General features: G+C 38.0%; 9 protein-coding genes and 1 long non-coding RNA gene across 14 annotated transcripts; 4 read left to right on the top strand and 6 right to left on the bottom strand.

The window, feature by feature from the left end:
- Positions 1-4,340: 4,340 nt before the first annotated feature.
- Positions 4,341-17,464, top strand: LOC139124077 (uncharacterized). The gene is made up of 10 exons (XM_070690210.1): positions 4,341-4,431; positions 4,942-5,024; positions 6,425-6,774; positions 7,086-7,265; positions 7,735-7,846; positions 8,975-9,498; positions 12,072-12,204; positions 13,062-13,600; positions 15,536-15,641; positions 16,383-17,464. The coding sequence occupies exons 2-10, from the start codon at positions 4,943-4,945 to the stop codon at positions 17,042-17,044; spliced, it is 2,688 nt and encodes an 895-aa protein (XP_070546311.1). The 5' UTR covers positions 4,341-4,431; position 4,942; the 3' UTR covers positions 17,045-17,464.
- A 1,066-nt stretch (positions 17,465-18,530) lies between these two features.
- Positions 18,531-19,873, bottom strand: LOC139124078 (uncharacterized). The gene is made up of 3 exons (XR_011549858.1): positions 19,408-19,873; positions 19,054-19,365; positions 18,531-18,603 (listed from the first exon to the last, which is right to left on the bottom strand). It is a non-coding gene; the product is annotated as an uncharacterized lncRNA (long non-coding RNA).
- An 87-nt stretch (positions 19,874-19,960) lies between these two features.
- Positions 19,961-25,163, top strand: LOC139124353 (cylicin-2-like; the record flags this gene model as incomplete). The annotated part of the gene is made up of 4 exons (XM_070690494.1): positions 19,961-21,881; positions 22,752-22,985; positions 23,755-24,048; positions 24,597-25,163. Coding segments are annotated over 4 exons (2,592 nt in total), but the record flags the coding sequence as incomplete, so codon positions are not given.
- Positions 25,164-30,600: 5,437 nt separating this feature from the next.
- Positions 30,601-65,137, top strand: LOC139124093 (methionine--tRNA ligase, cytoplasmic-like). 2 transcript variants are annotated; one of them, XM_070690230.1, is made up of 19 exons: positions 30,601-30,855; positions 32,901-32,991; positions 35,715-35,796; positions 36,836-36,955; positions 37,470-37,742; positions 38,980-39,089; positions 40,084-40,200; positions 41,028-41,231; positions 46,523-46,724; positions 47,540-47,614; positions 49,003-49,269; positions 49,823-49,940; positions 50,618-50,831; positions 51,503-51,634; positions 58,444-58,548; positions 58,956-59,139; positions 59,731-59,817; positions 60,484-60,575; positions 63,524-65,137. In XM_070690230.1, the coding sequence occupies exons 1-19, from the start codon at positions 30,753-30,755 to the stop codon at positions 63,543-63,545; spliced, it is 2,598 nt and encodes an 865-aa protein (XP_070546331.1). In that variant the 5' UTR covers positions 30,601-30,752; the 3' UTR covers positions 63,546-65,137. The 2 variants fall into 2 exon arrangements, with proteins under 2 accessions (XP_070546331.1, XP_070546330.1); XM_070690229.1 differs by lacking the exon at positions 63,524-65,137 and adding an exon at positions 61,329-63,517 and having other exon boundaries at positions 30,605-30,855.
- LOC139124095 (zinc finger protein 862-like) lies at positions 51,881-53,845 on the bottom strand. Its single transcript, XM_070690232.1, has 3 exons — positions 53,693-53,845; positions 53,348-53,546; positions 51,881-53,090 (listed from the first exon to the last, which is right to left on the bottom strand). The coding sequence occupies exons 2-3, from the start codon at positions 53,523-53,525 to the stop codon at positions 52,906-52,908; spliced, it is 363 nt and encodes a 120-aa protein (XP_070546333.1). The 5' UTR covers positions 53,526-53,546; positions 53,693-53,845; the 3' UTR covers positions 51,881-52,905.
- LOC139124094 (uncharacterized protein C17orf113-like) lies at positions 54,002-58,166 on the bottom strand. The gene is made up of 7 exons (XM_070690231.1): positions 57,368-58,166; positions 56,096-56,439; positions 55,669-55,872; positions 55,297-55,458; positions 54,821-55,011; positions 54,305-54,558; positions 54,002-54,155 (listed from the first exon to the last, which is right to left on the bottom strand). Exons 1-5 carry the CDS (start codon positions 57,624-57,626, stop codon positions 54,976-54,978), a joined length of 1,005 nt encoding a protein of 334 aa, XP_070546332.1. The 5' UTR covers positions 57,627-58,166; the 3' UTR covers positions 54,002-54,155; positions 54,305-54,558; positions 54,821-54,975.
- A 2,961-nt stretch (positions 65,138-68,098) lies between the features above and the next one.
- Positions 68,099-69,643, bottom strand: LOC139124352 (E3 ubiquitin-protein ligase TRIM71-like). The gene has a single exon (XM_070690493.1). The coding sequence runs from the start codon at positions 69,641-69,643 to the stop codon at positions 68,099-68,101; it is 1,545 nt and encodes a 514-aa protein (XP_070546594.1).
- A 5,997-nt stretch (positions 69,644-75,640) lies between these two features.
- Positions 75,641-81,104, bottom strand: LOC139124076 (uncharacterized). 2 transcript variants are annotated; one of them, XM_070690208.1, is made up of 8 exons: positions 80,914-81,104; positions 79,127-79,190; positions 78,725-78,781; positions 78,321-78,365; positions 78,055-78,120; positions 77,334-77,396; positions 76,938-77,003; positions 75,641-76,809 (listed from the first exon to the last, which is right to left on the bottom strand). In XM_070690208.1, the coding sequence occupies exons 2-8, from the start codon at positions 79,179-79,181 to the stop codon at positions 76,595-76,597; spliced, it is 567 nt and encodes a 188-aa protein (XP_070546309.1). In that variant the 5' UTR covers positions 79,182-79,190; positions 80,914-81,104; the 3' UTR covers positions 75,641-76,594. The 2 variants fall into 2 exon arrangements, with proteins under 2 accessions (XP_070546309.1, XP_070546310.1); XM_070690209.1 differs by lacking the exon at positions 78,321-78,365.
- A 3,404-nt stretch (positions 81,105-84,508) lies between these two features.
- Positions 84,509-100,644, bottom strand: LOC139124075 (putative ankyrin repeat protein RF_0381). 2 transcript variants are annotated; one of them, XM_070690206.1, is made up of 14 exons: positions 100,427-100,644; positions 99,063-99,225; positions 93,480-93,563; positions 92,745-92,843; positions 92,367-92,465; positions 90,824-90,922; positions 90,194-90,295; positions 89,359-89,508; positions 88,123-88,221; positions 87,765-87,863; positions 87,223-87,321; positions 86,624-86,665; positions 86,152-86,235; positions 84,509-85,912 (listed from the first exon to the last, which is right to left on the bottom strand). In XM_070690206.1, exons 2-14 carry the CDS (start codon positions 99,090-99,092, stop codon positions 85,472-85,474), a joined length of 1,527 nt encoding a protein of 508 aa, XP_070546307.1. In that variant the 5' UTR covers positions 99,093-99,225; positions 100,427-100,644; the 3' UTR covers positions 84,509-85,471. The 2 variants fall into 2 exon arrangements, with proteins under 2 accessions (XP_070546307.1, XP_070546308.1); XM_070690207.1 differs by lacking the exon at positions 100,427-100,644 and having other exon boundaries at positions 85,773-85,912; positions 86,152-86,182; positions 99,063-99,220.
- A 4,482-nt stretch (positions 100,645-105,126) lies between these two features.
- On the top strand, positions 105,127-117,374 carry LOC139124074 (3-hydroxyisobutyrate dehydrogenase, mitochondrial-like). Of its 2 annotated transcripts, XM_070690204.1 has the most exons (8): positions 105,136-105,226; positions 106,993-107,009; positions 107,792-108,045; positions 109,572-109,693; positions 111,889-112,022; positions 112,883-112,959; positions 113,373-113,529; positions 114,422-117,374. In XM_070690204.1, the coding sequence occupies exons 1-8, from the start codon at positions 105,142-105,144 to the stop codon at positions 114,578-114,580; spliced, it is 1,005 nt and encodes a 334-aa protein (XP_070546305.1). In that variant the 5' UTR covers positions 105,136-105,141; the 3' UTR covers positions 114,581-117,374. The 2 variants fall into 2 exon arrangements, with proteins under 2 accessions (XP_070546306.1, XP_070546305.1); XM_070690205.1 differs by lacking the exon at positions 106,993-107,009 and having other exon boundaries at positions 105,127-105,226; positions 107,771-108,045.
- The last annotated feature ends 7,471 nt before the right edge of the window (positions 117,375-124,845 follow it).

Raw genomic sequence — 124,845 nt, 5'->3', positions numbered from 1 at the left:
GCCCCAAAGATGTATTTGTGAATTAAAATTACCGGCTCTATGGCAGGTATTCATGGGGGTATTTTAACAAAAACTTCGCTCGGCCGACAAAATCATGGTTGACACTTCATATCGACCGTTGTTTGCAGGCATAGCACTACTAGTAAGAAAAGCATGGTCGACGGTGTGCGGGTATGGACCACTCATCGGGAGGAAATGTACCCTATTCATATTAAAAGTAGGGATGAGAACTATATAAAACTGTAGTGGTTCTCCTCAAAACGAGCTAATGATGTTATACGACAGAGAGGCCCTGTCTCCTTGACATTATCAGGAGAGGTGTGAAATACTTTATTTAATATGTACATACTTCAAGATTGGACCATCTGTGGATAAAAAAGTCGACAAGTAAATTAATAAAATTGCTTGTTTCACATTTTTAATGGTCTATTATCCAACAAAGGCGCACAAAATTGACCAGAGGACAGGAGCTGCTACGTCCAGGGGCAATAAGGAGCGACCCAAACATTCGTTCGCATCCCATGAGCCCCTTTTAAATTTCCAATAGTGATGTAAAGCGAGTCTGCCAAAGTTGTCAGGGTTTTTTTCATCGCGTGCGATTTTGCTGACAGGGTACAAAGCATCATTGATATAATCGTATAGTCAGTAAGACATATATTATGTCTTTAATGAAGCATAACACTGATACATGTATTGTCGGCAATAAAGACAGTCACTACAGGAGCGACTGATAATCAATCGTACATAAAAACAATATGGTTTGATTTTCATGTACGGGCATAATTGATTGTGTACCTTTACAGGACAATGGAATAAAATCCATTTTATCCAGCGGCGCATGCATCAGGCATTTTAGAAGATTCAAATATTTTAACATCTGTCTCTATGAGAGAAAGAGGGAGAGATAGAGACAGACAGAGAGACAAAAACACACAGCAACAGAGACAGACGGACAAAGAGAGACGAGAACAGCATGGACTAAGAATAGATAGAGACAGAGATGACCTAAGGAGAGGACAAAAAACGGTTCACGGGGATTCGAAATTAGACAAAACCTAGGAAAGATACAGTAGGCTGGCATTGCAAGAGAGAGCGATAAACTATGATTATATTAAAGCAGGCTGAGTTGATATTAGGACTACGCAAGTAATTTCATGTTGAAATCAGGGTCGTTTGGTTTAGTCGCTCATTCTCACACCACATTAGCCTGAAACCGTCATAATTACACACCATCTGTGTGGGTAATAGTTACATCCAAGCTGTTCTATGCCTAAAGTGTGTTATCAAGAAACGTAAAAATAGATTTCTGTTTGACAAAGAGGCAAATCTAGTGTCGTCCTTTACATTTTACAAGTTCTATTATTATCCAGAAGTTATGTCTAAATTGTTCTATGAAAAACGTCTTTCATATCATTGACATGTGAGACTGTAGAATTCTTGTGTTTCTGACGAAACGCAGAAAGCCAAAAACTGTTGTCACCACCATACGTTGAAATTTATTGAATATTCGACGTTGCTGCTTGACTTCAATGGAATTCATTACACACCGCGAAAAAGGCAATGTCAATTAGCCCAAGTGTTGGTTCGATGAATCACTGCCTGCCATGTACGATTTGATGTGAATGATATTAAATTGAGGTAAATTGGACGAGGTCTAAACTTTCGTATGTCGAAGGAAATGCCCCGATGCCTTGTCCCGGTTACCCATACTGCATTAAGGTATGAGCGGCCGGCAGAGATCCTCGCAGAGCAGTCTGGGTAACCAAGACTATCCAATGTCAATATTTATCGTACGGCATGCCCCTACACTATCACCGTGCCCAGTCGTCGTACGAAGTAAGGCACGTTGTTAGCCGTGTCACCGTCTCCGACGAATTCTATGGCTAGCCCGATACAACAAATCATATGTTGAAAGGATCACCAGCATACCATTATGCAAATTTGTCAGGCCTACTATCAACTTGAATGGAGTCTTCTCTGATCAGTTGTCTTGCCCTTGAGATAATTGCGACACAATCCTAAAATATTCTTTGTCGGTGTTTTGAGTGACATAAAACATCAGGTAAATTGTCTTTCTGAGTTTCGGCAGTAGCTGCAGTAAAGCTCAAATTATACTAAAATATAGCAAATATCTGAACTCGATGCCAGCATTTCAGTCGATTTGCCGTTGAACAGAAATAAACTGTCGATTTACGTCGTTGGAACAGATAAAAGTAGTCAGTTTCGTGAGGGGATAAGCTTCAATAAACTTAGTTTAAAGTTAAAAGGAAAACGAAAGCTCATTAGTTGTGACACATTGTAGTATTTCTTCAAAGTAGAAAGATAGACAAATAGATGACCGAAGTCAAAATAGCCGACTTCTGGGTTTGACAGCCGGAAGTAGCTCTTCACGGCAAGATGGCGCCCTTGTATAGCTGACCGACCATCTGTGCAATCTATGCAGAAATACAGCGTCATCGAAACAACTACGATTTGACTGCTTTGCACTGGTATCACTCTTGTACGAATCTTCCATGATACCGCAGATAATAAACTGTCATGCTGGACACAATATCATCAAGGCCTGCTGCTCTAACAATGACCAAGAGTTGTGATTTTTGGCAAAAACCGACTTTATACAAACCAGAGTTCTTGACTACTACTACCTCCATGTTGAGTGTATGTGTCATACAAAACATTGATTGCTGGGGGCATGGTCATTGCGAAAGCCGACATGATTTTGCGCAGTTCCGTTGTCGAAATGTATTAATACTGATTTTCTGCTCTTAAACAGAGAACAACTAAACATTTGAGCAGAGCATGAGTTGAGTTTTATTTTTCGAAGGACGAAAATTAGAACTGAATACAAATAATGGATGTATTCCAGATATCTAATGCATACACTCGACCAACCGAGTCGTTCAAGAAGTGTATTGGTTTAGTGATTATAGATACGACAGAAACAAGTTTTGATTGATTGAGAGAGAGAGAGAGAGAGAGAGAGAGAGAGAGAGAGAGAGAGAGAGAGAGAGAGAGAGAGACAGACAGACAGACAGACAGACAGACAGACAGACAGACAGACAGACAGACAGACAGACAGACAGACAGAGAGACAGAGAGGGGGGGGAGATGACAGGTGTTTAACTTTTGGATTGTGTGCGTAATAGATAACTCTCGCCACATGTAAACCGGACATATAATTTGAATACAGCTCACTCAATCATTCTATGGTCATTTTTTATGTCAAGGACTTTCACAGTGGCGGCCAGAGTTATGTCCATTGCGGTACCAAAATCCAAAATATTACGCTGCCGTTCTAAGCAAGTAAGATACGTAGTTGAAAAATAGCTGCCTGACAATTCCGTGTTATCATCATATTCATTTCTCTAATTTGGAAATAGCCGCGTTGTTTGTTTTTAAGTCAAGGGTAGGGGATTTTCAAGTTTGTGATAATGTTACTCTAATCAAAACGTTCACGAAGACTTGAATCATATTGAAAGGGCCAATACTAGCTGTAACTTTTGATGATTTTCATCAATTTTGGTTGATATGTCAATTTCACGTTCATAGTCTACTCCCTAAAGAATACCGAAACGCCTGCTATTTAGCTTGCCAATACAGCGTCTACTGGACATGTCGAATACACTCTAATTACTTACATTTGAATTTTCTTCGTACCAGAATTCACTTTTAAACAATAGTGCAGTTTACACATGTATAAGCTAAATTAGCCAGCAGGATATTGTCTATCTCAACACGCTTTAGAGAGTGGAATATGAAACTGAAGCTGACGTTACAGTAATACACCTTTTTTCGATTGGATGTCTACAGACGCATTCCCAAGATCCAAATCGAAACTTACCTGTGCCTCTAAGCTCAGAATAGTCAACTTTGTAACAAAGGTGATTCAGTAGGTGTCTATATTTTTAAACAAGTGGATCGTTAGACCAACAAAGAAATGACAAAAGTTAACTATATATAAAGAGAGTGAAACAACACTCCTGAGATGCTATGTTATGACGTGTAAACCATACTTTACTTGTTAAATCGAGAAGACAAGATACCAGACAACAAGTATTTGGTTCACGCTGACAGATTAAATTCCATTAAATACTTTTAAAACAAGTACTGTGGGGCTTCTAACACAGATGGTCTATACCTGTACTATCAGTCAAAATCGCTGATGCGTCAATTGCTATGGAATTCATATCCTTCATAGATTATCCTGTTAACCGTATGCCACTTTCATTGAAATAAAATTTATTTAGCACACAAGCTGGTCATTTATATTAGTATGACGTATCGGCTCTCATAAACTTCTTTATTATTATTTCTGGCGACGGTTTAAATAGTCATGGAATTCTGGTTTAACCTAACTTCGTCACACACTCTCATCAGGGTGTTCGAAGGTTCCGGGACGCTTGTCGTCACCGGATACAATCACGCTTGAAGGTAAGACAGATTTAGTGAGTGTTTAGAAAGAAGTGTGTATTATTAAGTGTTATATTAGCATATCAGAGAGAGAGAGAGAGAGAGAGAGAGAGAGAGAGAGAGAGAGAGAGAGAGAGAGAGAGATGATTATGTCGTTGATATAAGCATCATTTCGACTTGAGAAAGAGCAACAGGCACACGCTAGTGTTCTGCAGTCTCACAGTTTCAGATTGATAAAACTTGTGATCAATCTTTTCATTTCCTCAACGAGTTCCTTCTCCCTGCAATATTGTAGACGCTATATGTAACAGTCAGGGAATTTTACTTCAGTATATGTAGTTTCTTGCTGAGATTGGCTTCCCAAACTCAGTATAAACACTGACATTACATATCAGTAAATGGCAGGTCAATTCGGCAGACGAATGATCGTTAGGCTTTGTTTAAAGCTAACTTTTGGATGTGTGCGTTCACTTCAGCGCAGTTAGCCACAGCAAAGTAATTTCATATTGACAGTTCTTTCTACTCTTGCAGGATGCATTCCTGGAAGGTGAACGCAGTGTTCCTTTCCGTTGTTATACGTTTGCTGATTTTGTCGAGTGTTCGATGCGAATTTGGTATGTATCGACTTTCTTTTATTTTTCTTCGGATATCATCAGTGCTGACGGTAAAAGACAGACAGAAAAAGCAACTTAAAGATAGCACACAATATACCCTAAAATCGTCAGAGCTTAATGTGTCATGCAATTGAAAGTAGTAGACATGTACGGCTTTGTTTAAATATAAACAGTAAAATGATGCATTGTTAAGGTGTACTTGGCAAATCATTCAAATTTTACTTGTCAACAACCATAAATAGATACGCATAATTGTATGCACACTGCATTTCGAATAACAGTTTTAAAATTCACGTGCTTTAGGGGCGTTACGAAGGAAACAAGGTTAATGAAAGGGGAAAGACACAAAAAAGGAGGAAGGGGAAAGACGGAATTTGTAGACGAGGCTATCTCATTATTTGAATTTTATCATCGTATTTTAGAATTGTATTAAATGCGGTATCTGGTGCAAACGACAGAAAAGTAACGTTTGGGTCGTCTCGCAGGAAGTGTTAAATTGCCTATTACAGCTGATGTAGAGATTTCTTCTCCCAGCATGCCGTGTATGCCGTGACGTCAGTGAGCACACTTACCACTGTCCATGCTGTTGTGGATTGACCGTGCACTATACAAACGGGCACATTGTCTGCTCGTCTGCCACAAAGTGTGTCGTCTATCATGTGTTATGCTGTATGTTACGTTCTGTGTTAAAATTTATTTTCACAAAATATAGCCATTGTACGAGACAACACGTATTGGAGCTGCCCTTAAATTTTAACTTACTTATAAATCATTTTGTATAGTTTGAAAGATACCGTCAGTCAGGACTTTGAAGTTAGACAAACACTGAAAATACTAGCCTGTCTCAGATCTGATCGTCAGCAACGCAGTGTAGCTTTCTCCTACTCCGACCCTAGGCTCAAAGTAGCCCAGCTCAGCAAGATGCTGAAGCCAGCCTGGTTTCGCTACCCATCTGTCATGGCGTAGACACAAAAACATATTGAGGGTAGATGTGTATTGGTCAGAATTATGAAGCCATATTGCAGTCATTTCACAAAATTTTGTACAGAACTGTTGTGCTAAAAAGCTAAGATCTATCATCTTGTAGTCAGACGAAAAAGGTAGTCGCCGTAGTGATATTTGGCTGGGCAGAAAAGACAACACAAAGCAAACAAAGGGGCATTCATAGCAAACTGAGTTGCGCAGATTTCTAATGAAAACTAAAACAAAATTCAGGAAGGTCAAGTGAAACGCTCCTACATGGCCTACCATTTTAGACAAATACCACAAATAGATTGTTAGTTCCAAGAATCGATTAATATATACATATATATATATATATATATATATATATATATATATATATATATATATATATATATGATGCCAACTAAACATATATTGTTCCTTCAATTTGCTAGAATACTACAATGCATATCCGTTTTATGACGTAAGCTGTATTGGCGGTGAGCTCGAGAACAACACGCTCTCCTTCGATGGCGCAACAAGCTATGTTAACTTAGTCCGACATATCCCCGATCTGACGCAGTTCACTGCCTGTTGGTGGATGAGGTCCAATGCCGGAACCAACACTGGCACCATCGTCAGTTACAGATTACAGCCGGATTCAAGCATACAGATTGAAAATCCGTCGAATTTGAAACTGACTGTGAATGGCAATGCGGGAGTTGAATCGGGCCTCGAAACAAACTACGGCCTGTGGCATCACGTGTGTGTCACGTGGGATAGCTCGGATGAAGGCAAATACGAGGTATTATCGGTTTTTTTGTTTCATATATTTTCAATTGTCGAGATTGATTTTCAGATCAATTTCTTTGCCAAAATTGCAATAATTAGGCAACGCATGAATATCAAGAATTATGGATGGGGAAACTAAAAATATTCACTAAAATATGTAATATAAACTTCACTGAATTAGGCAGCTGACCTACAACTTGAGCCTAAAATTGACTTTTTAAGGTCAACATTTAGCCCTACGTTATCACGAGAAAAAATACCGCAATCATTATATTATTAACCGCTTTGAATACTCTTTCCTTCTGAATTCACTTTGCCCTGCAGATCTACAAAGCCGGTGAGCGATTATTCCGAAAGACTGGTTTAGCCACCGGCGGTACAATCACTGGGAACGGAGAATTGTTCCTCGGTAAACCGAACGACGGCTTGACCGGGGGCGTGTACGAAGGCGAACTGACCCAGTTTAACATGTGGAGTACCAAACTTGACCAAGACTCTATAAAGGTAGGATGCATCTTCATTAAGAGCGCATAATGCGGCATTTTTATCTGTCGAAGTAAGTGTATTTACATCTATCTAATCCGCGAGTCTATTCTATATGTCTGTCTGTCTGTCCGTCCGTCCGTCCGTTTGTCTTTCTGTCTCTCCGCATGCATGCACGCATGTATGCATGATTGCATGTATGTATGTATGTATGTATGTATGTATGTATGTATGTATGTATGTATGTATGTATGTATGTATGTATGTATGTATGTATGTATGTATGTATGTATGTATGTATGTATGTATGTATGATGTATGTATGATGTATGTATGTATGTATGTATGTATGTATGTATGTATGTATGTATGTATGTATGTATGTATGTATGTATGTATGTATGTTGTATGACTGTCTTTCGATCCCAAAGTTGTTAGTAGAATGTGAGGGAGATGTACATGTATTCTAACTTTGATTCTAATCTTCCAGGCTCTCTCTGAGGATAGTTTAAACCGTGGCTGTGGCAATGTAGTCTCCTGGACGTCCATGACGTCATCAGAGTTGGTGTCTGTACAAGTCTTGGACAGTGAACTACCGCCAAGTAAGCATACATATTTGTGACATACATTTAGCAATTATGAGATGCTGATGTTCAGGGCGTTTACGCGATATATAACTGAAACTTGCTTGGAAAGGAAATCTGCTATTAAATTAGACGAATAATTGAAGTCAAATGCGAGTTGTGGTCCTTGTTGTCCATAAACAGCGGACAATTTTGTTAACATTTGGCAAAATTCTACATCCATTAGCGCGTTTCTCTTCAACCAGAGCAAATGTATTGAACACCGTTTTCTCTGTACTATGTCTTTCGATCCCAAAGTTGTTAGTAGAATGTGAGAGAGATTAATTGCTGCCTATCATCGATTTAAATTTGATTATGACTGATAGAAGGCATAGGATGTAAATTGAAAGAATTAATACCAATAAACGTACGAGGGTCAGTCTGCAGACGACTTCGCAAGACAAGTACGGATACTGGTTTCAAACTTTCCTCTGAAGCCATAAAAGTCATTGAAATATTTACTAGCGGAAGTTATGGTTAATAGAAATCTACTCACATGATGGAATATATTAAAACTTACAGGACACGCTGATACTATTATATGCAACTTGGTGTTTTGGCGTACCAACAAAAATCTCTCAGTGTGACTCTAGTCACTAGTGTTTGCTTATTATTTTTACCAACGTGACGTCACTTTCACAAATTACGTCATTCCGCACTAAATGTGACACTTGTTAAGATACCATTTCATGTTTAGAGCCAATGGCGAAATAACAATACGTACTATGACAAGCCAAGTATCTGCGTATATGCAGTCAATATGTCGCCTGCCTTACCTTGGCAAAGTACAAAATGTAGTTGCACAGCTGAACACCTAAGAAGGTAGAGCGCTCAGCTTTTATTTTGTAATTGTGCAGTCCAAGGCGCGTGTTCAAATTCTATTTAATGCAGTTAATGCTTCGTGAACATTATAATTGGCCAGTCCACGTCCAAAATTAAAAAGATTTTGGCATAAATCGGACCAGATGCGAAGTCTGGACAGGAACTAGAAACAGTATATTGTTTGTTTGGTGATAATACGTCCAAGTTTCCCTTTAAAATTATCGCTGATAAGTAGTACGCTATTTCGCTATCCTGACAAAAAACACGTCTTTCTTATCATTTTAGCTCCCGAATTCCCGCGATTCTGTCGCGAACATTGGGAGAACGACACAGTCTGGGTTTTTGACGGTGCCCAGAATCACGTGATCTGGAACTACACTTTGCCTGAATTATCCGAATTTACGGTCTGTCTGTGGATTAAAGTGACGGAGCAAAAGAAGTTTAAGAAGACTGTTCTCAGCTATTTTGTTCCGGGAGATACTCTCGGCAGCTTAGTGATTAGCAACGTGAAAGACGTCAGCATGACATTACGAAACGAGAAGGGGAAATCTTCAAAAATTGATCTACGTGACGGCAAATGGCATCACCTTTGTGTCACCTGGGGGTCAAAGAATGGCCAGTACAGGTACTACAAGGACGGCGTGGTCGTTAAGAAGGCAAATTTGGCCAAAGGCTTGTTAGTTCGTGGCGGTGGCACTCTGGTCGTAGGGCAGGAACTGGTTCCTACAGGAGGGTTTGTGGAGGCCAACGCCCTCAATGGCGAGATGACGAGTTTTAACATGTGGTCGAAGGCTCTAACTGAAGTTGAGGTAGGAGATATTCCATTGTGAACACCATTTATCTGGTCATGAGGGCTGTAGCGCGTTTACTACCTCGAGGGGCTGTGTGTTACCAGAAATACATAGCTATTCCCCGAGGCCACAAGGAATATACTGACGCTCCAGCCCAAATAAAGACCTGTGTATATGTGTTAATAACTCACCTGATGCTTATGCTATTCTCTGTTACAATAATTATGAGAAGTTACATGGCAGGTTCTCTGCAGTGGTAACACCGGGTAGTGCCAATTTCTTAACGAAAGAAGCAAAATTGTCCTTGGCAGGTTCTAGGACAGTTGCCACTTAGACAAATACCTCTGGACAATCACCACCTGACATTTACCCCCCCCCCCGGCTAATTACCACCAACCATTTACCACCGAGACATTTACCCCAAAGACATTTACCACCCGGATATTACCCCCTAACATTATTTATAACGAGAATATTACTTTGTCGAAAATGATGTCAAATGGGAAATGATCCCTAAAAATCGCAAAGACTACGTGTTCATCTTTTCTAGTACTGTCTCCTGCTAGGTATCAACTGATGTATACCTTTTACTATGCCTGGCAAGTGTTACTATACATTCTAATTTTTACCGGGGACACCTGATTTAAAGAACCCCACTCTAACCACTACCCCACGGGGAGTTGTCTGCGGCTGTTAGTTGAAATGTTAATCTTGAGCTTGACACTGTATGACTAACCATGCATTATATAATAAATGAATACTATAAATGACATTAAAATAACAACTATATTGTGTTAACGGACTAAAATAATGTCTCTATACGAATCATTTTATTGGCTTATCCTAAACCTAACCTTGACCCTAACACTAGGCAACTAATAATATTTGTCTTTTTCCATTTTGTCCTTTGCATCGAAAGTTACACACATCTTCAGTTTCATGTTTTACGGGTAGAATGTGTGTTAGATGTTTCATAAAATATTTACTAATTCTTTCATCACCAACATATAAAATACACTCCATAAGGCTGTTTGAATCATAGACAGTGTCTATGCTATGTCAAAACAAAAAACAAAAAGCGTTCTTCAATAACCGGGCTAAGTTGTTACGTGTTTCTGACTGCGACGGCTCCACACGTTGTAGAGTGTATGAAGCACTCACGCGCGTACACAATCTCCGTACAGAGATTGTAGCGCTGTGGAAAATTATAACCTAGCTGGGGAGTCTCAGCAGTAGCCACACTAATGGTGGGGCTGCGCGGTCAACGACTCAAAGACCCTCTAGCTTGGTTCGCATTATCCACGCCGCGCTGCTGCCCCACTGCGCTTCAATCTCTGTGTGGAGATTGGCGCGTACAATCACTATCACTCATCTTACACAAACTTTATCGAAGCAATGAATACGTCAGTTTACTGGGCGAATGACAGCCTCGGGGACAATTTTGTCCACCAGAATCGATCATTGATTTCCACATATCCTAACAACAATTGCTTTCTTTTCTCGCATTTTCTGACATAACCAATGTCATAGTGAGTGATACATGATACAACATAGGGTCTATATGGCAGGGTGTGCGAGAAATGTGATGTATGATATGCAAATTGCCATATGGGGCTGACGGCCAAACACTCCGGTTAAACATCACTAACTGATCTATATTTGGTTTTAATGGTAATACGCCCTCTTTAATCTCCTTTGTATGATGCATTCTTGTGTTCGGCCATCTGCAGATGATTATGTTTTACTTCTTTCCCGGACGATTTATCTGTAGTCCAAGGAATTTGCATATCAAGCACTCACACATTCCGAAGCACCTGTCAACTTATTTCCGGTCTCATATTTTAACATCTGTTATTAAATTGATAGGTCATAAATAAGCATCTATTATATGGACAAATAAACTGTCATTTTGCAAGTTTTCCTCAAACGAGTCATTCATATTGTTCGTTATAGCCTCTGATCATATTCCAGCCGCTCGGGTAATTTTTCAAATGCCGGGTTTTCTCTAGATCTAGCCTGTGTTGCATTCGACCGTAACTGAGTGACTTATATCAGGGCAGAACCTCTTCTTTCTGTATGTCCGTCTGTCTGTCAGTATGTTTGTCTATCTGTTTGTCTGCCTGTCTGACCTTATGTTCGTGTTCTTTCCAGCTTGGACAAGTCCTGTCTGTCTGTCTGTCTGTCAGTCTATCTCTTTATCATCTGTTGGTCACCTGTTAGCATTGTTTACCCGAAAGTGTTTCTGACTGTCTATCTGAATGCCTCTGAGTATCGTACCGTCTGTACCTGGTTGTCTGTCTCTCTGACTGTCTGCTTTTCTTCCTGTCAGTCAGTCAGTTTGTCAGTCAGTCAATGTGCCGTGTTTTCTTTCTCTGCTTTGGAGTCTACTGCTGACCAATGATCATGTCTTAACTACCTGTCTGTCATATATTTGTTTGCTGTCTCTCTTTTCTCTCTCTCTCTCTCTCTCTCTCTCTCTCTCTCTCTCTCTCTCTCTCTCTCTCTCTCATGTTTATTATATCTGAGAATCACTTACCTATACAGAAATAAATGCACCTCACAACGACCAGGCTGTTGTCCTGTCCACATAGGTGCAGGCTTTGTACGAAGGACGATGCAACCGTACTTGCGGTGATCTGATCTGGTGGCCTTACTTCACTGAGGAGTATCCACAAACTGTTGACCTGAAGCCACTCAACCTTGATGCTGACATGGATGTTTGCCGTACGTACAAAAATATTTAAAAAATGGCTCATGACTATTTATCGTGACTAAAGGGAACACAGAACTGGTATATATACTAACAGTCTCATCACGGGCGGTCAACCAAATCACTGCCCATCCTCGAAACCCCTATACGCAATTAAGTCGAAGACTAATATCTGCCTATCAAGTGGTATTTTTCCACGGTATGAACCAGTAGACTTTTCCCAAGAGACTGATCAAAACATTTTGACCGCCCGCTGTCATGAGAATAAAGTAACTCGCATCTCCGTTGGTCACCCATGTTGGGCATCCCCTAGTTGTCTCTAAGGAAAGAGCTACGTTCAATACGATAATGTCAACTCTGTAAATAAATATACCCGCTTTTGAAGGCGAGACCAATGTAGTGTGCAATTCTGATATTGTGTCCCACATTGCTGCGCTATTTTTTGCATCATAATTATCAAGTTCACAAGAAAAGTGTCCCTGGCTGAGCACAAACCAAATCATAGGAGGGCATGACAACATTCATCGATATGACAATAAAGAAGACCTCTGTATGCTCGATGTAAATGCCCCTGTGGAGACACATACATATGAAAAAAGACTATCGCATCCGTTGATGTCCTCCAAGATAAACCTAATAAAGGTCTCGTCTGACCCAAAAACTGTTCACATTTCTCCCCATCTCGCTTTGCCTAGAAATTTATTCTACACTTTGTTCTTTGTCTACCCCTTTGCAATTCTGTCAATCTGTGATGTGCTGCTATAAATATGTATTTTCACTAACGAAAGGGGTATTGCATCAGAGCAATAACCTTTAAATCATTGTTTAAGATGACCTTTTAAATTTGCCAGTCTCTGTTTTTATTCCACAGTTCCAACCGATCCTTGTTTGCCTGGCGTCTTCGATGACAAGCTATGGGTCATTGATAACTCTGGGGATTGGAGTTTGTCACCCATGCCCAAAGCTATCCCAGAACTCAGTGAATTCACAATCTGTTTCTGGTTCGTACTCGACGACCTGTATGCAAATCTCACCAACACGGTGTTCAGCTACTACGTACCAGGTGATACCGAGGGCAGCATCGTATTCAGCAACGTGAACAATCTTACAGTGACCATTAACAATCAGATAAGTGAATCAACAGGTGTCAACTTGAACGACGACTCCTCCCACATGATCTGCTTGACCTGGAACTCCACAAATGGCAACTTTACCATCTACGACAAGAAAGTTGAAATCTACCAGGGAACCGACCTGGCTGTTGGGGAAACCATCAAAGGTGGAGGTACGCTTGTCATTGGTCAGAAACAGAGTCTTATTGCTGGAGGATTCAACAAGGAGGATGCATTTTATGGGAAATTCAGAAACTTCAACTTCTATGGGAACATACTCGACGAGAAAGGAATAAAGGTAATCGTACTTAAGTAACCAATCAAGGTAGAATGCGCCAAAGAGAGAGATATTCCGACTCTCTAATTGTTACAATACTTTTCTCATCTACCGTTTTTTGGGGTTCATTTTAGAGCTCTGGGAGTGACAACAATTTTAACCGTCTTATTTTTTTGATAAGTCAACAAAATTATTGTTGTTGTTTTTTTTCTCATGAGTTAACGTTGGGATTGCGGCTATTTTAAATTTCAAAAATCGGTAAATGTTGGGCAATTTGTTACTCTCTAACAACCTTTGCAATGTGACCCTTGATTTTTACTCTTGATTCAAAAAGAGAACAACAACTGAGGAATGTTTGGGCAAATTTCATTCCTTTCACTTTCGAAGCGCATATATTACCTTAAGGTAGAACGCACCTCGGGGACAGATAGAAGGACTCTCAAATTCCTATAATTCTTTTCTGATCTACCACTTGTTGGGGGCTCATTTTAAAGCTCTTGGATAAAGGAAAACTTTCACTGGCTTAGTTTTTCGGAAACCTAAAGTTTACTTTCCCCCATAGAGTTAACACTGAAAGGGCGCCATTTTGAATTTCAAATATCGCAAACTGTTGGGTAATTTGTTTCGCTAGTTCCAAACTTTGTACGGTGACCCCCGATTTTTATTGATGATTTGGAAAGAGACTGTTTGAAAGTTTCATTCAGGAACGTTTTAGCAAAAGTTTAAGTCTTTCACTTCGAGGCGCATACTACCTTAAGGGCAACATTTAAGCCCCACTAGCTGTATCTTTTAGCACTCTTTTTGTGATGTTACTTCCAAAATAAAACAAGTTCGTGGGAATGTACTTATTGAGGGATTAGTATACAAATATAATGAACTGCCCAGTGAGACTGCATGTGAAATTTTAAACAAGATAAATAATCAAAATAACGGTTAAAATCTAAATTTACTTGTCAGATATTACATATATACATTACATTACATACACACATACATACATACATATATACATACATTATATTACATGTACTCATTGAGGGATTAGTATACAAGTATTATTAACCGCCCGGTGAGACTGCATGTGAAATTTTAAACAAGATAAATAATAAACGTGTGCCCAAACGTAAAATGGCGCCCTCATGCAAATAAAGCAAAAACACTGTACGTCGTGCATATATGCATTGGAATCTTCACAGAAACAACAAAGTAGTCCAATATGCATAGCACTGAATGTTTTCAACTGGGACATCATATACTTTGTTTTCTTTATAATATTACCTGTTTTTAAAAATAGCGGGAAATCAAAATAACGGTTAAAATTTAAATGTACTTGTCAGATTTTTCACTGAAGAATGGTTTTGTAAAGTATTAAAGGACTATATCATTTAAATGTTTTAAATGGGTACAATTTAAAGAAAATCAGAGAAAATAGGAAGCCTATTCAGATCAACAATTTTTTAAGAGTTATATCTATATAGGCTTTTACCCTGGCTAAGATTTCTGCAATTTGTATGGCACAGGAAAAAGCCAATTAAAATATCTCTCACCACTTCCTCGGGAGCAAAAATCTAAGCTAGCATGTGTTTTGTGGCATCTAAACTTTTATAGACAGCTATATACGTTATATTTCACATAAAATGAGATACTTTAACAAGATAAATAATCAGATGTTATAGAGAAATATACATTGCTTGCAGAAGATAACTACCAATATCGCCCTAGTCTCATTATGACTATCCTTTCAGATAATTATATACTGAAAGTTCTGTGCAATAACTGTCATGAATAATGTTTGTCTGCTTTATGTTTTACATAAAAATGCACATCGTCATATTATAATCAGCATGTCTTAATTTATCTAAAACGAATGTCTTACATACCTCACATCAAAGGGGCTTGTCTGTCACCTCTTTCTGTCAGTGACAACAATCTGTGGAATTCCTATCTTTCAAATAGAAAGCATCACGTACGTGTACTCCTGACTGTGGTGATGTTATTTCCTGGCATGAGTTAGAATATATTGACTTAATCAACATCAGGGTTGTACCATTTACTTGTGGAGGTAAGTAACGTCAAAATGTAAATAGTTTTGGAATGATGGGAAAAATTCTGGCATTCTGTTGTGTGACTTCTTTGATATTAAGAAGGGACACTTTTAATGCATGCAATTGAAATGTGAGCCCTTACAAAATAATGAAAAGGTATAGACAAAGACAGATACATACATACATACATACATACATACATACATACATACATATACATACATACATACATACATAGATACATACATACATGCTCTTACAGTTAAAGTCATACATACACACACATACAGTTAACAGGCATTCATTCATACGTAACTAGCTAGCTACCTAGCTACCTATGGACCTTCGTTCTGTTACTGCAAATATCGTCGGTAGAAGGGGCTTAAAAGAATCTACAGTTGTCTAAAGGTAGAGTAACTACAGCTTTCAGATATTTTTAGAACATATTGTTTTATTTTTCGGACACTGGGAATTGATCTAATTTTGCTAAACAAATTTGTATATGTTCCAGTGACATTATTATCTTTGATGAGTGAATTTTCCTTATTGAATACGTCAAACGTTGGCCAATGACAATGCATAAAAACTCCAAATTTGACAAAAATGTACCATTACCTAATAACAGAATATTATATGCACTCAAATTGCAAGATGACATCATTCGCTTTGAGTAGTTACACATATCCCACAAAAAACCTAATGGCTTCATCGTACATTATAACCTTATACATCATACATTACATTATGATCATATTAAGGAGGAAAAAAGAAAAGTACTGGAAATGAACCTGACACAAATAACATTAGTGAAAAAGGACGTGGAAACAAAAGGGGGAGAAACGGCGGAGCAGATGGGAGTGATATAGAGAGGGAAAGACCTGACAAGAAGGGTAGAGACAAGGAAAAAAGAGCGAAGGATAGACCAGAAAAGAAAGATAGAGACAAGATAGGTAGCGACAGGGACAGACCTGACATGGATAGAGACAGGAAGGATAGAGACAAGAAAGATGGAGGCAGGGACAGACCTGACAAGGGTAGAGACAGGATAGATAGGAACAGGGACAGACCTGACAAAGATAGAGACAGGAAGGATAGAGGCAAGAAACATGGGGGTGGGGATAGACCAGGCAAGGATAGATACAGGAAAGATAGAGACAGGAAGGATAGGGACAAGGACAGACCTGACAAGGATAGAGAAAGGAAGGATAGAGACAGGAAACATGGGAATGGGGACAGGCCTGACAAAGATAGAGACAGGAAAGATAAAGACAAGAAAAATAGGGACAAGGACCAGCCTGACAAGGATACAGACAAGAAAGACAGAAAAAGAAAGATAAGGACAAGGAAAGACCTGACAAGGATAGAGAAAGGAAAGATAGAAACAAGAAAGATAGAGACAGAGACAAACCAGATAAGATAGAGACAAGAAGGATAGCGACAGGGACAGACCTGACAAGGATAGAGAAAGGAAAGATAGAGACAAGGAAGATAGGGACAGGGACAGGACCAGACAAAGATAGAGAAAGGAAGGATAGAGGCAAGAAGATGGGGATGGGGACAGACCAGACAAGGATAGATAAGGAAAGATAGAGACAGGAAAGATAGGGACCGGGACAGACCTGACAAAGATAGAGACAGGAAGGATAGAGACAGGAAAGATAGGGACAGGGACAGACCTGACAAAGATAGAGAAAGGAAAGTATAGAGACAAGAAAGATGGAGACAAGGACAGACCTGACAAGGATAGAGAAAGGAAAGATAGGGACAGGGACAGACCAGACAAAGATAGAGAAGGAAGGATAGGGACAGGGACAGACCTGACAAAGATAGACACAGGAAGGATAGAGACAAGAAACATGGGGATGGGGACAGACCAGACAAGGATAGAGATAGGAAGGATAGAGACAGGAAAGATAGGGACAGGGACAGACCTGACAAAGATAGAGAAAGGAAGTATAGAGACAAGAAAGATGGAGACAAGGACAGACCTGACAAGGATAGAGAAAGGAAAGATAGGGACAGGGACAGACCGGACAAGGGTAGAGACAGGAAGGATAGAGACAAGAAACATGGGGATGGGGACAGACCAGACAAGGATAGAGATAGGAAGGATAGAGACAGGAAAGATAGGGACAGGGACAGACCTGACAAAGATAGAGAAAGGAAGTATAGAGACAAGAAGATGGAGACAAGGACAGACCTGACAAGGATAGAGAAAGGAAAGATAGGGACAGGGACAGACCAGACAAGGGTAGAGACAGGAAGAGGATAGAGACAAGAAACATGGGGATGGGGACAGACCAGACAAGGATAGAGATAGGAAGGATAGAGACAGGAAAGATAGGGACAGGGACAGACCTGACAAAGATAGAGAAAGGAAGTATAGAGACAAGAAAGATGGAGACAAGGACAGACCTGACAAGGATAGAGAAAGGAAAGATAGGGACAGGGACAGACCAGACAAGGGTAGAGACAGGAAGGATAGAGACAAGAAACATGGGGATGGGACAGACCAGACAAGGATAGAGATAGGAAGGATAGAGACAAGAAAGATGGAGGCAGGGACAGACCTGACAAGGGTAGAGACAGGATAGATAGGACAGGGACAGACCTGACAAAGATAGAGACAGGAAGGATAGAGGCAAGAAACATGGGGATGGGGACAGACCTGACAAGGATAGAGATAGGAAGGATAGAGACAAGAAAGATGGGGATGGGGACAGACCAGACAAGGATAGATACAGGAAAGATAGAGACAGGAAGGATAGGGACAAGGACAGACCTGACAAGGATAGACACAGGAAGGATAGGGACAGGGCAGACCTGACAAAGATAGAGAAAGGAAGTATAGAGACAAGAAAGATGGAGAATGGGACAGATCTGACAAGAATAGAGACAGAGAGGAGAGGGACAAGGACAGGCCTGACAAAGATAGACACAGGAAGGATAGAGACAGGAAAGATAGGGACAGGGACAGACCTGACAAAGATAGAGACAGGAAGGATGAGACAGGAAGGTGGGGACAGGGACAGACCTGACAAAGATACAGAAAGGAAGTATAGAGACAAGAAAGATGGAGACAAGGACAGACCTGACAAGGATAGAGAAAGGAAAGATAGGGACAGGGACAGACCAGACAAAGATAGAGAAAGGAAGGATAGAGGCAAGAAACATGGGGATGGGGACAGACCTGACAAGGATAGAGACATAAAAGATAGGGACAGGGACAGACCTGACAAAGATAGAGAAAGGAAAGATGGGGACAGGGACAGACCTGACAAAGATAGAGATAGGAAGGATAGAGGCAAGAAAGATGGGGATGGGGACAGACCAGACAAGGATAGATACAGAAAGATAGAGACAGGAAGGATAGGGGACAAGGACAGACCTGACAAGGATAGACACAGGAAGGATAGGGACAGGGCAGACCTGACAAAGATAGAGAAAGGAAGTATAGAGACAAGAAAGATGGAGAATGGGACAGACCTGACAAGAATAGAGACAGAGAGGAGAGGGACAAGGACAGGCCTGACAAAGATAGACACAGGAAGGATAGAGACAGGAAAGATGGGGACAGGGACAGACCTGACAAAGATACAGAAAGGAAGTATAGAGACAAGAAAGATGGAGACAAGGACAGACCTGACAAGGATAGAGAAAGGAAAGATAGGGACAGGGAAAGACCAGACAAAGATAGAGAAAGGGAGGATAGAGGCAAGAAACATGGGGATGGGGACAGACCTGACAAGGATAGAGACATAAAAGATAGGGACAGGGACAGACCTGACAAAGATAGAGATAGGAAGGATAGAGACAAGAAAGATGGAGGCAGGGACAGACCTGACAAGGGTAGAGACAGGATAGATAGGAACAGGGACAGACCTGACAAAGATAGAGACAGGAACGATAGAGGCAAGAAACATGGGGATGGGGACAGACCAGACAAGGATAGATACAGGAAAGATAGAGACAGGAAGGATAGGGACAAGGACAGACCTGACAAGGATAGACACAGGAAGGATAGGGACAAGGACAGACCTGAGAAAGATAGAGAAAGGAAGTATAGAGACAAGAAAGATGGAGAATGGGACAGACCTGACAAGGATAGAGACAGAGAGGAGAGGGACAAGGACAGGCCTGACAAAGATAGACACAGGAAGGATAGAGACAGGAAAGATAGGGACAGGGACAGACCTGACAAAGATAGAGAAAGGAAGTATAGAGACAAGAAAGATGGAGACTGGGACAGACCTGACAAAGATAGAGAAAGGAAGTATAGAGACAAGAAAGATGGAGACAAGGACAGACCTGACAAGGATAGAGAAAGGAAAGATAGGGACAGGACAGACCAGACAAAGATAGAGAAAGGAAGGATAGAGGCAAGAAACATGGGGATGGGGACAGACCAGACAAAAAGGTTAGAGACAAGAAAGACAGGGAGAGTTACATATCTGACAATAATAGAGACAGTGAGGATAGGGACAAGGAAGATAGGGACAGGGACAGGCCTAACAAGAGAGATAGATACAATAAGGATAGACCTGACAAGAAAGATAGAGACAAGAAGAGAAAGAAGAAGGATAGGGAAAGGCCTGAAAAAGGTGCAAAACAGGGAGATGAGGAGGATAGAGATAAAGATAGACCTGACAAAAAAGATAAGGACAGGACAAAGGGGGAAAAAGATAGAGGAAGGCCCAAGGAAGTTACAAAAGAAGAAGATGAGGAGGATAGAGACGAAGGTAGACCTGACAAGAGAGATAAACACAAAAAGAAAAGGAAGGAGGGAAGGGAAAAGCCCGATGAAGGTACAGAAGAGGAAGACGAAGAAGAGAGAGACACAGATAGACCTGACAAGAAAGATAAAGATAGGAAGAAAAAGAAGAAGGATAAGGAAAGGTCCGATAAAGGCCCAAAAGAGGAAGACGATGAAGATAGAGATAGTGATAGACCTGAAAAGAAAGATAGGAACAAGAAAAAAAGAAAGAAGGAAAGAGAAAGACCTGAGAAAGGTACCAAGGAGGAAGAAGATGAAGATGAAGATAAAGATAGACATGACAAGAAAGAAAAAGACAGGAAGAAAAATAAAGACAGGAGAAAGCCAAAGAAAGGAAGACAACAGGATGTTGATGAGGAGGAGGAAGATGAAGATAGACCTGACAAGAAAGATGGAGACAGGAAAAAAAAGAAGCACGATAGAGAAAGGCCTAAGAAGGGTACAGAACAGGAAGATGAGGAGGATAGAGACAAAGACAGACCTGACAAGAGAGATAGAGACAAGAATAAAAGAAAAAAGGGAAGAAAAAGGCCAGAGAAAGGTACCAAAGAGGAAGAAGAGGAAGATGAAGATGGAGATAGACCTGACAAGAAACACAAAGACAGAAAGAAGAAGAAGGATAGAGAAAGGCCAAAGAAAGGCACAAAAGAGGATGATGAAGAAGATGAAGACAAATATCGGCCTGGCAACAAGAAGAAAAAGAAGAAGGAAAGACAGAAGCCAGAGAAAGGTACCAAGGAGGATGAAGAGGAAGATGAAGACAAAGATAGACCTGACAAGAAAGACAAAGACAGAAAGATAAAAAAGAAGGATAGAGAAAGGACTAAGAAAGGTACAGAAGAGGAAGATGAGGAGGATAGAGACAAAGATAGACCTGTTAAAAGAGGTAAAGACCAGAAGAAAAGAAAGAAGGATAGAGAAAGGCCCAAAAAAGATAAAAAAGAGGATGACAAAGAAGATGAAGACAAAGATAGACCTGACAAGAGAGATAAAGACAAGAGGGAAAGGAAGAAGGATAGAGAAAGGCCAAAGAAAGATAGAAAAGAGGAAGATGAAGAGGAAAGAGATGAAGACAGACCTGACAAGAAAGATAGAGACAAGAAGAGAAAGAAGAAGGATAGGGAAAGGCCTGAAAAAGGTGCAAAACAGGGAGATGAGGAGGATAGAGATAAAGATAGACCTGACAAAAAAGATAAGGACAAGAAGAAAAAGAAGGACAGAGAAGGGCCCGAGAAAGGTACCAAACAGGAAGACGAGGAGTATAAAGGCAAAGATAGACGTGACAAGAGAGACAAAGACAAGAAGAAAAGGAACGATAGAGAAATGCCCGAGAGAGGTACACAAGTTGGAGCTGTAGGCAATGTGCCTGAGTCATCACAGCAACTTATCGTTGCACCAACACCAGATGTACCTAAATGTTTGCCAGAAAAACCAAGCTCTGGAAATCCCTGTCCTCTGGTCAACGAGCGTTCTAATTGCAAAGGTAAAATTTTAGAAGTAATTCTTTATTTTGAAATCGTCATATTTTTAAAAATTTTCATGAATTGTAATATTCAATTTCTCTCACACCACTATCTTTTTAGCCAAGCTGCAGGAGCCATGCGTTCATTATCTGATGCAACACAGTGCATGGTCGATACGATGCATCATTAAAAGTAACTACATTATCACCTGTCATCATCTTTTTGGAGGCAAAATGTTAATGCTAATTTTCACTGTTGCTTTATTTTGAATTCACAGTTTACTACTCTACTCATCAATATATTGCCAAATTCAATTTAGATAAGAATCTAAATCCAGCTAGCAATAAAGATACTGTGTATTGTTATCATTTCATGCATTGCTTACCGTTTGAAAGTCCTGAGAATGATTGATAGCCAACAAAACCTATACGTTTTTAAAAGAACAACGGCAGACACTAAAATAGTCTTATAATCCTCATTTTCCCTGTTACTGCTACCTATATATTAGTTTCAATTTTTAATTTTGCTATTGAGTTGATTAGCGCGTTCCATCATCCAACTGTGAAAATTAGGCCAGTCAAGTATGTCAAGTTCACTAAAGCTATTGCATGTTTACTGAAAGCCATAGTTGTATCCATGATGATAACAAGTTTGTGTACACTACACAGTTCACAGTGGAGAATGAATAAGCATATTCTTATTCACAGGACGGTCACCATGATAACTGGAGATGTGTAGCCTAAATTTTACTTTATCTCATAGAATTCAAAGTCATTGTTGAAAATCATGTTCCCTTTAAACATTTTCCTGACAACAACATTTTAAGGTTTACTTTTTTCTACAGAAAACTTTCGATGCATATTTCTTATTGAAAGTTTTCTCATATCCAGGAAGGGTACAACCATGCCAGGCGAACATCGCACGCGGAAAGCGTGTGCAACAGAGCTCGGGCTATTGGTACACGGATCCAAGTCGGACGGTGGATGGCAATATTGACTCTGAGTACTGTCACGGTTCCTGTACACTTACGCAACTTGAGTACGAGCCATGGGCGAGAGTGGATCTCATGAAATCTCGCACGGTGCATTATGTCACTCTAGCCGGTGCTGACAACTATCCAAACAGTATGTTTCTTTCCTAAATTTGCTTTAAACAAGGATGTGTGGGCTTTTTACTGAAAGTATGTGTGCACACGACGCGTCATGGAAATTCATTAAATCATCCATTCATTATTGATGTTGCCATTTGTAAGTTATGCCATCAATTTACAAATGACAATCGCAACACACGTGACAATTTTGGGGCCAGCAAAATAGCTACAAGTTTAGCCAAATTTCTATAATGCTTACCTGTTTATATGTCAGTATTATGATGCTCAGTGACACAGTGTGACAGTTATTAGTGAAACACATCTAAGCTTTACAGAAGACCCATATTGATCAATCAAACGAAAATTATGATAATTTTCCACAATGTGTCCTAAATATTTTTCACAACTCTTGGGACAAGAGACAAGTTATTTGTCTGCATGGTGACTTTAACATTGAGTCCTAAATATTTTTCACAACTCTTGGGACAAGAGACAAGTTATTTGTCTGCATGGTGACTTTAATGTGAGGTGAAGTTATAGCGACTTAGAAATGTATTCTCCAAATATTTAAATCTGTTTTAATAAACTACAAATCTGCGTCTTAAAAAGAACCTGGAAGAAGAATAACATGATATCACAATGTTCATTCCCTTCTTCGAGAAAGTGAGATATTTTGTTTAAACTACAGAAAAGTTAAAAACAGTACTTTCACAAACGTTATTTAATCTCGTTGCACACTCCCCCCCCCCCCCCCTCTCTCTCTCTCTCTCTCTCTCTCTCTCTCTCTCTCTCTCTCTCTCCAGACAAACGTCTCCTTGGAGCGGAGGTCCGAGTTGGCAATTTCCTCGACTTCAGAAAGAATCGTTTGTGTGGCGTGATGACGAAGGATATCTCCAGGTTTGCATTCATTGACATGGCTTGTGTCGGTGGCCCTCTGGTTGGCAGATACGTCACGGTCCAGATGCGTTGCCAAGAGACTAGCCTTTACTTGTGTGAACTGCAGGTTTGGACGGACGACATTGATGACCAACTCGACATTGAAGTTGACCTTGGCCCAGGCTGCAAACCCCATGACTCATCACCTCAAGGTCATCCAGGTATGAATGTATACATACGTACACACACACACACACACACACACACACACACACACACACACACACACATATATATATATATATATATATATATATATATATATATATATATATATATATATATATATATATAGAGAGAGAGTTTTTGTTGAATGCAAAAGGACATCCTGGATGTGATAGTGTGGGCAGATATTGATGGTGGAGCTCAACGGGCCCACCTGATGCATGAAGTTCGTACTAAAATTTCACTTTTCGTGATAGCACAGGTGAACACACTTTGACTACGAGTACATCAATTTTTTTCAAAAAACTTGAAAGATACTAATCAACATGCACTAAATGGTAGAAAACATAGCTTGTCCGACTGTGATCTTCATGTGAATAAATAGAAACAAAGGACCTACCCATAAGTCCTTAAAAACTTGGCTCGAAGCGGAATCAATGTTTTAATCATTGTACAGGACAGCAGACAAAAGACCAATGTTATAACCGTACTTGCATTTGTACTACGAACACGTTTTATTACAAGAATAGTTCTCTTCCACCAGGTGTAGCGCCACCAGCGGCCGAGCCGGAATTCCCACCTAAACAACCCGGTTACCCGAGTTACCCACCGCCACCACCAGGCCCTGCAGGAATGTTGAACCAGTACCAGCAATTCGTGGTCAACGTTAAACAAAACGCAGACTAAAGCGGAAAACGTTTGGCAAGAAATCAGAAATCAACTTCGTACTTGACTTGTTTGCCTTTCATTCCTTGTTTTGTTCCCAGCATTAAACTTCTTGGATGTGCGCCTCACATGCCATCACATGACTGTCAGCTGATATATATGCAGATGAATAAATCGAATTTACCGTCATAACACATTTAAGAAAAAATATTACAAATAATAACATAAAATAAATAATAAAAAATTATTATTAAATTATTCTTGATAAAGAATAAAAAATATTCTAAATAACTAACCGAGTATTTACATTTTATCGGTTGTATTGAAGAAAAAAATGAAATTTAATACTATCGTTTTCTTTGATTTTCTGTAACTTGAAATTTGAACATTGGTATAGTCATAGTCTGATAAAGGTATAGAAATAAAAGTTGACTTGCAGAAACTTCTTCAAGTGTCTGTCCATCGATTGAAGCCAGTGTCACTGAAATCAAGAACTCAAGCTACAAGGGAATGTGTTGTCGGACTGTTGGTAATTTACAACAGTTTTGTGATTGTTAAAGATCTGGATGATTTCAGAAATGGTTATGTGTGTGCACCTGCATTTATTACAGGGGCGGCAGTACGACACGACCTAGCTTTGGGTCCAAAGCTGTGGTGTTTTCAAACAAGAATCCTGCCTTTTACGGGCTGATTTTGGCTTTTACGAATTTTAACCCCTCAATAAGTCGTAAAACACCTCAGCTATGGACCAACATCTGGGCACGACGGTGTGTCTGTTGACATGAAAGCTTCCCTGACTGCGTCTTTATGTATATTTTATTTCACAAGATATCAGGTAATTTTGCCTACCATGCCTCTTATATCAGTTTTGTGTCTAAACATGACCTTGGAGTCAAGTGAAAACACTGGGCAAAATCGAGTTCTGGCTGCCATTTTAACATTGACCCTTCAGAACTGATGTGCTTCGATTATAGTGAACTTCATTGTTAGTCAGATTGCGTGTTATTTCACCCAGTATGCATATAATGTATATATTTATCTGATACTATTACGACGCTTCTATTGTCGGCTATATTCTTGGGTGCAACCACATTTGATTTGTACATTCAACTTCTGCCAAAAGTTACTGAAATACTAAGCAGATACACACTTTGTGCAAGTACAACGATATGTTATCACTTTAGGTTGGCGCTAACATCAGGAAATCGTGAAAAATTGCAATACGGGAAACTTATAGGGCTCTCTCAAGTCGACACTGAACCGCGATGTGTACGCATGCGTACTTTTACTGCGACAACAGATATTGTCTACTGCACATTACTACGCTCTGAGTTCAAAAGTCGTACACAGGGAAATAAAGTGAACAGTGCCTGAGTGTCGTGGGGGTTGCAACACTGAAAGAGGGTATTATGAGGCCACTGTCCGTGGGACTGTAGTGAGGCCAACCAAAAAGTTTGAATTCAAGAGTCGGTGTACATGTGACCACCAACCAGAGGGAGGGGCTAATGAAACTGCATGATGCAAGACCTGCTTTGTGGACGTGCAGGCAATAGACAACTAAGTTGCGTTCACAAATAACGATTAGGGGGGGGGGGGCCTGGAGGAATTTCGATTGAAATCTTATTTTTTTTCAGATCCCCCCCTAAGTACCCCAAAAAATTTTCAAATGCCCCCCCTCTATATGGTCAAAATTTTTCAAGTCCCCCCCCCCTAACTATCACAGGCCCGCATATTTGTAAAGGATGTGAGCGCAGAAAAAATAAACATGTATAGCGCCGTTCCGCTCACAGGTGTTCAACACAACCTGTTTTAGCACTTTCTATAGTCATATTCCCAAGGCAAGTTCTTTAAATGCATCAGTGAATTTTTTAGATTTATTGGTCTAAAAGCCAACATGAGTTAACCAACTCTGGCCAGGTCAATTGCTCCTGCTGAAGAGCACACAAAATGACAATCATGAGAGAGTAGGAAAATTGTGAATTTTGGCTAATTGCCATATTGCACAGTGACCTACCAAAAATTTGTTTCAAAACTACAAGACATATATGGATTAGATGCTACTCAAAATTGACAACACTGGAAGGTAAAATGTTTCATCAAATAAATGTTTTATTCTCTGAAATTTGGGTGTAATAATTTAAATTTGTTTAAAAAATAAATAATTCCATTTGGTCACATATTTTTTTTCTTACTGTTCAAAGTTTTACATCAGATTCTGTAACATTTTATAACAAGAATGTGAAAATTTAGAAAATCAAGCGTGGTGACCCCATCTTTTTTCTTTAATACCCGTATTTGATTATTCTCATATGCCAGAATTCAGATATTTCTATGTGTTCTTCCATGTGTTGCTCTCTGGCCTGATCTTGTGTACAAGTATGTTTCACTGTCATGAGCATCATTTGACCCAAACTCTTCTGCATGTACATCAGAGTCAGAGCTATCTCTTGCACTGATCAGGTATGCAGTGACAGTGACACTGCAGGAGGAGAGCATTAATGATAGTGACACTACCTGTAGGCAGTAGCTGTATTAACTTTGATAATTTTGGCAATATTTTTGTTCAGTTTTACAACTGCATTCTTGTTCTACTCCCTACAGCATGTTGAATTGTCTAGTATTCAGCTAATGCTATCACAGCCTATATATGTGTACCATGCATTAAAACACTGACAACTGACTGTCAGCCTGGACTCCAATTAAATTATCACCAAATACGTATTTATATTTATATATACAGGCTTTGTTGACAAACTAAATATTGTGTGTTTGCGCATGCTGTAGGGAGATAGCAGGAAACTATATTTGTTCCATTGCATAGAAATATTGCAGAAATCATTAACAGTTGCAGCTTCTGCCCAGGTTAAAGCTTTTTAGGAGGCTAAAGTTTGTTTTTTACGACAAACCACACATTTAGATTTTTCGAGATACAAGTCATGAAATGTGACAAAATGGTTCTAAATTTTGTTAAATTATTACTATGATGACATTAAAAATGGTATTCATTTTTCATTGAATTATCTACAAAAACTTGGAATAGGAAAATGTAAAACACAAAAGGGAACCAAAAATTTTCAAGTCCCCCCCTACAGGTAGAGCAAATTTTCAAGTCCCCCCTCTACTACCCCAAAATTTTCGAATCCCCCCCTGAATTCCTCCAGCCCCCCCCCTAATCGTTTTTTGTGAACGCAGCCTAAGTTGCGAAAATAGAACACCACAGTTTCAAAGGGAACGAGAGCAATGGTTGAATGCCTTATGCCAGTTCTGCAATGTAGTACATGACACAACTACTGTTGCCATGTTTCGAAAATCGGCATTCTGCTCGACACATCAGAGTATTTCAATTTTGAACAGCAGTGCGCCATTTTTAGCACTGCTATGTCTGATGGCATTCTACACAGTGTGAATAAATGGAGCTCGAACGGTTTCAAGCCCACTGTATACCCCTCATACACAGCACATTAAAAAGTACATGAACCTGTTGCAGTAGACATATTTTCAACTATCAATGCCATGGTGAACACATCAGCCTGAGTAAAGGCCATCAAAGAACTCTCGCCCAACTGGCAGTGATTCATCAAGATTTAGCCGAATTTCTGATGCTATATATAATAAATAAACGACCGATACACTTGCTATCAGAGGGTGTGCTGTTATGTCGTCAGCCTTCAGTGAGAATTAAGACCTTGAAACGAAAAAGTTCAATGTTTCAGTACACAGCCTCGTGTAATTCATGATTTATGCATTATTGTTTGCGAGTGAAATAGGGGGAAATTATATTCACACCTTGGCGCTATAACATGACTTGATCAGAAAAAAAAAACTAGTTCTCCTTAGCTGAATACAAACTGTTCATTATGCTAATGGAGTTTCTCTTTCTACCATTTGCAACATCTCTAGGAAAACGTTATGTTGAAATTTTCTCTACTGCTAAGTTTCCAATGTCAAATAATTTGAATGTCGACGATTTAATGTTCTTCCATGGAGTAAAATATGATCTATTTATGATTTCATATGTATTCGCGTTAATTTGGTAAATCTGCTTCTGTTTAGTTGGTACTTGCAAGGTAACGGCTGTACTGCTATCGTGATTCATTTTGTAAGAGGAGAGTCTAGCCATTTCCTGCGAAGAGCTATGTTAAACTTTTGTTTTCGATTTGAGCTGTGTTGTGTAAAAAATAGGAGCTGGCAAACTCATTACAGATATTCGATGTAAAAAGCTTAGACCCTGTTCCCGGTATTAAGTGATTTCATCATCTAACAATAGCGTAGTCTGACAAACTCTAGATGTTCTGTCAGGCCTTGCTGTGCATTCTCGTCGCGCCACCGCTTTCCCCTAACCGTCCCTTCACTCGTACCTATATTGGTGACTTAAAAGTTTAAAAAATACCGCTGGATGGAATTGCATGTATGCCATATCACATCCAACCCGAACAATGCGAAGGCTGTTCTCTACAAAAGTGTTAACCAACGATTTGGGTGTTCCTTTCACGTATGTTGAGAACCGAGATAAGCATATTTTATCAGCAGCGCGTGGAGAATATGTGATAAGCGTGACACTCAAAAAATATCGACGCAGCAAGAGTGAGATTGGTTGGCTTTTCAGGTAGAATGCGCATCGGGGACAGATATACTAGCTCTTCATTTTAAATTCATACAGTTTTGGTGTTCCACGTGTTGTGTGGGGGGGGGGGGGGGGGATTTGAAGTTTATGGAGTAAATAAAGTTTTCACGGGCTTATTTCTGTGAAAAGCAAGATTTTAACTTTCCCCATGGAGTTTACACAGATATCTGCCATTTTTGAATTTCAAATATCGGTAAATGATTGGTCAATTTGTTTCTCTAGTACCAATTCCACGTTAACACCTCATTTTTTATTCTTGATTTTGTTGTTTTGAATGGTTGAAAGGATCACTATGTAAAGTTCGAGCAAAACTCCAAGGCTTTCATTTTCAAGGCGTGTATTACTTTTCCCAGAAAGAAAGTGTTCAGCATAACTTGATATTGACGTTTAAACTTCAGGCAGCGGCACACAGCTCTTCACATGTGTTTGGTTTGAATGTCACTGTGGAAGTGGTTTAAAATTTCCTTGAGGAAAGTTTAGGCTAAAGCACAAGTCTCAATCTGGAGGCGCGGGCTACCTTAGGGGTTTTCTGACGAATGAGGCAAAATCATGTGGTTTCTGGAGAAGGCGGGGGAGCTATTGTTTACAGTGGGATCTGCAACGACGTGAGAGATGACTTGAAAAGAAGTGGGAAGGGATATCGATTTGTTTTCAAATCATAGCGTCATGGCAGTTGCGAATTATCTTTCAAACTATCTTGCGCCACTGTAGGCACAATAGTTCTTTCTCCTTATCGCAAGATCTGTTTTATTAGCCTACATATGTTGAATTGTATAAGTTTTTTAGTAAATATTTTGTAAACAAACAAACATACTTTAAGAAACGCAAAAAAGACGGTTCCGTTATTGGTAAACAAACAAGAACAGAAATAGGACCCATTACTGGTTCTTTACTGTTAATGGTGGAAAACATATGTACCAAATAAACAAAAACCTGAAAAACAGACAAACAACAACAACGAGCCTGAGTACATGACCAACAACGAGCCTGAGTCAGCTGCTGAGTACATGACCAACAACGAGCCTGAATAGGCTTTATAAATAAATGATAGTGGAACACATAAAGCTGCAATATGACAAAATAATCGTACAAATGTCAAAATAAAACTAAGGATCTGCAGATTTGATTAATTTCGCTCAATGTATGCTATTGTTGACGTCACAAACTGTAATTTAGGCGTGGGCTGGACGTGGCCGTGGGCGTGCCGTCTGGTTTGCGCCCTCTCTTGGCGATGACCGCAGATGTTCGAGGTTAAAGGTTACACACGCCGGATCCGGACGCGTCCATGTCAATCTGATGAAACACCAGCGTGAAACTGAAACAGACTTTGTCATTCGTCTCTATAAGAGTGAAGTCACAGGGTGAAATAACTCACTACACAGCAGCTGTTTGATCAACACTGTACCAGCCATGAAGCTGTACTGCGATTACGGCAACCAGCATACGCTGAAGGTGGCAATTGCGGCCGACCTTGCCGGAGTGAAACTCGACATTGTGGAAGTCTCTCATATAGGTAAATAATGACTAATGTACACATATTGCATGTATAATTATACGGACAGACGGATGTCTTTAATCGTAGGTTAAGAATCAAGGTCGCGCTTACCGAGTCTAGTTAGACAGCTCTCTGTGCTGTGCAGGTTATTTTATTAAATCGCCAATAAAAGAAAATACGTGGTTTTAATTCTAATGGAAACCAGGCCACCTATTTTGAATTCGGAATCGGAGTCAACAACGCTAATAAATATACGGTGTTCTTGTTGTATTGGTGTAATAGCGCATCTAACTAACCGTGGCGTGGCCTTGGTGAGTTTGTGTTGGCATTGAAATATTTACTGCGAACCCGCAGCCCTACCGCTCCCTTGGTTGTTTGTTGTTTGTGGCACGGTTACTCTACCCCACACCCCCGTTTATGGAGTGCTTTCGAACAACAAATGCCAGGGATCTGTGCAGTTTCGCACTCCACAACTTCCCCCGGCGTTTTTAGTGGTGTGGAAAGGTAAGTTACCCTCCACCAAAAACGGCAAGGAAAAGTTGTGGATTACGGAACTGCAGCAAGGACGAGGGAATGGTACTAGTCAACAGTAAGGAAAATGAAAACTGCACACCTGTATGTGTTCACAGTAAACACATGAAAGAGACTAGCTGCAATAATTGTAGCCCTTGGTTGGTGGGGATTGGGCTTCTGTCGTGCGGCTCGCCCCCTGCCCCAACCTGGTGGGGGCAAGGCGCGAGCCGCACGACAGAAGCCCAATCCCCACCAACCAAGGGCTACAATTATTGCAGCTAACACATGAAAGAGACAAACACAAACAGGTATGTACGTCATCCATTCTCAAGTTCAATAACATCCTGTTGACTAAGCTCAAATTGTTTTGTCAATAAGGCCAGCGTAAATAAAGTCTTTGTTTCATGTCCACTCAAAATTTTAAAAGGTAAGCAAGTAAACGATTCGAAAAAAACACACAGAATGTTTCACTATATGCTGATGAGTTTTGTTGATTGTTTCCATGTTATATGAGCGCACCCAAAACAGAAACTTCTTTTTCATTTCTATGATTTACACTACAATCTGTAAGCATGTAAATGTTTTGAATACAATCAACTGAACAAAACTTGTAGAAAAATTGTAGGCAGGAAAACTTGTATTTTTCAGAGAGAAAAAACAAACAGTGTACTGAAATGGGACTTTACTGCATAGCAATCTTCATACACGGAGCTGTCAAACAAAGAATTTATTTTGGTGGCTTGCCAAATAGCACTTTTTGACATGATGCAAGGATCAAGGTCATCAATGCAAGCGTACACCCAATCTTGTGCCACTGCACATCAAACAACTTAGACCGTGTTGTTTTGTTTTTGTTTGCTGTTTTGAGAAAATAGCAAACCTTTGCGAACATGTCAAGTGTTGTAATTCAGTCCGATTGTATTCACCGTCTGAAATTGCATTGCATACCTCAGTGGCAACTCAAGTATTTGTCAGTCCTAATTCTCTGAAAGATTTACCCATGTTACCATTCACAGTTACACAATGAAATTTATTTCAGTGTATTACAAATTTGCTTTGAATTTGCAAATCAATTGAAGGTGTATGATCAAATGTACCTTGAAATCTTCATCTAATGCAACATACCTGTGTGCAATACTCAACATTGGTCCCAGTGTTGATGGTTGCTTTTCAAGTATCATTATATAGTTACACATCACACTGGGTTGTTGTTTTGAACTTTTTCCCCTCAAACTCTAACCTTCTCATCCCTAATCCCCTGTGAACAGGTCCACAATCACTATTGATAACAAAGGCTTTGGGCCGAACCATGATGGTTAAAAGGTTAATAAGTAATCAATAAGTTTCTCTCTTTTGAACAAAGATTACATTAACTGTGATTGAAATCTTATTTTTTTCTCCAAAGGATGAGTAACTCTCAATAAAAATTTTCAACAAACACTGATTGTATGTTTTTGCAACCTTGAAATTTTCAAATGTTTCGATTCACTTTATTTTCAGTTTTAAGAAAAATACCGGTATTCAACTTTGCTTTCATTTATAATTTTCAGAGCATGTTGTGCCCTACCTTACCAAGAACCGACTGCCAGTCTTGGAAGTGGGCCAAGATGAGTACATTTTTTCAGCCAATACAATTACAAGGTGGGTGACATCATCAATATTTGCATACAGATTGAATTATGGGAAATTGCCATCAATCTTAGTCCAGTCAAAATAGGGTTAGACCCAACACAAATTGCAACAGAATTGTTTTCTTCAGAATGCATTTTGGAGGTACCCAGAACAACATACTAAAAGTTTACTTGAATCTGGCTAGGGGAAATGTCTAATTTGCATAAATCAAATATGGCTGTCCGCTATCTGACAAAATAACATTGGGCCTTGTTTTAGCTTGTTTAACATGTGATATCTATCTACATAAACATTACAGATAACATGTTTTGTCGCAGTTTGGCACTAAAAAACCAATACAAATCGCAAATAATGCACTTCACAAATGAAGCCAATGTTACATCAAGAAAGATAATTAATGATTTAGACGACTAACCATGATTAGCAGGTGTCATATATAGAAAATCACGAAATAATGAAATCGCATTACTTTCTAACATCTTAATAGTGAAAGCTATCAAAATATTACTTGTTTTAATCTGACTGTAAGTTATATATGGAAGTCTCTCAAATCAACCTAAAAATTCTTTACAAAATACAGTATATTTATGAAGTATTTTATCACATTCAGGTGCCCCACAAACTGATTAAAATAGGCCTTCAGTGTTAAATGGGTCAATATTATAAATAAGTTTACAGTATATTTTCCATATTTTTAAAAATAAATGTCCAAGTACTTTAGTTCCTTTATGATTGATTCCTTGTGCTAAAAATGTACCAAAACCTTATTCATATAAAACTGTTACAGCATTTGGGTATTAATTTGGCAGCCATGTTTAATTTATGCAAATTATCACAGTGATTTTGTAAAACATTGAACCTCCAAAACTGTTCCTTTATGCTGCCCCCCAAAATATATTTCAACTTAAAAATCACTGAAATAGCTTGTTTTAATACGTGGTGTATGACTGAAAATGTCATTTGTAGGAATTTTGGCCGCGATATTGGATGTATGCAAATTATTAAAATGCCAACGTAAAACACTCTACCTCAAAAATCGTTTGCTCATGGCAAAATGTGCTGTGATATAAAAATCAAAGAAATAGCCTGTTTACTATGTGATGTACGAGCAAAAATATTATTTTGCAGAAATGTGGCAGCCACATTGGATTTATGCAAATTATCAAAGTTCCTATGTCAAACATTACATCTCCAAAATGATTCCCTGGGCCAAATAAGTAATGTTAGACTTAAAAATCGCTTGTTTTAACTTGTTTAACTCATGTGATATATGGCCAATGTTGTTATTTTGTCAGATAGCTGGCAGTCATATTTGATTTATTGAAATTAGACATATTTCCCCAAGGTAGATTCGACTAAACTTTTAGTATGTTGATCTGGGTACCTCTCTCAAATGCATTCTGAAGAAAAAAAATTCTGTTGCAATTTGTGGTGGGTTGGGTGCCAAAATGTCGTAGATTGACTGGATTACCTGTGGAGGGCAGCAGTCGATTCTTGGACATGCTGTACAACAAGTTTATCTCCTTTGTCATTAGTGAATGTTTCTGGTGTGACTTTAAAATATATCAAATTTTGTTGTGGTAAGTAATATAAATTTCAAAGTGAAAGTCCATTGCACAATTGGACTGCCAGTCTTACAGTCCTCTGCTACATCAAGACTGAAGAAAGCTGGGCCTGTCTTGCACTGTAGTTAAATTAACACTATCTTAGGGGGTCTGTTTGCATTCATTCACCATTGGAGGCACCCACAGACAACTGATTAATTAAAGGGGATGTGAGCAAGTTCAGGTGTGCTATTAACTGTAAAGAATTGATTGACAAATCTTACAATGTTTTAAACCATAAATGAAGCCTTTATTTTGTTCCCAAGGTAATCATTTTCACACAGACACATCTTTTCTGTCCGTCTCAGTAATGACTTTGCTTTACAATGTACCTCAATGCCTTCAACCTTGGCATGTGCTTTGACACCATAACTGGTCGATTTAAAAATCACTCGTCAACAACGAGAGGTTGAAATTTTCAGGCTATCGTCATGTAATAGTACTGTACCTTTGATCTTCAAACCATTACATATATGTTAAAGTTTCAATCTATGCAACTCTCAAATATTTTGTAATAATTCCTTTGCTCATTAACCAACAACAAAAAAAATGATTATTCTGGAAATATCTGCTCAGTATGCTAGCAAAATAAAATATTATGAGACCATGGTAAATGTTTGATCAACATCTGCTGCTATAGCATCCATGTAATGTGATGTTTCTAGAAGCAGTCACAGTGATCTCCCAGGATTTTCTGATAGAGTGGCGGCTAATTTGCATAACAATAACTGTAATTGTTATGGTAATGAGTTTATATTGTTTACCAAAAATTATAGAGTGGCGGCCACCACTCTATAATAGCTCTGGGGAGAAACACTGAGTCAGTTTCCATATTCAGATAGAATATTGAGGGCTGATGTGTTTCTCATGTAACAAGGTAAATTTTAATGTAAAATGAACAGGGTGAGGAAAAATCATTATTTATAACCCTGTTCCCCTTAGCCGTCAAGTTTCTGTTTGTGCAAGACTTTAAATATAAGATGACGCAAAGATGATTTCACATAGATTGCACATAAAATATTGGAGTAATTTTCAGGGTTTGGTTTACCAATGTAGTACATTGATCATTTTCCCCCTCCCCCCCCCCCTGGACAGCCCTTAAAAGGTTTGCCATTACTTTTATCTCAGGTACATTCTCAGCAAAGGCAGCAAAGATGTGGATGACATTGGAGTGGAGCAGTGGTTGGAATGGGAGGCCACTCAACTTCAGGTGGGTCAAAGTTCAGGTTAGGTCAAAGGTCAAATAAGATGAATGATATAGGATGAGTATTAAACTGAATGAAAACACAGCAAACATATATTTCACTTTCAAACCTAGCAAAATAACAGTCAGCGGTACATGAAGACTTTCTACAAATCTAGATTTCACTTTTGTAAACACTAAGCATTTTACTTTCTGTTTGTCAAAACGAAAGCAAATACATCTACCTCATTACGTTTGAGTATTTCATCTGGACGTATTCCAAATATTTTCTTCACCAAGATAAGGACCTTGAATAAGTAAAATGTTTGCATCAGAAGCTGGACGTCACTCTCTTTCCATGAAGGTAGTTCATACCCCGAATTCAAAAGTGAAAGACTTAAACTTTTGCTCAAACTTTCATTTGCAAACATTCAGCCATTCTCTTTCAAAATCAAGAATAAAATTCAGAGATCACCATATAAACATTGATACCAGAGAAGCCAATTTACATAATATTGACCAATATTTGAAATTCAAAATATTTATAGTAAATTTGTGGATGAATATTAATGCTCATTAATATTATTGCATTGTCCACCACTCAAAGAAGTCTTGGGAGAAGTCTGCTTGAAAAAAGGATTTCTTCTTCAGAGTGAACACTGGCTGCCATTTTGAATTTTAAAGTATTTGAAAATTTTCGGCAAATTAATTTGCTTCGGCATTTCCCCATAAATTTCATAGTGATCTGAGTTTTATTCTGGACCACTGTTGTAAAAGAATGGTTGCAATTTTTTTGGCAAAGTATTTCAAAATTTCAAAATTCTCATTTTCCAGAACTTTCTACTGAATAATCTAAGACATTTGTCAGCAAACAGAGATGTATCGTTCATTTACCTCGAAAATAAGAAAGCATATGTTTTAAACTCAGATCTTTTTCAGGCATGAACAACAAATGCACAATAAAAGGTCTCTATCAGAGATGATTTGTTCAGAAAATGTTTGTTAATAGAACTGATAAAGAAAGAGTTTGCAAAAATCTGTAAATTTTTATTTTTTTTGTACACAGCCTTGTCTACAGCCGTACTTGGCTGGAATAGTGAACAAGACAAAACCAGACATCATGACACTTTCTGGAGTCCTCGGCCATTTGAATACATCTTTGAAAGGAAAGAAAAACCTTGTGCAGGTAAATAAGAGAGTTATTCATATGTGATTGTCAGGCACACCCAAATGACACTGGGCTTAACCTCCATCATGTAAACAATTAGATTGTGTTAGGGGGCCTTACTAGCATAATGAAACAACTTGATCCCCTAGGATTATAATAATGATTTGTAAAATTTTTTCAAAATAATATACTTTGCATTGAATGTGAACAGACCAGAACAACACTGGGTTCAGTCTTCATGAATCTTAGCTTGTGTTAGGGGGCCTCTCTGGTTTCAAGCAGTGACTTGACCCCTTAGGATCATGGCAATTAGTCAAGTTTTCCATATGAGTCTGATATTCCTCAGTCTTGCAAATGTGAAAAAGTGCATTGTGCTGAATTCTTTTCATGACCTGGGACATTATGAAGCGAGATGGCCTATAAAAGTTGAATTGGAGCAACCTAGAAAGTCCAAAAGATTAGGGTAAGAGATGGAGTCATATTCTCTCTCTCTCTCTCTCTCTCTCTCTCTCTCTCTCTCTCTCTCTCTCAGGACACACTTACAGCTGCAGATATTTCCGTCTGGGCAGCTCTGTATCCCCTGCTAGCCGAGAACGAAGGGCTGCAATCCCAGCATGCATCACTCTCCCAGTGGTTCAATGAGCTGTGGCGTCTTCAGGCATTCCAAGCTGCCGTTACCCTGGTGACCAAAGGGGAGGGCGTGAAGGCGTTCAACAACTCCATCGCTGCTCAGCCGGTGACGAATCCTGCCGTCACGGATGCCAGAGCACTGCAAAAGAAAGGAGCCAATGGTTCTGAAACTGAGGTGAGCATTTTCTGTAGCTTTCTACACCCACTGCAACATTTGCAGGAATTCATGCAGCCAGAAATGTTGGTTGCAATTTGGTGGTAATTACCCATACTTAGTTTAGCAAAATGCCAATTTCAGACCCTACCACATATATAAAACAATGGCTTTAGTACAGATGTGAAATTTATAAGTTATCCTCTTGTTGAAAGGGACAGAGTTGCTCTTTTTGAGCTTTTTGAATGAATGTTATTCGATATGAAAAGTAGTTCTTGTCGTTTGACATCTTGCAACTTGCTGAAATAGTGCAGCCAGACAAAATTGAACATCTTACAATCTGTTCAAAAAATGTTAGTTAACAATTGTTCCCATGCACGGCTGAAGTCTTTCATGAAGTTCAGACTTCTTGCAAATGTTTGTAATGACATCTTAATTGACGGTGCCTTTCATAGGATAAGGATAGAAGCTTTCCCTTATATTGTGGTAATGTTTATCTGTCATAGGAAACCAACTTGAGTTATCAAGTTGCTATCAAAATCAAATAAATAAGTAAATAAACAATAAATAAATAAATAAAATAACAAATAATTACTATTAAAAGCATAAATTTCAGGCTTTGTCAATTACCAGTGCAAACAGCCCTGAGTCATACTGGAGTCATGAAACCATTATGGACGCTCTTTCATGTATTGGCTGATACAGACCTGTACTAAAGATAAAAATTTGTAAACATGTACAAAAAGTCAAGTGAGCTATACTTCTACATACATAAATAAAATCTAATGGATTTGCAAAATCAGACAGTTTCTGTAATAAATTCACGCTGTTATAAAACTTTGCCTGAAGGTTGACAAACAACAGTGCATTTCATTTTCTGTAGAATGTCACATCACAGGTAAGTTTGACACATGCATTATGACTGTGTGACTCTGTGTACATGATTAAGTGTTATTGATTAACCACAAGTGGAATTCCTTGTAATTTTAAAGCAATAAATTGTACATATGTTCAATGTGTGTGGTAGTTGTAGAAATAGAAAATGACGTGCTCATATTTTATTGACCTTTGTTTTGTATAGTTACCCTGTATGTAACCTTGCCAGCGGCAATACATGTATTTTGTATAGCGCCCCCACATGACTGTATGCTGAAAGGTCCGATTTCACTTATTTTAGCTGTAAGCACTGGTGGAATTACCTGAGTGTCACTTTTTTGTATATCATTGAAAATAATTTGTGATTTTCGTCACAATCTAGGTAGCTGATGAGAAGAGTTCAGCCACTCCAGCTGAAATTGCTGTTGCCAGGGCAGCATGGACAAATGGGAGGGAGGGTGTACCATTGCCATACCAGCCCACACATCCAATGTGAGTGGTCAATTGCAACTGTCAGTCACACTGATGTCATTTCCTGAGTTGTCGCATGCTCGATATCCTCAATAATGATATGCATTTATGCAAAGTGAATTAATGTAGTATGCGCCTCCAAAGTGAAAGACTTAACATTTGAACTTTCCTCAAGGAAGCTTTTCAGCCATTCTCTTTCAAAATCAAGAATAAAAGTCGGGGGTTGCCGTGCAAATTTTGGTACTAGAGAAACAAATTACCCAATATAAACTGATATTTTAAATTCAAAATGGCCGCCATCCCTGCATTAACTCTATGGAAAAAAAATTAAATTTTCGAATTTTGAAAAACTAAGCCTTTAATGTAGTTTTTCTTTGTCCAAGAGTTTTAAAATGAGCCCCCACAAGAGGTAGATCAGAAATGAATTTTAAAAATTTGAGAGACCGAATATCTGTGCCCGAGGTGCGTTTTCGGTTCCTTAATGAGCATCGTTAAATTATGCAAATCAACTAATTAGTCATTACCAAAACAAAACATTCATTGGTTTAACATTTATGTATGAAGAAATGTTCTGTAATAGATAATTATTAACACATAAAATATTCGTACAATGTTCGGTACCTTGCATTTTCTATTCCTGGTGAAAATTGAAAAAAAAAAGATATCTCCAGCCCCAGAAAATATATTTTTTCAGTTCACATTTGGTATATGTATAAATACCAAAGAGAGTTTATTTTAATGATATCAAGAGAATTGAATCCATATGGTCAATTGTGGTGTGCTTCTGCTTGCAGGCTCTCATTTTAATATAATCATATTTTTCCACATAACCTTACAGCATGATTTCTATGCAGTGTATGAGTGACCGGATATATCCATCTCCATCAGGAAGAAAAGCAACAGTGAACAACAACCTTCTACCAAACTACGTTTAATACTTACAGTTGTTCAACGTCGTTCACCTTTAGCTCTTGTTGCTATGGTTTTAAATCACAATCGGTTGTTGTCTTCCCAGATTACCGGTGAAAGACAAGAGAAATGTCCTCATTACCAGTGCATTGCCGTATGTAAACAACGTGCCTCATCTTGGTAATATCATTGGCTGTGTCCTCAGCGCTGATGTATTTGCAAGGTAAGTTGAACAGCGCCCTCAACATGCCTGGTAGGAAAGTAACCTGCTCTCTTTTTTCAACATGACTGCATAGTACAGTCCACGTAGTTCCTTAACCCTTTCACCCCCAGTTCCCTGTATACAGGTCCAACTTTACCATAGAAAACAATGGATTTGGGACAAACCATCGTGGTGAAAGGGTTAAAGGGACAGGTTGTTTATCAGCTTTATCTAAAAGCAAATTGACCAATTTGTTGAAAATTTCAATGGAAAGCAAACGGCTAACAGCATTTAAATACTCAATGTCAAAAAGGGTTAATTCAAGGACCAAGAATTGAAGACCCCCTTTGACTGAGTCCCATGCTAAGCATGGCCAGGAGATTTTGTCTGACCTGATTCAAACAACATTTTGTAGTGAAAGATTCATGAGCATGTCACAATGCAAATATTTGAATCCTACCAACACCTTGATTAGGGTGTTGTCCAACAGCTGTCTTACCTAGGATTATCCCCACACAACAAAAATCTGTTATTGCATTGTTAATTTTAAATCTTCCTGCGTAGACCAGACAAAGTGGCAGTGTTTCACATGTTCCTTTGGCCAGCTTCGTCCAGACCTTTCAATTTTCACTTGAACTTGAAGGTTATGTGACTTTTCTGAGCACAAGTCACCAAAGGAATACATAAGTTGTAAGCTTCCTTTCATGTCAGTATTATCCATGTAACCCTTTCACTACAATGCTTTGGCCAATTCTTGTAGTTTTCAGTGGCAGAGTTTGGCCTCACCACGTAAAATAGGGGTAGCAGGGTCCACGGATGTACTCATTACATTTTTATTCATTCCATAGGTTTTCACGTTTAAGCAATGACAACACATTGTTCATCTGTGGGACAGACGAGTACGGTACAGCCACTGAGACCAAGGCATTGGAGGAAGGATTAACGCCCCAACAAATCTGTGACAAGTACTTCAAGCTCCATGATGAAATCTACAAGTGGTTCAACATCAGCTTCGACTATTTCGGCAGAACAACAACACAACAACAGACCACGTAAGTTTAAAGGTCGTCCATTTAAAATAGCTCATAGACTATTAGTCCAGTCGCTGCCTGTGGTTTTCACACATGAAAGTATGTGTGCAAAAACCTGATTACAAAACCATAGCTAGGTCTAATATGTGCAAATGTCCCATATTTAGGGAAAATTTATTCCAATGAGTAGAAGATATTGATGGTATGGCTGAGGTAACGGCATCTACTGATATTGACTCTTTGACTCATACTGAATACAGTCAATTCAATGCACACCATAAGAATTGAGCAAAGAGCAAACTTTTTGTCGTGGTGGTCAAAATGAAATGAAATGACGTCACAACGGTACTTTTCTCTGGCCTTGTCTTAATGCCATTGTACCTCTTGAATATTTAATATCAACAGAATTCGTGCCAGTTAGACGAGTCTGTTGTATTTTACACTTCGCTGATTATTCACACACATCAAAGCGAATACCTGAGCTACACGTACCTGCATCTATCTAGACTTATTGTTCAGTTTTCGTAAAAACAACCACTGAAAGTTAGTGAAATTGACTCTTTTTGATACTGGTAGAACAGGTTTTATATCAATACTTACTGAAATACAATTTTATCATTGCAAGGGCAAATTGAAGTAAGTCCTCAAAGGAATCAATAACTCTGTCACCCCTATTTCCAAATAAACTGGTCCACTCTCACCATTGTTAACCATACGTTGTACAACAGCTATGTTTGCTTTATGGGCAAAGGGTCAAACTTGAACAAGGCACGATCATTTCCTTCTGGGTGATCTTATGATGTGAAAGAAATGACCCGGTTGGTTACTACATATCCTGCATAACTTTAGGTAGGATACTGATATCTCTTTGACCAAGTTCATCACTCTGTACCAGGTCATGTACACTGATAAACACAGACACTGATATGATTCATGTCACAAGAAAAACATCATTGTATTTAATTCCATATAAAATTCATTGTAAACAATATATGTATACCAATTTTAAGATGCAAGTACTGTAGGAAATCTTTACACTGAAAAATCTGAGATAACACAAGTATGATATCACAAATCATTTCATTTCACATCAGTGTACAAGATACAAAAATCTTATTGTGTAAGGTTATATGCATATTAAAACAGTAATCGAAATTGACTTCTGCTGATGGCGTGAATTTAAAAGGAGGGATCATCTGTACTACTACTCAAATGTTGTATGGGACCCATACAACAAATGATAACACTGTATCCAGGGTACAGTGGTGATGATAAAGTTACAACATGTTTGTCATAATGTACATAAAAATTTAATTGTAGCAGTTTTGTCAACGAAAACGCTGCACAGGTGCAGTTCTAACAATATATCCCTTTAGAGTGTATTTGTAAGTTAGAAAACATGTTGAAGGCAGAAATCCTCTTTGTTATTTTGTCAGTCAATGATAGAAACAAACCATCGATAAAATAATATGTATTTGCTAGGTTTTCATGAATATTAATGAATACTCATGAATATTGATGAGACATCATCAGAATCAGAAATGCAAGGACAAAACCTTGAAAGTAGAAAGTCTAAGTCCACTCAGTAATTATGGTACAGTCAAACAATGATGAAAAATTCAGAAAAGTTTTTTTGTATATCACTTTAACTACAAAAAATATAAGGTAAGCTACCAAACTCACTACAGATTACATGGCAAATACACAGTGTGCTTCAGTAGTAAGGCAAAAGTAGCTAAAAAGGCAATCTGGCCTTTAATAAAATTTCATACTTTGGCTTTTAATTCATCAATCACCTGTTCTAGAAACGGAAACATTGATTGATCTTTTCAGTTTTACTCCAACACAGTTTGGTACAATTTGTTGGGATATTATTACTGTACAAACTCTTTAATACAGTGGTTGTCCCTTGCAGCTGCAACCACGCTGCAAGGTACATCATCTGTCAGTGCTATACCAGTGGGGCCGTTCAGCCCATCGCCATCACTGTCAATACGACAAACTTACCACTACTCTCAAACTTCAGTATGCAGCTAATAGCACTTACATAGATATACATGTAGCTATCATTTTCAATTGCTATTCCCATGGGATATCCCCACTGACCAAACACAACCTTACAAACAAAGGAATACAAATACTGGTCATCTGCATTGAATACCTGGATACGTTGGTTATTGTAGTCTGCTACAAATACCATTCCAGTAGTTGCTATGACTACACCCCATGGCCAATTGAATTGCCCTTGACCTTTACCTTCTGACCCAAATGACCTAAGGTATTTACCATGTTGTGTATAAACCCTGACACAATGCCCACCATAGTCTGTCACATAGACATTGCCATCTACAGGACTAATCCCAATACCATATGGATTTTTCAACTCATTTTGTCCAAAGTATCTGATGACATGTCCATTCTCATCACTGACAACTACTTGCTTATTGTTGTGATCTAAACTATAGTATGTATTATCACTTGATATAGCTATATCCTTTGGACTGAAAGGGTTGTTAAACTGTTTGAATTCCAAAATTTTCTTAAATTTCCCTCTCTAGTGGTTATCTGCAACCTATTATTGTTCCTATCTGCAGTGACAATGTCTCTGTCTTTGTTTACGGCCACACTCCAGGGATAGTTGTACTGTCCCTCAGCACTTCCTTTACTGCCAATGGTCTTCACCAATCCTTTTACGACAGGTATGATGACAGGACAGCCTGGTGTTGGTTGATCTCCTATTGTCATGGTAACTTGATATTGTCCATCCGATTGTCCAGCCACTGTAACTCTGTGTGTACCATCTCTGTTATCAGCTACATTGATGTCTTCCCATGATGCATCAGGTTTTCTTACCTTGGCTTTCACTTGTTGTTTTGGGATGACTTGGTTTCCTGTGGAATCTCTGGTTGTGATCAGTAGGTCTGCAGAGTCACCTTTCAGGAGTTGTTTTGGAATGTTTTCAACTGTACACTTTGACATACACACATCAGATTTCAGTATTCCCAGAATTCCATGCTCAAAGAATTCATCATGTGGTGTGAATATGAAATCATCATGTTTAATGTATGCCATAGTTTCCATGGTAATCAGTTGCTTGATACGAGTGCCAACATCACCCTTTGTGGAGAGAAGTTGAGTAGCATTCCCATGTAGCATCAGAGTCTCTATGTAACTGCATACACTCTTAATGTTACCATGTTGTAATTCCGTCTCGTCAACATCAACAGCTGCTCTTTTAATTTTCATTTTGTAGTTGTTTTTCAGTTCATCTATCAGTCTCTGCTCTTCTCTCTTTATTTTCTTGATGATTTCTTCTGCTTTCATTCTCACCTTCCTTTCTTCTCTGCTGCACTGCTCTGTAAGATCAGTGTGTATCTGCTTGGCCAGGGTTTTGTTCTTTTTAGCTTCCTGTTTTTTCACCTTCAGTTTGTCAACCATGGCTTTTAATTCTGTAAGATACTCATCTGCTGCATCTTTCAAGTCTCTGTGTACATGTTCTGGTATGCGGTGTTTGACTATGGTGCAGTCTGAACAGACAGGTACCTGACAGGTTTCACAGTAGAATTTGATCTCATTCTGGGTGTGAATGGTGCAATATTCAACTGCTTGTAGCATTATTGGACTGGTTGACTTTGCTGTTTCATATTCTGCAATGGTCATTAGTTGATGCTTCCGTGTAAGGGGTAGATTTTTGTGTACTTTAACACAACTGTCACAAAGATATGATTGGCACTCCACACATCTGTGAGTGGCTGTATTCTCTTGGCAGCCTTCACATTTGATTTCAGTTCCCTGCATTAACTCCAGTCGTTGCTTGAATATTTCAATCAGATTGCTCATAAAGAAGTTGCCTTTTATCGCTGGCACTCCTCCAACAGGAAGCTGATATTGCTGTCGACATTCTGGACAGTTTAGAGATCCAGTCTTCTCAACCAGTGTGACTAAACACTGCTCACAGAATGTATGCAGACATGGTAGAATTTTAGGAGACTTGAACTGCTCCAGACAGATGGTACAACACAGGAAATCTTCACCGATTTCTTCCAAAACTTTGCGTTCAGAAGCAGCAGCCATTGTGCATAGGTGTGTCAGTAAACCAACCTGAGACAGGTACAGAGCTGATAGCAGATAGGGACCCTCAGGATGATATTGCAGATAGGTTCATTGTGTCATGTGACCTATGAATGGTTATAGTTCTGAACATATGCAAATTTTATATGAGCAATGTACACTAACTTAGGGAGTTCTGGATGACCTACTTCTTTATCACATGATCCACTTCTTTTGAATGCTGATGTGTGACAGAGCTCAGAGGTCGTTTGCACAACAATATAGATCAGGATGTTTATGAGCAGTGTTGTCATTGAATGATTTGAACTGGATTAAATATTATTGCATCAGTACAAGGTTGTCAGTGACATTCTGGCAAAAATCTCAGTTCATCTGAAATTATCTGGAATGACCTCTTACATTTGTTTACATTCAAACAAAAAATAATCTTTGTGTAGAACCATTATTCAACATTTATTAGAAAATAATATTTGTCATTCACATCGCGGATTCCAGTGTCTTTTTCTAGCACATTAAATGCTGAAATTTGCAGTCACGACTTAATTTCACTGATGTGATTAATGGATGCTTTTGGACTGTAAAGTAAAAATAGATCCATAAACAGTCATAGTTTGGTTCAGTGGTACTGCTTTCTCAGGGAAGTGTAGTCCTCTACAGAGTGAAATGGGGATTAAAGAAGAATGTACCTGGAAAGTGAAAGTGTTCAATTTTTATCAAACTTTCCTCAGGAAAACTTTGAACCATTATTTTTCAAAATCATGGATAAAAACTAGGGTTCATTGTACAAATATTGGTATCATTGAAATAATTTACCTACAGTTCACTGATATTAATATTGAAAAATAGCTGACAACCATGTGTTATCTCAGAGGAGAAAAAAATTGATTTTAATTATCACGAAAAACTAGAGAATGAAAAAGTGGTAGATTTGAAGAGAACTAAAATGCTTTAAAATCCAAATACCTGTCCATAAGCTACAGTCTGCCTTAAAATAGAAAAATAATGCGAAAATGAAAGTTGTGACAGACATGTATCAGCAAATAGTGTACATAAAAATTATTACAGACATCCATTGAACCAGTGTTACACATTGTATTATTTGACTTATACAGTTTTAATGTTTTTTTCAGTGATGCAGAAGAGCAAAAATTTCTTTTAGAATATGGACTGATTGTTTTATGATTCATAGTTCTAGTTAACTGTCACTTAACTGTCTGTTTTTTCTCCATTTAATTTGACAGTATTGCACAAGATATCTTCTGGCGTCTCCATGAACGTGACTTCACTTTGAAAGACACAGTGGAACAGCTTCTCTGTGAAAACTGTAATCGATATTTAGCTGACCGTTTTGTGGAAGGGAAATGCCCTCTGTGTGGTTTTGACGATGCCCGTGGTGATCAGTGCGACAAGTGTGGCAAACTAATCAATGCAGTGGAACTAAAGGTGAGAGGTCACATATTTGACCAAAAGGTTACACATCCTGGCACTTTTGTAATCATGAACATTTTCCAACTGACAAGTAAATACTGGGTATTTAAATTTTCCATTCATTGTGATGCCTTCCAGCATTGCTTAGCAATAGTGATATTCACTTTTGACAGAAAATGAACAATGTCTGCCTGCGAAAGATGGGATGTACCTCGAGAAAAGATATTTGGACTTTAATAGAACTTATAAATTAATAGAACTTTAACAGCACTTAAATAGAACTTTAACCCTTTCACCACCATGGTTTGTCCCAAATCCATTGTTTTCTATGGTAAAGTTGGACCTGTATACAGGGAACTGGGGGTGAAAGGGTTAATAGAACTTTACCAATATGCTGATTGCGTGGACTCATTGATGCTTGTAAAAAGAGTTTCACCATCTTGTTTCTGTGAAAGTTTTAATTACATTTTCCCCATCCAGTTAGCACGGGGATGGCAGCGATTTTGAATTCCAAATTGTAAAGTAGTCTGTTTCTTGACTACTAAAATGTGCATAGTCACCCTCGGATTTTATTCTTGATTTGGCAAGAGAATGGTTTATATTTCCCTCAAGGAGAAATTTCCCATGTGAAAGATATGAGGAAAGTTTTGATCCTCCAGTTTCAAAGGTGCATACTTCCCTTAATAACACAAATCCGTACTCCACAAACATATATTTAATAGCTACACCCCATGATACATTGTCAGGCTGTGTGGCAAATTCCATGTCAAGACTGATAAGTAAGATATGATTTTTCCGGTCCAAAACAAATTGCAATTTTGTTTCCATAGCAACCAAGATGCAAAGTGTGTGGACAGTCACCAGTCATCAAATCCTCAGAACACATCTTCTTAGATCTGCCAAAGGTAAGTGACAATTTTGTGACATACTGTAGGTGGCGCTTTGTTTGTGTGATTCAGCACACTGGCATGTATCATATGGAAGTTCATTTTCCATTGAATCTATGTCATGAAGAACATTGTAAAGAGTTTGAATAACATGCATGCTCTTTTAGCGTGTTCCAATTTGCAATCAGCAGATTGTTAGTAGCCTAAGGTAGAATTCCGCTCAAGGACAGATATTCAAACCCAGAACTTTAACTGTAGCAAATCTTTCTTTTCTGATCTACCACTTGTGGGGGTTCATTTTAAGGCTCATGGAGTACGAAACATTTTCACTGTCTTTGTTTTTGAAAATCAAATCACAGGAATGATGGCCATTTTGAATTTCAAAGACATGTATCAGATAATGTTAAGAATTTATTTCTCCAGAGCTAAACTTTGTGTGGTGACCCCTGAATTTTATTCTTGATTTGGTAATGTGAATGGGTGAAACTTTCATTGAGGAAAGTTTAAGCAAAAGTTTAAATCTTTCACTTTTGAGGCACATAGTTCCTTAAAAGACATCCCAATCAGTATGTATTCTGAGCCAATATGAAGTGCCATGATGCAGACAAATTGCCTGACAGTGTGCAGGGATGATGAAAATAGCTGGCAAAAAAACCTGTCTGTTAGCTACAATTTACTGGCTGTGAAAATTTATTTTCAGAAAAAATCAAGACATTTTGAACAAACTTTGTGCACTAAACACCACTTGTAACCACCTATACTTTTATTTTTGCCATTTGTAGCCAAAATTTTCTCCATCCCTTGTGTGTGATGCAACCACATTTGTTTTGGCTCACATTTAAAGATACAGGGCTGAGGCAAAGAATTTTCCTCTATTTTGTCAAATTGACACAACATTTCAGAAATGCGTATTTGTTAGAGGGCACTCTGCCTACCAATCATAGTAAATATTAAGACAAGTTTGAATTAGTGGCACCTAGCAAACTGACAGACTCAGGAAAATTCCTTGAAAAAGAATGCTAGCCAAAAAGACAAGTATGATCGCTACAAATACTTCAGGAATGTTTGTGTGCAAAAAGTTTCATAATGGGTACTACTAACTGTTCCACCATCCAACATGGCACTGAGCAATCATTCTGTTGTGTTGTGTTCATGTCTGAGCTGTTTGGCATATATCTCCAAGTAGATCGTGAGTGTGACTGTGTTATTACAAACAAAGCTTCAACCAAGTAATCCACATCAGGGATAAACAGTTGAGGACTGTGTCATCACTGATGACTTGCTCTTCTAATCTTGATTGACAGTACAGTGTCTGGTGTAAAAATATCTCCTGCAAGGAAGCTTTGTCATTGCATTAGTCAACATGTTAGACTTTGCAAAGCTTCAGAGTATCCTATTTATTTCAGTTGGAGCCTGAACTTGGAAAGTTTTTGGCAAAGAATTCAGCAGACGACAACTGGACGTCAAACGCGAAGAATATATCCTCATCCTGGGTGCGCGATGGTCTGAAGCCACGTTGCATCACAAGAGACTTGAAGTGGGGTACGCCGGTGCCGCTTGAAGGCTTCACTGATAAAGTGTTCTATGTATGGTTTGATGCCCCCATAGGGTATCTTTCAATTACTGCAAACTACTGCGACCAATGGGAAAAGTGGTGGAAAAATCCAGCTGAGGTATGTGTAATCCGATTGGCTGGTGGGAAGTCAATATTCATAATGTAGAGTCAATATAAGTCCATGATGACTTAGAGAAATCAGATACTAACTCTTTTGGAAGTGAAACAGCTAAAATCAGTTCTTCATTACTTGTACTAATTGTTTTACATACTTTGAATCATCATATCCCTCTTGCATTCAATTTCTCCATCAAACATGTGTCATAAACATTAAATATTTGAAACAGTTAAATATCTATCTTTTTTGTCAGGAATATATATAAAAGTGTTTTCAATACTCTAAGAATTTGCTGCAACTAATAATCATTAAAATAATTGTACTAATGTGAATCAGGATTGTATAGCTACTGCTTGGGTCAGTTGAAATGAACATGAACAAGTCAATATTATTGTCAGGAATGACCTCACAAGGTATTTCAGTCCTCAAGTACAAGATAATATCTTAGATAAACCCATGAAAAATGCCTCAAATTAAATGTTAAATAAATATGCTAAAGGTGACAGTTAGTGGTATTTTGTTCAGCTAATATTTTATCCATGTTTGTTTCCAGGCCACACTCTACCAGTTCATGGCCAAAGACAATGTTCCCTTCCACAGTGTAATATTCCCTTGTACTTGTATCGGAGCCCGTGACAACTACACACTTGTCAATCATCTGATAGCCACAGGTAGGTTAATATTAAGTTGTAGATAGGGGTCATGAGGGTACTGGTGAGTCAATATCAAGTATTATTTACTTAAATATTGTAAAAGTATTAATTATGAGTTAAAGGTTTATTGGACTTATCAAAGATATTGAATTACGTGTGGAGGTGACTGTGTAAACATCAAAATGTTATTGCCCTTGAGAAAGATTAATATAGTTCATTGGAAAAACATGTTGGGGCCTATGTAAGTTGTTCTACAGTATTACTATACAGGTGTTGGTTGTTACAAGGTCGTTATTATACAAAGAGATGTTGCTGATATTGCATAGCATATGTCATCCTTCAACTGTGCAATATTTTGTATTATTTACACCTAATGCAAGTCAATAACATTGGAGACAAATAATAATTATGACAATTACAGTCAAAAGACAGTGTTTTAATATTCCTATTTTCACAATGGTAAGTGCTGACCTTAGTACAGGACATCAGATCTAAAGAACAAGTCACCCTAGTACCGTCACACATCAAAGTGACCTAGAGAGACTTAAGCAACTCAATATGTCGTCTTTCTTCATTCCTTCCATTTCTACTCCACTCCAAAGTAATTGTGACTGAAAGCAGCAGTCACTTCACACACCTCCAAGCAAGATACATAACTTTAAATTTTCCCCCTATTTTCGTTTTTTCCATAACAGAGTATTTGAATTATGAAGACGGCAAGTTCTCTAAAAGTCGCGGTGTTGGCGTGTTTGGGAATGATGCCAGGGAGACCGGAATACCCTCCGATATCTGGCGTTTCTATCTTCTGTACATTCGACCAGAATCACAGGACAGCGCATTCAGTTGGACAGACTTCGCCCTCAAGAATAATAGTGAGCTGTTGAATAATCTGGGTAACTTTATTAATCGGTAAGTACCTATGAGGAATATTCACCAGGACACTACATGCATTCATTGTAGTGACTTCCAGTTTACTCCAATATTCAGTCAAGCCTGTGTATCATAATTGCTGACATCCTTTGTGGAGGAGGAACCATCAAATTCTCCACTGAGTGAACCCAATCGCAGCTAAACTAAATCAGTTAAATTTATACCATTTATATTAAATTACAATTTGTACTGCTGTAAACAATTGTTGCATCACCTGATTCTTAAATGGCTTAGTATCTGTAACTTTTAAAGGATTTGTTCGCTAATTTTGTTTTTAATGTCAACTACTTTTTCTTGTTCTACTCCCAAAAGCATTTTGAGAAACACAGTATTCAGCTTGTCAACTTGGCCTGTACTTGTGTAGACCGCATTGTTATCGTTAACATTGGAGTTTCAGTCTGGACTACAATTCAAATATTAACACTAACAGTACATAATATTCATATAAACATCTTGTTGACGCGCTAAATAATTGGTTTGTGAAAATGCTTTGGGAGTAGAACAAGAACTTGTGATTATTATACAAACCAAACAAGGTTACAGTTACTGGCCCTCTAAACAAGTAACCAGTGTTCAAGAATTTTGAATATTCACACATCCAATACCACAAAAGTTTGTTTTCATCTGACTTATGTTTGCTTTCTCAATAGTGCACTGGTGTTCTGTGAGCGTAACTTCAACGCTGAGGTTCCGCCCGTTACACTGACGGAGGACGACGAACAGTTGTTGGCACTCGTCAACCGAGAACTTCAGCTGTATTCGCAGAATCTCAGCAAGTGCAAGTATGTGTAAAATGGCAAAGGTCAAACTCCTTTTTAATTTTTACCGATCATGTTTTTGTTAAACAACAATTTTTGATTTTGTAAGCATTTTTTTTATTTCCATGCTAAGCTATCATTGCATCCCTATAGGAATTTGTTTCAACATTGACTGAAAAATGACAGAAACCTGAGAGGAATATCAAAATGACAATAGCATTGATTTTATTATCACACATCTCATATGTAACTCGTTGATCGTGTAAAGGGCGGCATAGTTATTGTTTGACCAAAACTGACCCGGAACTATTTTCAACTTGACAAAGTTAGGATTAAAATGTAAATTACATGTGTTAGAAAGGAAATCTGGTGTTTAAAAAATGGTACATCAAAAAATAACAGTGAGACCATGTGTCCTCCTGATGTCAGGTAAAATTGTCACCTACTCTCTGCACATTGTTCCTTGTTACGGCTATAATATATACAATTGAAATAGCGAGACTGATTCATTTCAACCCGATTTAGTCAATATATTCCTGAAAATTTCTTTGCAAGATATTTCTTCAATGAGATAGCAGTAATGTTATAAGGGACAAAGTTGCAATCATGTTGGCAACTATTCATGTTGTTGCTCACTGACACATGCTTAACTATCAGTCGTCAGATTTGATACCCAGTGTTCTCCCCAGGATTTTGAAATAGGGTGGCGGCTAATTTGCATATTAATTTGCATAATATTTACATATCATTTGCATGATTTTTGCATATGTGTCATGGGATCTCTACTTGCAACTGCAACTACACTGAAGACATCTTACTTTTAACACAAGACGCATTTGCTTTACATGATCAGTATTTTTATTAGCATTCTCAAACAGAGGACATCAAAAACTTAATCATAAATGGTAACAACATATTGGACAGGCAGATTAGTTTTGTCAAATATTTTATCCATACAATGTCAAATACTTGTATACATACTTTTGTATACATACAATAACACTTACTGCACAGCCAGTAAGATAATGCATAAATGTAAAAAAACAACGTAACAGTCATATAAAAAAACCCAAAAAATTGCATAAAGTCAGTGTAATGTAAATAAAACAATGTTACAGTCATATAAAAAATACAAAAAATGCATTAATTCAATGTAATGTAAATAATGTAACAGTCATATAAAAAATACAAATGCAAAGTTTTGGCAGTACAATAGAGCAATACAGCTTGTAAACATAGTACTTTCAGTGAACCACAGAGACTATTCCTACACTTTCTCCCCTGACACAAGCTCCCTAATCTAAATTGATGCGCCTAGTCTTCTTTGATGCCCAGATATCAGCAGCTGCAGAGAAGTCGAAGTGGTTCAAGTCAGGCCCCTCCACACTGATAAAAGTCAGGCACTGCAGGATCTTCTCTGACAATCTGTTGCGCAGCTTGGTCTTTATTCTTCCAATGGCTGAAAAGCCACGCTCACAGTCTGAAAATGGACAAGAATAGAAAATGCATATAAATAATAGAATTGCTGTATTTGTCCTACAGTACAAAAGTTATGTTGCAATGCATTCAAGTAAATTCAAGCATTATATATTAAAGTATTTTAAATTAGTGAATTATATTACAAATTTAGCACTAATCTTCAGATTCCTTTCTACAAAGTACTTCTGTTGTTGGTAACAAACATGTTAAAACAGTACTGTATAAACTTCTTTCATATACTTTATAGTATTTACTCACCAGCAGTTGACAGGGGCAGTGTCAGTGCTATGGAAGCCAGACGATGCAGTGAGGGTGTGATGTCAGCAAACTTGGTGATTACAGTTTCTAGCATCTCTCGGTAGCTAAGACCCTTGTACGTTGTTTCCATGGATGACTTCAGGAAATTGAATTCACTGGTGACTGCAGCTTCATCCATGCTGTAATGGCTGATTAAGGTCTGTTAAAGAAACCAAGGAAAGATATGAGTCATGTCAACACTGAGAAGGGAAAACAAAACAAACATAAGCTACCTGAATGGGAATTATGACTTTATGACTACATTCAAATTGTCATGAATTAAATTAATATCAGAACACTACTTACATCGACATTTCCAGGGCTGGCATCATCTTCAACAAGGCTCGGGTCAAAAATAGAGAATGCACCAATTAGTTGCACATCAGGAAACCGTTGCTCTAAGTTATCACAGACAGCATCAATGTACTTGTCATATACCTAATGATAAAAGAAAAAGAAATCATTTTACTCTCTGCAGTACAGAAACATGAAGTTTATTTCAATTTGTAAAAGTTCAATGCAAATGTTATTAATATTAATACAAATACACATAACAACTATTGTTATGAATGAAAATACAGCAACTCTTACGTGTCTTTGAATCGTTGCTTACAGCATCAGTAGAGGTCACACTGTGTTCTGCAAGATCTTCATTTAGGTAGGACTCAACATTCATGGTATGTGTTCCTGGCTGGGTCTTCAGTGTCCTGATCGCAGTAATAGTGCTGCTGATGATTGTATCGAGAATAGTCACATCTACATCTTTCTTCTGCAAGTAGATTGAAAAAAAAAATAAAAAATTTGATTTCACCTTGATGAAACATGTTTTGGGTTCATTAATGTTGTATCAATATTGATCATGGAACACTATCTTTGCAGGAACTAGCAACAACAAAAATGCTAAAACCAAATACACACCTGAAACATTAATGACAGTCTTGTCAAGTGGGGTAGTACATCACTGAGCATCAGAATGCTGGCTACAAAGTTGAACTGCTTTAAGAACATGGCAAGACCAGTAGCTGTCGCATCATGTCGTTCTTCCGACTCCCTCTCAAGGCTGACTATAATAGATGATAATGACCTCCTCACTGCATCCACAGCTCTCTGATGAGATAACCATCTGACGTGTTAGCCTCCTTCAGACGAACCTCACTGCTACCAAGGATTTTCTGTTTAAAAATTAAAAAGAAAACAACATTACATGGCTTGGAAAGTAGAAAATAGGTGAATTGAGAAAAAAAAAAAGATCAAATCAGAAAGTTCTGTTTCAAAATAGGATTGGATAAAAGGTCATTTTAAACCTAATGCAAAAAAAACTTTCCACACTCCTGACAATAAGAAGCGTTTGACACAAAAGACGTAGCAAACTCCCTGTGGTGACTGAGGTACAAAGTAATACAACTGACTTGATAATGATTTCTGCTGGCTTACCTGAATTTCTTGTAAACCAGCCATACGCACTGCCGAATTCTGATAAAAATAAAATAACTGCTGCAAGGTTGAACTTAGTCTCTTCAAGTAGGGGATGCCTGCCATCGCCTGTCCTGCTGCCAGCGCCAGTCTGTGTGCCACACAGTGGATGTTGATCATGACGAGTTAAGTTCTCTCAACTGAGTTGCTACCTGTAACAAAGGAAAATAATTTTTATTTTATTTGTTATTTACATCAGATATTGTGTATATCAAATCACACACAACTACACTATATTAAATAATACTGACAAGTACAAAAAAATGTAGAAACAAGACAATATAATTGTAGAAAACTATCGTTATATTTTGAAGAAAAAATGCATCAGGGCTCACCATTTTACACGAGACTACTGTGAAGACATGAAAATTAAAAAAAAAACAATCTGGTGAGAGTGATGCTCACAAAAAGACAAACTGCTATAATGGCACACTTACCCCAGTTCGCCTGCCAACCATGACAGCTGCCCCGTCAGACCCAAGAGCTGTACAGTCGGTGAAACTAAGATCTAGCTGTGCGAACATGTCCTGCGTGCTCTTCACAATGCTGCAGGCTTTGCCATCGGCTAAATCGTCTATATGTACAAATGCTGTCTTTACCTGTGAATGGGTAAAAAGAACAGGAAGTTTCATTCATTTATTCAACTAAATGTGTCAGCTTCTGAAACAAAACACTATCACATTGTGAATTTACTCTTGAACATAGTAATAATTTACAACAGTGCGTGTTATTCTCCTGAACTCCTAAATCAAATGCCTGCACCCTGCATACAATAGAACAAAATATCAAGTTGTGTGATTTGTACTTACTTCACACTTGTTGTCTGTAGTCTTGATGTATTTGATGTACGTTATGAGTTGCTTCAAGATGGCTACGTCGGTCGTTTCATCCATCAGAAGACTGAAGGTGGGACTTGAACGAATACTCTTGTAGATGTCATCACTGATCACTGTGGCAATGCTCATAAGCATTTCTTGGATAGCACGTTCAGAGGTGTAATGTGCATTTGCACCCTGAAAGCAGAAAAAAAAGGAAAAGATATATGATTATCTTTAAATTTAAATTGGGGTAACCAGTAAATAAAACCTCAATTTGAACATGTATCTTTGGAATGAACATCATCATTTTTAAATTACTGTACTGCATGCATTGATTTTGGGGGAAACCCCCCCCCCCAAAAAAAAAAAAAAAAAAAAAATTAAAACAAACAAAACCAAAACTGAAAATGTTCCTTACCTGATCTAAATGTTCTAAGTAGGTGCAGCCCATTCCCTTGACGAAATCCATTAGCGATGTAAACTTTGTGGTGTGGGATATCTCGTTCTTCCCTAACCAATACAAACACTTCATCGCTCCTTCAAGTGCCAGTCGTTGCATATTCACTTGAACCTGGAACACTTCGTTGACAGGAGTATTTTCTTTACCATCTCTCTCTAGACCAAGGGCTTGCTGGTGGGCCTCTGTTTCGCTGTGACGCTGAACACTGTCTTTTCTGATGGCGACACAAGGAATAGCACTCCACACACCAGAACCATTTCGGGCCTTTATGTTGAACTTCTGACATGCCCTGCATAGCATTCCTAAAAGAAAAGACGAAAAGGTCACTTTGTACAATAACAAAAGTATCCCGGACACTTCGATTTTACCCCCGAGTTTTTGCCTCCTTGGGTCTGGTTGTGACACGACGCGACGATGATTTACAAAACGCTGTAGCCGTTCGTTCCAGTGAAAATTGTTATTGAAGCCCTACAGCCATAAACGTAAACAGACATGAAACAAAATGGCCGCCGCCCTGCACGATAGATTCTAGAGAGACATAGCAATTATCAACACTCGCAAGTTACGGTGGCATTTGAAACTTAAAAATAACTTTCTAGAATAGGAGACCTACATTTGTTCCCCTGAAATGATGAGAGATATCAGAAACCACGCCGAACCGAACGATCTCTGCGTTCTCACTTTGAACTGTTAGTTAGTACTCTCCAGTACTCTCCTCCAATCATACAGTGCTCGGATCGGCACGAGCGCCCTTGAAATACACCGATCAATTTTGACAATATACACGACGCAAGGTTTTGACAAAAGACATTTATCGAACCGATCTGACATTTAGTTTATTAAAATCGCGAAAAAAAATCTCAAGACAGCTAGTCCCATGACAGTACTAGTGAATAAAACTCAAAACACGTCTTGAACGATATCACATGATTGACGGATAGTAAACAACAATAACAAGAAATGGCTGCCATTGAACACGTGCTACGATTGCAACCAGGAAGTAAAGTGAAATCGCGTTTTCGTACACTTAAATAGGGCGATCTCTTATTTTTTAATCATTAGAGTTAAGTTTTGCCCTCAAACTGGTGAATGGGGAGTGAAATTTGCGGGTAATCGGCCGCATGCCGAACACAAAAACTACGTTTACGTATTTAAATTTTATACGGACCGCGGACGTAGCACAGGCCAGTACAGTAAACGAAAACGGGCGACTGTATTTATTTCACCTACCTTTTTCATCTGGAGTGACAATCAACCATGGAAATAATTTTTTCCATGTCGGGTCAACACCAGTTACACGTCTCTTGTTCTGTGATGATGGTGAGTTCAAGGCCTTTCTCTTTGTTGATTTCGTAGCAGGCGATGACAAGATCGGTGAACAAATATCAGTTGTGGGGGTCGGAGAACACGTTGCCGTAGGGCTGCTCGGAGATGGGTTGGTCGAACGGCAGAGCCAGGAGTCATAAACTTGCGCTGAGACATGTTGCATTAACGATTTTCGCTGAGCAAGTGACGAGTTCCTGATTTTTTCTAGCTTTTTAATAGCTCATAGCGTTTGTGTTGCCGACATGTTCACGGCAAAAGTCTTTGAAGCACTTTACCCGTACCCTTACCGCCATCCTTGTCACCCCCAGGCCAAGTAATCAGCGTTGCCGCTGGCCGCGGTGACAACGTCTTTTATTGAACGTCTTTTATTTACGTCAGTAAACGGTTTACACCATCAAAATGCGTTTATAACACCTTCAAAATTAAGATTCTTTGAAATTGAACTTGACAAAACGAGGTTTAAGCGTGATAATTAGGGCCCAAAGAACGTAAACAAAAAAGAGGACAATGAACAGGACGTTCAAACAACGAATGTCGGTGAAAATGAAAAGATTTTACAAAGAACGGGGCCGTGATCACTGAGTGGCGGGCCAAGTGGTAAGCGTGGCGGCCTTGATTAAAGCGTGGCGGGTGTGGCCGTAAGCGTGGCGGCACCGCCACGCTATTTGTCCGCTGGGGAGAACACTGAGATCGCTATTCCCTACCTGCATGTAGCTATAACAATAAATGCTTCGATAACAATTTGTTGTAGAAACCAGGAATTATGTCTTCCACATATTGACATGTTATCTGAGCACAGCCATGTTACAGTAAGCAGAACAATTTAAATAGAGTGTGACATGAAACAAAAGTGACTTTGACTAAGGATTTCCTAATCTACATCGAAACGAAAGTTACTGTACTGGTATGTGAGACTGTGTGTGTTTTAGAAATTGGTTTATTCTAATGTATCTTGATTTTCCTGCCAATCTTTCTCTCAGAATGCGCGATGGACTTCGCAACATCCTGAGTATCTCTCGCCTTGGCAACCAGATGATACAGTCCAACATGCCATGGAAACTGATCAAAGGAAACCATGAAGAAAAGTAAGCCTGAACTTTAAACTTTGACCTCTGAACTGAAGACTATAGGCCAATGAAATTGATGCCCTCAAAATAAATGTTAAAGGTCACTGAGTCACATCCATTGTAGTTTTATGCAATTTTTTGTTCAATTGTTTTGTTGTGTGTTTCAACTAGACTATTTGTCTACCCATTTAAGGTAGTACGCACCTTGAGAATGAAAGATAACTTTTGCTCTAACTTATCTCCAGTAAACTATCAACCATTCTCTTTCAAGATTGGGATCACAATGCAAAATTTGGTGGTTTAGAAACAAAATAGCCAATATTTACGACAGATCAGAAAACAATCGCAAAAATCAGAGAATCTGAATATCTGACCCTGACTCGCATTCTACCTTAACTTTAACGTGTCTCTCGTTCTATCTTCAGAGCAAGAGCTGGATCTGTGACTGGCCTGAGTGTAAATCTGTCATGTCTGTTATCTGTTTTACTTCAACCATACATGCCATCAACCAGCGCCATCATCAAGGACCAGCTGCAAGCCCCCGATGAATGCAATGTCATCACTGAACACTTTGTCTGTTTCTTACCAACTGGACACAAAATTGGAAAGGTATCAGAAATTTTTGACATTGCCTGCAGAACATCTGTCCCAAACTTCATCGTGCAAGCAGTCACATAATCTTAGGGGGCCTTCTGAGCTTTATGAAGCAGCCTAACCCCCTGATTAATACTGGGCCAAGACTTTATAAGTTTTCACATCACTATAATCTACGGGGGGCCTTCCTAACTTTATGAAGCAACTGATAGCCCTAAGATTATGGTGATATGAAAACTTGTACAGTGCGGGCCTATCGTCAGGCCTACCAAACTTTTTATGAGTTTGTCGTCCCTGAGCATCCAAAAATTTTAATTTTCTTTGAAATGATACAGTGCATTTCCTCTTTAGAAACAATCTCGTGGTTGTTTTGCATGAACACAAATATTGCTGATTTCATAGCAATTCATACTCCATGGTGACAGTGAACTCCTGTTAATGAAATCCATGCTGCATTCATTCATAGCCTCTGATAGTGAATAGGACTGATTCATGCATGATAACACTTAACTTCACCATTAATATAGTCGAAAAGTTTGGCAAGACTTTTTGAAATTAAACTCACTGGGACTGTGGCTTAACAAAGAGTTTACATTTATATTTCAGCCCAAACCACTCTTTGACAAGATAGAAGATAGCCAAGTGGCAGAGCTGAGAAAAAAGTTTGCTGGCAAGCAACATGAAAGAAATGAGGTGAGTGTGTTTTGGATTAATACACTCTGCTCACTATTTGACTTTCATCATCAGTCAAAATAGCGCCCGCAGTAGTAAGTGGTCGGTAACTAGAGCCCTCAGTGCAGTCGTCAGGTTTTCATAAAACATGATTACATAATGTTTACATGTAAAATTTACAGGATCCAAAATTTTCATGTTTATTCACCGTTACTTATGTGCAAAAATAAATGTTTGTGTCCATTTCTGGTTTCTCGATGGCTAAGTTGTTTGCTATTACCACTGGTGCCATGAGTGAAATAAAGCATCACATGTGAAGGACTACAGATGTTTAATAGATTGAATGATGAGTTCTAGACTAAGGTGCAAAAGTGGCGTACTCACTATCAGATTATGGTGTGTGGGAGACTAGCATGATATGGCTTTAATCATCACTGCTTCATTTGGTAGTGTGTTACAGGAACCCCATACTTTAATTTAGCTTTGGCCTCTAAGATGATTTGGAAAGCAAGAAAAAAATCTGACCGCATGCCTCAGCAATAAACACAAATAGAGAGAGCCAAAACTTGTCAAAGTGACAGGTGGAAACCACTATCACATAAATAATAGTATATGCTGTATGTTTGCACAAATATCTGACAAGACTCACCAAAATCCATGGTAACAAAATTGGTATGATCTTTGCAGAATGCAAAACCTGCGGAGCCACCCAAGGCGGAACCTGTGACCCTGCTCCAGTCGGCAACGTTGATGAACTCAACGAAAAGGTCACACAACAGGTGAGCAGACAAAATACAGGAATGTTTCAACACTTTCACTACAATGGTTTGGCCCAAATGCATTGTTATATGGACCTGTTTACATAGAATAAGGGGTTGAAAAGACAGGACAGAATTTGTGTCTACCAATTCTCTTCTTCATGAATACACAGATATAAATTACACCTTCAACAGAAAAACGTCTGTTATTCAGCTATAGTCTGTGTCAAGTACCCGGTAGCTGTGTAATGTGTATTTCAACATGGTTTTGGGAGTAGACCAAGAAATTTTGTTCATATTTATAGCCAAAATACCAAACTGATTGTCAAAGCTTAGCGATAAGCCAAAACAGCAAAGGTATTTATGTTTTTTCTGGTACAGCTGATTAAACTAGCTAGTCTGCCCTTTTTACATGTTTACTTGGACAAAACAATATACAGAAATATAATTATTGTATATGGCAAGAAATATTAAAATCTGTAAGATAACATGTACAAGGTGTGCATTTATAAACAGTTCTCAAGAGTGAAGTTGTAGTAGCAACTTCTGACGGTATGTCAGAACTGGCGCCACATTTAAACATACCTGTTGGATCTTTTAAGCTCAAAAAATCAAAAGTAAGGCAAAACACCTAACTTTTTAAGTTTTAATACAAACTTTCCCTGCAAAACAGTAGTAATTTTGTTTCTGATAGATGATTGTAAAGTCAAAAATTAACAGAAAAAGTTCTTTTCGCCATGTTACTGATACTGTGCCATCCCCTCTTATTCCCAGGGAAATCATGTTCACTCCGGGGCTAAAAAACGCAAAGCATGGAAAAATGTCTTCCAAAGCTCTGCCCTGCTCTTCTGCAAAATTCTGCTGTTTTTAGCGTGCTTTTTGCTGTCCCTGTTCCTGGCTCTCCTCGTTATTCTTGGATGTGGTCATGTTTTGGAGTCAGGGTACTTATTCAAGTAAAGGGGAGGGTGTTTTAGGGAGAAAGGGAGGGTCACATTAGAGTAAAGGTGTTCTTTTTTTTTCAGCTGAACGCCTAGTAAATTGAACAGCTAATTTAATCTATTTTACAGCTTTCACACACGGTTTGACCCAAACCTATTGTTATCAATGATTAGTGAGGACCTGTTTACAGGGAAGTAGAAGTGAACAGGTTAAACTAAAAATAGTCTCACCCATGAAGGGGAACTCACCCACTCTGATAACTCGTCACAAAGAAAATAGTTATTACTATTTAATTGTAAATGCCAAATCTACGAATGAATTGCTAGGGAAAAAGAAGTTTTCATGTAAAGTACATTGTGGTTCTACTATCTAACCATTTTAGGATTTGTGTTCAAAGTATCCACTATTTCCTTTACAACTATGAAAGAAAAACGGTTGTTGATTTTCATGAAACTGAGAGAGTATTCACTCCTATTGTCTCTCTAGCTTTTAAAATTATTCCATTTAAGGTACAGTTCTGTACAGAGAATACTGGAAAAGTGTCAAGAATATTTATATCCCTGAAATTCTGTCCAAAGTACATCTCACTCTTAAACTACCCACATGATTGCAATCTCTATCTTAAACAGAAGCTTCGATGCTTACATATAGACACTTTTTGTTTTCAGTAAAAAAATTTACACAAAATTTAAATATGTGCTGTTCCACATCTTAAGCCTTTGATTAACCAAGCTATACCTGCAGTGATAGAGTAAACCTAAACAAATTGATATCAATAAATAGTATGTTAGTTAAGATTTTAATGTAACGAGCCAGGGCTATCTTGGCATGGTCAGTCATGATTAATAACGTAAAATAGGAAAGTTCTTCTAAGAAGAAATTCAAAATAAAACTCATTTTTGTGGTATTTCTAGTAAGAAGGAACATCTTTAACTCGTTTCATTGGCTACAATTTTTGATCTAAACTTTTGGAAAAATTGACAGGGTTTTATTTTATGAAGGTGACAAAAATTGACTTTGGCACTCAAAGGTTTAAAGAAGAGGTACATTTTAGGATTACATAGTCATGTAACGCAAAATTAGTCATTTGCATCCAAGGGTATTGATTGTCCAGATTATAGAGTTCAGGTACTGGAAGGTTTGGTAATTTCAAAAATCGTTTGATAGTTTCTTATGTTGGTAATGCATGTAGCGATAGTTCAGGGAAACGTGATGGTGAAATGAATATCAAATGAGTTAAAAGGTCAGAAATCATCATACTAATACTTGACCTTGTTGCAATTCTCACCACCTTAAATACAATTTAACCACCTAAGTGAGTCATAAAAGTCTCAGGCAGTCAACCATATTTTCAATACGGCTGCTTTCTACACATAAAACACATTATTACAGAAGCAAAAGTAAAGTTTTAGATGATACCAGAGTTTGATGCCAGAAATACCTGAAAAGATGAGTTTAGCCATTTTCATGACAAAACTATGATAGGTGTCTGTTACAAGTATTTAGTAGATCAGTACACAAACTCTTGCTGTGGTGAGAAGTCAACATTTACCCATGATGCATTGCAATATCATGTAGTTTGCCTTCTTGCACAAGACAAAGGCTATAGAAAGTGGTGAGAATTGAGCCTCCAAGCTAGTTGAAATTGTATGTAAAAATATTTGCACACTTAAATATGTGAAAGGGAAAATCTGTTTGATTTACTGACTTTCACATCATAGCCTTCCTACCTTTGCCAAAGGCTGATACATTTTGCTTGATGCAAAAAAAAATGAATGTACAGGGAGTGAGCTTGATTGCTACATCATCCCTTGTATAAAACATTTATCCTTTCCACTGAATTTTCATCCATTTATGTTACTTTTTTATCATTGCTTTTCTATAAATGTTTTATTTTCACTTGTGTTTTCTTTTTATTTAAAACTTCTGCGACAAAAATCATAAAATGAGCTTTTGGATCCAAAGCTTTATGCTGTTCTGTTTAATGGAGTGAACCCCCCTGGGATGTTGTTCTTGTCTTTTGCCACTAGGGTAATGTTGTCCGTGCATTAAAGGCGGAAAAAGCGGACAAGACAAAGATTGATGCAGAGGTGAAGAAACTGCAAGATCTGAAAAAACAGCTGGCAGTGGCCAAAGGCGAGGATCCAAATGCCGTTGTCGGTGGCAAAGGAAAGAAGAAAAAAGGCGATAAGAAAAAGTAAACACAGCTGTGACATTCCCAGATATCAAAATGTCAAACTTGGTTATATTTTCAGCTTTTCAGCAGATGATTCCCTGACCCATATCTCTCAAAAAAAGTATTTTACAGTCCCAGTGAGCATTGTCTATGTCACATCTAGAATTAGGTTGAATGACTCTCACCATTATGTGAAAATATGTTCATAAGGGCACTCTCCATCAACCTTCAAGATATTACACTTTGTCAATAGAATTTATACAATGGTCCCCATCTTAGTTGCTTTATTTCTCTGGCAAGAAAACATTTTGTCGTCTTGTTGTACTAGATCAGCTTGAAATTCAAATTGCCTGTTTAGAAATTACTGAACATGATAATTGAAATTAATTAATATCAAGATTACATTTTTTGAATTAGGTCACTTAAAGAAAATTCTTTGTTTGCCATCCTTCGATTTTTGAATAACCTACCACTCAGCCAGCCAGGGAAAAAAACAAACATGGACAAAGACACAAGTGTATTAAAATAAGCTCAATTTTTATTTGATTTCCTTTGAAATAATGAAATTTTTATTTGTAATAGTGTTAACATTGTGTTTGTTTTCTTAATTTTCTCTGAAAACCTACCAGCAAGTGGACGGCGAACAAAGAATTTTATTTAAAGCACCTTTATGCATTCTTTCCACTCCAAAAGCTTGGTGCAAAGAATCTCTGTCTGTGATTTGACCAATAGCAACAGCATTACTTAGTAATATGTGCATAAATTTACACTATTTATGTTAGTGTTAAGTGCAATAATGGGATAATTAAAAACATTGGAAGTTGTTAATAATGGTCAAGCGTTTGAGTTTGTTGTTTTAGTGTTCTAATGCTCCACCTATAAACAAAATGCTCTTATTTCAGGAGATTTTTCAATGAGGCTTTGACATTTTAGAAAGCTGTGTCTCTTTTCAGCATGTTACGTTTAGGATTGATTTTAGGTCATGATTTGGTACTTGAAACAATGAATTTCAAAGAATTTGGAGTCAAGAGTTTTGCATTATCAAATTACATGAAGACGTAGCATAATTACATACATGATTTGGCTTTGTGATTGGTCAAGATGCATATCTTATGTTAATTGTCAAAGGGCAAAGGTCATCAGATATGCATGTGCCAATTTTGCTGCTCAATAAGATTAATATTTTGATTTTTACAACAATAAGATGTGAGAATTCATTGATGCCACCAGTAGACAAGCAAAGAATTTTGCTCATTTTAGTCTGACTATATTTCCCCACTTGTACTCTTTCTTTTTAGAAGGATATACATATACAGTTAAATCCTGACAGATTTCGATTTTATGTTGTAAATGTTGCAAAGTCATAGCTTATAACCATCAATGCCAACAGCAGAATATTTTCAGTTTGGAAATGTGTGATTTTATTTTCCTCAACAGAATTTCAATAAAAAAGCTGACAACACCTTAATCGTAGCGTGTTCGAGGGTGATTCATCATATTTGTATAATATTTTTGCTGGCCTCTCATCTTTTGAATATAAACTTTTCAACCAGCACAATGGACTATTTTCCAGTCAATGTGAGATCTTGCCAGACTTGGCTGTTCAATTTACTGAGCAGCTGAAAATTACCTCAGGACTTGCCATCTAGTAGCTTCAATCTCTACGGTTTTGATTTAGTCTACATTGCCAAAAATAAAATGATTTAATAGGAAGTATTATATCTTACAAGTATATTGACACGCAAAAACTGCAATCTGATTGGTCGGGACATGAAATAAACCATGCTATATTTGTAGTATAGCACTGTAGGAACAGGCCTGAGCTCTCGGCAAGAGAATAATTCCCTTTTTGACTTTTTTCATGCCAGAATGTCAATTTAATGTTAGCAATAAACCACCTCAGCAATGGTTACACCACTCAATTTCAACCAGTTCACACCTGATATGTCCTCGCTATCGTTCGTGCACGTTTGTCGTGAAATGGTCAAAATCTCGTGGTCTATACCATTGCTGGATGTGGTTGATTGCTTAGATATTGTACAGGTTTTATATAAATAGAGTTCTGTTTCTTCTTTCATACAGATATCCTAGTAGACACACAAAAGTTAATGTCATTTTGTTTCATAATTATTTCTATGCTGTAAAGCTGTCATCAACTGAAACCAAGCACTATGTTGATTAGACACATTTATTTGCATTGTCTTGGTCTCAGTATCAGTAGTATCAATATCATACCAATCTGAGTGGCATTCACCTTATTTGAACTCACTACATTAATTGAGACAAATGTTGCTGAAATTTATTCGTTTTATTATGACATAATTGAGCCGAAAGACTCGGGGCAAGTCAATGAAAATGAATTAAAAAGAATTCTTAAAATGAAATTAACAAAATCAGAGTTTACGTAATTATCACTCTGATCACGTGGATCAAGAAATTACTTTCTTAAACAGCTAAATATAAAGGACCATTCTCATCCTTGTTTTAAGTTAAACATCAGATGTTTATAAATTTTACATCAGAAGACAACTCACAGTTCACCTCCATATGGAAATGAGAAATGTACGTACGTATCTACATACATACATACATACATACATGCATGTATGTATATGAGGTTACGTTACGTGCACATTAAAACTGTAATTTAAATTGAATTGTACTGATGGTGTTAAAAGTTACAGGGAGGGCTCATGGGAACTGCTGCTCAAAGGTCATGCGGGACCCGTAGGACAAATGCTAACACTGTATCCAAGGTGCATTGCTGATTGATGAAAGTGGCAACGTGTTTGTCTGAATGTTCATGATAAAATCTCATCATAGTAGCTTTACTGACATGATGCATCAAGAAATTGTTCATGAAATACATTGTTACATGAGAAAGTCACACAGGTGCAGTTCTGATAAAAAACAGCCCTCTAGGGTATAGTTGTGAGATAAAGAACATGATGAAGGCAAAAATCCTCTTTGTTGTTTTGTCAGTCAATGATAGAAACAAACCATTGATGAAAGAAAATGCAACTTCTTTATGAATATTAATTAATACTCATGAAGTTTGATGAGACCGATACCAGTCAGATATCTAAGGTAGAAAGTCTGAATGCAATACAAATACGAGAAACAGCAAAACAATGATGAAATATTAAGTCATTGATAAATCACTTTTACTTCAAAAATCTTATTGCTCAAAAATGATTGGTCAGAATCCATTAAAGCAGTTTAGTACTATTGTAAGTGTGTGAAGATGTTGCTGTGTGATAAAATGGTCAAATTCCAAAGGAATAAAAAAGAGTATATAATACAATGTGAACAAGCTAATGTTTGTTTCTTTCCAAAAACCTATCATGTATGAATAATGTACAAGGTCTGTCTTTGACAGATCAACAAGCTTTTGTTGACAAATCTTGAGGTATTGATGATTTACCCTCAACTTTGACCTCTTTCTGTCACTCCTTACAAGTTAGACATGTCTACAACACCTAAAAAGATGAGCACAATGACAGCTATTGGGTAAAATATATTTGTTTAGAGAAGGAGCTGTTTTCTTCAAAGACTACCTGAATCTTTGATAAGGTTCTGGGATTTATCACGTGATAAAACAAAGAATTGACAACTTATTTATACATCTCTGCATACTTAACTTTGTGTACTGCTGATGAAATACTACAGTCTCAAGGTCTCTGTGCAATACAATGAATATTTCTCAGAAAGAGTTGGATGCAAATGGCCAGTCTTGGTGTTAAAATTTTAAAGAAACATCAGTGAACTTAAGGCAAGTTGTTTTTTACAATATTCCATGTCAGTTAGCAAATAGAAAATGAATTCACAGATCGACTTTGTTTTGTCAGTCATATGATGGAGGTAGACTTGCTTCTGCTTCCATGGTCACACAATAGTTATGAGTCCTTATGGTTATAGCGTTTATATGTGATGATCAAGAGACTGTTGATGGTATTACTGAGACCCCACTGAACTTTGACCATTATCTACTTGTTGTCAAGGCTTTGATTGCATTCACTGGACAATCAATGAGGCTTTCCTGTAATTTTGAAGTTTACACATAAAAGCCTGGGGTATTCAACCAAAAGAGCGTGCTTATACAAGAAAATGCAACTACTCAGGTCTACAGGAAAGCTATGTAACTCACTTCGGATTACATTGGAAAAACAGTGATTCAGTAAATTTTTGATCGGATTCAAACTCACAACATACTGCAGACATATCACAACAAATGATACTAGGTTGTGCTTCAGTAAAGGAGAAAATATCTATGGTTTTGCTGCATTAATGGGTGATTGGCGTATGAAATGTTGAAGTGGCAATTTTTTTAAAGGCCCCATCACCATTTTGGCTATTTCTACATTTTTATGGAGGTACATGTACAACTTAAATCTGTACTATATACCGTGTACTGTTCTATGCACTGTTATCACTGTACAAACACTTTGATGCAGTCGTTGAATGTATCAGCTACAACCACCCTGCAAGGTACATCATCTGTCAGAGCTATACCAGAGGGGCAGTTCAGCCCATCACTATCACTATCAATACGACAAACAAACTTACCACTACTCTCAAACTTCAGTATGTAGTTAATAGCACTTACATAGACATATTTATCATTTTCAATTGCTAGCCCAAGGGGAAATCCCTGACAATCAAAGGAATACAAATACTGGTCATCTGCATTGAATACCTGGATACGCTTGTTATCGTAGTCTGCTACAAATACCATTCCAATAGTTGCTATGACTACACCCCATGGCCAGTTGAATTGCCCTTGACCTTTGCCTTCTGATCCAAATGACCTAAGGTATTTGCCATGTTGTGTATAAACCCTAACACAATGCCCTACCTTGTCTGTCACATAGATATTGCCATCTACAGGACTAATCCCAATACCCCATGGATCTTTCAATTCATTTTTTCCGAAGCATCTGATGACATGTCCATTCTCATCACTGACAACTACTTGCTTAATGCTGTCATTTAAACTATAGTGTGTATTATCACTTGATATAGCAATATCACGTGGTTGGAAAGGTTTTATAAACTGTTTGAATTTCAAGAATTGCTTAAATGTTCCCTCTCTGGTGGTAATCTGCAACCTATTATTGTCTGTATCTGCAGTGACAATGTCTCTGTCTTTGTTTATGGCCACACTCCTGGGTTTGTTGTACTGTCCCTCAACACTTCCTGTACTGCCAATGGTCTTCACCAATCCTTTGATGACGGGTATGATGACAGGACAGCCTGGTATTGGTTGATTACCTATTGTCATGGTAACTTGATATTTTCCACCCATTTGTCCAGCCACTGTAACTATGTGTGTACCATCTCTGATATCAGCAACACTGATGTCTTCCCATGATGCATCAGGTTTTCTTACCTTGGCTTTCACTTGTTGTTTTGGGATGACTTGTTTTCCTGTGGAATCTCTGGTTGTGATCAGTAGGTCTGCAGAGTCACCTTTCAGGAGTTGTTTTGGAATATTTTCAACTGTACACTTCGACATACACACATCAGATTTCAGAATTCCCAGAATTCCATGCTCACAGAATTCATCATGTGGTGTGAGTATGAAGTCTTCGTGGTAAGCCTTTGGTTCAGCTTCTATGGTAATCAGTCGCTTGATACGAGTGCCAACATCATCCTTTGTGGAGAGAAGTTGAGCAGCATTCCCATGATGCATCAAACTCTCTACGTAACTGCGTGCACTCTTAATGTTACCATGTCTTAATTCCATCTCATCAATATCAACAGCTGCTCTTTTACTTTTCATTTTGCAATTGTTTTTCAGTTCATCTATCAGTCTCTGCTCTTCTCTCTTTATTTTCTTGATGATTTCTTCTGCTTTCATTCTCACCTTCCTTTCTTCTCTGCTGCACTGTTCTGTAAGATCAGTGTGAATCTGCTTGGCCAGGGTTTTGTTCTTTTCAGCTTCCTGTTCTTTCACTTTCAGTTTGTCAACCATGGTTTTCAATTCTGTAAGATACTCATCTGCTGCATCTTTCAAGTCTCTGTGTACATGTTCTGGTATGCGGTGTTTGACTATGGTGCAGTTTGAACAGACAGGTACCTGACAGGTTTCACAGTAGAATTCAATTTTGTTCTCGTTGTGGACATTGCAATATTCAACTGCATGAAGCGTTACAGGACTGGTTGACTTTGCTGTTTCATATTCTCCCATGGTCATTAGTTGATGTTTCCGTGTAAGCGGCAGATTTTTGTGCACTTTAACACAACTGTCACAAAGATATGATTGGCACTCCATACATCTGTGAGTGGCTGTATTCTCTTGGCAGCCTTCACACTTGATCTCATTTCCCTGCATAGACTCCAGTCGTTGCTTGAATATCTCGATCAGGTTGCTCATAAAGAAGTTGCCTTTTATCGCTGGCACTCCTCCGACGGGAAGCTGATATTGCTGTCGACATTCTGGACAGTTTAGGGGTTCAGTTTGCTCAACCAGTGTAACTAAACATTGCTCACAGAATGTATGCAGACATGGTAGAATTTTAGGAGACTCGAACTGCTCCAGACAGATGGTACAACACAGGAAATCTTCACCGATTTCTTCTAAAACTTTGCGTTCAGAAGCAGCAGCCATTGTGCATGTGTGTTAGTAAATCAACCTGAAACAGGTTCAGAGCAGTTAGCAGATGAGGCCCTTCAACCTGATATTGCAGATACTATGCAAATTTTACACTAACAATGTACAATAACTTAGGAGTTCTGGATCGTATCACACAATTCCACAGGCGTGCTGTTTTCTGGGTAGTTTCTATAAGTGTAGTTTATTCTACGTTCCGACGTTCTCTTCCGTAGCCTAATCACCAAGGTAAGAAACAGAATTATCCGGCCTGCAAAGAAAACTGCCCTTTCTAGTCGAAAAATAAACACGAATCCTACAGTCAGTTACCTCGTTCGACGCGGAAGGCTCTCTACTGTCCAAAAACACTCTCATGTCACGATCAAATGAAAACTTTAGGAGAAATCTGCCGTGTTTTCACCAACTAGGCATTTCTGGCGTCCACCGTTGTAATAACGCAACTCATTATCATAATTGTACGCCGTCCGCATCGCTGATTGGTCCGTGAGCAACGCCATCAACGGCATCAGACTGAGATTCACCGCTTTCTATGTGCGGACACCGTCCATTATGATAATGAGTTGCGTTATTACAACGGTGGCTACCAGAATCGCCGATGTTGTCAAATCGCGGCAGATTTCTCCTAAAGTTTTCATTTGACCGTGACATGACCGTGTTTTTGGACAGTAGCCTTCCGCGTCGAACGAGGTAACTGACTGTAGGATTCGTGTTTATTTTTCGACTAGAAAGGGCAGTTTTCTTTGCAGGCCGGATAATTCTGTTTCTTACCTTGGTGATTAGGCTACGGAAGACAATGTCGGAACGTAGCATAAACTACACTAATACAAACTACCCAGTAAACATCACGCCTGTGCACAATTCACTTCTTTTGAACGCTGATATGTGTGACAGAGCTCAAAGGTCGTTTTCACGACAATATTGTTCACGATGTTTATCAGTAGTGTTGACACGGAGTGATTTGAACTGAATTAATGGTTCTACTCCGGAATAAAAAGGACGCGATGCGTACGCCGTTCTACATACTCAGTACGCCCAAATAATCACGTGATGCCGGTACAAACAAACCCACATGTGTACTGAACGCGTATGGAAATACACGTACGTCTGTGCGCGTTTGCGCACATGGCTTTGTTTGTACCGTGGTCGATTCGAATTCCGGGTTTGGCCTATTGTATCACAGGGTACACGGGCTTGTTGTTTATTTGTGTCTGTTTGTTTGTGCGTATGTTTGTGTATGTTTATTTGTTATTTTTAATAAAATAACAGCGAAAAGCTGTTTTGTTAATATTTGTCAATAAAGAGCAGTTTATTTGTTTATTTGTTTGTTTATTTGTTTGTTTGTTTGTTTGTTTGTTTGTTTGTTTGTTTGTTGATACGTATTTCCGATGGTTAGGGTTAGGGTTAGGCTTAAGTTAGGGTTAGGGTTAGGGTTAGGGTTAGGCTTAAGTTAGGGTTAGGGTTAGGGTAAGGCTTATTCACTCCCTATAGAGGGAGTGAATAAGCCTAACCCTAACTGAAGCCTAACCCTAACTTAAGCCTAACCCTAACCCTAACCCTAACTTAAGCCTAACCCTAACCCTAACCCTAACTTAAGCCTAACCCTAACCCTAACCATCGGAAATACGTATCAACAAACAAACAAACAAACAAACAAATAAATAAACAAACAAATAAACAAATAAATTGCTCTTTATTGACAAATATTAACAAAACAGCTTTTCGCTGTTATTTTATTAAAAATAACAAATAAACAAACACAAACATACACACAAACAAACAGACACAAATAAACAACAAGCCCGTGTACCCTGTGATTGTATGGGATGCTTATGGACCATTAGTTGACATCGGTACAAATCGTAACTGACATTTAGGCCAAAATCGCGCTTCTTCTGAAGGTGAGCTGAAATGACTTATTACATCAAACACAGTAAAATCATTGTATGGCACCATTACTTAACATTTATTAGAACATGTTTTGCATTTAAATTCAGGGTTCCAGTATTTCGAGCACACCCGTTAAATATTGAAATTTGCAGTTAGGGAGCTGCAGTTATTATGGCCTGGGGTAAGCCGGCAAATTCTTCCTGTGCATCAGTCAAAATAAATGAACTCCCTACCCATTGCACTAAAAAATTGATGACCCCTCTTTTAAGATGACAAAAATTTCATGACCTAAGCCCCGCCCATGGCTTGAGTAAGGCTGCACACACACAAACACCTGTGGAGGGGGAGCGACAGAATCAAAAAAAGATTCTCAGATTTTTTCAAATGACCCCGTCGTACTGATTTCTCATTGAAGGTTGTCCTCCACAGAGGATAATGGGTATTAAGGTGGTAAGTACTTTGAGAATGAAAGAGTTACTTTCGATCAAATTTTCCCCTGGAAAACTTTCAACCAGCTTTATCTTTTTCATATTATGGATAAAAAAGCAGGGTTCACTATGCAAATATTGGTATCACAGAAATGATATATCGAAAATTCAGTAAGATTTCATATTCAAAATGGTTGCATCATGTTATTTCTATGAAGAAAATTATTACATTCTAATTGTCAAAATGCCAGAAATGCCTCTTTTTGGCCTGAAAAGATAAGTTTAGCTATTTTCATGACAAAAACTAGAAGTATTTATAGATTACTTCTCAAACTCTTGCTGTGGTGAGAAGGCAACATTTTAACCGTAGACTACCGGACTTGTCTCCTTTACCAAACTCAACATTTTACCCATGATGCATTGCAACATCATGTAGTTTGCCTCCTTTCAAAAGACAAAGGCTATAGTAAATTGTGAGAATTGAACCTACAAGCTAGTTGAAATTGTATGTAACAATATTTGCACACTTAAAGATGTGAAAGGAGGAGAATCTGTTTGATTTACTGACTTACACATCATAGCCTTCCTACCTTTGCCAAAGGCTGATACATTTTGCTTGATGCAAAATAAATGAATGTGCAGGGAGTGACCTTGATTGCTAATTCATCCTTTTAATAAAACGTTTATCCTTTTCACTATACAATGCAAGATCCGAGATACGCGAATATTCCACATTGATTAAGGGTCATTAGCATAGAATTTTAATACTGAAACAATGCTCATTAATGTAATCTGCATATTTGAATATCATTATACCTCGCATCTTGCACTAATAGCTTTTCACTGAATTTTCATCCATTTACGTTACTTTTTTTCATTGCTTTTCTGTAAATGTTTTATTTTTCCAAGTTTACTTTCTTTTTATTTAAAACTTTTGCTACAAAAATCATAAAATGAGCTTTTGGATCTAAAGCTTTATGCTGTGCTGTGCGGACAAGACAAAGATTGATGCAGAGGTGAAGAAACTGCAAGATCTGACAAAACAGCTGGCAGTGGGCAAAGGCGGGGATCAAAATGTTGTTGTCGATGGCAAAGGAAAGAAGAATAAAGGCGATAAAAAAGTAAAAATAGCTGTGGCATTCCCATTAAAATATCAAAATGTCAAACCTGGTGATATTTTCAGCTTATCAGCAAATAATTCTTTGATTCATATCTCTCAAAAAGGTAATTTTCAGTCCAAGTGTTCATTTTACATGTCACATTTAGAATTAGGTTGAATGACTCTCACCATTATGTGAAAATATATTAATGAGGACACTCTCCATCACCCTCCAAGATGTTAAACTTTGTCAATAGAGTTTATCACAATAGTTCCCATCTTAGTTGCTTTATTTCTCTGACAAGAAAACACTTTATCATCTTCTTGCACTGGATCAGCTTGAAATTCAAATTGCCTGTATAGAAATTACTAAACATCGTCATTGAATTTAATTGATATCAAAATTTTTGCATTATGTATTCTTTACACCCGTAAAGCTTAGTGCAAAGAAACTGCGATTTCACCAAAAGCAACAGCATTTCATGATAAATTTTTGCATAAATTTACACTATTTATGTTGGTGTAAGTGCAATAATTGTATGGGATAATTAAAAATTCGGAAGTTGTTGATACTGGTCAAGCGTTTGTGTAAAAAGTTTGGATATTCTAATACCCAACCTGCGAAAAAATGCTCTTTATTTCAATATATTTTTGAATGAGCCTTTGACATTTTAGAAAGCTGGTTCTCTTTTCAGTATGTTAAATTGAGAGACCGATTAAATTCAGGATCGATGTATCTGTCATAATTTGGTATTTGAGGCAATGGATTTCACAAACGTTGGAATAAAAGAGTTTTGTATTGTCAAATAACATAAAGATATGTAGCATCATTACAGACATGAATTTGGCTCTGTGATTGGTCAATATGCATATCTTATGTTAATTTTAGAAGGGTAAAGCACGTCAGATGTGCATGTGCTAATTTTCCCGCTCAGTAAAGTTGACTTTTGTTAGTTTTGCAACAACAATATGTTGAGAACCTCATCCACGCCACCAGTACACCAGCAAAGAATTTTGAACATTTTAGTCTGAATATATGTCCCCACTTCTACTTTCTTTTTAGAAGGATATACATACAAGACTAAATCCTCACAGATTTCCTTTCCATTTTATGTTGTAAATCATGCAAAGCCAAAGTGTATAACCAGTATACTACTTTGGCTGGCTTCAGCTCTATTATATATTAACTTTTCAACAAACACAATGGACTTTTTTCCAGTCACTGTGAGATCTTGCCAGACTTGGCTGTTCAATTTACTGAAAAGCCGAAATTGCCTCAGGACTTTCCGTCTAATAGCTCCAATCTCTGTGGGTTTGCTTTCATTTAGTCTCCATTGCCTAATATGAAATTATTTAACAAGAAGAATTATATTATACTGTAGTGTTCTGTTTCTCCTGTCATAGAGACATCTGAGTAGACACACAAAAGTCAATGTTATTTCATTTCATTTCATTTCATAACTATTTCAATGCTGTAAAGCTGTCATCTACTGAAACCAAGCACTATCTTGATTTGACACATTTCCTTCCACAGTCTCAGTCTTTGTATAAGTAGTATCGATATATTTTTGAAACATGGGAATTATTTGTCTGTTCACAAAAGGTGTTCTTTCTGTATTACATAGAGTAGCCCACAAGTCTCCTGACTTATTTTCTTATGTTTCAAGAATGATTTCCAACAAATTCTGTCATTCTCTGTCTCAATCATCTTTTTTGCTACATTTTGGATGTTTGCTTCGGCCAGGTTTAGGTAAGTGTTTGCCAAGCCCGTGATGCCACATGGCCATGACATGATTACACCAATGATGTCACATGGCTATTACATGATTACACCAATGATGTCACATGGCTATTACATGATCACACCAATGATGTCAATTGGCTATTACATGATCACACCAATCTTAACACATTCACTCCAATCACTACATTAATTGAGACAAATTTGGCTTAAATTTATTCATTTTATTAAGATAAAATTTAACCGAAAGACTGGGCAAGTCAATGAAAATGAATTAAAAAGAATTTACAAAAACAGATATCACATATTTATCAGTCTGATCATGTGGATAAAAAATTACTTTATGAAACAGCTAAATATAGTGGACTACCCTCGTCCTTGATATAAGTTAAACATAAGATGTTTTAAATTTTATGTCTGTAGACATATCACGGTTCACCTCAATATGCAAATTAGAATGTTTGGGGGTCAATAATCTGTATACTATTAATCTCTTTGTGAAAGATTACCCTCCAGTTGGTCATCAGTTATATGCAAAAAATCTCATTTTTCCAATAGCTGTTAAAATCTATGACTAATTGCACATTATTTATCGTAAATCATTGTCTTCAATTTCTTTAATTTTGATTTTTATGAGGAAGAGTTCTTGTACATGACATCAGAGGAAATCCTGGCTTGCAATATTTAACAATAAACACGTAACTATTTATTAGGATCACTGGTGAACACCGTAGAAAGGATATCAACCATAACCATGTTACATTGAGTATTAAACTAAAAGAAAAAGTAGTAATCTTACTTTCATTTCCCGTAACAAACAATAATTTTACAATCTTTTATGAAACTTTGACATTTATCAGTGAGTCCAGCCTGCATTTCATGAATTAAAATCCACTATATAAAGATTTAAGTATTGAATCATTCGTATCATGTGACTTAATCGCCTCAGCCATTATTTTACACTATATCTTCCATAGGTAATAATTAAAGTTTATTTACAAACAAAAAAGTGTTCAATTTTCATTGTTGAACAAAGACTCAATTTGACATTGATGATACATTGTCTGTTTATTGAAAGCCTTGACTTTCGTTCCTAACCCTAACCCTAACCACCTACACTGTTCATCAAAAAATCATATTTATGACTTTGACAAGCTCTACCATTGAAACTGAAAGTATGTTTGCGTGGTTTTCCTTTCATAGTAGGTTCGAGTTTGTTCCTCTACCGCATTCATTATAACTCCAGAGTGTGAATAATTGACGTTCATAAACGAATTTGTACATTTTGACATAGTTTTCTCTTTGCTAGAGACGGTATGCCAAGAAAAGGGACGCTGTTGGACTGTTCTGTCTGCTTTGCCAGTCACCATGCCTGCAAGAAAACAAACATATTTTATGTGTCCCATTCACACTTTTAAAAAGGCAAGTTTTTTAAACATACCAAACTCAAATCACTAATACACATGAATATGGTCATAAACTACTAGTAACATTACGTACCTCTATTCCAAGATAAGCTATTGCCGGTTTTCCAACTTGCAGCAGTCCTGGGCAATATCGAATGTCCTGATTGGAGGATAACATAACGAGAATAAACAAAGTTTGTGGTACATATATATGAAATCATGTTTTGGGAGATTGTAAGCTGACAAGTCAGCTAACTTGTAGTGGACCCTTAAAAGACATGTATCTTACTCAACGCTTTAAGTTACTGGGCTGTTCCATTGAAGACCAGGTTTATTACGTTGTTGCAGTGATGATATGAGTTCAAACAAGCAAAGTGTACAAGAAATTTCGATTAGCCAACCGAGCTTATATTAATAATTGTGACAATAGCATATTAGTTCTGCGTTTTATAGGTCATATGTACCCTTGCTTGTTGTTGTTTCTGCCTACCTGCTGTCCAAGAGCGATGATTAGTAGATGGTTTACCTTTGGCTTTTGTCATTTTTGGCATACCTAAATATAAGATGACACCTCATAAGTACCTCAGTGTGAATATTTGTTCATATTCTTGTACTCACACTTGCTACAAAAGCACAAAAGAATATGTAAAGAAAACCATCTGCACAAGTATTTTAAGGCTGAATGATCAAGTCATTAAGGTTGACGTCAAGGAGCCCTAAGATTGAACAAGTGGGAGAAGTTTTCACATGTAATTAGATCTCTACTGATACAGTATGGCTTTAATTGAATAACGAATGCATGCATGGGGCATGCACTCATACACATAAACACAACCCTGTGTACTATATATATATATATATATATATATATATATATATATATATATGTGTGTGTGTGTGTGTGTGTGTGTGTGTGTGTGTGTGTGTGTGTGTGTGTGTGTGTGTGTGTGTGTGTGTTCTAATTTGAAATTTCAGTACTTAATGCTAAAGCAAAGTGTTAAAAATAATAACAAAAATTATTTCAAGTACATAGTAATATCTGTTACTTAGTTACGTTTCATTATTAAACACACACACACACACACACACACACACACATATATATATATATATATATATATATATATATATATATATATATATATGTATATATATATATGTAAGAATGTATTAGAGAATGTCAAACAGATGATGACTTAATCTTTTCTTACCATAGAAGGGTTGAAAATTGTTCCCCTTTCGTTTTCCCATTCCACTCTTTGTTGTGTTTAGCCAGCCTGATCATGAAAAGAAATTGTCAGATTAAAATGTGATGCACTGAGAACTTGAAATATGTAAGTTGCTCAGCTGATACGTACTAATCCATTGAAAAATTGCTGGAAAAATGTCATCAATGCAGTTTCCTCATGAATTAAAAATATAAACAAATGCGGATTGGTAATATCACCGGACAAAATTTCACATATTTCTGTCTCACCTCTTGGGGGATGTCCACCACCAGATTTTACCATTTTTGGTCCACCTTTTAAATTGAGATAATAGTGACATTATAGCCAAGCCTGCAATGTCATAACATGGAAGAAGAGAAGGAACGCAGTTTTACAAGTAAGTAGTATTTCTTCAAAAATTATTCCTTTGAAATTCACAATATTTTTACCATTTCCCTTTGAAATTTAAAATATTTTTTCCTTTTCAGATAATGGTGGAAAGCACAGGATGCGATAGCTTTACATTTACCAAATCATTATTTGTCATATTTTGTTATCATGACGAAGACATGACTGTCTCGGTATTCCTATCTCCCCGTCTCTTTGTCTGTCTGTGAGTCCCCTCTCTGTCATCCTAGGTCCATATACTTGCGCACACTTGCGTATAACATACCTCTTGAGGGTTTCATCGCTGCTTTTCCAGTACCAGATTTCGCCATTTTCGACCGACCTGATATCAAATACTGAAGCCATTAACATTTGATAATGATATTTCGTGAGTATAGACATCCAAGGAATCATACTCGTATCAACTGTCTGCTGATCCAGCAACCAGAATATCCTCAAAGATTCAGCAAGTCATGATTTAATAAAAATCATGTACTAAAAAAATAAATACTGATATTGTCTCCTGATGATATTCGTGACTGTAACTGCAGCAACTGTAGTCTTTGTGTAGCTTGCGTGTTTGTGACAGGAAATGCGTGCATAAATGTTTAAAATCAATACTCTTAGTCAAAAATTTGTGTTAGGTGACGTATGTTTGTCCAGAGGAGCAAATGGAAGGTTAGCTTACCTCCACTGCAAGAAGAGCTTTTGCTTGATTGCTTTCCAGCACTTGTTTTGGCCATTATTTATCACTTTGTAATAGAAAAGATGTCAAATTTATGAAAAGCGTGAAAACCTGTCGAGACAGGCAAAAATACAGACAGACAAAAGTACCAATCAGCAGTTAAAACGCAAATTTCGGAAATAATAAATTAAGTATGCCTACGTTCCTAAGACTTATGTACTTAAATTATTGCTATTCATTAAAAGAAGATATGATGTACTTGCTATAATTTTTAAATTCCAGAAATTACAGGTGGGTTGCAATTTTTTGCGCAATCATTTTTGAAGGGTCATGAAATTTCACGCATTCCTTTTGGGGAGGGTCACCATTTTTTGGCAACTATTGGAAGGCAAAATGTAGCCGATATAATGTTTCGTCTAAAAATATCAAATCATAATACATGGGAGTCTATTTGGCAAACTATTAACATTTTTCCCATAAAAAGGTTATATCTGTACATTATTATATTAATTCATGTAAAGTACTTTGCTTAAAAGTGGCAGGTAAAAAGTGCATGTGTGTACAAAAAAAATTGATTTTGATTTCATGGATAATGTTGATTCACAATACATTGTAGTCTATGAGAAAAAATATTTTTCCAATATAGGTGTACCTTTTGGCCAATCACGTATATTTGGTTCTGTGTAAAAACTGCAGTTTGTTGTTCTACTCCAAAAGCATGTCAGAATAACAAAATTGTTTTGCAAATACACCGTGTATGCATTTGTAAGACGGTAATCATTGTTATTGATGACATATGAATTCTGGGCCGGCCCATAAACAATAACAATGCTGACTGAACACATATGGCTGTGCTGGACGTTTCATCACGCTTCAGGGCGAAGAGCAAGAAACTGCAGTGGATATATAAAAACAAAACCACCTAAAAATTAGCCAGAAGTTATAGCTTAAAATTGAAAACCCAAACACGTAACAATCAGAGACAGTTTTGTTCTGAGTTTCTCCTTTGAGTCCCCAAATCCGTTCAAGTGCCCCCACGTACCCTGAATATTTCCAAATCCCCCTCCAGTGGTGTTTGTAAATGCAGCCTAATGAACAAAAATTGTGAAAAAAATCATTAACAATTACGCGACTTGAAAATGAAAGACTTAAACTTTTGCTCGAACTTCCTTCCTTAGGCAAACTTTAAACCACTCTCTTTCAAAATCAAGAAAAAAATCAAGGGTCACTTTAAAAATTGGTAGTACTACTAGTAAAACAAATTATCCGATATTTACCAATATTTCAAATTCAAAATGGCCGTCATCCCTGTATTAACTAAATATAGGGGAAATGCTTAATGTTTGCAAATATTGAAAGCATGAAACTATTTACCCCTAAAGCTTAAAAACGAGTTGCCACAAACGGTAGACCAGACAGGTATTTTAAGTTTGAACGTAAGAATATCTGTCTCCGAGTTGCATTCTGCCTGAACCGATCGCCGACAACTTTGTATATTTTACGCATTTTTTTGTTTTCGGAAATGCTTCAGTGAAATTCGCCACCGTCTCACATCTTAGTTTATACTTGATTAGAATGTTCTGCTAGTAAAATATTTTAGTTCTTGGATACTCAGAAAGTCGGCATAAATTTGAAAATGTAGAAGTGGAACGAGTCTGACAAAGCTTCATACCTTTAAAGCCGTAACCAATGTTATTGATCAAAGTCCAATAATACATAAGTTGTACTGTCAACCAGGAAGCACATAAGCTTATACTATAGCTCTTGTATTTCATGAATCGACAACTCACCTCGACTTGTATCGACGGTACAATTAAATGTTTACGTTGTTTGTCACTTGCATCGACCTTCGTAAAGATCTTCATATACGACGCCCTGTCACCAGTGTGTTTCTTAGGGGTGTATTTTGGTTTTCAAATGGTCGTTTCCTTTGCAATGGGCGTATTTTGACATAAATGAGCTCAAAGGTGAAGAACGCAATATCAAATTGCGCATGCGCACTGTTTGCAATCGCCTCAGCTCCCAATACTGAGTAATAGCATAGACAGTAGAAAAACTGTCTATGCTTGCAGCTGTTGTAAAGAAACATTTTTTCATACATTGTCCGTAAGTTCGGACAAAATATGCTACATTTGGAAAGGAAAAAATGTGTGGAAACAGAATTTACGATCTCAGTAAAAACATTCTAAAACAAAGTTAGCTTTATATGCTCTGTATCATCATGACTGTACGTTATGCGTGGGAAAAATTGTGAATGTTGGGCGAAAAGTCATAGTCAAAAGCCACACACTGCTCAACGCCTACATTCATTCAATCAAATAGGTGATCGGTCAACAGTCTGCATTACTTCAAAAGTCAAAGAAGTAGGGATATATTGTCTTTACGCAGAGGCTGTGCCAGACTGTCGATAATCAAATTGTGCTTTTCCTTTTCTATTATTAGTGTAGTCTTTCGCAAATACATGGGTGGGGAATACTGCAGGCATAACCACGAGTGCCGAAGACTAGACACGCGGTCAGGGCTCTGGCATTCCCAGCTAGCGCCTTCGACGATTTGCCTGCGAACCCCCACCACCACCACCACCACCCCAACCCCTGTATGTGCGAAAGACTACCAATAATAGAAAAGAAAAGGTATAAGGGACTGTCAACAGTCTAAGAGGCCAAGTAATTATATTACTTTCGGAAATGAAATGAACGGCTGATTTACCTGAAAGACCCAACAATATATAGCTGCGAATTTTATGCATTATTTTCATGATTTTATTTTCAAACCAAAGTTGAATCGTGTAAATGTGCTAATAGGGATGTGTATAGAAGTATCACTGCTCGCTGATTTCGACCATGCGAACACGGTTTAACAGGCTGAATAATAAACGGGTGCCGCACTCATAAAATGGCGCCCCAACGGAAAAATACAAAAGACACAGTATTTCCTGCACATACACATCGTGATCACAAAGAAAACAAGCATGATGCCATTTACTTGAATGCACAACACACGATGGCCAACATTTTGTTGTTATTTTCTTTATTTTCTCTATAATATGATTAGCTTTTTGAAATGGAGCAAATCAAAAGTAATGTTAAAACGTTTGAATTTAAATGCAACTTTCGACACTGATGACAGTGCTATACACATTTTTCAGTCTTTAGTGGATCTTATTCAAAGTTCAGTCTTGTATAGGTCTTATTCAAAGAAAACTCTTGGGAAACTGAGTGAGGATATTTTGAGATCGGTTTATTACACATTTGCAGCTATTTTGGGCTTTGAGCATTGCACTGTAGTAAGGCATTGGTATGGTTAAAGAAAAACAAGTCACCTTCACTTATTGGGGTACTTGACATTCCGTGGTTCATATATTGAGGGCAGTCAATTTTCAAGTTTATTCATTCAACTATAAATGAGGCTAACATTCCATATTTAAACGCTTTCGTTGTGTCGATGAAGCGCTTGAATATCACCACATGGTTTGAATAATTCGGCCGTAAGGACAAGTAAAGTTTAATACAGTAACATTTTGTGACTTAGTTTGTTGACAGAACATCGGCAACCAAACTGAAAACAATGTCCACCTATGTTCTTTTTAAATAGCAAAAACACTCTCAGAACATTTGTGCAAATCATTCACGTGATCAATTTGAACCAATCACTGAAACCGAAGTTTAAATAATTTGATAATAATAGAACAATGCAAGCTCCTATGTGAAAGTTCATGAGGTGTATTTCTCAGTTCATGAGGTATGATTATCCTGTTCATCTTTGAAACTTTATGAAGATACTTTAAATTAATATCATTATGAAACATGATAGCAAAGTATACTTGGATTGTATCTGTAGTTCAGGATATTTAATTAAAAACTATCTACTGTTGATTGACCAATCAGAGTGCTCAATTCAGGGTGTTTATTTACTCGTAAAACCTTGGTCGCCAAATTCCAGAAACGAATGACAGCGCCGTAGTAAAGAACTGTCCATCAAAAGTGAACATGTCATATTCTGTAGACATCTGGTACGTTTTAATATTCAAATTTGGTAACACAGCGGAAACCAGCTGCAACACAAAATCTGCTGTGCCCTAGGGCATTTATAGGATGTTCCATTACATTGGAAGGCTATTTCACAAATAAAAGTTTTAATTCATATCCTAAACATGTTACATTGACAAAGGGGACGGTTGACGTAAACACATTGAAAACGAAAATATATCAATTAGGGGCGATAGTTTTTAAGTCGGATAAAACCCTCGTACTCGGGCTCTTCTGGTATATTAAGTCCAACCCTACGATAAAATGTCTCGGCCTGCGGCCTCGACATTTTATCGTTGGGTTGGACTTTATATACCAGAAGAGCCCTCGTACTCGGGCTTTATCCTATACTAACCAATCATACTTATCCCGAATGAAAACAACAAAGCACATGGTTTTTGTAGTAACAGAGTAAAACATACAAACTGAAAATATAAAAATGTTACATGTATTACAGTGAACACCAATACATATCAATCTATACACTCTCAACACTTTATATTGCAAACATTATGTGGTTGAATATGATTCTTCAAGAGAAGGCCCTGGGCTTTATATTCTCGTAAAACATTGATGATTAAATAAATACGCTATCAATCCTTAAATATTTCCTGGTTCATTTACTGTTTTCAGCATTGATACTATCATAACCGTTATAGGACTTTCTCCCCTGGAATGTTACCCACCAGACACCCACCCTTGCCCCAACTATGTCCCGATGGGAAATATACAGGGGGTGTCAGTCCTCGCTGGGTATGAGGCAGATGAGTAACGTAATGATGTTCTATACCCCGGACATGAACCCACAGCCAACGGGTGACTTACCCGAATCCCAACCCTAGGCTACCCAACTGATTGATATAGGACTGTATTGTCTTGGCAGTGCAGAGGGTACCCACACTTGTGATACAGCTTATACCCCTTCACCTCGTATGTCCCAGTAGGGAGAGGGAGAAAATATCTGTTCAATGTACGTGCCTGACCGACCTATAGGTTTGGTCAAAGTCACAAAGTTCTGTTTTTACTCAAATTTTCACACATGCAATACTGCATAAATAATAAAAACTTGTATATGATACATGTTCTTTATCAGAAAACACAATACATAAAAAGATCTATATGTTAAAATATATTTCGTTACATGTTACTATTCAATCTGAGGGGGAATCAGTACAAAAAGCATTTTGCAATGGAAACTCTCAAAAACAAACGGGGGGGGGGGGGGAAAAAAAAATATCCACTGAAGCTACCAAATTTTAAAATAATCTTGCCCGTTTAACAGAATATTTTGCTTTGCATGTTCCATGTCGAAATCTTACTCCAAAAGGAAGTAAAAAATACGATTGAATGTTCAAAATTTCTTTTAAAAATATCAACAATATTTATAATGCAATAATACTAACTTGCCATTCAATCGGCTAGTTACGTGTGTTCAAATTGATAGTTTACAAAAATAGTTGAAAACACATCGTATGTTTACTTTGGCATAAAATGAATATACAGATACTGGTAATGTAAATTCATATATCAGTCATCATGGAATGTTAACGATTATTTGGATAGATGTGTGACATACTAATTGTCAACGATGAAGTAATATTGTCGCACTAATAAAGTCGCAGTCCAAGTAATATATTGACTTTTCCAAAACAATGTACACTAAAGATGTACACTATTGTACGCAACACACGTGACAAAAGCAAGAGTCGTTCATTAGAAACTACAAGGGTATATAGCAGTAACCTGTAATAGCGCCATCATACGGTGATTTTCAAACCTCTATTCGTTGAAGTCGGAGACAGATCCCTAGTTGGCCACTGGTGGCAGTCTCATAGAGGAATGATCATCTGTCTTAGTACTATCTGATTTGTTATTCGTCGGGTCGGTAAGAAAAAATTAAGAAATGGGAGGTTTAATCCCAAATATTGATGTGAAGAGATAGAAATTACGCCTCCTTTAGAATGTCACTTTTGTAGTGTTGATAGAACAGAAGTTGCCGATAAATTTAAGGGGCTATTCTCCTGCAAATCTCCTCCAAAATATGTTATAAAAATAACCTTAAATACATGACATTCCTTATCTTTTGGTTTTCGGAAACGAGCATTAGTGAAACATTATTTGTGGAGTACCACCCGCGCGTAGCTCGGACAGTTCACGCCATGGTGCCGTACACTTATATATGCGCACTGAATAGTTGAACCGCTCGCGCGCGGTCTACAAGCGTTCGCATGTGTCTGTTAATAAGTCGGTCGGGGTGCACGTCTGTCCGACCAGAAATTAAGATAGGTACTGGAATTAATTTAGGGAAAGCAGAATCTATTTAGTTATTGTTATTCGTGCAGTCAACAATTTTCACTTGGTCAATGTAGTCTGATTGCTCAACGTACCACGATGCCGGCATATCAACATCGATGAAATAAATATATTCAATGGTCGGACGGACAAAAGTCATCGCCCTGTTCGGCTCAAAAGAACCAACATTCATCAAAAACATGGTAAACACGACGCGTAATTGTCCGACTTTACACAAATCGACGTTGAAGAGAACTAGCGAATGAATGTCCTGGTTTTTAAAGACTTCATTCAGCCTAGGTAACGCTGCATCGTCGTTCAAAATGATCACAGACACCTGACATCCTTCCCTGTACGCCCTGGCGACTTCTGCTCTGACGTCACTTTGCGCAAGTTCAATGGTGCTGAACTTGCCGTCTGTCCTTTCGAGCAATATTTTGCTAACTTTTCCAGCCTTTTGGAGCGTTTCCTAAAAAAAAATTTAAAAAATAGCAGTATTACACTATGATACAACATATCAACATATCTCTCTCTCTCTCTCTCTCTCTCTCTCTCTCTCTCTCTCTCTCTCTCTCTCTCTCTCTCTCTCAGGAAAACACACCTGGAAAACGAACATAGAGTCGAAACTTAACTAGAGAAGGTATGTTTACAGCAAGTCGGTTGAACTACGTTAGGAAATATTTTAAAAGCACAATGTTGAAAGTTTACCTTGATCGATATATCAGCTGCAGCACCCATGCTGAGAAGTTGAAGGACAAATTGGAAATAGTCATCCTTTAGAAAACTGTGATTCTGTAACGGTAAAGGTTCATCGTGCTTACAGTTGCGATACCTAAGTTACAGTTGATGTACTCATACTAACCTATCCTTTTAAATTACTTGACTCTTATCTCGTCAAACATGTTATCATCACATGAATCAAACGAGGAACCAGACCGCTGGATTTTTGTACTGGTCGCTTGATATTATCAAGAGGTTTAGCTTCATTTGCATTACTACTGATCATTATTATTATACTACTGAAAGCATTTTCAAACCCCACTAGCTTTACTATACTTCGCTTTTTCTCGCAGTCTCAAATGACGTGCAAACTTGTCCCCACTTTCACCAAAATGATCGTTTGATAACTGACACCTTACCTACACAATGTAAAAACAGAAACATATTGCCGTAGGCCTACCTGACTGTAATCAGCCGCCATCAGTAAAGGCACTCGCCCAGCCTGTGAAATGGCAGATAAAATATTTTAATCGAATAATAATACATTGTTTGGTAGAACTTGTAAGAAAAAATGACATATTTATCAAACTGATTGTAGCAGCACAGCTAAAATCACACATGCGATATTTCTGATTGTCTTTCTTAGTCTGTCTGTCGACGAAACTACCCGAGATGTATGTATGGCTCTATGTACATACGTTCACGAAAGTGTGTACGGATATATTTTTGTATGTATGTATGTATGTATGTATGTTTGTATGTATGTATGTATGTATGTATGTATGTATGTATGTATGTATGTATGTATGTATGTATGTATGTATGTATGTATGTATGTATGTATGTATGTATGTATGTATGTATGTATGTATAGATCTATGTATAGATGGATGAATTGATGCATAATATAAGTGCGCATAATTTTGTGATTGCCCGTATACATACATGAAACGTCGACATTTTAATTCGTGTGTACGAGCGTTCACGATGCGTCAACATAGGTCTCTATCCACTGCCCTGTTGATGCCAATGATGCAGTTACATCTTTGACTACCGTACCTTATCCTTGACATTGATATCTGCACTTTTCTCCAGTAAGGTCGTCACCACGTCCACGTGACCTTCTTCCAGGGTATAGTGTAGACTTGACTTGCCGAGCTGGAAAGATAAAAACATTAACAGAATGACCAGATGGGTGAGGCAGAAAGGAAGGCAAACGCACATCTCGAAAGAGAAGTTTTCAACTTTTACTTATCTAAAGATTTTCCTCGAGGAAATTTTCAACGATCTCCATGATAAGAAAAGATATCAGGGGTCATGTTGCATGGGGGTTACGTTTTTACACATTTTGTAAGAGGAAGGGATTACATTTTAAAGAGGGAAAGTCCGGGGAGGGCCAAGTTTTGTTACATGACCCTTCGTCAAGATTTGCCCGGACCCATCCCTGTAATCATTAGATGTTCCCTGATAACGGAAACTAATTTGCACGAGGGCAGGATTTGGTGCAAGATTTTGATTCGGTGTTCACGTTCAAAGGTCACTTGATATGTACCTTTGGATGACCCGATGCACATGGCCGTCTGAAACGTCACATGACTTACCTCGTCCTGGGCGTTGATCTCTGCATCCTTGTCAAGCAGGAATTCCACCACTTTAAGTTTGCCCCTGTACGATGCTTTAATCAAGGCAGTCTCTCCTCGCTAAATTATGTTTTTTAAATTTAAAATAAATATGAAACTGTATCAACTAAGGGGAAAACTGGTGTCTTTGAAAAGAAGTCTGTTGGGAAATACGGGCAACCGTAGTGTATGCCGAGGCGAACATTCGCCGTTTCCGTCAACATTTAAACTTCGTAAAAGTCAAATGAAAAACAAATCAAAACAAGAGAAAACTGAATTTCCTACGCTTAAAAAATAGGGCAGAATACCGGAAATGACCTCAGCTACTACTCGTACCCACCTCGTCTTTTTCGTCAATGCTGGCTCCAGCCTCAAGCAGCATCATTACGATCTCAAACAGACCTCTTTCAGACGCCAGATGAAGTGGTGTTTGCCCGTACTGAAATGAGAAGTCAACAGAAATGTCGGGGAAAATACTGAGTACGTTGCACTGGGACGGTTTGAGAACGAGGTCAGCAAGAACCTAACTTAATTTGCTCATCACTTATCATTAAACTGTAGGGGGGACCTGAGACTCAAGAACTAAGAAATACAAAAGAAAAGATGTCAATATGCAGGTTGACTGTCGCCAGCTGCGTAGAAATACATTGTTATAAGGTGCTTAATGATAAATAGATTTCAACCCTAATAATTAAAATAGAAATACTCAGTATATGATCAACAGCTTTGAGCACTACAGTGCACGTGGCTTCGATTCGTTTTAAAAGTTTTAACTACATAACTGAGCGAGCTATTTCACAAATCATAAATATCAAAAAGCAGCAATGGTTTGTTTGTGTGCTATATTGTCACTTGTTCAGTGTCAACTTTGTCATCGTTTTGTAAGATAAGTTGTGAGATCGTTTTGTCAGTAGATTGATTTCTCATAAGCATTTATTTATCAGCATTTATTTATTTATTATTTATTTATTTATTTATTTATTTATTTATTTATCAGTATTTATTTATCAGTATTTATTTATGATGTATTTAACATATATTAAAAGTTTTAATCACATAAGCTAATGCTTATAGCAACTCACTATATGTCCAAATTAAAGTAAAGTAATAAAGTAAAGTATTAAAGGAAACAGTCTGTACTAGATGTAAATTGGGCGGTTTACAAATGACGTCATTGTTCTTCCAATAATAAGCAAAACAAGTATTTGTTCACAAAGCGAAAGAATATTTTTAGGAAGTTAAACGACCGTCACGGCTATAGAACTCATTAGGCTCCTACTAATATTACTATGAACGCTAGAAAAGACATATTAACCGCTTTGAATACAAGCTGCGATAGCAGCCATGCATGCAACACTGGCATATTTCTCCAAATTTCTCAGTAGCAGCAGTGTTAGATGATTGGCCCGTGCAGCTTGGCTCAGTAAAAACCTACAACCCTGAACAGCCCTGATGGCTACAGAGCCGTGTGTAAGGCACTCGTTGACGTACAAGTAGTTCAGGCTTGTGTGGTAAAATGCTTATGTTGTTATAATTAATCAATGTGGTGCTCGGTTGACCCTGTACTTGAACTAACCCTGTCCTTGGGGTCAACGTCGGCCTCTGTCTCAAGGAGTAGTTTGACAATCTCAAAACACTTTCTGCTCTCCTCGGCGTTGCCTTCCTCGATATCCGTCAGGTCAAAGGTCACGGTCCCGATGTACTCATGGGGTGGAGGAACGTCATCCTAAAATCGACAAAGAGAATAAGTTTGAATGAAAAGATGATATAAAAACTTGCATCTGGAAAGTGGTCAAAGACTTTCTGAAAATCACTAGTATGGTGGTTTTATGCCACTGACAGTTTGTTCAGATCAGTGAAGGAGTAGATTTAATGATACTGTGTTCATAATTCGCTTGTGCTATTCTGAGAAACACAAGTTTCAAACTTTTTTCATCAAAAATGCAAATTTTCTGAGAGAGCTACAATCATCGTGCATCACATCATTTATCACTTTTTACTTTCAGTTTTCTTGCTTTTAACGTGTTTTTTGCCCATTTCTATTTTACATGGACAAATTTTTAGTTTGAATTGTCGGTTGGATTAAGTCTCCTGGACAATTCATCTTTGTGTTCTCTCTCTCTCTCTCTCTCTCTCTCTCTCTCTCTCTCTCTCTCTCTCTCTCTCTCTCATGATTAGGATGAACCCGGGGGTGGGGGAATGAACATAGATTTTCAAATTTTCAAAAAACGCTGTTCAGTTTACTACGGCTTGTTGGCCGAACAACGGCCGAACAACGGACCTTGTGACTTTGAACAGGTAACGACTATCCACGACTATCCACAATAATAGTATTGAATCGTAAGATTATACAAACCACCCTTCCTCCTTTGATAATGAATTTTATATTCTAGAAAAAACGTATCATTTACCTCTTCTTCTAAATTAAGATCTTCTAGATTAAAATCATTTTCCTTGACGTCATACTGCGCATGCGTGTCTTCTATCACGTGATGCAGGCTCGTTTTCATGAACTTTTAACCGAAAAAAACCAAAAATACAGAACAAAAATAAATAAATAATATAGAACAAGGCTATGTTTTGTTTTAGTGAATGAGTAAAAATATATCAAATTCTGCACAGCAAAATAGGACGACTTCGCTGGTATTTTCACCATAACGGATTTTTGTTTATATCAGAAATAACCGCCTTTTTACGCGAAACGACTGAGAGACTAGTTTGTCATAGCATAATACATACTTCAAGTTTTACCCCACCTCGTATTCTATACATGAACGCTGACATACTATTTCATTATTTCAGATACTAGGGCAGGTATTTTGCACAACACCGTGGCATTTACTCTACATTGTTCAATTGGGAAGTGGGCGATGAGTTGTCTCTCTAAAATGCGCTGTCTATGACCTCAGACGCGGTCATAACTGCCAGTCTCTCAAAAGCCAAAGTCAGAGACGGCGCCCTCTAGCGAGGCAAGGTGAAGGATACCTCATCGCTTGTTGGACCAAGGATGATATCAAACAAGCGCGGACTAAATGACATACCTTGTCTTGCGCATTTACATTTGCTTTTTCATCGATCAGAATTTCCACCACGTCAAGATGGCGGCGTTTTGCGGCCTTCAGTAAAGCTGTCTCACCAGCCTAGTGAACAAACGGTCAATATCTCATAAAATACAGAACAAAAATACTTCTCAAAATAAATTCCTCTTTTGAACCAATTGAATAAACTGAAAGAGCACACAAAAAGATCAATAATTGCCCGGATGAGGAGCAAAAATCTTTCATCCTATAGGAATCCTACACAGGAGTTCTTCTATCTATACTGTAGTGGCAATGCATTCATTTTCATTCGGTGTCACACGAAAAGATTGACACCCTATTTTTACTATATTGGGATATATGAAAATTTGAGGGCGGAGGAACTTTGAAATCCACACAAAATATATCGTCTGGTCATGCTGTCCTGGTATGTGACCGAATTCTTTGTGTATTCAAGGGTTTTTTTACAAACCAATACAGCGGATCACAAGTTATTCAGCGCTAGACACTTTAAGATGACCTGGTCACGGTTATAAATTGATTAAATCGATAAATTCAACATTGTGAGTGGGATATCGCTTCTGTCGAGAGACGTGTGACCAAAGTTCGTTTGCGCGCGCACCTTTGCGTATTTGCGTACTTCCGAGCTCCGGACTCGAACAAGCTGCTTACATTGATTTTGTTTGATCTGTGCTGCATATCATATTACCATGCTAGGTTTCTGTCAGAGGGCATTTTCTTTGAGGCACAGACCCTTGAGGGTGGGTCGGGTGTATCCTTAGGAACAGATGTACGAAAGGGTCAAACTAGTGAAGTCAGGTGTTATTCGAAATATTTGCATAATGCATAAAAGTTAACATACGTTTGAGTACTCTTATTTTTATGTAATTTTTTTATAGTTTCAATAAAAAATGATGAAAAAGTAACAATTTCGCCCCATCTCTCTGAGTGTAATTTCCACAATAATTGTTAAACAATTACAGAAAACATAGTTTGTACATATTAATGAGGAAAGATTGGCGTCACTGGTACTTGGTATATAATTTAAGGTAGAACGCACCTCGGGGACAGACATTCGGACTCTCAAACTTTTACAATTCTCTTCTGATATACCACATGTGGGGGTTCATTTTAAAGCTCTTGGTGAAAAAAAACTTTTCACCGGCTTAGTTTTTCGAAATTCGAAAATTTTCATTTTTCTCCGTAGAGTTAATACAGGGATGGCGGCCATTTTGAATTTGTAATTTTGGTAAATTTTGGGTAATTTGTTTCTCTAGTACCAAAATTTGCACGATGACCCCCGATTTTTATTCTTGATTTTGAAATATAATGATTGAAAGATTCCTTGAGGAAAGTTAGAGCAAAAGTTTAAGTCTTTCACTTTCGAGGTGCGTACTACCTTAAATGATAAACTTTATAGTACAGCCGTTGGTGATCGATGTTTAAGTTGTGTAATGATATTGCCAAAAGGCAAGTGCAGTGACAAGAGGACAGTTGCAGTGACAAGAGGACAGTTGAATTTTTTTCCAATTTTCGAAATACTTACGTCGTCTTTCATTTCTATGATAGCGTTGGCATTTACAAGAGCCGACGCTGTGTCCACGTGACCATTCTTTGCCGCCATGTGCAGAGCCGTCTCGCCAACCTGTGTTGAACAAATGAAATTCGTGAGTGCAATGCGCTCACGTTTACTTTCAAAACATATTGCAGAAAAAAACTATGTATAGTTACTTCAAAGAGCTGTCATATCTGTCGTTTGGGGGATGTGGTCTGGCTGTAAATTCAGTTAGCGCTGAGACTGAAGGTTTGTCCCTAAATATAGAAATGCGCGCGAGACATTCATTATTCTTTCGACAGGAACATTCGGATCGATATTTTTGTAAGTCATACAGCAAATTTATTTCACAAGAGTGACGTCACGTACCCATGTCTTGACGTTAACATCTGCGTCGTGTTGAATGAGAAGACGAACGACTTCGCTGTGACCGTTCACAGAGGCGGCAAACAGCGCCGTCCTGTCTTGCTGTAAAAGGGACAGAATGTCGTTATGAATTTGCTGAAAATTTGACAATAGGACAATGCCGTAATTTGTGAGATACCTGAGGGTCTTGCCACTATGGGAGAACACTTTTCCTCTTGTCAATCAGTTTCCCCCTCTCCATCCCCATTACAAGCGCTCATTCCAACAATTATCGCTGCGATATACGCATTTGATCTCACCTGTCGAAGTCATGAAAACAACAGAGTGCTACTCCCTTCCAGTCCGTTGGGGTTTTCCAAGCTCTGTTAAGCAAAGTCATAATTTTTCCCCATCCGTAAATGGTTGAACGTTGTTAGCCCACCGGTGTCAAACCATTAACAAAGTGCTTTTCTGCGAATGGTTTTATAGGCGACGAAAATTAGACAAGGAGGTCACACTTTTCTGATCCTAAAGTCTTAGGTATTTGACTAAGCTACATTTCCAGTACTTCACGACGATTCAATAAACTATTAACAAGCACTATCGCTAGCTACACCTTGAGCAAGCCCCCACCCCATAACGCCTACTCTCTGGTATTAATCAATAGGGCTCTCTCTCTCTCTCTCTCTCTCTCTCTCTCTCTCTCTCTCTCTCTCTCTCTCTCTCTCTCTCTCTCTCTCTCTCTCTCTCTGTCCTCACCATTGCGCTATTTGCATTGAATCCACTCTTGAGCATAGCTTCAACGGCGATGTCATCGCCATTCTCGGCAGCATAGAACAGATTCTGGTGGATTGTAAAACAAATATTCACACTGGTTAAATGGTTAAATGGAAACACTGTGTATATATCATCAAAGCTGTATCCTCGTGTGCGTGTGTGTATGTTTATGTAAGATGATATCAGTTTATATATATATATATATATATATATATATATATATATATATATATATATACATACATACATACATACATATATAATTATACTATATATATATAGCAGAGCGTCATAAACAATAACACAAATTACCTCAAATACAAAGTAATCATATCATGTCTTTTACTTAAGTTTTGTGCAATCTTCAGACAAATTTAGCTTTTGTCTTTATCAAAAAGAAACCTGTCTGAAGAGTGTTAGAAATCTAAGTAACAGATATTTCTACTTTGTACTTCCAGTAACTAGTGTTGTACGATTAAAACAATCAATCTGAAGACAAAGAGAGCGTAAAAATCGAGTGATGGACATTTTGTGTACTTTGATATGTTTTGATTTTCATTCATTTACAGTTCTGCCAAATTGCACTGAGCACATTGCCCACCCACCCACACTGTAAAAATAGCGGACGCTAGACGCGTCTTTACGCGTTCAAAATGTACATGTCGGTGTTCAAATTTGAACGGCTAGTGTTCATATTGTTAACACTAGTGTTCATATTATTAACAATGATGTTCTAAACCTGAACACGTAGTGTTAACAACTATCTCCTTCAAGTGTTCAAAAACTCAGCATCACAGAAATTTTACAATACTGTGAAACAATTAACAATCTTTTGTGTTTTTTTACTTTACAATGGCTATATTAACTTTACCACTGCCTCGCTGTCCGGCATACGTACACGGATTTCGGTGTAACGAATTTCACAATAAGTGGAAAATATTTCCGGTCTACAATTGCTGAAAGCATGTTTTTTTTTCTAAAAAAGGAAGTATACAAAATAATTTTACACGTTTATTACGGGTTGAAATTTTGAAATTTTGAAAAGAAAATCAAAAAACCACTATGAACGTTTAAATTTTAACATCGGCGTGCAAGAGGCGTTCTACTTCTTAACACTTGGTGTTCAAGTTTGGTGCCTTTTCTTATCCCATGATGCATCAAAACGGAAGTTGCGACATTTTTCTTGTAAGCGCACGCTGAAGTCGTGATCGCGCGAAAGCAAGACCAGAAAGGGTAAGTTTTCTCTCCAAAATATTAAAAGGTATTGGATTTTGAAGCATCTGTATTATTATCCTTCGAAATTAATTGTATTGTACTTTGAAAAAGCTTAACTACGTAAAGAAACCTTTATTTCTTTCAGTGGCTGGTGGACCATACACTAGCTGTGAATACGCAGCAGTGTTTTGGGCCATGGGGTATCGATCGCACTCGGGTCAAGGGTCATCACTGGAGCGATGACCCTTGACCCGAGCGCGATCGATATGCCACATTACCGCTGCGTAATCACAGCTAACACATGTCTTTTAGTAACCACAATCGCATGTACATTTAAAACTTTAGTTAAACATCGAAGAATATTGTTTTAGCATATGAGAGTTGGCTTTGCTTTTACTTTTCATCAGTTGATGACACGAAGAAGCCAATATTTTGTAACATTGACAAAAAGAGGCACTGTATACAAAAGTCACCCCTTTTCCTTAACCTAATAAGGCCAAATTGTCTTTCATTTGAAGTCTCATGTCGCCATATTATCTATTGTTGCATTATTTTCAGGATGTGAAAAGTTGGATGAACGTGAAATCGAAGAGTTATTACAGAAGCTATTGGTACAGAAATTGAAGAATATGAGTGTACAGGTAGCTGTCTGGAAACAAGCTTGAGAACCTCAGTTCATCTCTGATGTAGATTTGAACTTTCGAGGGTTAGTAACTGAATTGATAATTTTCTGTATTTTTGTTCTGAATTTATCTGAGCTATGTCCAGAACGCTATGATTAACTAAATGTCACTGGAGAATAAGCTTTCAAATATTTGTAGTCTCCCTTATCAGATGCAATGGTGGAATGAAGAATTAAAGCAGAAAGCCACAGAAAATTCACAGTAAAAAATTTACACTCTAAATTTCGGAATTTTCTGAAATTTCCACTCTGAATTTTCTGTCGCTTTCTGCTTCAAATCTTCATTGCACCCTGGCATCTGATGAAGGAGACTTCACGTCTTTGAAGGCTTATGCCAGTAACATTTAGTTGATCATTGCCTGCTACCAAATCTTTGATTATTTTATATTTTAGATCGAGACGTCTTTTGTTCTCGGTTTGTTACTGATTTTAGCTTTGCTGTTAAGGACGTAGACCTTATATCATAGGTAAATGTGTGGCATCATCCTCAAATGTTTACATCCCAAGCGTTTTCTTCAAAACGGCCTGTACGATTCATTTAATATTTGGAGTACAGGTTTCCGGGGATTTTCCTAATCATATATGTACAAGTTATGATGAAATACACAAAATTGTATTTTTGAGACATTAAAGACATTTCAGACATTTTTAAGACATAAGGAATTATCAAAATGTGATATATTCAAGTAAGCCAAATTTTTAGCTTTTTCAAACAGATGTTTTCGTACGTTTTTGCAAGTATGAACATATAACGTAATCCACAATAAGTAAAACCTGTTTTGTCACTACTTTGTTCATATTGTTTGAAAACGATCTACAGTGTTTATGGGGATTTTCTTTTGTTTATGTTTTGATAGGAAGGTGTTAATTAGCGTTGGTGTTTTCCTCTGACAAACTTTACAAAGTGGCCATATGGCCAGTTTGTAAAGTTTGTCAGAGGAAAACACCAACGGTGTTTATGTGCCCAATTGACACTAAATAATTGTACTTTACTAAAGGAATTTTTGTGTATTTTTAAATAAAATAATTTTACTGAATATAAGTGGTCTGTTTTGTTATTTCCAGGCTTGAACACCCCATGAACGCGCAAAATTAAAGGTGTTCAACAAGTGCATATCATGTGTTCTAACCTTTAACACACTTATCGTTAGACGTCGTCCATGCGTTCAAAAAGTGTTACAGCCCTTTGAACGCGTAAATGCGTTCAATTTTTTGAACGCATTTCATGTGCAACGTGTGTTCAGATATGGAACACATGGTGTTCAATATAATGTCTGATGAACACGAAGTGTTCAAAATCTGCACACGTGTGTTAAAAAATTGAACATTGGTTGAACACGTAGTGTTAAATTTCTGAACGTCTAGAGGCGTTCAAAAAGTGTTACAAAAAGGCGTTTAATTGGTGTTCTATCCTTTAACACTTAACTTTACAGTGCACCCCCAAGTGAAGGGCAAGCGGTAATGACAGCGCCACCAACGACAAAAAGAACGATAAAGATAACGATAACGATTAAAATATTGATACTAGTAACAACAATACATAAATTTATAAGTTGACATGGTCATGGTGGATGTCACACGACATGATGGGTCAAAGGTCACAATCGTCGATTCAAGATCACCGATATTGACAACATAGACATCGACTACTAGATCATGTAGATCGGAACACGCTGTACTTGGCACGTTAACGAGCGACTGCGTATTGCCATGGTGATTATCGGGTCATCAGTCTTTCCTAGGTTCGCTCCTGTCCGTGTTCACTTGTTTATGTAAGTAGGACGCTATATGAGTGACGTACTCAGTTGCTGCCGACGTGGTTTTGCGGTCAGTCAACAATGAATGAAATAAATAAGGCTTATCTTTAATGAACTCCGGAGAGCTTTGATTGCTCATTGGCAGATCATACAGTGGATATCAACGCTCATATTTTTTGCAAAACAATTTATCAACGTACGGAATCGATATGTAGCAAATACATCGACTCTTTGCTGATTTTACTTCGTAGAATGCACAAGACTTTGATGATAGGGAAAAAACAGGACGCCTGTGTGAACAAACTTAATAACTATCTGCAAACCATCGACCCTTAAATGCTTTGCTAACAGATCTATATTTTACTGAAGAACTTTCTATGTGGATATTCGGTGTTCCTGGCTTCCATCTTACACCACGTGATGTCACGGAAAATGGCGAAATACGATAAAACTTTCCACAATTTGCCAAAAAATCAAAGCGCTTTCACAAATTGCCCCGCGAATATGTTGCAGTTTATCGAATTTCAAATTACTCAGATGTCAGCAAGCTTGAGAGGGCTTTGCTATTATATATTGCGTTTTGACAGATAAGCAGACAGGTAGGCAGACGCAGACAGACAGAGAGACAGATTTGTCTCGACGTAAACATAAGTTCTGTTGACTTTATTGGAAGAAGTACAATATAGAACGGATGGCGAGGTTTGACGAATAAGTCAAATATTTAACCTGCAAACAATTATGATCGATAGAAATATCCAAATTGAGAAAACAAATAGCGTGTGTCAATTGATTTTGCGACCCGTAGAAAATATTCGCCAAACTGCGAGATTCTTCAATGGTTATTCTGTCATACAGACTCCAAAAATATTGCGATCTTTATCTCAGAGCACATGACGTCACTTCTTTGGCAACAATGAATCCAATTCAAGAATTTTTCAGCTGATCTTAACGACGACAACTTTTGCACTTTTGATCATGATTTTTTAGAAAACTGTTCACGTTCGATAGTCCAGTCCTTATTTCGTAATGGAGAGAGATAGTAGTGTTTGAGAGAGAGTTAGTTTGAGAGTGAGAGTTTTGGAGTGTGTGTGTGTTAGAGAGATTTTGAGAGTTTGAGAGTTTGAGAGTTAGAGAGAAAGAGAGAGAGACAGAGAGAGAGAGAGACAGAGAGGGCGTGTGTGTATGTGTGTGTGTGTGTTTGCGGCAAAGACACAAAGAATTAAACTGGTAGACAGACAGACAGAGATACTGAGAGAGACAGAGTGTTTGTTTGCGGTAAAGTTAGCGAGACATACATACACACACACACACACGCACGCACGCACACACACACACACACACACACATAAAGATAGAAAAAAGAGTACGGAAGATATACCGAAGAGACAGGCACATAGACACGAAAATAAACTAAGTGAGACATAGATACAAAGGACGCTGACTTGTGTAAGATCTATTCATGTATATTGAATCAAGCGATCTGTGAGTCAAGCGTTCCCTTGTGAAGACAGGAAAAGGTCAAGCCTCAAAAAACTGGAAACTACACAGAGAAACGTGCAGTAAATGAGAGTCATTAGGTCAACATCTTTTTAACAAACGTTGACAATTACCTGTTATTATATAGTGCCAGTCTGCTTTCAAAGGCGATGTCTTTTCAAAAGAGCAACAAAAAACGACTTTGCGAAACTGAAAAGTGCCAACAATACAAGTGACACGGGTTAACATCCTATCTATCAGAGATAATAGAGGTTTCTCTATTGAAAACAGAAATAAAAATAATAGTGCAGCATTCGCGAGTGTTTTCGAAGGGAGGTCAGAGTGTTATATGTCCTTAACGTATTCATACACCGGGCAATGCCACTCTACAACGAGCGCTGTACAAATTTGCCGCCGGCGATGTAGTGTACTTACGTGCGGGTTCCCCAGGTCGCCCGTCGTCATGTCCCGAAGTTAAGTCGAGGTGTATTACCGAACAGTTCTCAAAAACCCAAGGCGGCTCAAAAATAATGCGGAGACTGCTCGCAGAAGATTCTCAGAGCAGAGTTTTTCCTTCTCAGTCTCGACCCTCGGAGACCTGTCGTGGAGGTAAATAACAAAATTTCACACGTATTCACTAACGCCAGGCCTGATCTCGTCAAAAATCGATATACGACCTTAGTATAACGCGCCTCTTGGACAGATATTATGACTCTCAAATTTTTACAATTCTCTTTTGGTCAGCTATTTGTCGGGGCTTATTTTGAAAATCAGGGAGCAATTTAAGTTTTCCATGGCGTGTTTTCATAAAAATAAAAAATGTGAATTTCAATTTTAATTCCCCCGTACAGTGAACACACTGTTGGCGGCCATTTTGAATTTCATGTAAATTTTGGCAAATTTCTTCTCTATGTGTGCAGTGGCCCCTGTTGATGATATATGTTTTTGATTTCGAAGAGGACGGATGACAGTTTTCTTATGAAAAGTTCAAGCAAAAATTTAACCCTTTCAATTTCGATGCGTGTACTAACAAAAAGGTCAATAATCTGCAGAGGGGCGTGCAGTCTGTAAACATATTCATGTCGACCTACATTGAATCAAAACCCTTGAAATAAAAAAATAGGAAACTTAAGCATGGACATCTAGATCACAGATGCTAAATGTACTATTTCATTACATCGTTTGGCGCGAAGATTTCATCGACGAGAACTTTACGCTTCGATATACGAAAGGATAGTTTGGTCGCCTTGGCAACAGCCAGCTTAGGAATGTTAGCGATGTCTAGTAAGCGCTGCGATTTGATTATTGTCAGTATATATGTATGTTTACGTCTGTCTTATATTCGCGCTTTGATGCGTTAAGTAATTATGCCTTCTATTCACAACAAATCAAAGAAAGACATACAGAAAGAAATTGCGCTACAAACACTGAAAACAAGTCTGCAAGAGCACTTGGCGACAAATCCTATATTTCGACGTAAATTTTGAAATTCTAAATTTTAATTTCATTTTGATACCAGGTCGCTTCGAATTCGCGTCCGATAGAGTGAACTCTTGCCGAGGAATGGACAAGTTAGATGTAAAATGAAACGCCGCAAAATTGTCAAAAGTTTTAAAGGAAATTAGGTTTCTCACGGGCCTACGGCATAGGTAGTCCTCTTCGGACTGAGGCGTGTTTCTCTTTTAAGTCGCCTTTTACTGAGTTTGAGAATAGGTGGCGATATTGCTGATGATAAATGCGTCGCAGTTAAAGAAATAGTTTCACAAAAAATCGTGAAAGGAAATCGCCATCGTACTTACCACATATAAAAACAGAAGGCAAGCTCAGCACATATTAGTGTCGACAGGCCGATTGGATTTTAAAATGTTTGTCCAATACTTTGGTTGGCAAGAGAGGTCACGTCAGGTGACCCTTAATGAACTCGCCGATCTCTCAGTGTTGTTAATCACGGTCGTGGGTCTTTGTAACCCGGCGGGGCATCGGGTATTGCAACCTGTTCGATCGATACTGTCGACGTGACGAACAATGGGAACGTGTCGCCAACAAAGTGTTTTGATTGTGTGAAGTTTTGAAAACATGCTGACAGTATGTTTACTGTGATTTAACGCAGGCGTCGGCTGTAGCGCTCTCTAGCGGCGATCATATGTCTCCGAGAGTGACGCTAGTCAAGGAACTTTAACCTCACATTTATCATATGGCATCTATCTGATATAAAACGGGTATCGAATGAAACATCGACCGTAACAACAAAGAAAGATAAAAATGAAGATAAATGTCAGTATAAAAGATAATTTTCGGAAAGAAAATTTAAAAACTAAATGATCTTTTAAAACGCCACTAAAAAACGGAATGTGAAACCAAGGCCACTCCCACAGCCGTTTGTGGAGGAGTGACCGTCGTAAACCTGTCAGATTTTCAAGGTATGGGCCCACCGTACATTTTACTGCTGCGAATTTTGAGGCCGCGTTTAATAAAGCCGCACTTTTCAATCCCAGGTTCTTGCATTAGTGGAGTTCTCCTCCAAGTCAAACACTTGGCCAGTACGATGTTTGATTTCTATAACATTAATTACGCAAACTGATCTCAACCTTTTGTCACCCTTTGCTAATCCTGCAAACAGAGTTTATATAAGCGTTTGATTGACAGTCGGTTCAAATCGCCAACGGTCGTTGATTCCCCACCACCAACGCTCGAATTTCCTAAAAAATCGTCTTCCAGTCGCGTTAGATTTTGAATATAAGGCCACGAAAAAAATATTGTGCTGTTCCGATAACCCAACCTACCCTATTTTTTACCTGCTGACCCTAGACTGTTGACCTACCTAAACGCTGAAGTAAAAAAAAGAAAGAAAAATCCCCATAAAATCACGCGTTTATTACCTCGCATTTGATTTTTGCTTGAACATGGATGTTTTTTGTTTCTATTCTTCTATATGCTATGATATCTGTTTCTGGAAAAATTTGGCCAGTGTTTGATCGCCCTGAACCCCCTGAAAATGCATATTTTTAAAAAATCTTTTGCCTGCCAACCTACCCAATTTTTGAAAACCATGTTAACGGAACAGCACAATATTTTTTGGCCTAACAACAGAGTTCGATCGGTAGCAGCTTGGCGCTGACCGCTGTCTGCGTTTTTGCGGCCGGGAAAAAATCCTAAAAAGTGGCATTTTATGGAGGGTGTGCCCGCCTGTTGCCTGCTTGGTGTCCACTTATACAATGTACGCCGGCACAGTCTGGGGCATAGCCATAGCTTTGCGTCCTTTTAAAGGGAGTCTGCGCCTTTAGAGATCGCTTGTGAACTGAAAAATCGCTGTCAATCAAATGGTTGTGCAAAACACATAGCGTGAATCTCCAGTTGTGTATTTAATCCTAATCCGTGATGGTTCTATACAAAGATCCAAACAATGAGGGCGCTCTGCTCTCCAAATCAAAAATGCTCACACTCAACCTAGGCTTTCTCCAGTCGCTTTGCTTTCTATGCAGAAGTTCCCCAGCCAGCGCGTTAACCCCACGATCTGCGCAACACCCTACCACTAACGCGACTGTCTGCTGAATTTTATCCCCGCCTTTATTCCTGTATGATATTAAAGGGGAAGTTCACCAAGGATGATTTGTACATATGTGGTAGATTTGTGTTCATTTACCCCGGAAAAGCTATTTTCACCACTTATAACTCGCGCGATTTTTTACAAAAACCGATAAAAATAGTACAGGAAGTTGCCCATGTAATTTGAATCATGGGAAAAAAGCTCCAAACTTGGAGCTTGCATCATGTGATATGGAAGGGACAATCTTCGGACGGGTATGGCCCCCACATTGTCCACTCACAGTAACACAGTAGTAAACAGCAATACAAAATCTGACAGTGGACAGTTTATTATAACTGATTCATCGTTTATGCAAGGATACTAAGTATACATAAAAGTTATGTAAATACACACAGTCTGGTTTGAGCGTGGGTGAGTCGAAAACTTAGAAAATGTTTGACTGTGGCAGGTACAGACTTTTAAGGTAGAGGACTACCCAATACCAAGAATATTGTCATTTTCTAGAATATCACTTCTGCTGTAGCTTGTGAAATGGCTGTTCCCAAGCTACTTTTTGAAATAATTTACATTCAGTTATCCGTTGCCCCGTGATTTTGAGCCTTACACATGACTTTATTGCAAATTTGACCTGTTCAAAGAAAACAATAGCCATGGTGGATAAAAATATTGTTATTTCATTACACTCTTGATTTTAAGTATCGTCTACATGTTCGGATAATAAACACCATGTATGAAGTTATTCATCCAATAACAACTATGCCACCTTATTTAATGTAATAAAATTGTGAAAAATGCTGAGTCAGCACTTTTGTGTCGGTGATTTTTCAAAGAAAAACCATGAAATTATGATTCTTTTTCAAAATCAAGCACAGTAACATGGTATTTGTTTTATATTTTTTCAATAAAGCACCTTTCAGTGGATCATGGATCATTGTGAAAGTTTTATGAGATTGACAATATTCCTAGTATGTTTTCTGACATTTCTACGTGCATGCAATCCTAATTTTGCATTGCCCCTGAGTAGTCTTCCACCTTATGCTAAGAAAAATCACTATTTGCACCAAACCTATAATTGTTTATCTTATTGCAAGGCAAAACCAATCATTTTGTACTTTCATTCTGGGGTACCATGCAAATCCTCTCTGTACTACTGACAGTGCAATTTGTGTAAATAAACATAATACAATGTAAGTTTTCTCACTGATACACATGACACACAATGACAAGCACATAATTCAGTTAGAAATTGTCAGACTACATAATCAGCAAAGTGATATGTAACTTTTAAATTAACTGCTACACAATTTGCAGGTCTCCAGATATTTATGGAAAGTGAGATGTTACATTCACAATTCCAGCATACATTTCCATCTGATGATGCTGAATAACTTGCAGACTACGGTGAAAATCGGGGAAACCCAACTAGCGTTTTCTTTTCTCTTTTTTTTCAAATTTGGTTGCCATAAATGAAAGTGGCTGACACTGAAAGCAACAATCCTGAGGAATATTTCAGAACCTTTGTTGGAACACCTTATCCATAACACGAACTCACATTATGTATATGTTATATTTCTGCTAGTTCCATTCACAATTCAAATGCAGATAACCCTGGATATGTTAAAGTTCACATTTTGTCAGCAGTACATTTTTTTATCAGAGTTGACAGAGCATGCACATTTCACATTCTTTTACAAACTTTAAAATAGTCATGATGTACATGTTTTAAGATGATGAAAAAACATGTTAATTTGGTTTTTTTTGCCTTTTCTGCCAGCCGTCACTGAGAAATCCTTGATCATTATAACAAAGGGATTCTAAAGTATTAGTATCATTACGCCATGTCTGAGTCTACCCACAATTCTCCTTGATTCATACACAATGAGATCACTTCTTGACTACATTAAATTTCTTGTGTACACAGGATGCCATGCGGTCAATATTTCAACAATATGGCACCATAATATTGATGCACATGATCTTCTGGATGCACATACAGAATTATTGGAAAATCGACCATTTTCCCACATAGGACAGGGCTCGAAATTAACTTTTTTCCGCCAACAGATAGCTGCGTTTCCACAGCTAGGACAGATATTGCTTTTCGTTGTCACCTCGAGTTATATACGGAATCATGACATGTTTTGGATAAAATTGCAATCTGACTCAGGGTCATGTTCGAATGACTTTGCTAGAAACGCTGTTGTCTATCTCAAACCATGGAAGTAATCTCCATGCTCAAACAGGCGGCCTTGTAAAATGCTCCCGGGCCATGATCACGATCGGATAGTGCGAACTTAATTTGCAAGCATCACCTTTACAATGGAACGTACTGTAGGCCTAGCTGTGGTGTAGCAGAGAATTAGACCTACAAAGCTAATATTGCGTATGTTGCTTTGTCCCAATATCAATAAGACTTATTTTTCGAGTCACCTGCATCGGATCACCATCGATATTTCTGCTGCGAAATGTTACTTGCAGATATGATATCAGAAAAAGACTCTTGGTCTGAAGAACTGCAATTTCGGTCACATTAGCCTAAAAAACCGCCCTCGGGTGCTTTGTTAGACCGCGCCCGATGTTCCGATTTCTTTCACGTACCCCAAAAGGTGCTAAACGATTAGAATAAATTTGTGTAAACAGCGATAATGCAAATATAATATTGACCTGTGTTTGATTAGATGTAGTATATAGTTATCCGACAACCAGGACTGTTTCCGCCCCCCCCCCCTCCCCCATCGAATATTTTGGGAAATAGATGTGCACCAAAAATTGACTAACTCCCCTTCTTCCTCTTCACATTTTAAGAATCCCCCTTGAACTTTTCAATTTTTGAGTGAACCCACCACTCCTAACATTCCTCCGACCCCAAGGCCGTGTATAATAAAGACGCTTGGTTTTCAACATGTTCAAAGCACGCCCAATGCACTCGCCCTCGTTTGACCTTTCCCATGAATCATTGCGATCAACATGGCGACCCTGACTGGTGCACGTTTGTGTTCACTCCGACTTATAGCCGTACATCGTAAATATGCTGTTGCAAGGGCATTTTCAGGTGGGTTGAGTGCCTTAATTTGGCATTTAGACACAGTGGACAATGTTTCAGGCGTTGCGCAAGCCGCTGTATTTATTTTCCATGCCTTAGCCAAATGACCGTAATGCAAAGCCTAGGTGACGAGTTGCACATAAGTTCACAGCCTGGCCAGACTTTTTAGAATTTTCGCCCAAGACAGACGGGGAGTGGTCTTAGCAGGGGCTCGCAGGCTAGGTCAAACAGATCAATATGATGGAGCACTGACTACCCGATCGCTAATGACTGGTGTTAAGCCACGTCCACCCGATAAACGCCAATTGCCATTTCGCGGTCGCTCCACCAGAGCAGCGTAGGGACTGTGTGGCATTGGGACTCAGCCTGGCCGTGATCTTGAATCCATCCACTGCTGAAAATTTCAGTGCATCCGTATCGTCTTCAAATTTCAAGTCAAGAACTTGTAGCTTTTGCCTACCCCCAGTACTCTATGACAAAAGAAAATCCGTACATCCGACCATGATCCAACGTATTGAATGGTCCTGTACAGTGTACCTGTGTTAGCTGCAAAATTGTAGCTCTAGGACTAGGCCTAAACACTTGTGCTGCATGCTTTGTGAATATGTGAGAGCGATTTATCGATCATCTGTACAAGTCGTCTTGTCTCGTCTCGGGCCGGGTTTTCTGGTTAGCCACAGAGAACGGTTCTTAAAATGGTACAATAGCTCAGATAAACATCTTGCAATTTGTATTTTATACTGTGTTATTGGTTACTTGCTTAAATCATGGAGCTGGAATCATGATCCTACTGTATCTAAAGTATGTTTGACACAAAGAACCATGCACAGAGGATCATATTTAAATTTACTCTTTGTAAATGCCTTGCATGAGACACGTTCTCTGTGTCCATTACGGTTGTGTCAGTTTTGGTATAGAAATGTGAAAAACGCCCTTGCATAGTAAATGTTATGTTATTGAACATAGAGATAAAAAAGATATTTACCTCCATGCTGCTCTGATAGAATGCAAAATATGGCTTTTTCAATATTCTCTCCAGGGTTCTCCACTAGGGGATTATTAGGAATTGACCACCCCCGTTTTTGGAGCAGTCCATGTTAACTATACAAAAATACATTTTCAAAATAAAATAATATGCAAATTGTGAATTGTTATGTAAATTAGCCGACCCTCATTTGTTCCAAGCTTTGGAAATCACTGCTCTCCATATACTCTGAGTGATTGCCTCCGTTGCAAAGTTGTTATACAACAAATTGTAAATGATCAAATAACCAGCCACTAGTTGAGAAGCCAGTGCCCTCTGGGGTACTAATTGACAAACTAGAGCCCTCTGACATCATGCCTCAAAACAGACAGATTTAAACCTTTTACACAAACTTTGCTCCAGGAAAATTCAAAGTAATCTCATTCAAGACCAAGCATAAAAATAATGAGTTCACGCAACAGCACAGTGGGAGAGTATTTTAATAATTTGAGAGTAAGACTTATCCGTCTTTAGGCAACTTTCTACCAGCACCTTAGTGAGCCCTTGGGAATATACAGTACAATCAGTGTAAGTGTTCTCCACGTAAGAAAAAATGGAAGGAACAGCTGTTTTGCATACAATTTGCATAAAATTGCATAAAGTATTAAAGCTGATGACTCTTTCCTTTCATCCGAGAGAGCTAATTTGACAGTCAACAACACAGCACACACTGTTACAGATTAGAAAAAAAAGATTTAGGATTAAGATTGCATAAAGTTAATGCATTTCTCCCTCAAATTATTCTTTGCAGTGTCGAGCCAAGCCAAGGTAAGCTTTGATTCCTACACCTAGTATCTTTTAAACACCCTGTCACTGCAGGTAGCTTTGCATAGAATTCAACGTCAAGCAACCTTTCCTAGGCCTTTTATTAGAGTTCAAGGAGTACGTGTTTCATCTATCCAGTTATTATGACATGACTGTCAACAGATACATATATTGTAAAAGTATGAATTCTTGAACACCATAATCCCTGATGGTTATGTTAGCACTTTACAGCGAGTGAAGACCATTCAAGTAGGTTCCATGAGAAATACACCTTTGAATAAACTTGACATGTGAATGAAGATGTGCCTCACACGAAGAGGGTTAAAGGGGCAGTTCTCAATCCCTGGTTCTTGCAATAGATGGTTGTTGACATTGGCTGTTTATGTGATTTTTAGTTCTTTGTTCTCCTTTGAAAGCTGCAAACAGTTAGTCAATTTACTAGAGATGAAACTGCTTGTAGTATGGTAAGTTTATCATTAACCCTTTTCCTGCCAAGTCCATATTTCACCACCAGGTCAAGATGGTTAAAATTAATGAAACACAACGCATTCCATATGATGTATTTTAACATAATACTGTAAATTTGAAGGCTGTTGAAAACATAATACTGTAAACTTGATTTTTTTTGGACAAAAGATACTATAACATACCTAGCGAAGTGGGTGAAAATACGTCATGTTTTGGCTCAATACCGCTTTTTACTGACTTGGCTGATGGAGAAGTGATACAGTTATTACTGCCTGGCAGATAAAGGGTTAATGTAGTGTCATTTCTGACCTCTGCAGGCCAGCAGTTCACCAATAGGATTTATCGGCTTAGGAAACATGGGCAACCCAATGGCTCAGAACCTTTTAAAAAGCGGCTACCCATTGGTTGTCTTTGATGTCTACCCAGAAGCCATTGCAGAAGTTCAGGACCTCGGAGCCCAAGTCGCGGAGTCACCAGCGGAAGTTGCACAGAGGGCAGATCGCATCGTCACGATGTTGCCGTCAAGTCCACATGTTCGAGAGGCGTACACTGGTGCAACTGGAATTTTCAGGTGACTTTAGTTCATTCTTTTTTTCTCTAGAATGTCGATTATCTTCATAATATGATGCAATCTGTGTTAAAGTGAGGGAGTCGCCTCGTCTGTGACTGGGCAAACATTGCCTTTTTCCCAGAAATTGGCGACAAATGCCAAGCAGATGTAAAGCAAATTCAGCATCCGATGCATATTCATAGTTCACAAGTTTTGTAGAGCTCTTTCTAATCTCCGCAAGACTTTGCCAAATAAACTTTGGTTGCATCCCCTCATGAAGCTGCTGCAACTGAGCTCAATAGTTTTGATACAGCCACCATTTTAATATTCTTGATACACAAGAGATGTCAGGTTATCATTATGTTGTGCACAGCAACAGATCTGATGTATGGGTCCCATATGCACAGCCACAGGTGGGACAACCCCCTTCCCTTAACACCACATGTCAATTGACCAGATATCATTTTGCTCCATAAGTGAGGAACATATTAAACCAATAATGTGTACCATTGGACATTACATGGAGCTCAAACTATACCTGAGTCAATTATGGGAAAACTTGGAATATATTATTGTTTAAGAATTTTTCTTATCTGAAAGCTGTGAATTTGAACTCTGAAAATGACAAATAAGTGATTTCTATCTCAGATTAAACGGCTAGCATATCTTCTTGGCTTGCCGTGCGCACTGCAGTAATATGGTTATACTGATATTGGCAATTTTTAAAGTGTGTTAACTGATATGAAATTGCAAAGAAAAGGTGAACTGTAAGGAATGTTACTCTAACAAACCAACACAATTAGGTTCGGTATCAGAATAAACCAACATGATCAGGGTTGCTATCAGAATAAGCCAGCTGTACAATTCTATGATATCTCAAAGGTATGACACCATGACAGGGTACATCTGCATCCCTTAACGACTACAAGTACAAAGCAAAGCTGATGGAGAGATAACAAATGCTGATGATTGGAGGATGAATTATCTTTCAATGATGATTGCTATTTTGTAATGTTCACCTGACTTTTTAAAATTGAAGTATTGTGAACTCTAATCATTGCTGTACCTTGTTTGTTTACTTAAACACAGTTTTGAGTGGATAGATATTTGCATGTCTGATTAGGATTTTTAAGGTAGTCACACCCCAAAAATGGAAAGACAAACTTTGCTCAAACTTTTCTCAAGCAAGCTATTAGCCATTTTTTTTCAAATCAAGAATAAAAATTGGGGTCGCTCACCGTGCAAATGTTGGTACTAGACAAACAAATTACCCAATATTTACGGATATTCACAATTCAAAATGGCTGCCATCCCTGTGTTATATCTACAGGGAAAATCAAATTTCCAATTTTCACAAAGCTAAAACGATGAACACTCTATTTACTCCGTAAGCTTCAAAATTCAGCCCCTACAAGTGGTAGATCAAAAGAATATTGTAACAGTTGAAAGTCTCAATATCTGTCCCTGAGGCGCATTCTACCTTGCTATGCCATGTTGAAATCCTGACAGATTGATGACAAGAAACCATTCTCCATTTTTGCAATCAGTACTGTGAAAAAAGGAACTCTGCTAATAGACAGCAGTACAATAGACCCAGCGGTTTCCAAGGAGATGGCAAAGTTGGCTGAGAAAAAGGGAGCAACATTCATGGATGCACCAGTCTCTGGAGGTAAGAATCAACCAACAACCTGAACTAAAATGTTCATTGGAGGAATGTAAAAATTTGTGAACTGATATCAGCTGTAGACTTAGTGACCCAATGGTGACTTCAGTGCAAAACAGCGGTAGAAATTGTGGTTCATAGCTATTCATATACGAGACTCCAGCATAAGTGTTGAATTTTTCACCCTATTTCTCAGTATGACTGAAACTTCTGATTTTTTTCCAAACAGCCAATCAGGTAGAGAATAGCCCCAGTGTCACACTCCTCAAGTTGCTGTAAATAATGACAATCTACCAATCAGATGTAACTGTCTGAGCTGCAGCACGTTGCCAGTTTATTAACCTAAAATTACACTTTAACTTAGTTACTGTTTAAAGTATCATGTTTTGTAAACAGGGAATACAACATAGATAAAGTGATAGCTTGCCAAGAGAGTGCAGTTTTCTTTTGCCCAAAACAGAAAGAAAGCCATTACTGATCGCACAATGGCTTTGAAGAAGTAGTGCAGAGTTACAGTTTCATGTACACTTTTCACCTTTAAGTCAGTCGTTATACGTTCCAGGCTCACCATGCCGTATAAATATTTCAAAATTTTTATGATCTTGTTGTGTTTCAAATAGAATACTTGAAATATCTTGACCTTTGGCAAATTAGGTTAAAATGCGCAATTACCCTATAGTAGTTGTCAAATTATTTTATTTTTTGAACAAAATATGTTCTATCACCATTGCAGATATATAAGAAAACAAAAGTGTCAAAATTCTTCAAAAGTTTTAACATATTTGACAGAAAATTTAATATTTTTAGATGTTCATTTTGGCGGGAAAAAAGTGACAGCTAGTGAAAGGCTATTCATAAATAATGTTGACTCCATGTTTTGTTGTGTGTACCGTATCTAGGTCATTCTGTGTGCCCTTTGACCCACTGTCATAAATCATGGCTAGCCAACGTGCATTCAAAGAGAAATAGCTTGTGCGACAATTGTAGTACACTTACCCTGAGAAACTTTACACATCTTAGAGCAGAGTACCAAAACAATTTTCAAATTGGTCACAAATTGATCATTGATAGGAAGCCATAAAAGACAGGAGATTATAGATTGATTCCTGCTCTTGTTTTATAATTTTTAGCTCATATTTGGTTTTATATATAAATACCAAAAAGAGCTTATATGATGAGTCTATATGTCTGTATATTTGTGGGTATGTGCGGATGTATGTTCGTCACACACAAAGGCTCCCATACCGCCAAAGCTACCATCTCAGTATTTGGTGTACAGGTAGATGTAGGGGTTGAGATGTGAATTTGTTCAAATGAACACATCAGTGTCAAAAATGTGCAAATGAGGTAAGAAAAAGCGAATTTCTGAAACAGGCTTGAAACAATCTTACTCCACTGACTTGTTATTTAATTGTAAACTGGCATACAGCAGTTAGTTTGCAAGAGGTAAAATAGCTAAACTGAGCATAATGTCGATGCCAAAAGTTTGCAAGGTTAAATTTTGTGATATATAAATTCTACTCAGTTCAACACATTTTAGTTTTAAATGAAAAAATATATTGATCCAGAAATCATCATTTGGAAACTCAGATTGCAATGAACAAAACTTATGATATTGAAACCCCCCTTCACCATTACCATTATGGTTGATCCCATTGTGTTTTTACCTGTACACATGAATAAAGGGGGGATTTAACCAAGCATGTGTGATTAGATGACTGATCGGTCAGCATGGTTCATTTGTCGGGTAATTTTGATTTAGCAGTGAGGAATAAGCAAATGAGGAGATTGAATATATGAAATCAAAAAGATAATCACATAAGCTATAACTTGTGGCAAGTTTTTCAGTATTCTGCTTCTGTATATCAACTACCGTGTCTGACCCTAATCCGTTTGTCATGCTGAAATTTCGAGTATTCTTTTTGTCAACACAGCTTGTATGTGTGTAGTGATCATTGTTTACTGTATACAAATGAATTCTAGTCCAGAATTGAATACAATTTTCAACAATAACATTGGAGATTATACTCATATACATGTAGGTTGTGTTGATATGCTAAATACTTGGCATTAAATTACAGTTTAGGGATTCAATGCAGAAAGTGTAGGGAAACCACAAAACAAAAGTTCTGAAAAAATAGCCAAAAGATACAGCTTATGGAGCTTTAAACATCTCTCACCCATTCTCAAATTCTTGGCAGGTGTTGTGGCGGCTAGGGCAGCCGCACTAACTTTCATGGTAGGCGGCTCTGAAGATGAGTTTCCCGCCGTTGAGGAGATCCTTAGCACAATGGGCAAGAATGTAGTACACTGTGGAGCAGTTGGTACTGGGGAGGTAAGTGCGCCCTCAATGGTCATAAGTGAGAGATGCTGAACCAGTGACCTCTGTCAGATTTCATTCATACTCTTGACACTTTTCACCAGATTTAACAAAAAAACTTATAGTTTTCAATATTTTTTTATTAATCTATACTATGTCAAAATAGATTACACCTTGATATAAATCATTTCTGATACTGATGGACATTTGCTAACCAACAAATCCTCTACCTGCCAAGTTCATATTTCACCATCATGTCAAATTGGTTAAAACTAGTAAAGCAAAACATGTCCCATATGGTGTATTTAAACAAAGACTTGAAGATTTGAAGGTCCCTGAAGACAGAGATACTGTAAACATGAATTTTACAGACTAAAGCTGCTATAACATACCAAACTAAGTGGGTGAAAATACATATGGTTTTGGCTCAATACTGCTTTTTACTGACTTGGCAGATGAGAAAGTGATACTGTCTGGCAGGAAAAGGGTTAACAACATATCTTGCCATCACATACTTATCCACCGAGTCAATAAAAAAGCAGAATTGAGCCAAAAGCTATACATTTTATCCCCTATTTGGCATGGTGTGTTATAGCAGCTTTAGTCTGTAAAAATCATGTTCACAGTATCTATGTTTTCAGGGGGGCCTTTAAATGTTCAAGTCTTAAAGACCTTGTTAAAATGTGACATACAAGACATGCTATGCCTGATGTGATGGTTAGATATGAACTTGGCATATAACTTATAAGGGTAAAAGAATCAGATTAACAGAGGAATTATCTGTGGATAAGTAGAATTTGATCCATCCACAATGCAAAGCACGGCTAAGCAGACTGCAAATATGACCTAAGACTTCTCTGTTTTCTTGTTGCTAGGCAGCTAAGATTTGCAACAACATGTTGCTAGCCGTTTCCATGATTGGCACCGGAGAGGCCATGAACCTAGGAATGAGGTAAGATGATGACATCTGGGAATGGGGTAAAGTGCTTCACTCCCAACTGTGGCAGTCAATGGTCATAACCTATAGTTCACATGCAAGTGATTAGTATGATGGGAAGGCTGTCGGTACAGGAATAAGGTAACGAGGACACTTGAGATTGAGGAAAACAAAATAAATGACAGTTACAGAATATTTTTATCTTCAAATAATAAAACTTGAGTCATTTTCCAGGTATTTTGCTTTCAATCATGAAACAGGGCCATGCAATTTAATTTATCCTGTTTGAGCCTGATAGCAAAGGGAGCCGTCCATGTAGATAGGTACTGTAGGGTTCTTCTCTACCATAAAGTATTGATTCTTGACATTAATAGGGTCATATTTCTTCTAATCTGTCCATTTTGTTTGTCTTTCTCACTCAATCATAGACTTGGTTTGGATCCCAAGATGCTTGCAAAGATTATAAACATGAGCAGTGGACGTTGCTGGTCCAGTGAAATCTACAACCCTGTGCCAGGAGTGATAGACACAGCGCCGGCCAGTAACAACTACCAGGGTGGTTTTGGAACAGCTCTCATGACAAAGGTAGGCAGTCTTCACCCTGGTCATTTTCAATAGGCCACCCCTGTCACCACCGTGGTTTGAACCACTCCTATTGTTTTCTATGGTACAGTTGGACCTCTAGACAGGGAAATGGGATGAAAGGGTTAAAGGGGAAGTAGCCGTCAGTTCTTCCTTGGCCGTGACATCTCTTCACAAAACATTTGAACTGCTCTTGGTCAGTTTCAACTCCAGATCAGTTCACTTAGTTACTTCGTCTCTGAATCATTTGTTCCAGGCTGTTTCTATCATGATCCATTTTGTTTCATCTGCTGTGTAAGCACACTTTTCATATGATATTTGCCATGACAATGCTATTTTGCGAACACATTACAATTAATTTGACAGAGTTTGCTAAAATCAATTGTGTTAGTTTCTCCGATAGAGATATCATTTAGCTCACAGACTTGAGGCATGTCACAATTTTAGTTGCAAATATTGTGTCAGATGGTAAAGTTATTTTAAGAAAAGTCTCTTCTTGCAAAGACCAACAGTTCAAGGGATACAGTCGTCAGAACTGCTCTCAAAGGTCGTATAGAACCCATACAAATCAATGTCAACACTGTATCCAAGGCACAATGGTGATTGATGACAGATAAAACATGTCTGTCATAATCTATCATCGTATAATTCAAATGTTGCAGCTATGATGATGAGGTGCATCTAGATATCGTGCACGAAATACATTTGTTGTAAACAAGAAACTCGCGCAGGTACAGTTCCGACAACTGTTTCCCTTTAATAGCCTGTTTTTCATGTCCATCGTCATGGAAAAAATGGTGACATTTCAGGGTTTTAGCAAATCAACATTTTTATGAAAAGCAAGCTATTTCTAACGCCTTCTGAATGATATTAAGAAATGCCCATTACTTTTCAGGATTTAGGACTTGCACAGGACGCTTCCACGGCAACCAAATCTGCCACGCCCCTAGGCTCCCTAGCCCACCAGATGTACAGAATAATGTGTAACCGTGGTTACGGACTCAAAGACTTCTCATCGGCGTACCAGTTCATCAAAGAAGACTCAGAGAAGTAAGAAAAGAGAAAACCTAAAAGTGAAGAGGAGTTTGATGTTTGGTGGGAGGGATGTATGGTCATACCAATCATGTAGATAACAGATTTGTAATGGAGGATACAGTGTTTCAGTTCAACAAATCCCAAATACAGTTTGTCATTTTCTAGGAACACAAAACTTTTTCATATCACGATTTCATATTTCTTTGAAGCACCAAAGATTATCTGAAAGTACCAAAACTGCACAGATGTATGGTGTTGCCTTATACGTGCTGGAGTACGCAGATAGTACAATCTGGACTGTAGTTCCGTCATTGGTTCCACTCAAACATTTCTGAGTTCATATTCCCAAAGGCATGCCGCGGCGAAGTCTACTAGGGGCAACATATTCCATCTCACCGCCCTGAACTAAAGCCCTGATTGTTTCAAGATTTCCAACCACACTGATGCATATTCCCTTTCAAGTGCAGAGTTCATTTCCAATATCCCTGTGCATCATTTTGCGACTATGTTTTCAATTGCGTTACATCTTGTCAGAAATTGAGAACATGAACCAACACTTTCCCACAGAAAAAAGTCCAAAAGTGAGAAATAAGTCTACAGGGCGCCCTCATGCAACATAATTTTCAGATCATAAGAAGCACTCATGTAAAATTAAATTTTCAGTGATCATAAAGACTGGGCATTGTGTTCAATTTACAACGTGTTGGCAAACTATTACCAGTATAGATTATTCAAAGATATTTAATCATGATCTGCATAAAATTGTGAACTAGGGAACAGTAATTTTTGTGTGTATAAAATAACTTCATTGCTTCTGCTCACTCTTGCTTTCTGGTTTGTTTGTTGCCAACTGCTCTTCTCCACCAGGCAGTGGTGATGCATTGTGGGTAAAGAACATCAAGCCAATACAGCATGTTTATTTGACCTACAAACTGTACAGAATCAGACGACAAAACTTTAACAACTGTTCCTCAAAAAAAAAAAATGAAGGAAATATTTTATATAATACAACTTAAATTAAGCTTTCAACAATTATAGGGTGAAAATTCAGTGATTTTTGTGGAGACAAAATGGCAGCATTGTAATTTCTTATTTCTAGGTTACACCTAGCAGCTATCTATACCTTTTTGCTTTTGTTGTTCTGTCTACGTAAATATTTTTGTATCTTTCTGTGCATTGTAACTTTCTTATGCTTGAAACATGGCATTAATTTATTCATGAATGCAAAGTGTGCTAATGAATATTTATATATGCAAATGCTAGATAATGACTCATCAATGACAAATATTCATAGATTTTGCATTATTCATGATGTGGTGTTACAGCAAAGTTGTACGTATATACACATCATGTATTAAAGCAGAGTCATTGATGTTTCAATACATGGCAAGGCCGCCAGTAACCAACAGAAAGAGAGGAAATTCAGAAACAAAATGGCTGCCTTCCATCACAAAAAGGCACAGTTTATTTAATAAACTAGCATTTTGTTTTTCATCTCTTAATTCATACTTGCTATCCTCTTTGCATTAAAATTGATCTTCTCTACACTTCGGCTCATTATTTCCAAGGTGACCCTTTCTAACAACAGTTGCCGTACACTCATTGGCTCATTATTTCCAAGGTGACCCTTTCTAACAACAGTTGCCGTACACTCATTGGCTCAATCAGCATTACACTCGGAATTTTAATGTTTCAAGGAATTGTGGACTGACAGTAGATGGCCAATCACACACTGTTTCTTTCGAATGTATCTCAACTGTTGTAAGAAATCTGTTTTCAAACTTCCTCTCTCTGTAATGCTCATTGGGGCCTTCACTGTATGTCAAAAAATATCGACTGTGTATTTAAGGAATTTGGTCACCAGTATCTGTAGTAGACAATGCCTGATTTTCTTTTTGATGGCCAGGTGAAAAATAAGTGTGCAGACTTTCATGTATACAGATACTGTAGTGTCATTTGATGAGTAAAAATGTCCTCCTTTCTTTACCATAAATGGCTATGTGGTAAATATATGCATATTTATGGTGGCAAAGTCATTCTTAGGAGTTTTGCTTTGAGTATGAAAAAGCTGTGACCCTTACTCATTACTACAATGAATATTCATTGATCACAAATGCCGCCCTCTATAGTTGTTACACTGAAAGTGAACTCAATATTTTCTATTTTTATGGATCTTTAGAACCAAAACTCATCTGTAGATACGATACTCAGTATTGAGTGAGTTTTATTAGTGTGTTGCTATGACGATTCTTTTGTTACTTCAGTTTGCGCTTCTGTGAAATCTAGACATCAACCTGAAATTACTGTTCAAACTTGTAAGACCTCCAGAAACATGATAGGAACTAATTTGGGATAATTGGATGGTGAAGTAAGGTCGTTTTCATCTGCAAATGTAATCTCATCTGCTTTTCTTTTTAAGTTACACACTTGTTTTTATGAGTAATTTCCAATATTGTAACATTCAGCTATACGGCACCTAGCGCTTTTGAGAAAATTGAAAAATATGAAAATCCAATCATCCCAAATTAGTTCCAATCTTGTTCAGAGTATTTTTAATTTCAGCTTCTTCTTCATCGGGAATTGTTCAAACGTAGGTTTCATTCAAGCACATTGTAGAAGCAAGTATCTGGTTTTGTTTTCTCAGCATTTATGGATATGCTGGTCCATTCAAGAATTTTTTGACAGATATTAGTGATGTCACAAAATTATCGTGCACAAATGGAGACTTTTCTCAAAATTTATCGGAGTAGGAATATTTAAAGGCCCAGTAACTGTTCCTTGTGTTTGCTGTAATAAAATATTCTAATAACCCATTTAAAGTGCATAGTTATTGATCAATGTTTGAAATGTTCATGAAGTCTACAAACATGTTTTGGTGTCGACCATGCAGCAGCTGTACTGAGTTCCCAACAGAAATGATGGCCGCCTCCACTTGAGACACGTCACTGGTGATGATTACAATGTATGTGTCAAATGAAAGTCATAGCATTGGACTTCAATTTCCCTCACCTAGTTCGGATGTGCAAAATCCCCATGAAGAGATAATGTTGTGCAATATTGATGAATTACTGGTTATTGCAAGTTTAAACTGCTGACAGCTTTTTGAGTGAAAAGCTTTTCAAAACCATCTGAACAGGAGGTTGAGTATTTTTGTATACATGCATATCACAACCACAGCAAGTACATTTGTCAGACTGTCCATAGACAGTAGAGGGGGGAAGATCCCCCTCGACTGTACATTTGTCAGACTGACACACTATGATTCAAAGTCAACCCCTCAGAATGCAGAATTTTTTTCATTCGATATGATAAGCTAGTCTTAACCCTTTGAGTGCTTTATTTTTCGCACCAAAATTTTAATGCAATAATTTTAATGCAACATTTTACCAAATTTTATGAACTTTTATGTAATTTTTCTGATAATTTTGGACCAAATGAACACAACATTTCATCAGCCAATTTTTTATAAAACAAATTGCCAAACATCTGACAAAAATTGACTGAGACATTTTATAAGGGCGACAAAAATTGACTTTTGCACTCAAAGGGCTAGTTATTCATGGCGCTCTTGTGCAAGGGCCAAAAAAGTCACTGACTCAATTATATTTGGAGAGAGTAAACCAGTTTTCAACTCCCGAGAAGTGAGGGCGCTCTTTGAAAGGATGATATCATTCGCATCCCTGCCATAACCATAGACCATCTACAGATATATGACCACTTTGTCATCACAAGGCTCCCCTCTTCCCCCCCCCCTATAGAGCAATGGAATGATCCTCCATAATGGTTTCAAGCTTATCGTTTTAAACTTTAAAAAATCACAAGCCTGGAGAGCGCTGCAGGTAAACGTCTGGCATAGTTAATTACACCACGCGCAGCGTAAGGGCCGTGGATAATTAAAACATGCGCACGATAAACGCAACTTCTGTGTTGGGGGGGGGGGGGGGGGGTTTGGCTGTATTTCGATTACCGTGCGCAAAAATCGCACTACAAGTTTTCCTATCGCAACATCTCGCTACACGTTTTTCTGTATCGCAAAATATTGCGCTACATTGTTTGGCGTGTACCAGGCCAGTACGGCACCGGTGCTACACCAGCATTCTTTTGACATACATGTGAATCAGTGCACGAGTAAAATAACGTAACAATCATTTTGGATACACTGTTTCATTTCATTCTATTGGTTGCGTCATTGTTGAGTTGGCACTGAACAGAGATTGATTTTAGAGGGGGTATTGGTCGAAGGGGGGGGGGGGGTGGTCGGTAGCGTATGCGTGATTTCATAGCGACGTTATCACCGATTGTTGGATGCAGATACAGAATGAGGCTTGGTTGGATTTTCGCACTTCCAAACTTTCGTTTAGGGGAGGGGGAGAGGGGTTGAGGACAAACGCACTTAGTTTCGTTTACCGTGCGCATTGTTTAATTATCCACGGCCGTAAACAACAACAACTTGTGTTTTACCTCAAACCCCCCCCCCCCCCCCCCATCCCTATCTCTACTAAACGAGAGTTTGGAGTTTGGAAATGTGAAAGTTCCGATAATTTGGACTCCCTCCGAAACGTGGTAATAGGCGAACACGTTGTTGTTATTTAGGGATTTTCCATATTTGAAAAATCGGTGTTTTTGAACGATACAAGGAGCCAGCACACTGTCTGTACACAGTTAGGCCGCGTTCAAAAAAAGTGGTGAGGGGGGGGGGCTGGAGGAATTCGGGGGGGGGATTCAAAAATTTTGGGGTAGTCGAGGGGGGGGGACTTGAAAGTTTTGCTCTGCCTATAGGGGGGGGGGGACCTGAAAATATTGTGACTCCCAACATTTTGATGTTGTCGAATGGTTCTAATGTTAGTCTAAAACTGTATGAATGCCATTAAATTTTCGTAGAACAAGTTTGCCTTGTAATGGGGCAGGAGCTACAACTGTTGATAATTAATTTTTTCAATATTTCTACACAATGTATCAAACACAGTTTTTTGGTGTCTCTCTACAGCATGCTGAAAAACACAATATTCAGTTTGTCAACAAAGCCCGTTTGTCTAAATATTGGTGATAATTGAATGATACAAATGCACGGCGTGGTACAAGTAGGCTGTGTTGGCAAGCGGAATACTGGATAGCTCAACATTCTGTAGGGAGTAGAACAAGATCGCAATTGTATAAACTGAACAAAAATATTGTCAAAATAAAAAGTTATACAACTACTGCCCTGCTACTACATACTGGCAGTGAGAGTGATACATGTAGCTCTGACTCTGATGTAGTTTAAAAAGAGTTTCGGTCATAGGACACTCAATTGACAGTGAAACATACATCTACTTGTACACAAGATCCAGCCAGAGAGCAACGCATAGAAGACTAGGGGACTAACAGTTACCATGGATTTTTGAATTCTGGCATATGAGAACAATAAAATATTAGCGAAAAAAGATGGGGTCACCATAATTGATCTTATACAAATATACGATGAAAAGTCAGTTTTTCTAAAATCACTTAAAATCAATATATAAAACCATTCATTTCAAGTTTATGCAGTGAATGAAATTTTCACATCTCATTGTACCAATAACACAAAATTAAAACTTTGAATAGTAAAGACTCTAATTTAAATGGAAAAATGTGTGACTAAATGGAATCTTTTATTTTTATCAAATTTGTCATTATTACACCCAAAATTTCTGAGATTAAAACATAAATTTCATGGAATATTTTAACCATCCAATCCAGTATTGTCAATTTTTGTAAAACATTTTATAAGTGGCATCTAAGTTGTATATGTCTTGTACTTTTGAAAAAAAAATTTTGGTAGGTCACTGTGCTCATTTTTTCACAATTTGTTAAACGTAGCTAGGAATACATAATTTTCATACTCTCTCATGATTGTCATTTTGTGTGCTTTTCAGCTGGTGCCATTGAACTGGCCAGAGTTGGATAAACTCAAGTGGGCTTAGACTGAGAAATCAAAAAGTTCACTGATGCATTTAAAAATGAATCAATTTAAGAACTTGCCCTAGGTATATGGCTCTACAACCTGCTGATAAGAGATAGTGTTGAACATTTGCGTGCAGAACGACACATTACATTTTTTTTTTACTCTGCGTGCATTCCTAATAAATATGCGGCTATATGGTAATTGGGGGGGGGGACTTGAAATATTTTGAGGGTATTGAGGGGGGACTTGAAAATTTTGAGGGTATTGAGGGGGGGATCTGAAAAAAAATAAGATTTCAATCGCGATTCCTCCAGCCCCCCCCCTCACCATTTTTTTTGAACGCGGTTACCGACATGAACGAAATACCGTGCAGCACAAAGCCAGTGACAGTAAAATACCATGTTTACCTGTTTATCGTGTACAACGAACAAAACCGTATAAATGAATGAATGTGAAAAAATCACACTGCTATACACGTGCACTGCTGAAGAATTACTTGACGCTTTGCTGGGCACATACCAACTTTCTAGTACGCTTTACTCACGGCTTACCTATCCCTGAGTTGCAAAATAGGGGCATGAAGTAGTGCGCCCTCAGACGTTATTCAGTTGAGGGTTTCATTGCGTCTGTGAAACTTCGATGTTTTTGTTTCCGTACAGACGAGCTAAGTTTACCAGTGGCGAGGTCAAAAACTCTCTTCCGAATCAAAACTCATGTCGCCATGCCTTGTTGTGAGCAATCAATACAGTCTGTTTGTGTATACTGTTAAATATTATTTACAAATGAATTTAAATCTGGGTACGACTTCACATCTCAACAACAAAGGCGCATAAAGAGAACAAAATTTGAACTGACTTGCTAACTTCTTTAGCAGTCTCATCTTATTTGCGTGCACTTGATAACTTTTCCGCTGTTTATATGAGCCAAAGTCTCCTTTTTGATTTTGAAGTAGTCTAAACAATTATTGTAAGATACATCATAGATGGCGCTGTCGCAGTCTCGCAGATTCAGCGCGTGCGCGCCTCATCCTCCGCGACAGATGTGCGTGGTATCTTAATATACCAACAGTAATTCCAGTCATTACAATTACAAATTGTACATCCATTCACCAGAAGTTGCCGTATTAATGGTTCGTTATGGACCGAAATTGATTTAATTTTCCGGTGGTGACTTTACAACGAGTTAGTAATTAAAAATGATAGTTTCTTATTGTGCCTTGGTGTTGATTAGAATTTATAGCTTCATATACAGCCGATATCCGCTACACTCTCTGTCCGACCTCGACTCAAGCTCGCTCTCCTGTCTTAGACTTCCTACAAATTAAAAGTGACGTTTTTGATGCAATGGCGGTGAAAGCTTCTCAAAGAAACGCTCTTGAAATATGGTTTGAAGAAGACTGACGCTCTCAACTCCAACGGAACCCCAAATACGATGTTCTTTGTTAGCCGCTCCTTACTTGTTTTTGGCGTACACGAATAGCCTTTTATCTGTAACTTTTGATTTTTGATTTTTAGTCTCTCTCTCTCTCTCTCTCTCTCTCTCTCTCTCTCTCTCTCTCTCTCTCTCTCTCTCTCTCTCTCTCTCTCTCTCTCTCTCTCTCTCTCTCTCTCTCTGCTTAAGTTGGTCTATGTTTATGAGCCCCGGGAACATCAATATTAGTCTCCCGATTTCTTGGCCCTCTATGCTGCTGATTATTTGTTTCTCTGTTTCTATATATGTATGTATCTGTGTATGTATGACCGCCTGTCTTCCCTCTCATATCAAAGTAATCGGACAAAGAACATTTTTATCAGACGACACAGCCAAAACAAGACAAGTGAATCGCATACAAGGGGCAATAAAATGCGTAACAATGCGCCCAATGCGTACACGTGTCGTTAAAAATGAGAAATTAATATCAATTTGTTCGCCCACTCTCCTGTATACCTGGACTCAGTTTTCGCGTTTCAACGCCCGTGAACTGAAATCATCGAATTCTGTGCGCACCAGGCTTGAAATATGATGTACATCATGAAATTTGCTCGGTGCACGTTTAGTTTACACTATATCGTTCCTGTAGAAAGAACGGTTTCACAGCTAAAATGCTGACAAACTGAAGATGAGCCGAACAGATAGCCTGGAAAAACCCACAAAAACAAACAGATTATTATCATGAAATTGCCCTTGTATTGCAGTGTTGATTTGCAAATAAAAAGTAAAAATTACGATGGAACTTCGTGGTATAATGTAAAATAATGTATCAATGATGTGTGGACGACAATTTTTGACTATTTGGTACGCGCGCGGGAAACGACATGGTATGACGCAAGAGCCGAACGAACTTATTTTTGACACGTTACGTTCTGCGCATGTCACCTATTTACCGACAAAAAATTAGAACCCTTATAATAGACGAGATCCATAAATGCAATCTCAGATGAAATCAAAATCGTATCTATTTGATTTTTATTACTTTTAATTTCAGACTCTTAATTCATTCTGTAAATAACCGAGCATTTAAGAGGTCGTAATGTCTTTTTAGAAAGTCAAAACTATTGAGTGAACGCGTCCAAGCATTGAGCATTAAAATGAAATTGAAGAAAAAATTAGATCCAATTGAAGATGAAAACCATGCCGGCACTACAGACCACTTGAGGGTTTGTTTGGCACAAGGGAAACCATTTTCACTAAACACCTCACTACTATACCATAATCGTCGTATTATATAGCGCTAGTGTCATAAAATTATGATATGGAAATGGAATGACCGCAGTATATTAGTGCGCTATCCGTGATTGGAAATACATTTTATGGGGAACGGCATCGGACAATATCAGTCAAGTGTTTCGGTTTGTCTCACGTTCAAACCCCGAGTGTGCGCACGTGGCTTTAGACTTATGTAAAATCGCGATGTTTAAAATCATCGTCAGAGATTCCTCTCATTAAGAACCTTTTTGCTTCGAAGTTAATATTCTCGCCTCCTATGGAAATTCTTGTCAAAAGGGACCGGTGAATAGCACATGTTAACGATTTCAGCCATCACAGAAAAAATCTTCATTTTATTTTTCCTTTATACTTAGTATTTCAGTGTGTCATCAGCTGCTTCTCGGAGTAAAGTATTTTTATGCCCTAACCTGCCGAGTCATTTTAATATACATAATCGAGTACAAGAGTAAATCTATTATATAATAATGAATTGACATTTATACACAGGAATTTTCTGCCGCTTCAACGGTGACTGTCTCTTAAAGTAAAACCTGCAGTATAAACGTCGCACGTACAGATGAAATGTTACAGTTTGAGTTCAAGGCCGCTGCCACGCGCCTGAATATCTTATCAGACTGAGAAACGGCCGGCGTGTTATCTTAAACTTAAGAAGCACTTGAGTTTAATGTTCCTGGTATGTGACACGGGGCCCAAATACACGCCATGAAAAGAGCATCGTATGAACCACGTACCGAGTAGCAGCGACTTACTCCCGTACAAATAAAACAATATCCTTCAAAAAGCAAACAAAAAGGGCAGTCCGTTTCTTGACTGAGAAATTTTGAACAGTTGATGCAATTAACCCTTTGAGCTCTAACTTTCCCCAAAATATCAGGGCTATAATTTACCATTTTTTTATGAAATTTTCAATAATTTGTCCATGATTTTGGACCAAATGGACATACATTTTCATGGCTTACACTTTTGGTTCAAAATTGTTGGAAAAATCAGAAAAATTGTCTAGATCTGAAAAAAAAATGTCGGCGTTATATTGTATAAAGGCAACAAAAATCGACTTTGGCTCTAAAAGGGTTAAAGGAAGCAATAGCTGTAAGTTTTGATAACATTTTACTTTATTTTTGTCGCAGAAAAACAATTTATTTCTTCCCCTTCTCAATGACGTTTGTTGAAACTGATGTACAAATAATATTGGTTTTTTGAAACACAACACATTCTGTAGATTATTGGGCAGTGCTATTTTTGACCATTGACTTTTTGTCCGGACTTCAATTCAGATATCAATATCACCCTTGACATAACAGATAATACAGACGGTATACGACAATGAATTTAAATCTACCATAGTTTAGGGAACAGATCAAAACACTATTTAATAAACAACGCAAAAATACTAGAATCTATATGAAAATAATTTCAGCTTAGAGTTCTGTAAAATATAATCTGCTTTCAAAGTGTCGAATTTGGGAACAAGGCCGCCAATATTATTTGCTTTGTTTTTCTGAGAAATTTACCCATCATATTGAACCAATTTTGACAATGTACTTTTTCAGTAGGGGGTTCGGTCACCTGACAGCCCTTAGTATCTCATGATTTATTGCAGTTAACTTCAAGTTCAAAATAATTTTCCGTGCGGGCGGATAACCGATTTTGGT

The sequence above is a fragment of the Ptychodera flava genome (assembly GCF_041260155.1).
Source record: "Ptychodera flava strain L36383 chromosome 23 unlocalized genomic scaffold, AS_Pfla_20210202 Scaffold_23__1_contigs__length_28996876_pilon, whole genome shotgun sequence".
Classification (NCBI taxonomy): Eukaryota; Metazoa; Hemichordata; class Enteropneusta; family Ptychoderidae; genus Ptychodera; species Ptychodera flava.
Note: the sequence above shows the minus strand (reverse complement) of the source record. Positions and strands in the feature narration are given on the sequence as shown.

Coding starts and splice junctions, on each gene's coding strand:
- LOC139124077 (XM_070690210.1), top strand. CDS start 4,943: ATGCATTCCTGGAAGGTGAACGCAGTGTTCCTTTCCGTTGTTATACGT. Junction 12,205..13,061: donor TGCTGACATGGATGTTTGCC/GTACGTACAAAA, acceptor TTTATTCCACAG/TTCCAACCGATCCTTGTTTG. Junction 15,642..16,382: donor TGTACCATTTACTTGTGGAG/GTAAGTAACGTC, acceptor GATCATATTAAG/GAGGAAAAAAGAAAAGTACT.
- LOC139124093 (XM_070690229.1), top strand. CDS start 30,753: ATGAAGCTGTACTGCGATTACGGCAACCAGCATACGCTGAAGGTGGCA. Junction 49,941..50,617: donor CAATCATCTGATAGCCACAG/GTAGGTTAATAT, acceptor TTTCCATAACAG/AGTATTTGAATTATGAAGAC. Junction 50,832..51,502: donor CTGGGTAACTTTATTAATCG/GTAAGTACCTAT, acceptor CTTTCTCAATAG/TGCACTGGTGTTCTGTGAGC.
- LOC139124095 (XM_070690232.1), bottom strand. CDS start 53,525: ATGGATGAAGCTGCAGTCACCAGTGAATTCAATTTCCTGAAGTCATCC. Junction 53,091..53,347: donor ACTGCCCCTGTCAACTGCTG/GTGAGTAAATAC, acceptor GTCCATTTTCAG/ACTGTGAGCGTGGCTTTTCA.
- LOC139124094 (XM_070690231.1), bottom strand. CDS start 57,626: ATGCAACATGTCTCAGCGCAAGTTTATGACTCCTGGCTCTGCCGTTCG. Junction 55,873..56,095: donor ACTTAGAACATTTAGATCAG/GTAAGGAACATT, acceptor TTCTGCTTTCAG/GGTGCAAATGCACATTACAC. Junction 55,012..55,296: donor TGGTTGGCAGGCGAACTGGG/GTAAGTGTGCCA, acceptor CCTTTGTTACAG/GTAGCAACTCAGTTGAGAGA.
- LOC139124352 (XM_070690493.1), bottom strand. CDS start 69,643: ATGGTTGACAAACTGAAAGTGAAAGAACAGGAAGCTGAAAAGAACAAA.
- LOC139124076 (XM_070690208.1), bottom strand. CDS start 79,181: ATGGCCAAAACAAGTGCTGGAAAGCAATCAAGCAAAAGCTCTTCTTGC. Junction 78,121..78,320: donor TGGTGGACATCCCCCAAGAG/GTGAGACAGAAA, acceptor TTTCATGATCAG/GCTGGCTAAACACAACAAAG. Junction 76,810..76,937: donor TAGCTTATCTTGGAATAGAG/GTACGTAATGTT, acceptor GTTTTCTTGCAG/GCATGGTGACTGGCAAAGCA.
- LOC139124075 (XM_070690206.1), bottom strand. CDS start 99,092: ATGACGACGGGCGACCTGGGGAACCCGCAC. Junction 87,322..87,764: donor AGATCAACGCCCAGGACGAG/GTAAGTCATGTG, acceptor TTATCTTTCCAG/CTCGGCAAGTCAAGTCTACA. Junction 86,236..86,623: donor TGGCGGCTGATTACAGTCAG/GTAGGCCTACGG, acceptor TTACCGTTACAG/AATCACAGTTTTCTAAAGGA.
- LOC139124074 (XM_070690204.1), top strand. CDS start 105,142: ATGGCGACCCTGACTGGTGCACGTTTGTGTTCACTCCGACTTATAGCC. Junction 112,960..113,372: donor GCCATGAACCTAGGAATGAG/GTAAGATGATGA, acceptor ACTCAATCATAG/ACTTGGTTTGGATCCCAAGA. Junction 113,530..114,421: donor GAACAGCTCTCATGACAAAG/GTAGGCAGTCTT, acceptor ATTACTTTTCAG/GATTTAGGACTTGCACAGGA.